Source organism: Ochlerotatus camptorhynchus, unplaced genomic scaffold, assembly GCF_037179485.1.
Source record: "Ochlerotatus camptorhynchus isolate MF236.1 unplaced genomic scaffold, CSIRO-AGI_Acam_v1.1 ptg000530l, whole genome shotgun sequence".
NCBI classification, from domain to species: Eukaryota; Metazoa; Arthropoda; class Insecta; order Diptera; family Culicidae; genus Ochlerotatus; species Ochlerotatus camptorhynchus.
In genome coordinates, this window is record NW_027041014.1 from 1,112,454 (window position 1) to 1,256,632 (window position 144,179).

General features: G+C 39.7%; 1 protein-coding gene across 1 annotated transcript; it reads left to right on the forward strand.

The window, feature by feature from the left end:
- Window positions 1-19,154: 19,154 nt before the first annotated feature.
- LOC135713073 (very long chain fatty acid elongase 7-like) lies at window positions 19,155-121,445 on the forward strand. The gene is made up of 6 exons (XM_065236181.1): window positions 19,155-19,304; window positions 97,310-97,500; window positions 97,607-97,687; window positions 97,764-97,926; window positions 98,179-98,315; window positions 120,851-121,445. Exons 1-6 carry the CDS (start codon window positions 19,163-19,165, stop codon window positions 121,346-121,348), a joined length of 1,212 nt encoding a protein of 403 aa, XP_065092253.1. The 5' UTR covers window positions 19,155-19,162; the 3' UTR covers window positions 121,349-121,445.
- Window positions 121,446-144,179: the final 22,734 nt, after the last annotated feature.

Genomic DNA, 144,179 nt, shown 5'->3' on the forward strand with positions numbered 1-144,179 from the left:
AAGTTTTTGAAGCAGACCGATATGGTGAATTATTAGATCGACATGAACAAAAATATTAGTTTTCCCATAGTAATTCCCATACAAATTTCAAATGGTTTGTGACATCTCAGTTTCTCACCAAATGGGTTCAAATTTTAGGAGGTTAGTCAGGATCCGATTTGGAATCGTTTAAGTATTGTGGAGCGAAAATTTCAAATTTTGCATCACTCTAATGGTCAGTGATGGAATTCTCACCAAAATATCATTTTCGCTTGCGATACGTTTTCTCTTGGGAACTTTCCCTCACTAGTTTCACACTCCAATATTTCCTGAGCGAACTTTCTGGGATGAGAGAATGAGATATCGCGAACTTTTTTAACTCGAATCACCAACGTGAGGATACGAAAAATATCAGATCATTTTTTCTCTCTATCTCTTTACACCACATTCGTTCTTGAAAATTGCACTGCACATTTCACAAGGGAAAGATTATAGACAGAAAGCTATCCCGAGTAAATCAATACAATCTCTAAAGACTGATAAGTCTGGTACCTGGCTGTCTACTGGCGCCTGTTGTTTAAAGTAGCCGTTATCAGGATGATGTGAACAGTTTTGTGCAACTGATTGATTGGTGCATTGGTTTCTGGCAAAAAAAATGAATGAATCAGCACAAGTGTCAACGCGACATTAACGAGGAACGGGGAGGGTAGTGTAAGATTTTGTGACTAGCAATTTTTATATTAAAACCGTTCCTCAGGATAGGGGGTTGCGGAAGGAGGAGCGCCTAATGTATCCTCATTTTCACGAAATAAAGTTAATGCATGGCTCCTCTCATCACTAGTGTTCGTAATATCGTTCCTGTAAGCTCTTATGCAATAATTATATGCAGGGGGATGGTTGGGAATATAGGTGGTGGTGAACTTTTTCACTGTGCTATTACCAGTGCTGTAAATTCTCAAAATCATTTGAACATTTTTGATGAAAATTAGAAAAGTAGCTATTCGCTATCAAAGGGGACCTCCTCCGAATGGGTGATATCAGTTGCTTAGTCATTTGACGAAGGCATGGATCATTCTCATTTGAGAAACGCTATATATCATTCGATTGAGTGTAACCTACACACAAACGGAGCTCTGGTCGACATTCCGGCGAAAAAGCTAAGCCAACCCGACACCAACCTGACTTCTATCAAACCCCAACCCGATGTTGACCCGACATTGACCCGACATAAACCCAAAATTGACCCGACATTAACACGACATTGGGTCGACATCGACCTTAAATTAGCCTTACATTGATCCGACATCGGGTCGACTTGTCTGTTCGGGACAATTTTCCTGGATTTCTTCCATACTCCACTGTCGTATATCAAATGATACTGAGTGACTCAATTGACAGTGACAATGAGCTTCGAATGAGAAAGGGGCTCTTCAAATTATGGTCATGTGAGAATTCGTTTACACAATTCTGTGAATGGTTGTAGTGGTTCATCTTCAATCGAATGATATGAAAATTTACAGCACTGGTTACAAGTATCTATTATTAGCTGGTTGCATTGAGAACTAAAACTATAAATAAATCCGGAAAACTTTGAGATTAGGGCGTAATTTCTTTTGTAAACACACACTTAATTCGCCGATTTCTCGTGAATTAAAGTTCAATCTAAAAAACTAACAACACAGACAGGTAGAGGAATGATTCATTTGGTATAGTATAGTTCGCTAGATTGTGCTTTGATTCGTGAGAAATCGCTGAATGACGTGTTTGTTTACAAAAGCAATTACGCCCAAATCTCAAAGTTCTCTGGAAATGGTATTTAATGTGAAGGATGCGAAAAATGTCGGAGAACGAGAAGAAAACAAACAGACACTCTCGCGTGATCATCGCCTACCTTTACTCGCTGGAAGAAAAGAACAAAGCTGAGGGGATATTTGGTTGGTTCGAATCACGAGTACGTGTGAATTGATGTGATATGGAGAGACGAAAGATCTTTCGCGATACGAAATGAAAATTTCTCTCGCTCTACGCTTTCATGAACTTTTTATCATCTCTCGTTCGCGAACTTTTTGTGAGAAGTTCCTTTGGGATTTATCTCTGCAATGAGCTGTGATAGAACTTTTTTTGAAAATGATTTTTCCAACACTGCTAATGGTTATGCCCTTGAGCTGGCCTTTTGAAATATTTTGTATCGTAATATTGTGGATTATTAATAAAAAAGTATATCAACTCCCGTGTTAATCGGATTGAAACAAATCGAGCAGTAAAGGAAATGAGAAAAACAGGTCAAGCAGAATGTTGCTTATCCCGTCTGTAGGCTAATCAAATGCACAAACTAATTCAAACTATAAAGTCAATCTATAGGGTTCTTAAGTTATCGTTACAAACTTTCTGCATGGCCTGGATCACGACATATTCTTTGTTGGACCTAAGTTCCATATATTTTAGCGGCCGTCATAAGTAACATAAAAGTGAAGCGCCTCTAGCGGCGTAGCTCTTAATTATCAGAATCCAATGGCACAGGCTTGTTGGTCAACCCAGCACAACAACTTTGTCGAAGACTGTATAGCTTTAAGTATTGAAACAAATGCGATAATCGACCACAGTCACTGTTAGTGAAAATCCTATAAGCTGTGGGTATCCTTAATCGCGGTTCCTTAGTTACATCTCTGTTACCCTAGCAATAAGGATTCCTGACTATTTATATGTTTAGAAAATACGTCAATTGTCCAAACGTAAATCTTTAAATTGTTTTGTTGTGTTGTAATGCCACAACAGGGTAACATCAAACAATTTACTAAGCAAAAGCATACATGAGTACCTAACTCAGAGATGAACCAGCCGATGGCTGAAAGTCTCTTTAATAAAGAGAGATAAGATATGATAAGATGAGTACCTAATTGAAAATCGTTGAGGGTCTATAATAGACCAACTTACCGTGCTCTTCATGTCACGAACATTCCGCTGGCAAAAATGGTTCAGCGCACATGTCTAACCATGGTATCACATCAGACGAGCAACAAATTGCAATACATAAAGATACCCGACAGGATCGCAAAACCATCTCTTTTGGAGATCATCCGTTGCTTGATAAAAGGCATAATCCCAAGTAACAATTCTGCAATCATTTGGCGTCCACTCTGATTTATGATGGTTTTATAATGGCAATGAATAATCCATTTAGTTTAAATACAGCATTTCGCAGTGTAACACGTTCCTGCTTAGTAGTTCACCTTTTCGCTGTTTTAAAAACCTTTTACAGTCTGTCGAGAAGTCAAAATGTCTTGCTTTAAAAAAAATTTAAAATTGTTCTCAATCCCACCATAAAACTGTTCTATAAATCAATAATAAACTTCATTAGCAATTTTTTATTAATGTCTTGATAAAATACTCTATAAACCTGTGCTATCATTATAAAAGCAATTATAAAACCATTAAGTTTTAAATGAGAGCAAATGGCATATATTGTTGCCTTTTAGGCTTTTATAAGTGTATCATAAAATCTCCTCTGTTTACAAATTGAATTTTAAGGATGGATCCTCACAGTGAATAAAAACCAAATTTATGACAATGATATATCGAAGTGATTAATATATAATTATAATTATAATAACGAAGTTGAAAGAAAAATTCAAGCGATGCTAACGACCGAAGGGAGGTCGATTTCAGAACCAGCACGTCCGGCGGAACGGATACAATCAACGACTGAGCATCTGGTGGAGAAGAGAGAAGTTAGCGTGGTCCTCAAATTCATAAAACATTGTCCAAACAGCCTGAAAACAGACCAGCCTTCTCCAGACCTTGCGAATAGATGAAGATCGGAATAACTTGTGTCAGTACCGACAACAAACCACTGAAACTGTCAGTTAGCGGACACTAGTTGGTTTCCGATCCATAGCTGCGATTTTATTCGGTGAAAGGGTCATCACTTGGAAAAAATTAATTCAACTGTACATTTCTGCATCGTTTGATGGTGCTTTTCCAGAACCATCCGGAAGAAGGGGATCTTTTCGGGAATTATCGAGGTTACAGCTGTGCGAAATGCGAAATGTTGTGAACACTTTCTTAGTAACTGCTTCCAAGCCATCGGGATATAATCTCCTGGAAGAACGCTGAATCTAACAGCGCAACTATCGAAAGATAAACAAACTTTGACGTTTAACTTTTGCAGGCAACTTTGCCTCCATAAATGCTGCCATAAATCTGAACGGGTTAAGATCAAGCAAAATGTCTTTAGATAAATACAATTCAGCCTGCAAGTTTTCTTCATAAAAGCCATTTTACAACCTAAGGATTTTGTTATGGATTTCTTAAAAGCGAAACAACTTTTTCACAAATGACCCATGAAAATCAACTTTTATGCCACCGCCATGTTGCAATTAGTTTGCTTGTTTTTTTTTACAATTTTCGATTTTCTATCTATATTTCCTTGGATATAACTATATTTTGGTAAATTTAGCAATGAGCAAACATTTAAATGCAAAAATCATAAAAAAATAATCTCGGCCTAGCTCGATCTGAAAAATAATTTATTTTATTCAATGTAAAATAATTAGTCAAATCGACGTTTTACGAGAGCGGACCTATTTCGATGTTTTCATGTACACTTCACATGACATTTAATAAGGCACTTAAAACTAGGCCACATAATGAGAACTATTGTAATAAATTTAGATATTCAACACGATTTTTATACCATCAGTTTCTATTATAATTATTTTGATAAGATCGGATTCATAAATCCTTTTCTATCTTGATTGATGCTTTCCTAGTGGATTTAGTAAGCGGCTAGGGGAAATGGCTCGGAAAGGGTTTTGATTGTTGTTAAATAGCTTTTGTTGTAGTTTTCAAATGGTTCTCAATGCGTTCGTCATACAACCTTTTGCAGTAAATCAATCTTGAAGAGCTTCAAGAATACACCCTTCAGAACCTTCTTCAGGGTGGGCCAACTAGACATATTCTAGTCTTAATGAGGTTATGGTGGATGCATTAATGACAAGATAGCCTTGACCAGGGTTTTATGAATGTTGTTTTATAGTTGCTTTGTAGTATTTCATAAAACTTAAAATGTTACTTGGGCGAGTTGTTGAATAGCAACTATCGTGGTAACTCACCGATTACCTGTCGATCTGCCAAATTTGGAAAGACGTCTGCATTGAATTGTCTCATATAATAATAATCCGCCCACTATATCACAAGAAATTGCGAGTAGCTGAGTGGAATGGAGATAAGTTAAGGACCAAGTCTCCTCTGGGTGGTGCCAGAAGATGAGCGCAATAGAATCATCAAGTTGCCATAAGGCACGGAATGAGACTATTGCATGGCTGGGTAGTCAAAGTCTTCCATTCGTTAGTAATTTCAGGTGGATTAGAACAGGTTTAGGTTTAGGGTGGGCGTTGGCCAGATTTGGATTTTTCAGATATAATCCTAAATAAGACCTAGATTATTTAATACACTAGTAACCTCAACTTCTGTCACAATGTTTCATTGTGACTAATCAACACTCAATGGGTAAAATATCAAATTTGCGGTAAATTTGAAAAAAGGGAACTTGGAGTGTAGAGCGCACTGCCCACTGGACGATTCTGAAGCCTGACCAAGTGAGTGGGTTACGGGTTTATTTGATTGTACTTCATTTCCAAGTTATATATAGATACATTCATACCATTGGCATTTTGTATTTGAGATAAGACAGAGACAGGATGCGGAGGGCCCGCTTAGGGGAAGCGTAACCCATGTTATTAAAACTAACATAACTCTAACACTGAAATGATCCCGAAACTAACGCTCATTCATTGCACTTTGAGTCATAAAGTAGTTTTATTTATTTTCCTACTAATCTATCTACACACTTAGTTTTTTCTACCGAGCTCGGCTGTGCGGGTCTCGGCGGGGAGGGTTTCGCTGAGATCTCGGCGGGAGTGACATATGATTGAGGTCTCGGATAATGCCTTTTCTAATAATCTGCCTACGTTTCTTTTCTTTGTTATCTACTTTATCCCCTTTTTATTTTTCTGCTCTTCTTTCCTCTTCTCTTCTTTTGTTTTGTTTGTTTACATATAACTAATATTAATACATCCTTGTTTTCTCTCTAATTTGTCTACTATGTCCCACCATCACGATGAGAGATGAGCTACCGTACATGGTACACGCTCATATACACTCCCCAAATAGTATGCCGCAAGTAAGTATATCACAGAGGCAACTAAAGATCCAGAAACAAAAACCGATAACGGTGAAGATAATGAGCTGTGGTGATTTATATGTCTATATCGTATTATTTATTTATACTAACCTAAACACAACAAATCCAAACGATCACTAACCAAAATAATAGACTTATCTTTTTTTCAGCAGGTGTAATTTCGTATAGTTCTGTTTCTCTCTTTTCAGCAAAACAACAACAAAAAACCTCTATAACTCTTCTCCATTCTTTTAATCTCCTACTATCCCCTATAAATGTATCGGAAACTAGTGGGACTGTCTGTGCAAACAGAAACAGGCCTGCTAGTGGAAGAAGGTCGTTATGCTATACGGTCTAGCATAGGCCTACGGCCAGGTTTCAGTAGGTACACACTCGCTTAACGGCAGATTGGTTTACAGTGGTCGACCAGGGTGTGTGCTGATAAATTACAAAATTACAATTACATCATTATTTCATGCATCAGCTTGAATTACGTTGATCGATATTACATTTTTTTTGCTGTGCACTACACCACCGGAGCCAGCAAAGTTCAACAATCCATCGTTGCTTATGCCTTTGTTGTCGTTTGGAACCAGTTTTGCGAGGTAGGCGACGATTGTGCGTATTTCTCGCGTAACTTTTAAAAAGGGCCAATTTATAGCCTGAACAATACGTAAAGAGCAAATTGAAACATTGAACGTCGCGTGAAAGTGGAACTTAATGAAGGCCTAAGTACTTTTTCGTAGTTTTGAGTTTTCGGATTTGAAAGATCGTCGGTTACAGTGGCCTGCTTACTGAGCAGAAAAACGCGGTCCCAGGTCCTTACATATCAAAGAGATTTATGGTAAAATCGCTTGTGTATCGTGTATTTTGCGAAACTCGTTGTTGTCGTTGGTTCCGGGTTTGAATGGATACAAAAATTTGAGCAACGGTATTATGTGATATGAGGGGCTCGGTGGCCTTAGAGCAACCGTTTTTGCTTACTGAGCAGAACATCATGAGTCTAATCTCAGGCCCATCCACATTCAAGATTCGTCAATCGTTTTATTTGTTAATATGTCTACATGGTAATAACAGCAACTCGGTGATTAAAAAGGTGCTCGTCTGCCTAGTGGCAAACGTTTCTGCTTACTGAGCAGAAGACCGTGGGTTTAGTCCCAAGCTCCTTCGCGTTATATGATCGTTAGGACATCAATTCAGCTTATCGTTTACCAAAACGAACCCTGCTGCAAACCCAGCCCTCTTATCCAACATCGCAGTGATTCCTCGTGGAAGTGCAGAGGTGTTCTCGGCTTCCATCAAAGCGAGTGTCATGTCAACACAATCCTTCCCATTCCTTTCTTGACCTGTGTTCGGGCGCGGCCGGCGCTGGTATTGCCTAATTTAAGGTTGAGGATGATTGCTAGTCCCAAGCATCGTCTATTGGTTCTCTGTGTAATTACAGCTGATCTGGCAATAACAGAGTAGCAACCGTGGGCGGTCAATCAAGCTCAAGCTCAAGCTCAAGATGGATTAATCTACTTTCATATAGGGGAATTTACGTATTCTCGGCAACCTAAGCAGCGACCTTCTTTCTATAGCCTTTTTCTCAAAGGAACGCACACATATGCAGTATTGGTTTGTTTACAATCTTTTGCTGCCAGCTGCTCTAACAATTTCAGTCGAAAGAATTGTCAAAAACTGTTTTGAAACGCTTTTAATTCAACCTGGGTTGTGCACTTCAGAACCGAATGAGTGAGCTTGAAGATTTTTTTCAAATTCCACCAAAGGGAAATCTTGTCTTGCCGAAAAACTTCCCGTTGTTATGAGTAACAGCGTTGAAGGTCTAATCCAATACATACAATAACGGCGCCGGTGGTGTAGTGGTAAGCGTGATTACCTCTCACCCCAGCAGGCCTGGGTTCAATCCCAGTCGGCGCCGCCGGGATGTTCTGAGGCATAACATCTCTGATCACGCCTTCCTTCGGATGGGAAGTAAAGCCGTTGGTCCCCGGTTCATGAGTTGATGGGTCGATAGGTAGGGTCCAGGTGTGGGAGCTGCCTTCCTGGCACGTCGGTAGCATTGGTGCTCAGCACGGAAAACAAGATCGACGGAAAAAAACAAACCAAAGGAAAAAAAAAAAAAATAATCCAATACATTAAGGCTAGAAGAAATGTGGATGATTGTTATCTGAAGATAGGAATTGATGCTCTTCAACACACAATACTATTTTAATTGACCCTTGAATTAAAATAGTATTGTGTGTTGAAGATAAGCAGAGGCAGCAATGCAAACAAGGATTCAAGGACTCAGGGGTTCGTCAAGCCCTGATATTTGCTCTTGCTGGTATGCAAGAAAATTATGGAAACCTATCTAAATTTCGGGGACATCGCAATTTGACTTCGCTTGAATATTTTGTCGCAGGTGAGCGTTCATAAGATTAAATGTAACATCATTGCCAAATTTGTTATGATACTGATAAATAATTATATTTTCAGGTGCTCTAAAAGTAATCAACACACTGGTGTAATGGGCAATAGTGCGACTGATCCATGTGCATATTGCACGGTGCATAAGAAAGATCTAGCTAAAGGGCGAACACGAAATTATTGCGACACCGAAAATGTCATGCCAATTTTCTTATAATGTTAAGAATCAAACCAAAATTTTAGGGTAGTTTTATACATATATTTACTTCAAAAATCAAAAGAAAAGTTAATCGATGGAGCCTTGAGTGTAAAATTGAACGCATTTTCGCTTGATGCCCTCCATCAAAGTCTTTACAGTGTCATCCGGTACCAGTTTCTCAGTTTTTTTTTTCCATTTTCTTAACATGTCCTTTGTAGCGACGACGACGAAGGCAACTGGAAAACGTCTTGAACGGTAAAGCAGCCCTTTTCTGCTTTCAACACACAATCTTCCCGTGAAAAAAACCGACGGTAAAACGGACTAGCAAAACCTTTCGGACGATGAAAAAAAGCGTTTGTTGTTTACTCTTCGAGAACTTTCTTGGAATGAATTTTATTTTTTGACGTTTATCGCATGTTCGTTTAGCGCGCAGGGTTGAATATATAGGAAAACTAATGCGCACGGTATTTATATTATTGGTTCGAATTCAAGGTAGATGTAATGCAAGGTAAGTACAATTATATAAATTTTGTTTTCAGGTTTCACATGTTGCAGGTAAGTATTTTAGGTATTACAGGTAAGTCTTTCAGCTGTTACAGGGAACTATAATAAGTTTCCTAACATGCCGCCCCCGTTGAAACCGTCCGTTTCAACCTATGTCGTTGGTTGACGATGATGTTGCTGGAGCGATTTCCACCAGATCCGAGTCATCCTTCTCGTTTGCACTGTCAGGCTCGATCGGAAGAACTGCTACTTCGGTAACTGCCCGTTTGTATTGACCAGTGGCAGTTTTAACCACCACCACGCGAACTCTTCCATCTTTTCCAGCGAAAGTGTCGACGATCCGTCCAAGTGGCCATTGCAACGGAGGGCAATTGTCACGCTTCAACAGTACTAGTTGACCCTTCTGGATATCCATGGAAGGGCGTTTCCACTTGCTACGCTGATGTAACTGACTCACATAGTCACGTGACCAGCAACGCCACAGATGCTGGAGCGAGCGTTTCATATCCTGCAAACGGGTGAGTCGATTAGGGGACAAATCGCTCAGGTCTGGTTCGGGGATTGATAGCAGGGGCTCCCCAATCAAGAAGTGTCCTGGTGTTAGTGCAGTTAAGTCTTCAGGAGAGTCAGAAACGGGAGCAAGAGGTCGAGAGTTTAGTATAGACTCAATTTGCGTTACGACAGTGAGAAACTGGTCCACCGAGAAAGAGTTTTGTCCCATAATACGGCGAAAATGATACTTAAAGGACTTTATTCCAGCTTCCCATATCCCTCCAAAATGAGGAGAACGTGCAGGAATGAACCGAAAGTTGATGCCAGCTCCTGCGCAGTAATCGCCCCATTGCTTGTCATGGAATTGTTGCAGGAACTGTTGGCGCAACGATCGTAACTCGCGGTCCGCCCCGACGAATGCGGTCGCGTTATCGCAGTGCAACTCGAGGACTCGACCACGACGCGCGACAAATCGTTTAACGGCGTTTATGCACGCGGCGGACGACAAATCAGCGACGACCTCGAGGTGCACGGCCTTCATCACCATACATACGAATAAACCGACGTACATTTTGACCGACGCTCCTCTCCCACTCAATGGACGGACGAAAAACGGCCCACAGTAATCCATCCCAGAATAAGTAAAGGCTCGGGCTGGCTTCAAGCGAACGGATGGTAAAGGTGCCATGATTTGGTTTGTTAATGTAGGTCTACAACGAAAGCAGGTTACGCACATCCGTACAACCTTGCGAGCCAAGTCTCGACCCCGGAGTGGCCAAAACCTTTGCCGAATCGTAGCGAGTAATAGTGAAGGACCTCCATGGAGTGTTTGCAAGTGAATGGACCTCATGATCATCCAGCTTAATCGGTGATCAGCTGGAAGCAGTATGGGGTGGCGAGTGTCAAACGGTGCATCCAAGTTTCTCAGACGCCCGTCAATACGAAGAAGCCCAAAGTCGTCCATGGTTATGTTCAGGTTCTTGAGCGGTGACTTTGACGACATTTGGATGTTTCCGGTTTGTATTTTTCCGTACAGGCGAACTTCCGTGGGAAATTCTTGGAGCTGGGTGAGGCGAATCAATGTTTTCAGAGCAACGTTAGTTTCTTCTGGCACCAGATCAGAAACGTTTCGTTCGTGCTTCGTACGTTTACAATTGTTGTAGAATCGAAGACAGTATCCGGCAGTTCGTATTAGTTTCGCCAACTCGGAGAATCTGTCGAATATGGTTGAATCGACGTTGACTGAATGCAGTGAAACTGCTGGACACATCTCTCCCTCCAGCTCTTCTTTAGATGGCAAGGAAATTACATGCTGAGGCCAATGCTCGACGGGGGAGGTAACAAATGTTGGCCCATGCCACCACAACTTGTCGTTAAGAATCTGGGTTGCAAGCGTCCCTCTAGAGATTCGATCAGCAGGGTTGACCTCAGTCGATACATGTCTCCACTGCGAACCCTTCGTAAGACGTTGAATTTCAGCGACTCGATTGGAGACGAAGATCTTCCAGGAGTTTGACTTGGATTTTATCCAGTGTAGGACAATTGTAGAGTCACTCCAAAATACTACTGGTCCGGTAAAGTCAGTATTTGTTTGAAGATTGTGGACCAGTTGACTACCGAGGAGAGCTGCACACAACTCCAGACGTGGGATCGAATGTCCACGCAAAGGAGCGACACGTGATTTCGCCGTGAGCAATTCGGACTGCAAATTTCCGTGTGTATCTGGGGAAACAACGTAAACACAACATCCATACCCTTTCTTCGACGCATCGCAGAAGCAGTGTAGCGTATACTTGCGTTGAGTGTTCCAAAGGACGCGTCTTGGAACTTCGAGTGACTGGAGCTTGGAGATATCACTACGATAATTCTTCCACCATGTTTCCAATTCTGCGGAAAGCTCAGAATCCCACGACAAATGTGCGGCCCAAAGATTTTGTACGAACATTTTAGCGTTTAGAACCACGGGTCCGAGAAGTCCAAGCGGGTCGAAAAGTTGAGACATTTCCGACACCACTATTCGCTTGGTTACGATGTTAAGATCTGGTAGCACAGGGACTTTGAACTTGAACACGTCTTGCTGCGGGAACCACAATAAGCCCAGAGTTTTGACTGCTGGCGATCGATCGAGCTCTAATTCAGTGGATGTCTCCCATAGCTCCTCCGGAACATTGTTGAGAATCGTTGTGCTATTCGAGGCCCATTTGCGAAGCACGAACCCGGCCGTGTTTAGCATAGCCATCAACTGCTTGCAAGTGTCGCCCATGGTCTCCAGGTCATCGTGTCCGGTTATGACATCATCTACGTAGACACCCTTTCGTATAACTGGTACAGCCAGAGGAAAGCGTTCTCCTTCATCGATGGCTAGCTGGTTTAGAACACGCGTGGCGTGAAATGGCGAACTTGCAAGACCGTAGGTGACAGTTTTCAACTGATATATGCTGATCGGATCCGAAGCACTTTTTCTAAAAATGACTAGCTGGAACTTTCTATCGTCTGGGTGCAACCATATCTGTCGGAACATTTTTTCCGCATCGGCCGTTACTGCAAATCGAGGCATACGGAAGTTGACAACGGTAGAGTGTAAAGTTGGTTGCACTGTTGGTCCGACATAGAGAACATCATTTAGCGACAGCTGCAAAGATCCATGGCAGGAACCATCGAATACCACTCGTGTTTTGGTGGTCGTACTCTCTGGGCGCTGGATGGCATGATGGGGCAAGAAAAACTGTGGGCTACGCGGCGCGCGCGAAATCAACTCCATGTGTCCCAACCTCTCGTACTCTTCCATGAACTGCTGGTAGCTGCTACGAAGATCAGGATCAGCGGCGAACTTCTTCTCCATTTGCAGGAACCTTCGGAGCGCGGGAGTGTACGAATCCCCAAGCAACGGTAGCCTGTCGTCCCTCAGTGGAAGTCGTACGACGTAGCGGCCTGTGTCATCTCGAGCGACGGTAGTCTGGAAATGTTCTTCGCAGTACTGTTCATCTGGCGTGAGAGCTTTACCATCATCAAAATTGTCGATCTCCCAGAAGCGTTCGAGCTGCGAGTCGAGTGTATCCTCCACGCAGATATGGCTGGCCTGCGCTTCTGGCACTTCTGGAGATGATTGATGTAATTTTCCACAAACGATGTATCCCAATACTGTTTTTTGCAAGGATGGATATCCAGTGGCGAGGGAGATGTTCTGATGTTCTAGCAGGTCGAAGAACAATTCAGCGCCGATAATAATGTCCACACCTTGGCTGATATTGAATTGTGGATCAGCAAGAGGAAGATGGCGTGGAATTCTCCAACGTGATACATCCATATGGTGACTAGGTAACGAGATGGTGAGCTTCGGCAGAACTAGGCAGTCGAGAGTAGCAGTGTAGTTTTCGAAACGAGAGGCCAGACATAATGTTACTCCATAGTGTACGTTCACAGTTGACTGTCCGATCCCGCTTACTGGTGAATTCAGCTTCGTACGCTTCAAACGAAGCTTTTGGCAAAGTGCTTCGGATACGAAACTTGGCTGGGAACCACTATCCAGTAGAGCTCTGGCGAACGAAAAGTTGTTGTCTGCATCTTTCACTTTTATCACTGCTGTCGAGAGTAGTACTGTAGTCTTCTGTATTTTAGGTTTCACTTCTGCACTTGAGTACGAGGTTGGTGGAGGAATGTCTGTAGCGAGACCGGTGGAGGTACCCGACGTTGAGGGGAGGCAAAAATCGCGCGACGGGTTCGAACGAGACGACGATTTAACCGGTGGTGAGGCAACCGAATGCTCTTCCGACGGTGAGCTTCGCGAAGGTACGAAATGCGATAGTTGACAGGATTGCGACCAATTTGTTGCAGCGGGTTTACTGGTCGATGCAGATGGTTGGTTTGCTGCTGATGACTGAAGGTCAGATGATGTCGAGAGTGGTGGCAAATGCAGCAACGAGTGATGTTTCTTGGCGCAACTTTTGCATGACCCGCTGGAACAATTCTTCGCTTGGTGCGTTCCCTTCAAGCAATTGATACACAGCCCTTGCTTCTTCACGAGTTCAAATCGTTGGTGTGGCGACAATGCTTTGAACTGCTCGCACTGGAATAACAAATGTGCGTTTTTACAGCATGAACATTTTGGCACATTTTCTGAAGCAACGTGGGCGACGATAGATCGCGATCTAGCATGCTTGATCTCGGATTGGGTGCTTGCCGGGTGGGAGAGCTTAAGGGTTTGTATAATTCGTGATCTCCTGTGGATAAATTCGAGCAGCTCATGATATGTAGCACGGTCTCCTTCGGAAACATGAGTTTCCCACTCACGGAGTGTAACAACGTCTAGGCATTGGCTCAACCGCTCAATCAGGAACGAATTCCAGTGGTTCTCAGCGTTTTCGAGTTTATCCAGCAGTTGCACATGACGGTCAAACTCGTCGGCGAGTTCTGCAAGCCCCGATGCAGACTCTTTCTTCAGGGACGGAATCGAAAGCAAGGCAGACATATGACGTTTGATAAGCAATGCTGGGTTTTCAAAACGTTCCTTTAATAGATTCCATGCCACGGCATAATTGTTAGCAGAAATCTCAAGCGAAGAAATTATACGAGCCGCTTCTCCAGAAAGCGTTGCACGCAAGTAATGCAATTTTTGGACCGCCGTGAGATGCTGATTGGAGTGAATCAGCGAAACGTAGAGATCACGAAATGACACCCAATCATCGAGATTCCCAGAGAACTCCTTCAATTTAATTTCAGGAAGCCGTATGTTGGACGAGACTGGAGTCGATACGGGACCGATTTCTCTCACTGGAAGTGGAGGTGGTGTGGGTGGTTGTGGGGGAAGTTTAGTTTGCAACGAGGCCTTCAGCTCATAGTAAAGAGTTTGAAATTCTTGTCGCTCTTCACTAAATATTTCTTCCGCATCTTCCAGAACTTCAATTTCATCCTGAAGCTCTTCAAATTCACGCCACAAATTATCAAGGCTTTTAATACGAACGGAAATTTGATCCTGCTTAGTGGGATCGTAAGCATCATTGAAAGCCTTGATCAAATTGGCAGAACCCAGAACGTTGGTTCGCCGACGGTGTAAAATTTTCAATTTTGTTAATTTATTTGTCTTCTTTGGGGGCGTCATATTTATTTGCCAAACCCTTCACCAAAAAAAAGCAGTCAAGTACCTGGTGTTACGGCTTCTTATTACCACCTTGCGTCCTCCTAACCCCAACTGCACTCTGGGCGACCACCGCTCTGCTGGGAATAACGAATCGGCTACTGCTGTACGTGCGAGGGACTGCAATTTGTGCTGCTGGGTTGTGTCGACAGCGGTTTCAAACGACGACGATGATACGCTTATTTTCCTGCTGGAGGAACTGCTGCTCGATGAATTCCAGTGCTGTTGAGCAACCAACGTGGTGGTTGAGGTTACCTTTCCGTGTGAAAGTCCTCCGAATGACACTGCAACGGGAAATGATCCCGGGTTTCGGCACCAAAATCTGTAGCGACGACGACGAAGGCAACTGGAAAACGTCTTGAACGGTAAAGCAGCCCTTTTCTGCTTTCAACACACAATCTTCCCGTGAAAAAAACCGACGGTAAAACGGACTAGCAAAACCTTTCGGACGATGAAAAAAAGCGTTTGTTGTTTACTCTTCGAGAACTTTCTTGGAATGAATTTTATTTTTTGACGTTTATCGCATGTTCGTTTAGCGCGCAGGGTTGAATATATAGGAAAACTAATGCGCACGGTATTTATATTATTGGTTCGAATTCAAGGTAGATGTAATGCAAGGTAAGTACAATTATATAAATTTTGTTTTCAGGTTTCACATGTTGCAGGTAAGTATTTTAGGTATTACAGGTAAGTCTTTCAGCTGTTACAGGGAACTATAATAAGTTTCCTAACATCCTTCTCGTCTTTGACTGTCTTCTTGCTCTTCCGAAGTTCCCGCTTTATTATTGCCCAGTACTGCTCCACCGGGCGCAGCTCCGGACAGTTTGGCGGATTCATGTCCTTTGGAACAAAATGGACAGAATTGGCCTCATACCACTCCAGGACACTTTTAGAATAGTGGCATGATGCCAAATCTGGCCAAAATAGCGGAGCTTCGTCGTGCTGCTGCAAGAACGGCAAAAGGCGCTTCTCGAGGCACTCAGATTTGTAGATCTCGCCATTTACTGTGCCCTTTGTCACGAAAGGCTCACTCCTCAGTCCGCAAGAGCAGATGGCCTGCCAAATGAGATATTTGGAGGCGAACTTCGACATTTTCTTCTTATTAAATTTGTCGTCCACATCGAACTTGCTCTTGCCGGTGAAAAACTCCAACCCCGGAATTTGCTTAAAATCGGCTTTTATATACGTTTCGTCGTCCATCACACAGCAGCCATATTTTGTCAGCATCTTCTCGTAGAGCTTCCGTGCCCGAGTTTTAGCCGTCGATTGTTACCGCTCATCGCGGTTTGGGAAGTTCTGTACCTTGTATGTATGTAGTCCAGCTCTCTTCTTTGCATTCTGGACGTAGCTCTGCGACATGCCGATCTTTTTAGCCAAATCACGGCTTGAGACGTTGGGATTTGCTTTAATCATCCGCTTCACCTTTTCCTCCGTCTTTTTGTTCTCCGGTCTCGGTTTTCTTCCAGCTCCTTTGCCGTGGTCCAACGTCAACCGCTCCTGGAACCGCTTCAACACTCTGGAGACGGTTGAATGGTGAATGTTCAACATTTTTCCCAACTGCCGGTGCGACAGGTCAGGAAATTCCAGGTGTTTGGAAAGAATTTGTTCTCTCAACTCGCGTTGGTTCACCTCCATTTTCGTTGAATCGAAAAACACGACTTCGAGTTTGACAGCATGTACACAATACACATCAATGAGAAAGTGTGCAAAATTTGGTTGATTTTTACCCAATGGTAAAAAAAGTTATGCCCTGTTGAATGTGTCGCAATAATTTCGTGTTCGCCCTTTACTACCACAGGTGAACCACGAACGCTTGGTTCGATAAAGCAATTTGCAGAACGTTGTATGGCATCAGGTGGAAAGGAGAAGGAAGCTAGAGACTTCTTCAATTGTGTAAACAAATCTTTATTTTGCGGTAATGACTGCACGAAAGGCTAAGGCTGCAAATGCAACTCGACATGCGCAATTTGGTTTTGCTGGAAGACATTGTCGTGCTTTACTAACCAAAAAAAAAAGTTTTACTTGAAGTTGGTCTAAAATAATATGCCCTTACGATGCAAAATCTTGGCTCGGTTATAGAAAAATGTTTTGGCATGGAACTTATTGATGAGTATCGTCAAGCTATCGACGAATTTTGTGAAAGTTCGGAAGCTTTAAGACTTCCAACAACTCCGCAGTTTCATATTATTAAATTCCACATAACTGGATTTTGCACTAATGCAAAAAAAGGACTTGTACGATATTCAGAACAGACAATCGAAGCAATTCACCACGATTTCGCCAAAACATGGATGAACTATAAAGTTCCTGAAAGCCACAACAACTATCAACGAAATCTGCTTAAGGCAGTCATGGCATACAATAGTAGCCACATTTGAGACCAATCTAGGAATGAAGCTTTCCTAACAATTATGAATTGAATTAAACTTTGTTCGCAGCAGCTGTTTGAACAATTTACATCATTTAAATGAAATCAAATATTCGATATAATAAGCAATCAAAAATTAAATACATGTATTTTTTATGATTGTCTACAGTAAAAGCGCGGCTATTTAGTTAGAAGACTTCCCTTGTCATAGAGTATCACTATATTTGTCTAACTCTACGAATGCAAAAATGGTACAACTATGCAAGTGCTAAAACCACAAAGTTGAGAATAGACGTCAAGTTTCGTGTGTGACGTAAATGAAAACAAAAATAAAAAAGCAAATGAAAAATAACTGTTCTAAAATACATAGGTATGAATGTTTAAAATTTAACTTATAAACATATGCCTAAATTATAAAGTGTATTGCGTCTCCATGAAATGTAGAGAAACGGTAGAACAAAAATTCAAAAATTTCAAATCAAGATTATTCAATTTTCCCCCGATAGAATATTTTAAAACTAACCGAGGTACATGAAAATTGATTAATCTGCCACTTCGGACACGACGTGAGCCATCCGTTAATTGCTCGGAATGTTCGTTTTTTATTGCGTCACCTCCCCCTTTTAAAATGTGACCTACTGCTTCACAATTATTCGGACAGGTAAACGCTGACTATTGCTCTCTGCTGCACTACTTTTACCATATGAACTGCCAACGGCCGAATAAAGTGACCGAACGGCGGTCAACAATTGTACCGAGTTAATGTTTACTGCAGATTTGCTAGCATCAGCAGAAAATTGTTAGTAAACAGCAAATCCCGCTTGCCAGTGTCGATCGTGGTCAACATTGACTGCTCATGTGCTCAGGTGCTATTCCGCATGTTTTACTGGTGACTATAAGCCGGCGAAAGAAATCCTCACTCAAGTCCCGCAACCGCCGACCCGGAACGACGCGACGACTCGACGATCGCGATGCTCTTGTGACACAGTGTGGAAGAGTTGACTGATACCGTCTCAACGGGCGAGAGGTGCACGCGATCACATCACGGTCCGCGATGAGATTTTTTCTCCAGCACGATTGGCTCTGCGTGTGTGTGTGAGTGACGACGACGAGAATCTTGAAAACACCGCCAAGGACGAATGACTCGATCGTGGTGAGTTCTCTCGCTGCTGCTCTCCGCGGTTGCGTGGAGGTGAGTTGTGACTTTTCCGCGAACTCTCCGCTAGATTTCCGCTGCAGATGTGTGTGTGTTTTTATGTTGAACAGCTTCCCGCTGTGTGCTCGATGCTAGGATCAACTCGCTCTAGGGAGGTCGCGAAAAGGCTCTTGTGTCGCGGTTGGTCGCCTGTACCTGTCAGTTGTCGTTTCACGTTCGTTCGGTTCGGCGGTGGGTTTCATCCCCTAGCATCCAAGTTGATCGTTGACACGTAATTCCTTAAAGTTCGGTGAGGTTGCGAAAATCTTGAATGCGCGCGCGCGGCTGAGAACCACTCCGTTTGAGTAAAGAACTTTGCGATCGTCAGCTCAACTCGATGAAAATCGATTTCAGAGTTTGGTGCTACCATACCGATCTTAAACATAAGAAGTGATTCAATCAAGTAGCGCGAGTGTGAAAAGGCGTGAAATTGACCCGAAAAAAAAAGTCTACGCAAATCAATAAATCGGCCTAAACGGCCGGATCGAAGCTTTGCAGCAGTTTTCCACATCTCAAATAGTGCGCGCAGCTTGATCCGAATAGAGTGGTTGCACAACGCGACTTAAAAAGATCCAACCTCCAAAACTAGGCCATATTTGTGCCTACCCCCGCGGTGGAGTGGTGCTGGTGGTGAAAATAACGAATCAGCTGTTCAGGTTTTGTCGGTGCGCGGATTTTGGAGGAGCCACAACAGCGACAGAATGAGCGTTGCCGGAAACTTTACGGACTTTGCTTCCGGGTCCCGGTTCGTCTTTCAGATGGCCGCTGAAGAGTACCACACCGGACGGAACTGGTCCGGTCTGATCGATCGATACTGGCTGATTGTGGAGGAGCTTATTGCAGGTGAGTTTTTTTTTCTTTGTTGATAATGTTCCAGTATGGTTTTGTTTGGACTTAGCGAACCGTGATCGTCGTCGTACATAGCAAAGATGAGCCAAGGCTAGTGGAAAAGCGCTGCGGCTGTTATATCTGTATGTTAGGGTGGGACAGCTTTACAATCCCCTGTTCTCCACAGCTCGTTCAATGCGTATTCAGGTTCCCAACATTCCCTTGATCGAATTGGGTTATAATCTCGATTTGCGGAAGAATTTAAAATCTTGGGCCTTATTACAGGTTTCACTACACGGTGATAGGGAAGTCATACTCAGAATAAGAGCCGTGATTGCCGTACAACGACAACGACAAGTGACAAGTTTTCACCTTGAAGTGACATCCGTAATAAGCAAGGGGGCTTGGATTTTTGGTAAGCAAATTAATAGGAACGCTTCGTTTCCCATACAAGGGGGTATGGGAAACGAAACGATCCTATTCATTTGTTTGCCAAAAATCCAAATAATGCTCTATTTTCACCAAATCTTGGACTTTGATTGAGAATAGCATACAAAACAAGTTTGTCGAACCCTGCAGATCGATTTGATCTTTGTACAAAAAGTTACTATTTTTTCACTTTAGGCCAAGTGTACCACACGTACCTACAAGGTCATATATGCGCCTGTAGGTATGCGTGGAGAAATAGGTCTAACTTAAAACAATAATAACTTCATTTCTCAGAAGTCTAAACGATTTGCAGTCTTCGACAACGATGTTCTGCATAGCATTCCCAAAAATTTTCGGAGACTTAGTGAATTTTGATCAATACTTATTTGTTTGGCAAGCAAATGAATTGGTTCGTTTCATTTCCCCGTAAATCCAGATCATAACCAAATTCGTTCAAATTTGACACTCATCCATCATACAAACTTCACGCGCCCTAATAGTATATACGGCGAAAGCCACTAAAGGAATGTTAGCAAATATGTTGCAACTGGCGCGGGGCTTCCAAAAAAGATTGCTCCTCTGCCGGTTGCAGCTGTTGTTGGGTTGGTTTTGCGGAATTCATTGGAGTCCGACTGGATTGGGAAATTCTGCGTGAGACGAAAAACTTCAGGGCCAAACAATGCGGTGATTGCTTTGGCGACTTTGGGGCTTGGCGAAATTCATGTGCGTCACATTGGAAAGGAAAGCCAATACCGAGTTTTTGGACCACATCAGTTATCTAAAATAAATGAATTATTAAGCGGTTTCAATTTGATGTAATGGTCCTTGTATCGAAAGATTGACTTGTCCTACTACATTTTTATTTCGATGAACAACGTGTCGTTATCTAGTACGGTAGTTTTCCGTTTATGGCACGTTTACATTTTCGCACGTTCTGGTTTAGACAACAAACGCTTCCGCTTTCGACAACACAATTAAAAGTCTGAAAAATGTGTAAGCTAGACTAGTGATTCCTTGAATCACCTAGGAAACCATCAGCATGGATTCGAGTGCCAGTTTCATGGTGACCAGGGGCCTCCTTTAGCTCAGATAGTAAAGCCGCAGCTACAAAGCAAGACCATGCTGGAGGCGGCTGGGTTCGATTGGGTTTGTATAACATCTTCTCGAGATATTCTAAACGCAATGCATTTGGGGGAACAAAGTTTGTTTGAAAAATAAGCTCTCATAAAAATTACATTATTATTTAAAATAAATAAGGGTTGTGTCCCAAGTACGATCGCATTATTGATGTAGGACTACGAGATTGCATTTTTTGGCAAATTTAATAATAATTACAATATAATTGAATTATAAACTTTATGCAAAATTAAATAAACATTACGTTCAAAATTTTTATATTGTCTGACATTTAATAGCCTTAATTGAATTTAATTTTCAGATGTCAAAATTCAGTACCAATCCAATTCAAAATTAGGCTCCGAGCATGTTCAACCAATATTCATGTACTTACTGAATAATAATTATTGACAGCAACCGGAGTGACCATTTGCGAATTAAAATGCATTTCAAATAACAAACCAGTTTAAAATACTTCAAAGTACGTCACACCATATTTATCTGTTGATGTTGCAGAATTAGCACAAATAAACAGAATCTCATTTGGGTTTGTTCTTCAGCTGTGTTCAGTGCTGTGTACTTAAAATTTGAGCTAATTAGTCGCACTCAACCCACCCTGCGCCCTTGAAATATAAATCTGCCTTAAATAACGTTGCGTCTGCCCCTGACGTTGATGACGTTGTTTCAAATAGTGTATTATCTAGTTGATATGGAACTTTGCAAAACATTTGCACTTTTGCGCAGCTGCACGATGACCAGCACCATTCTCTATAGGTGGTAAGGTCCTGCAAATATTCTTAATTTCTAAAAGTTCCGTCAAATTTTCCAAGCACCCTCATTTTTGTTTTTTTTTATTTATCTTAAATAATACTATATAATATAATTTTCTCCAAATTTCAGGAAAAAACGTGATTCATTTCTTGAAATTTTCATGGTCAAAGCAAGGTTCTGAAAAAAAAAAAACTACGCAAATATTTGAAATAACATCCAGAGATACGTTTACTGATTCAGTGCCAGGTTTTTCCGTTTATATCAAGTTCTTGTTTCGGACGTTCCCAAGAGCCACGGTTTGGCATCACTGCCGATTGTTTTAAATCAGTCTCGAAAATGTAACACTTTTGGAAGTGAGCCTATCCTTGGGAGATTCAATATTATACATACTGAATTCAAGCTTTTCTGAACGATACAGTGTTTCCAATTTTTTCCGAAGTGATTCAAAACTTTTGCAAAGTTCAGTACTGTTCAAAGTGATTCTGTACGTGCAAAGCTTTTCTGAAATGGTTCAGTACTGTTCAAAGTGATCCTAAGCTTTTCTCAAGCTGCTCAGTTCTTTCTGAAGTTATTCCAAACTTTCCTAATGTAATGTAAATAAATAGATCTCGTTTTTGGAAACATAACTACAGTGCACCAATCGATAGGGAATGTAACTTGATATTGAAGGAGCCATCGAATTATAGAATTATTGCGTTATAGAAGATCAATCCCAATACAAATTCGCTATCGCAGTAGCCTTGACCTTAATGTTTACTACGGTTCTATAGCTCGATATCGAGTTAGTGGACATCAAGTTGTGGAGAGTTGACTATACTTCATCTATGTTGCCAAAATCGAGACCTATTTCGATGTGTCACAGTTGAGTACTTATATGGCTTAACGATAAGAATCAATAGTCCCTTAAGTGAATCCTGTTGAAAACTTTAAAAAAAAAATTCGCGGATGTGAGGAGGATTTCTCGGTTTCCAACAAAGCCAGAATCACGTTAACACATGCCTTTCCCTTCCCTAATTGACCTACATTTGGACGCGACCGGTGGTGTTATTGTTTATTGTAAAGTATGAGATCACCAGTTTTTACACATTGCAGATGCATGCTAGTCCCGCGAATCGTTTGCTGCTTCTCTGTGTAATTCAGATGACCTGACAATAATGGAGTATCAACCGCATGCTTACTCATGTCTGCAGGTACCGAAGTGATTCAGCACTTTCTGAAGTGAGTTCAAGCATTATGCAGTAATTCAGTACTACAGTACAGATTCCGTGATTTTCTAAAATGTTTCCGTACTTTCAACCTTTTATGAATGATTCTGTGCTCCATGAAATAATTTATCGGATTTTCTTGAAACTTTCAGTGGATGAATTAATACATATGGATTATGTTTCGGCATAATTACTTTATTCAATTTCCTTTCCATCGCTGAAAGCCCGCACCTTTCCCTTAAGACCCCTCATTACATTTTGTGCAATGGTGGAGCCGACCTTTTTGTCACTTTCATCCATTCTTTCTTCAACTCCAGCTCATTCTTAAACACCTTGGACGATTTTCAAACTTTGGCCTTCATTATGGCCCAAAATCTTTCCACCGGACGAATCTCTGGTGAATTTGGGGGGTTGGTGGTTTTTGGTACAAAAACAACGTTATTGCCTCTGTTCCAATCCAACGTCGATCGCGCGTTATGGCATGCTGCCAGGTCCGGCCAAAATAATGTCTCGCCTCCGTGGGACCGCAGGAAGGGCAACAGATGCTTCTGGAGGCACTCGGTGCGGTAAATTTCGCTGTTGATGGTACCCATTGTGATGTACGGTTTACTCAGTTTACCGCATTGGCATATAGCCTGCCAGAGCAAGTATTTTTTGGCGAATTTGTCCACTTTCTTCTTTCTTATGTCTTCCGGAACATCAAACCGTGATTTTGCAACGTAGAACTCCAGCCCCGGTATCTGCTTTGCGTCTGCCGTGATGTAGGTTTCATCATCCATAACCACACACATCGGTTTCGTTAACCACTCTCGATACAGCTTCCTTGCGCGGGATTTGGCCGCCGTGTTTTGTTGATCACGCCGGTTCGGTGCCTTCCGGACCTTGAATACACGAAGCCCAGCTCGTTTCATGGTTTGCTGAACGAACCAGGCGGAACACTTTGCCTTCAGAGCCGCGTCACGAATCGAAAGGTTCGGATTACGCTTGAAATAATCCAAAACCTTCCGGGCCTTCACCAGGATCAGCTGTCTTCGGTTTTCTTCCACTTCCAGCCCACCGCTCGGTCGTCTGGGACTCTTTAAACGATTTTACCACCCGAGAAACAGTTGTATGGGTGATTTCCAGTTGTCTTCCGATCCATCTCATGGTCGCAGTCGGATTTTCCATGACGGCGCGCAAAATTCTCCGGCGATTTTCTTCTTGTTTCGATGACATCTTAATAACCACTGAACCGATTGTTATGAAATTTTGCACATGTAAACAATTCACTCCAAACTAGTTATACCCAGATTTTCATCAATTTTTACCAACGGATAAAAAAGTTACATACGGATAAAAATTGTGCATTTTTTTTCGAGTACAAGCCTTAAGTTAGCGCATTTTCACATTTCAACAGAATCAATTTGTTTTAGTGAAAAGTACAGAAATTACCTTCAATGAAATTAGTCAAGCCAATTCAGTGGGATTGTTATGCCGAGAAATTAGCTATGAAGTAGGAAATTCAACGCATATCAGTCCTACTAAGAACTTTTACTTTCCGTATTGCTTTGATGGCCATCGTTGCGTTTGACGTCTTTGCTTTTGTGGTTATGGTTGTGTTTACATGATTGTGGATAGTTTGCATAGGTTTGTATCATTAACTGAAACCAACAATAAGTGAGTTGACATTGCTGCAATCGTCGTTTGCTACATCTATAAAGCTTATAAGTATGGGCATATTGAGAAACAAATGATGAATGCTCTGTGTAGAACACAATAAGATTGTCGATCGTGGACTTCGATGATTTAAAGAAAGATTTTGGAAAAGTTAACATACACAGTAAAGATTTCATTATATTCATATGCATCCATGGTAGTATATTGAGAACATTCTAACGACTAAATTTACGAAAGGACTATACGACAATGGATTTTCTGAATCAGTCAACAGGAACCTTATTTTCACTAAAACATATGGTAGCAGCTATTAACTTGATGAATGAACACATCAAGTGACAGAAAGTGCCATAATTGTTAACTGCGTTGCTTAGAGTTGTTTTTAGACAATTAAACGTACTTTTTTTAATCATGCCAATATTGTTTATACATCGTTGCTACATACAATTGAGTTTTAAATCATGTTATTTTGTCTTTGGTTTATTTTAAGATCATTACACTGATTCTTATCCATTGATTATTATTACTCTAATAATGCACAGTTTGAAATCAGAACTACAATCTGGTCTGAAGAGCTTTGAGTAGGTTGGTTTATTTCCTTCAAATTCCGTTATAATTGCTTATCTTTTGACAGATACGCGTATTTCGTCTACTACTTGCAGACTTCATCAGTGCCAAGTACTCAACACCACTTGGTACTTGGCACTGATGAAGTCTGCAAGTAGTAGACGAAATACGCGTATCTGTCAAAAGATAAGCAATTATAACGGAATTGAAAGGAAATAAACCCAACCACTCAAAGCTCTTCAGAAAGGGATTCCGTTAAGAGGTTGGACAAATTTAAAGGATTTATAATCTGGTGTTTAAATATGAATTCCCGTTTCTCTTAATATTTTTCATCATAAAATAAAGCTTCTACTTCCCGAAATGACTCATTGAGTTTCTTTTGATCATATAAATCCTGTTTCAATCATTCGTGCACTCAAATCGATTTGTTATTAAAAAAAATCTTTGTGGGACAGTTATGCGCTGAATTTGTACATGGGACAATAAGACTTGATGTTGTTTTCAAATAAGCCAAAAAAAAAAAAAAAATAACATGTTTTTCTATTTTCATTCGAAAGTTTACCTAAACAAGTACTGTTTTATGAACAAAATTAAAAAATGTCCAAAAGTAGCATGGGACTGATATGCGTAGAACGGCAGCACAGCACTGGCTGTTTTTAAACAAAAATCTATCAAATAGCAAACGTTGTAATTCAATAAATTGGAAGTTAATTAATTTGTTTCATACTAACCTATTTTTGTGAGTTTGAACTGATCTAATCTCGTTCACACAAGGCATAGGACTATTTAAATTTGTAAACATTATGGGACCATTTTGACAAGTCTTTGTCCGGGTTTCTTTCGCTGAGGGATGCCATGATAGTTGCAAATCGTGTACTGACAATAAATACATCGCGAGCCAATACGTTACATTCGTGTAATCTCCACTTCACAAGTAACGATGGCAGTCCTAAAACAGCAGATGAAATGAATGTTGAAGATAAGAGCATAATATTTATGAGAATTTATTAGCTAGAGAAAGTTCTGAGGTGGGAAGGTTGATAGTTCCGTAAGAGTACGGCAGTGTGAAAATTGAATAGAAGTTGAAAATGAGCGTAGGGTCATTAATGTGACAGTACTAATCAAACGTACACTCCGCTATCTAAATCATACATTAATGTTTACACAGTACACAGTTTTTCTTCAAATCCACAGGCAAAAGAGTTTGCGTTTGACTTGCTCATATACTGTGTGCGGCTGTGCAATAGTTCTTGTGACGTTTCATCACTACCTAAGGAAGAATTATAGAAGAACACAGACTCGGTTAACCTCGTTCACGTCAATCTATCCAACGGGACAAACTTAACGAATTTCAAAGTTGACACGTGTGTTGGAATGTACCAATAACGTACCATAGCGTACCTTCAAGGATTTTGAACGTACCTCAAAGCTTCACGGAAAACCCGTGTCCCACTGGATAGACATACGATTTCAGCAATGACCAAGTCGATCGAATAGAGTTCTACGGAAATGTGACGTACCAAATGCGTACTTTACGAATCTGTTATTCATTTTTAACATACCTCTTATTTTCACTTAAATTACTATTTTTTTTTTAAATCGGTTTATATATAAATTCTGGGCACGTAGTTGAATTGCTCGGAAAATTTCAGCCCGATTTCATATAAAAACATTATACTTAAGTGAATTCTAGCCAATTTTAGGACCAAAAACAGTGTACAAGTAAATATGTATCCAGATTTTATTCATACAATTTTGGCCCATTCTTTTAAGGTATGTTATTAGAAATTTACTATTTTGTAGGAAGATGTCTTTCGTACGCATACCAAAACACGTCTATTAAATGATTGTGGGACCGCCATTGTTGCATGACGTGCCGTATCACCTTAAGAGTTCCAGCTTAGCGGTGTGATAGCTGTGAATTGGCGACTGCTTCAGCGAACTTCCTTGCTGCCTCTTCTAGGTCGAAGGATTGCATCGGTAGATCCAAATTCTGTACCGTTCGAGCGTTTGAGCGAACGCTTGTATGTAATGTCGCTTCTGATCCGGTCCCGAAATTGTTATCGTCACGGTCTGTGAGTCCTTCTCTACCCGCGACGCGTTTCCCGTCCACCTAAGACAAAGTGGATTCAAATTTCATGCCAAACCAAGCTGGGCTACCAGATCACCTTCGACTAGGGTCAACGACGAGCCCTCGTCCGGAAAAGCGAAGGGATCAACTTTCCCCGACTTTCCGTGCAATTTCACGGGTACAATTCAGAACAAGACAAAAATTTAACTATTTTGAAAATCTTGGAGCCTTTGTAAGATGATGATGACGTGTAGGCAGTTGGATCAGCAAATTCAGACCGGACAATCCCATATTCTTCGGATCTATGTTTGGGCACTCGCAAGAGTCTCGGCCCGTCTTTTAGGCATCCCTAGAAAATAGTGTAATTTCATGTTTTTTGGTGGTCCTTCAAAAATGTCGAACAGCTGAATTGCAACCAGCAAGTGTAGCCCAAGAACCAAAAGCGGTGCGATGCTAGTTTTCATTGCTATGATGACGACTGAATTAAGGGGCTTAGAAGCAGAGGGGTGAAAGTCAATTCTCTTCATCGATTTCCTCTTTTGATGACCATGACTTCACTAACCTATTTTTGCTATTCTCTTCTATAATCCAGAACAACAAACGTATCAGTGAATGTGTTTGCCGTCGAGTCATTAACGAAACAAAAAGTTGATGAAGAGAATCGATCAAAATCACTTGCACCCCTGCTTCCAAGTTTGATAACAAGATTATAACTCTTGAGAGAATTTTGTGTGGTCGTTGGGGGCGTGTGGTTCTGAATTCGCACACGCCCAAAGATCGGAGGCGAATGCCACTTCGACTTGTTTCGTCTACTAACTACTCTCTGATGACAGTGTTGGGGAAGCAGCAGGGTGGATTTGTTAGTTATTTCGACGCTTTTGGACAATGTTTGACATTTCCCCCTTTTTCAGTAGTTTCTTGTTAAAGATCAACTTTGTTATTGATGCTTGGAAATATTTCTGATCAATTGGTGATAAAAGTGTTGAATATTTATCGATGCGTTTCTGAGCTATTAACGTTCAAAATCTTTCATAATTTCGTTACATGTTCCATTTTCGGTTTTCACAAAGTGTACCCCCATATAGAAATCACAGACGTAGTCTTACGTCAAAAAATAGTTCAGAAATTATTGAGTTACGCTTGTTAGAATTTTATCATTGAGAAAGCGGACTCGCTTGAAAAGGTGGGTGCTATGGAAGGCGATATTGCTCGCCAGCTGGCAAAATAAATAAAGTGAAGGGAGTTTGGGACGATGGCTATATTCGATCATCCCTAAGGTATCGAAGATTCCTTGGTTCAAAGGGTTGGAGGTGGGTCGAGACTTCATTCGTGTGATGTCGTGGCTCATGTCCAATCACTATTCGTTAAACGCTCACTTGTTCCGTGTTGGGCTGGGGGATAGCAATCTCTGTGAATATGGTCAAGGTTACTGAGCACTGTGGATTCAGATCTGAGCTATATGATTCCCTTCGAGCTCCAGGTAGACAACCTAAGGTTCCAGTTCGGGATATTTTGGCTAGACGCGATCTGGAGTTTATGAATCTCAAATATGTTTTCTTTTAGAGTATTAACCTTAGATTGTAAGTTTGATTACCATTTTGCTTAGTTTGCATTTTGCGTGTCTGGTTTTTTGTTTGTTTCTGTCATAATTGTATAATTACAGAGCTGATAAAATGTTGAATAGGATTAAGTACATGTTTTAGAAAAAGTGATTTTTTTGTTATCATAATATATACTTTAAATCTCCTTCTCCCTCTCCACATCCATAAAATTGTCATCCACCAACCTCGAGCAGAACGCGAGTATTTGGTTGAATTCCTTTAACTTTAGATTTAAGCCATTAATAATGTATAACGGAAATGATAATTTGGCTCTGTAAAGTTTATTCGATTGAGCCTGTACAAATAAAGTGATTAACAAAAAAAAATGCAATCACTTTCTCAAAATTGGTTTTATAACAATAAATTTAAATTTTGAGAGTGTTCGAACAATTCCATTTGTGATTTATGGTTTATTCGACTAGATTAACGACCTACAATAGGTAATTTGGTAGCACTGTGTTATTCATATAACCCAAATATCACACATGTTCCACAATAGTGTATATAACCTTTGTATGACTGGTTTTGGTTGCTAAGAAATCTACTCAACATAATGCTATGAATTTGTGTTCCTTGGGAACGGCATATTTCTATTCGGGTAGGCATGCGGCTAGCTTAGTCGGAGCCTGCCTTAGCTCAGTCGGTAAAGGCACAGTTACAAAGCAAGACCATGCTGGAGGTGGCTGGGTTCGATTCCTGGTCCGGCCTAGGGATTTTACGGGTTGCAAAATTTCTCAACTTCCCTGGGCAATATAGTATGATTGTACTTGCCACACAATTGTACTAATGCAAAAATGGTACAGGCATCGAAAGCTCTCAATTAATAACTAACTGTGGAAGTGCATCTACAGTACTAAGTTGAGAGCATGCAATAAGCTAATGTGCGATCAGCAATAAGCTTGAATGCGAAGAAGAAGAAGAAGAAAAGAAAGTAATATAATATACTTACCATACAATATGAATTCAAAAATTGCAAAGTCTTGACCGTCATCATCTGGGACAGTATTCAAAGAACACACAGAACGGAAAATCCTCGTAGAAAATGAAGAAGATCGGATGCCATATTTTACAGTGCATAGGTACAAGGTGATCCGGATGAACTTTTCTCGACTTCATTCATGTAAACCAGTTGACCTGGACATTTTCTTGACTATGAATTAATCAATTATGCTCACACGATAGCCGACATCCGAAGCCCTTCGACGCTACTTTTGTCCGCCTCAGCATCAATGAACTGGTTGAAACGTCTCGCATTCCTCCCTTTTCTCCTGTGCTTTGGATTTATTGACCGTAAAATAGCCAATCTATGCTCTGCGACGATGACGACGACGAGTTCACCTCACACAAAACAAAGCCACGCGGATTGCGGTCTCGGTCATGCTTACAACAAGCAACGGTTCGTTGTTTACCTATATATTTGTCGCATTTCCATCCATAATGGGATGCTGTGCTGGAGGGTGTCCGTCCAACAGATATTGACACATGTACTAGCTCTCGTGCACGGGATGATGATGCAACGGCAAAGCACTATGTGTGCGGGGTAGGTGTGTATCTTGTGTCGTTGATCGCAACCGGGAGAAACCTTTCCGACGTTGCTGACGACGACGACGACGACGATCGAGTGACCAACAGCGGTGATGTGTTGGTTCGTGGAGCGAAGTGGGTCAGGGTTAACTACAGGTTTGTCCCCACCTGCAGGGAGTGATAACGGGCAAAAAGCGGCATCCTGTGGATCTTATCAAGATCGATTCCAGCCTGCATGTGCAAGATGATGGAGATGATTTTAGGCTCGAGGTAAATTAGTGGCCAGTGGCAGAAAAAGGCTATTTGATGAGATTAAGTTACCGTTGGTGTGTGAAGCTCGGAGGGAGTTCCTGGTGTAACAACAACAAACCGATTTGCGTTTTTGCCGTTACAAGTAGCATCGAGCGATCGAGCAATTAAAGAATGTGCAAACGGTTTTGCCTCGCATCGCATTAGGCAAATCCGTGTTGACGACAATAAATCAGCTGTTCTGCCGGTAATGTGCGGAATGCGTGAAGCTCTAATTTGGACAACGTAGGGTAAATTTTCATTGCATGGACCTTTTCCCTTTGGATTGCACTTGGACGGATCAATTCAATTCTACAAAAAAAAAAATGAAGTGATTTACCGGTAAATTCCATCGGTAGACGTCTTTTACCACTCGTCTGCATTGGATTCGTGGAAAAATACTGTTTGCAACATGGAGACAATACATTTTCATGTATAGCGGCATTTATATCCGGTTTCCTGATTAAATTAAATACAATTCTACCCCATCTATTGTCTCTACCTTGCAGTGTTGGCAAAACCATAAATCTAATGATATTTTTCCGCTTTCATACGCTCTCAATATCACGCGTGATATTGAAACAGAATATCAAGCTGAACATTGATTTTCAAGCTCCTTATTGCGAGATTTTTTGATTTTTTTTATAATTTCATAGCATGCCACCATGTTAAATGATTTATTAGTGTGGACGGATCATCATAGGATGTAAATGGTGACTTGCATTTATAACGCAGATTTTTGTGGGCTAAATAAAGACTGGAACATTCATTTCAATTCATTTTTTTCAGTCAAAATTCATATCACAAAAATCTTCTTATTTTTCTTTTGGTAGTTCAATTCATATAGGATAAATGTCGGCTTCGGCACCCATTGACTGTTTTCGGCAACCAAAATTTAAACGTTAATTTCACTATGCTTTACCATCAACACACTTCCCTGAATGTATCCAAACGATTATTTAGTCTTTCAGCTTCAATCTGATTATATTTGTAGGACCGAGCAATCCTGTTATACCAGATTTTTCTTCAAATGAAGCATACGTACTACAAAATGGGGCTGATTTCGAGTTGCCGATAATAGAACAGCTGGTTAGCACGCAGTTCTAATGCGAAGGTTGCCGAAGAAAAAGAGACTGACGACAATAGTCACACTCACCTGAGAAGTTTAGAGCGTTGTAAAAACGCTTTCAAACAGTTTTGAAGAATTCTGTCGATTGGAATGGATAGAGAAGCAAGCAGCAGATGAATTGAAACAAACAAACACGTCAAATATGTACGTGACGCTGTGAAAATGCTATTAGAAGTGCGGACGCTGCTTAGATTGACGAGAATACGTAAATTCCCCTATGTATTTAAAGGAAAAAATATTCGTTTATTCTTTTGGTTTGCCAAATCCGAACTGCCGTGCTTCCACTTAACCCTTTAATAATTAGATTAAGTTAAATTTTGCACAGTGGTCTCATCCAGAGTTGCGACTTATCACAATCACGATCGTCAAACAGCTGATGGTAGTAACGCTTTGTACATTCCTATCAATGTGCTCGTCGAAGCTCTCTCCATAACCATCCATCAAGTTGACGAAACAAGTAAAAAGCAACTGGTGAATGTCGTCTTTTGTTGTGATCCATCACCGATCTGGTCATTCCTGACAATCACGACACTCATCTGTGCTCGTTTTGAATCAGTTGCTGCTTTGCTTGCTTATGTGAGTGTGTTGGTGAGTGAGCCCAACAGCTTCCGTTTAATGTTGCCTGCTTTGTTTATAACTCACACACTCGCGCCTGCCGAGACGAACTTGGAATGTGAAGGCATTGTTTTCATTTTCTTCTGTCGTTTCGTTTTTTCTCATGATCGTACTACAGAAGTCTGCACTGTTTTCGTTGCGCTTTTCATTATCAGCAGCGAGTGTAACGTTTTGCTTGTGAGCAGCGACCATTACTGGTGATTGTTGTTTGCCATGGCTCTAACAGGCTTCAGGAAATCTCACGCGTACACAAATGCGACAGCGAGCTGTTAGACGGAGCATCGCATGACTCTCAAATCCATGGTGTGCTACAATAATTGTACAAAAGAGAGACCAGAACGATGCGCGCGACAAGCTACACGCTCTCAACAAATTCGAGCGTTTCAATTTTTTTTGTTTCATCGCATTGCTCTCTCAATGCGACGCATGTATTCAATCACATGCGACTGTTTCATTGAAATATCTCAAAGCGCTCTCTCAGGGCGCCATCGCCGTGCGCTGTTTCGCATGCCTTGGCTCTCGCTGTCCCATCATAAGTTGTTAGATGGTTCCAGAAATATCTTCTAGTATAGATTCAAGGAGGCTCAACACATGGTTCCAGAGATATCCTGGAATAACCGTAAGATCACCACTCATGCTCCTAGGAAGACGCAATTGCTTGTCAAAAGGATGCTAAAGGAAGGCAAAGGAAGACTACGTGAGCGGTGGATGGCAACCTTACGGTAGTTGGGATACCGTTAGCACGTTAACACCCCAAATAATACCGGAATATCTCTGAAACTATGTGTCCTTCAACAAGTCATTATGCGGAAATCTTCTAAAATACATTTTTGGAAGCCTCTGAAGCTTTCAGCCCATTTGGTGGAAAAATATTTAAGTTATTGCGCATTTGCACCAAATTAGACTGCCTCGCTAAAAAATCCCTCAGAATACTTTTACTCAGACCAGTAAAAATATGAATGGACGATTTTGAATGTAAAAGAGCACTACATTTTACTATACAAGATCATATGGTCAGCGTTAAGTCAGAAGGGACTAAGTAGCAAAACAAAAACAAAAAATGAGATCAAGAATTCCCGCAACTACATTTCACTTTCTCAGCCAGATTTGAAAAATTAGAGTTGCAAGAGAAAACGGTCAAATGATTTGTCCCATTACATAAGACACAATATTGAACAGTCAACTTTAGATTCGTTTTTCTCGAAATCAGAAAAAAAATGTCACAGTTCGGTCTGACTTGACCGATCATATCAACACGCTAGTAATGATAGAACTCTGAAGATTAATATTTGTGTTTTGTCTGGCTTGAGTGAACAATATTTTCAGGAATTATTTTCAACGCAGAAGTGTACTTTGCTGCAAAAACGTTGGTGGTGACTTCCCGAGCAAAGTCGATTAACAAAATGAAAGCAAATCGATATTAAAGTTTGCAGTTACTATCATAATGAAAGCTCATTTTGATTTCAATTGTCGCGACAGAAGTCTGATATCTTATTGTGCTTTCATTATGCAGTCAAGACTTTTTAAATCAAAGCAACTTAACTTGAAGTTCTGCTGTTAATTTCTTGTTTAAAATTTGATTTGATCTGTCGTTGAACTAACCATTATTGTTTATTTGATTTGTTTAACGTATTTTAGGTCATTCGTGACTAGCCCGAGGTGATATTTGAGCTCAAATCTTTCAGCGTGAGAAGCATGGATGCTAACCATTAACGACAGGCCCGTATTCAGTCAAACATTATGAATGAAAAATCAGTAATCAAATTGATTTCATTGAAAGCAGAACTAGTTTTCCGTTTGATTCAACAGTGTAAAATTTTGCTCTCATTTTTGCTGTGTTAACTGTTAAGTCAACCAAAATGAGATCAAATGGAGTATTCAAAATAAGTTACATCATAACAGCAAATTCTGATTTCAATTTGATCTCTAACTTTGCTCGGGTTCTCATTACATGCATACAAGTCTACACTTAAAAATTAACCAAGTTTAACATGTTGTAAATTTGTTCTGTTTAACTCAAAACTTGCTTTTCCATTGACCTTTGTCCGATCAGCTATGCAAATTTTAATTTTATTGTTACCTTCCAGCATGTGCTTCAAAAAATTTGGTATTTCTTACTCGTAAAATTCAATATATTTGTAGTTTTGCGTCAAAATTTCAGCTCAATTGATCATAGCAGAACACATTTACAACATGTTAAACTTGGCTAGTTTGTATGAAAACGACCTTTGTCCGATCAATTTTGCACCACAGTGTTCGTAGGTACGAAATGCTGGATTAAGGTTAATATAATAAATTTAGGAAAAAGTTGTGTCATATCTGTATTACCGATTGTTACTAAACTTCTTACTTCAGGAATTGTATTGAATACCTGTCAATCAACAAAACTTACTACGGCAGCATCTGGATTCTTCAGATGTGTTAGTGCTCACAGGATAGTTCATACCAGCCACCATGATGCTGAATTGAAACAATCAACTTGCGGCAAAAGATTTCCAAAAAGTCCTAGTGTTAGTACCGTGGACCCTCGGTGAAATTGAAAAAAAGCATATTAACGAACAAATAAACCACAACTTGTTTGTACATTTCGCTTACCAAAGCCACATCTCTTCCTTCGTTCGTTATGAATGGGCTATTTTTCAAGTTAATCCTTTAATCAACGAAAATTGTCGCTAGAAAAACTTTGTTGGTCATAGCCATCTGACACCTCTTCTCCATGTTCGATAAGAGTGTAGTAGCTAGGTCGCTTTCCATCGTTTTCAAAACAAAATAACACTTTTCCCACATCAAGGACACGAGTTGGTCATCCAGTTGAGTTTGTAATTTCGATGTCGCATTGAGAAAAGCGCATGAGTTTCGCCTCACGCGACGTAGCATGATACTCGTTCTCATGAAACGCATACATCCGGAAATGTGCTGTGCTTACAAAACAGTGTGACACACAGACATTATGAGAATGGTGGATGCGACAAAACTGAAGAGAGATAAACAGAGTGCTACAAATCTCTTGCGCATGAGACTACTATGACTATGAGACTATTCGTATTGCGTCTCGCATACGGTAGCACGCGCACTGGAAGCCTGGGCTCTAACTCTCACTGCGTGACAAAACGATCTGTCAGCGATAGTCGGTTGATGCGAAGACGAGTGTCACGTGAGTGTCATGATATTTTGCATCACTGGTCTCATCGACCTTATTCGCCGCCGAACGCCAGTTAGATTTAAACTGCTGCTCGTTTTCCATGGATTTATTAGTTTTTTTTTTAGATTTCATTTGACCAAGGCCCAATACCGTTCGATAGTGCGGAGTTCTTGGCTGTTGGGAGGGTTGTGGTCTTTGAGTACCACAACCACGTTGTTCGCATCGTACCACTCGATTTCCTTTTTTCCATAGTGGCAGCTCGCCAAGTCTGACCTGAACAGCACAGGTCTATTATGTTGCTTTAGGAATGGTAGCAGCCGCTTTTCCAGGCACTCCTCGACGTAGATCTCTTGATTGATGGTTCCCGTAGTAATGAAAATGCCGCTTTTTAGACCACACGTGCATATGGCCTGCCAGACGAGATATTTTTTCGGGAACTTCGATAGTTTGATGGTTTGAAAATTTCAGCCACCTTCCCTTTTCCTGATGCGGTATAAATCTCCTGTCCCGGAAGCTGCTTGAAATCCACGTTCCCATAAGTTTCGTCGTCCATGACGACACAGTTGAACTTTGTAAGCAGCTTCGTATACAGCTTTCGGGACCGCTGCGTTGCCGACGTGTTTTGTTTGTAATCTCGGTTCACCACCTTCACCTTCTTAAACGTCGACAACCCGACACGTTTCTTGGCCCGCTGCACAGTAGTATGGTAGACATTGAGCTTGCCAGGGACGTCCCGGATGGAGAGGTTAGGATTCCGCTTATATTTCACCGCCACCTTCTTCGTCGTCGCTATCACGTCCGTATTACGATTGCCACCGGTTCCAGGCTTCCTGGCGGTCGACAGACGCTCCCCGAACACTTTTAAAACGTTTGTCACGGTCGATTTGGCCACATCCAGCAATTTTGCCAACTTGGCGTGTGAGAACGTCGGATTCTCTTGCTGCGCGAGCAAAATTTTAACACGCTACGCCTCTTGCTTGGACGTCATTTTGAAAATAGGAGAGCAAACGATGAAAACTTATCATAGCAACCATTGTATATACACTCAACTTCCAAATGCAGCATTTCAGGTAATAGTAATTTGTTTACTTTACATCAGTCAGGATAAGTTGCACCTTATTGAAACACATTGCAGAAACATTAATCAAAACGTCACGAATATACCGTTAATGGTTTAAACAGCTACTAGAGGGGGTCCATAACAGGCTAATTTACCCTGATTGAGCTCGTGTTGAGCCGCCAGCCGGTCAGTTCAAGTGTAAACACAAGCAAACACGTTTGTTCGGCTTGCGTTGCATTGCCCGGCGGTGGTGGAGCGGACATTCAAACCCCCCTCCCCCCAGGAAAGGTTAAGTACTCTCATTGAACCCTAACTGGTCGTGGCGGCGGTCGGGCTTTTATGGTGTCGCTTCCTAGTGGCGCTTTTGGGCTTGTGCGGGTGACGTATGCCGGAAAGTTGCTGTTGGAAGCATACCATTGAGATGAATCGACTCGCCTTATCCCCCCTGCACTGCTAATAAAACCGCAAATAAAGAAATAGTGCAATGTTTGCGGAGAACATTTACGGTGTCCAATAAAATATACCCTTGCCCATGTGTGCACGTTTCAACAACAGCAAAAAAAAAACAGAGTATGTACTAGGCCATTGGTCAAGATCACTGGATCGGGAATCCAGTTTGGAATACATTTTTCAAAAATGCAAAATATGTAGCACAAATCACATTCCATAAGCTTTGCCCACTTACGCTGGTGAAAGCCCGAAAAATATGTCCACATTACAATCAGTGTACAAACAAGGTCTGCTGATTTCGGCTCTTTAATCACCACTACAGGACAGGTTCAAACTGTAGATGGTGGGAAAAAATGTTCAACGTTACCCAATAGACAGTAGGCCTTGCTGCTGCTGCTGCTGCTGCTGCAGTAGACGGAGAGCTGAGGGTATCAATTTTGGTCGAAATCAATGACCGTGGAAAAAATAACACGTAGGAAAAAAAAAACAAGTCGTAGTTCGTAAGCGCAGATACATACTGAACCAGGTGTTGCAATCGCGCGGTCGTCCGCCGTTGGTTAGAAACTAGCCACATACATGTTTCGGTGGGCTTCACCAGAGAGGAGGCACAAATCGTTTTTTGATTTTTCCTTCTCGAGACAAATCATTCAAGTTGTAATAATGGCAATCGGTTAATGGGGGTGGTTCGGATCTTTTGATAGTTTTACCATTTTTTCATCTGTCCCTATCAGTAGAGAAATATACTTTTGGTTCAATGTCAATAACAATGTATTAGAGAATATAAATAACAACGATGAATTAGTAAAATTGAAGTGCTGGAGGAAATATTCGAAACACGCTGTTTCGAATCTTGTTGAGAGGAGCGTGGATTTTCCATTTGCGGCCGGAAATTTAGATGAATCAACAGCTGTTCTTAATAACGCTTTGAAAACGTGTACCAATCAACTAGTTGAGCAAAAGTTTGTTTCTTTGAAAAACTCGAACAGCTGATACAATTTGGATCTCTTGCGTCTTAAACAGAATAGGGACAAATGGTACAAAAAGTTTTGTAGATCAAATAATGACAATCATTGGAAGAGGTACACAATCGCGCGTAATAAGTATTCACAATCGATAAAGAAAACTCGTTGTGAATATGTTCAAAGGAAGATTGATCAGCATCAAAACAACAGCAAAGAGTTATGGAAAATTTTGAAATCTTTATTAAAACCTAGTAATTGCAAACCGCGGTCCATAACTTTTACTGGCACATTAGAACAGTCAGAACAAGAAATTTCAGCTAAGTTTAATGATTATTTTGTAGACAGTGTTTCATTGATTAATCAATCCATTGAATTGGGCGATGAACCTGACGAAATAAAACAGCCAGTTAATAGTAGTTGTAGATTTGAAGTTTTTCACCCAATTACATTAGATGAACTTAGAGTTAGTTGTTTTTCATTAGGAAAATCGGCTGGAGTAGATAATAAGATTATTCAAGATTGCTTTCATGTCATTGGCCACATCTTGCTGGACCTTATTAATGAATCATTGCAAACTGAACATGTGCCACAAATTTGGAAGGAATCCTTAGTGGTTCCTATTCAAAAAGTTGCTGGAACGATTAAAGCCGAAGAGTTTCGTCCCATCAACATGTTGCACACATTAGAGCAAATCTTAGAACTTGTTGTTAAAGGCCAACTGTTGGAGTATTTAAATAGTAATAGTTTGTTGATACCAGAACAATCGGGACATCGGTAAGGTAATTCTTGTGAAACCGCGTTGAATTTGGTATTAGCGAAGTGGAAAAATAACTTCGAGTGTAAAGATACGATTGTTGCTGTTTTTTTTTTTGATCTTAAACGCGGTTTTGATACAATTTCTAGTCCCGTATTGTTAAGATCAATCAAGCGCTTTGCAATTACGAGTACTGCATATAAATGGTTTGAAAGCTACGGACTGTTTTTAATGATTTTTTCAAGTCCCGTGGGGAATAACCTTGGAGTGCCCCAGGAAAGTGTATTAGGGCCCCTGTCATTTATTATGTATATTAATGACTTGCGACGTGTTTTACGATTTTGCGACATTAATCTTTTTGCAGATGATACTGTGTTATTTGTTGTAGCTAAGGATTTAGATGATGCCTTTTCACACTTGAATGAAGGTTTGCGTTCTTTAAGTAGATGGTTGATAATGGTATGGTAATTTCACGGAATCGAGTAAATGAAAATGTCTCTGTTGTAATTGCCGATGGGACTATTGATCGCGTTCGCGAGATTAAATATCTTGGCGTGATTATTGATGACAAACTTAAGTTCAACTCTCACATTGACAATGTCATCAAGAAAATTGCCATGAAGTATGGAATTCTATGTCGACTGAAAAACGATTTAACTATTGCCAGTAAAATACAGCTATACAAATCAATCATCTCTCCTCATCTAGACTTTTGCCCTTCCATTTTATTTTTGGCCAATGAAACACAAATATCGAGATTACAGCGCTTGCAGAATAAAAAAATGCGTTTGATTTTGGTTGGTGGTACAATGGTTGTCGGTGAAGCAAAGAATTGTATATTTGACTATGGTGTTCATTTTTAAAGTAGTTAACGGTTTCCTGCCTCAATATTTGTGTGATCGAATTGAAAGAGGAAGTGACTTTCATAGATATAATACTAGGAAACATTTATTCAATTCGATGCCTAGACATATCAAACGTTCAACAACACTTAGAGAATTTAAAAGACACTACATTTCACATGTTAAAGCTGTCTTTTGAACATTTTTTTTATGAATTAACAAATTATGTATCTTGACAAAGTTATCTCTAACGGATTATTTTATATGGATAGCTTTCATAATGACTTTTTAATAATTATTGTAGCACTACAAAAACTATTTTTGTTCGCCACGATGGTGATGATAGATTTCTAATATTTTATATAATAGTAGTAGATTAATTAAAAAAAAAGTAGTCTCCAAAGGTTTGAGCCTCGCGCGCGTATTACGGATATAGAGGACTGAATTTAACATTTGATAAAAAAAATGCAATTTTGAAGCTTATTTGGAAGATACCTTGAATTAGTAGTAAATTTTTTGGCAAATTTTGGGGTTCGTGAGCATTCCTTACATTGCTGAAAATTATGATAGCATCAGATTACGGGATTGCTAGTGTAATAGGATGCTTTGTTGATTGTTCATTAACTCTTGACTGCTTGTAATACTTATTAATATTTTAGGTGGACAAAAATGCGAACTAAGAGGTGGACGCTTAAGCTTTTCCACATTTATATTGCTGTGAAGCAACTGTAAACTCTAGAGGGAATTTATGTCAGTAACTGAAACCAGTTCGATTTTGTTTGCCAACCTGGTTAAAATGTCATATTTAATTATCTTAAAGATAACTCGTCCAGCTCAAATCTTTGTGGAGGTTATAGGTCGGACCATCGTCATCATCATCATCATACCAGTCACCAGAGAGCCAAAAAATTAAATTAGAGATAGAAAATTATCGCTCACGAGCTCAATTTCTCAACATGCCATGTATTTTGATAATACTCACTTTGAGATTTCCCTCTCACATATTACAAAATAGAGTATCTGACACTGCAAAATATGTCTGGTATCTCTATATACGCATTTATTTATTTTAAAGCTTATTTAAGAAGCTTATTTTAGATGCTTATTTTAGAAGCTTATTTAAGAAACTTATTTTAGAAGCTTATTTTCGAAGCTTAATGTTGAAGCTTATTTTAGAAGCTTATTTTAGAAGTTTATTTTAGAAGCTTATATTAGATGCTGAATGTATAAGCTTATTTCAGAAGCTTATTTTAGATGCTTATTCCAGAAACTCATTTAAGAAGCTTATTTTAGATTCATTATGATTCATTATTGAAAGTTCTATGGATCATTTGCAATTTGTTTATGGGTAATTCGTACAAAATCAATGTTCATTAATTGGAAACTAACCGCTGCATTTTAACAATTGTTTTGCTAAATTTAACATAAAATAAGGATCATAGTGACATTTTTTATGGACCATTTATCGATTACTTTTTCAAAGGGACGTATCAGTTTTTGTAAACAATGCATTTGATGGTCGATTTGGCGTAATGGGTAGCTCGCACACGCTTACTAACACCATTAGCAGGTAGGGAAAACAATTCCCCTATCTGATGGTAGCGTTAGCATGTGTGAGCGAGCTACCAGCTACGCCAAATCGACTATCAAATGCATTGTTTACAAAAGCTGATACGTCCCTTTGAAAAAGTTATCGAGATTTATACTTTTTTAAGGATCTTCATCGGGATTTAAAAGGTTCATTTGGGTGTTTTTGAAGGAATATTTTTCATGTGGTTATGGGTCGTTTCATCAATTCTAAAGGTGTATACATGGGGCTGCCTTTGATATGTAACTTGATATAGTTATGCGAGATATCAAATTGGGTCATGCACAACCATAATCTGGAATATCTACGGTAGCAATATGGGTCTATGGTTGTTGTTATGAGTGCCATTGGTCATATTTCGTCGAGTAAATGTGATTTGATATGTCGCTTGATATACACACTTAGAAATACCTAATCTTACAGGAGACGAAATCCATCTTCGACATAAACGATGAGACGTAAACAGACATGTAATGTAAAATTAAGTGTTCTGAGACTGAAAAACTTGAAAATACGTTTGATTGAGCTGAATTTTGCGTCTATTTGGACTCAATTTTATGTCAAAATTGACGCTCGTATATGTCAGTCTCTGAGCACCTAAATTTACATGAATTTTTCTAAGTGTGTAGCTATGAGAGTTACAAATTTGACCATGTGGACCATTCTTCGGAATATCCAGAACAAATTCAACGATGGCCATACACAAGTAACATTTTAAGTTTTTTTGAAATACTACATTGCAACTATAAAACAGCATTCATAAAACCCTGGTCAATACTAGTTTGTCATTAATGCATCCACCAAAACCTCATTAAGACTAGAATATGTCTAGTTGGTCCACCCTGGAGAAGGTTCTGAAGGGTGTATTCTCGAAGCTCTTCAAGATTGATTTACTGCAAAAGGTTGTATGACGAACGCATTGAGAACCATTTGATAGCTACAATAAAAGCTATTTAGCAACAATATAAACCCTTTCCGAGCCATTTCCCCTAGCCGCATGGTAAATCCACTAGGAAAGCATCAATGATGATACAAAAGGATTTATGAATTCGATCTTATCAAAATAATTTAAATGGAAACTGATGGTATAAAAATCTTGTTGAATATCCAAATTTATTACAATAGTTCTCATTAAGTGGCCTAGTTTTAAGTGCCTTATTAAATTACATGTGAAATGTACGTGAAAACATCGAAAAAAATATGTCCACCCTCGTAAAACCTCGATTTGACTAATTATCTTACATTGACAAAAATAAATTATTGTTCAGATCGAGCTAGGCCGAGATTTTTTTTTATGATTCTCGCATTTAAATGTTTGTTCATTGCTAAATTTACCAAAATATAGTTATATTCAAGGAACTATCGATTGAAAATCGAAGATTGTAAAAAACAAACAAACTTATTGTAACATAGCGGTGGCATAAAAGTTGATTTTCATGGATCATTTGTGAAAAAGTTGTTTTGCTTTCAAGAAATCCTTGACAAATTCTTAACGTTTTAAAATGGCTTTTATGAAGAAAACTTGCAGGCTGAATTGAATTTATCGAAAGTCATTTTGCTTGATCCTAACTCGTTCAGATTTATGGCAGCATTTATGGAGGGAAGTAGCCTGATAAAGTTAAACGTCAAAGTTTGTTTATCTTTCGATAGTTGCGCTGTGGATTCAGGATTCTTCCAGGCGGTTTTCTCCCGATGGATTGGAAGCTGTTACTCAGATAGTTTGCGATACTGTTTTACCACATTTCGCATTTCGAACAGTTGGAAGCGCAATAGTTCCCGAAAAAGATCCCCTTCTTCCGGATGGTTACAGAAGTGCACCATCCAACGATGCAGGGATGTACGCTTGAATGAAATTTTCGAAGATTTGATTCTTTCGCCGAATAAAATCGCTGCTATGGATCGGAAACCAGCTAATCTCCGCTAACTAACAGTTTCAGTGGTTTGCTGTCGGTTGTCATCTATTCGCAAGATCTGGAGAAGGCTGGTATGTTTTTGAACTTCCCACGCTCACTTTACTCGTCTCCGGCAGATGGTCAGTCGTTGTGGTGTGCTGGTTTTTCTAAAGATGTAAATTTTGCTGAAATTGTCGTCTATCTTTCGAGATTTCTTTGTCATAAATTTGGCTTTTATTAACTATGAACAACCATCTTTAAGCTCAATTTTTAAACACAATAATTGGGGAGTTTATGATGCACTTTAAAAAACCTAAAAAGCAACAATAAATGCTTTTTGCTCTAATGCAAAACCTAATTGTTTTATGGTTTCTTTTTATCAATACATTCATAAACAATTGCTAAAGACGTTTATGCTTGAATTACAGAGAAGTTTTAAGAAGGGATTGAGAACTGTTTTAAATTTATTTTTAAAACAAGGCAGTTTTTGACTTTCTTACCAGACTATAAAAGGTTTTTTAAAACAGCAAAAATCTGAATTACTAAGCAGGAAAGCTTTACACTTTGAAGTGCTGTATTTATACTTAATGGATTGTTCATTGCCCTTATAAAACCATCATAAATCAGAGTGGATGCCAAATGGTTACTGAATTGTTACTTGGGTATGGCTCTATGATTTTCGTTATGAGTGATATAGGTCATATGCCGTGGCGTCAAATATCAAATTTGACCCTGAAGAACCATGGTCCGAAATATCTAGAACCGGTTCTACGATTGTCGTTTTCAGTACCATTGCACAGTGATCCAGAATGCAGATTTAGGTGGAATGATATGTTTTGAGCCTGAAATTGAAACTTTAGACTAAAAGTCTCTTCTACAAAGTTGTTCCTTTTAGTTAGACCCTTATTTTTATGGAAAAGAATTCTAGGGTGGTTCCTATTATCATTAAAATAAAAAATCTAACGTTTTTGTTTGAATAAATTAAGGTACAGGGCGGACTCGATTATCCGGAGTCTTGAAAAAAAATTCACTCCGGATAATCGAGCCCTCCGGATAATCGAGCCATTAAAAAAAAAATTTTTTTTTGGTCCCATGTGGTCTCATTTAATGTTTTTAGTGGTCCAATTGAACGCTATTGAAGGATTATGGAATCGGACCACTGGTTTCGTAGATATGGCCGGAACAAGTTCCGGCGTTTATGGGCCATGAGGCTAAACTTGACTTGAAAGGAACAAAACCCATTAAGCGACACATCAAATTAAATCAAAATTTTATATCAAGATCAATGGTGGCAAACATTAAGTACCTTGGACCATATTGGCCACTTCCGGGCAAGTTCCGGGTGCCTCCGGAAAGTGGCCAGAACCAGACTTGAATAATAACCTATCATGCGACACATCAGATTATATCAAAATTTGATAACCAGATCAATGGTGGAATAAATTAAGTACCTTGGACCATATTGGCCACTTCCGGACAAGTTCCAGGTGCCCCTGGAAGTGACCGGAATCGGACTTGGATAATAACCTATCATGAGGCACATTAAAATACATCAAAATTCGATAAGAAGATCAATGGAATTGAACCCATAGACCATCCGCTTGAGAAGCGAACGTGTAGCCAACCACGCCATAGGACCCCTCAACTTGAGAAAAATCGTAATCTCGAGTGTGTAGAGACAAAGTTGAGCTTGGCTAAAAATCACGGCGTGAAGGCACCATATTTGACGCGGTTCCTAACTTGACGCACTCGATCAATTTCGACCATTTTCCATTAATATTTTTGAAATGTTAACATTCCGGTGCTCTAGGGATGATAGTGTAACAATTCAACTGATGGTTGCTGATAAAACGGCTGCAGGCGAAAATGAAGACGAGAATGCGGAATTCGATGTCATGTCTGATGCTGACATAGTCAATGCTGTTCTTAACCCTCCGTTACTCGCGCCAACGCCGCCAACTTTTATAACACGAGAAAATTACTGTCTTCGACAAAGTTGTTCAGGAGGTCAAAGCATTTTTGGCTGGTAAACAGTAGTTAAGAATTTTCTCACCACGTGGCATAGATGTACACTTCTTGCATATGCTATATCTCGAGATCCTAATCAGATAGAAAGTTACTGTCTGCAACAAAGTTATTCACGAGGTCAAAGTCTTTTGGCTGGTAAACAATAGTTTACCATTTTCAAGGCTCTAGGCTTTGAACTTCTGAACAACTTTGTTCAAGACAGTAACTTTCTATCTGGTCAAGAACGTGAGATATTTTATATGCGAGAATTTCACATGTATACTAGCATCATGAAGTGAGAAAATTCTGTACTACTGTCAACCAGCCAAAAGACCTTGACCTCCTGAACAACTTTATAGCTGATCAAGATCTCAAGCTATTGAATATGGGAGAAAGGCACGTATATACTAGCACCGCATAGTGAGAAATTTCTAAACTATTGTCACCCAACAAAAAGATCTTGACTTTCTGAAAAACTTTGCCGAACACATTTACTTTCTATCTGGAGATAGAGATAGATATAGAGATATTTTATATGCAAGAGTTTCACATCTATAGTAGGGCCGCAAAGTGAGAAAACTCTGAACTACTGTCCACCTGCGAAAAAGCCTTGACATTCTGAATAACTATGCCCAAGACAGTACCTTTCTATATGGTTTGGAACCCGAGATATTGTATATGAGAATTTCACGTGTATACTAGCGTCGCGTAGTGAGCAAATTCTGAATAGACTTTGATCTCCTGAAAAACTTTGTGAAAGACAGTAACTTTTTATCTGGTCAGGATCTCGAGATATATCACATGCTAGAATTTCACATGTATACTAGCGCTACGTAGTGAGACAATTCTAAACTACTGTCCACCAGCGACAAGGCTATGATCTCCTGAACAACTTTGTCAGAGACAGTAACTTTCTATCTTGTCAGAATCTTGATATATTCCATGTTGTAATCAATTAAGTCAAATCCCACGTAGTATGGTCACAGTTTTCGCGGTTTCCATTTACATTTTCCCTATTATCCGCATTTTTTAGGTGTTTACTGTATTCAAAGTTTAGCTTGTTTAGATCAAAACAAGTTTTTTGAGGAATACTCGTTGGTTTCAGATCGATTGGTAACTCAGCAACAAAATGGCAATGGAAAACTCATGTGTGTTGTACAAAGTACAACAGCATGAGTAACGGAGGGTTAAAGACCCTTTGGTACATTTTTTTTTACGGATCTTCAAAAATTTTGGTTGCCATTCCCCGCCCCCCTGAAACGTGACGTAATTAGTGAACGGACCATCATGGGATTCAGTTTTTGTATGTTGTTGTGGCACATGATATGTTTGATTCCTTTCAGGTCAAAGTTAATCGAAAACCTTTTAACGCCGGATTTTGTAACAAAGGCACACAAACACTTAAATATAGTCATTTCCCGATCTTGTCAGACTGAGTCGAATGATGTATGTTACTCGTCCTCGGATCGAAAGTCGGTTTTCCAAGCGGTTTATGAAAAATAATTTGCAAGATAGGGAAAAAAAATATGACTCCGGATAATCGAGCCATTTTCTCCGGATAATCGAGCCCCGGATAATCGAGTCCGGCCTGTATATATTCTTTATTAAAGCTGAGCTAATTTCAAGCAACTTTGTCGAAAACAATTGATTCTATCCGAGTTTAAAAATTAAAGTACCTCCAATTTTCTAATATTATTGAAAATAACATACGCCCTTTCAAATGCCATAAAAAAAACTTTTTTTATTTGCCTCAACCAGAGATATTAACATTTGAAAAGTGCATATTTTTAGTATAAAAACGACAATAACTCTTGATCGGCGAAAAATATTGACAAGCTTTGTGCAGCAAAAGTTTGCGCCTTCTAAAGATCAAAAAGTTATTTGAAGACACATTTGCTGAGAAATTCGAAATAAGAAAACTAGAGCAAAACAACTGTTTTTTTAGAGCCACCCTAACTCAATTCAAGAAAATAGCTCTTAATCGGCCAATTTAAGAGATACAAAAAAGTTGTTTTGAACAAAGTTACTAGAAATTAGCTCAGCTATAACTTTGCCGAAGAATGTATACCTTAACTTTTTCAAACAAAAAAGTTAGATTTTTGATTTTAATGATAATAGGAACCACTCTAGAATTCATTGCCATAAAAATGAGGGCTTAACTATAAGGAACAACTTTGTAGAAAAGAATTTTTGTCTAAAGTTTCAATTTCAGGCTCAAAACATATCATTCCACCTAAATCTGCATTCTGGACCTGGACTGTGCATTGATCATATTTCATCGAGTAGATGTGATTTGATATGTCACTTGATATGCTTATGATAGATGATAAATTTGACCACATGGAACCATAATCCGGAACATCCGGAAACGATTCCAAGGTGGGCATGTGGGCTTTTGCTTGTTCTCTATCATTTCCGAAAGTTCCACGATTAATAAAAACAATAGGTGAAAGGGATGTAATGTCGGCCTAAATGCCCCTAATTTGGGCCCATACATAAATTCAGATATCGACTAAATTTTCAATACTGACCAAAAATATCCATTATTACCGTCCCAATGACACGTTAATCTAGATAAAATTGATACATAGCAAATTTTTAGCGATGAGCCCAATCTTAGATCCATAGGCCAACATTAGAGCCATTTCCCCTATGTTGTCGTTATGATAATCTTGATAAAGATGAAAAAATCACCCCGCCCCCAGCAACACATTTTTGAATATATAAAAAAGAGGGAGGTGTCTGGGGAGGGGGGAGGAGGAGTCTCACCCAACAGATGTAACCGGATGACGTTAAAAAAATCAATGTTATCGGCCATGGCATACCTGAGATACAAATTTTTGAAAATAAGAAGTTTGTACGGCTTAAATTAAAAATACCAGCTTCGGTCAAATTTGCGCTTGTTTACGTACTGGATAGAAACAAGGTTGCAAAGACTCAGTTCAGCTAAAACAATGTTTTTCTAAATTATGAAATAATTAGATGCCATGATCAAATTTTGAATTAGTAGGATACAAGCAGAGGTTGCAAAGAATGTGTTTGACATATTAAAGCTGTTTATTTCACTTCATGAGAGTCACAATCAGCGATTTTTCACAAACTCACTCACTCACTCACTCACTCACTCACTCACTCACTCAGCGATCAGCAAATCGCTGATTGTGACTCATAGAAAGCAAAATTTACAGGTTTTATGTTTCCAACGCATACTTTGTAACCTCTTCTTGTAAGTTACAAGTAAAACATCCCATCATACCATCTTTTGGTTTTATTATTCCGAAAAACATTATTTTAGCTGAAATGAGTCTTTGCAACCTTGGATAGAAATGACGTCATTGCGCACGTGTTATTTTTTTCGGAACATCTCCCGATAGAGCACACCGTGGGCATCATTATGCTTGATTTGATTCTTTCCCATGGGTCCCGAAAACCTGTTCCAAATACTACAGCTTATCACAGAATCACGTGCTTCACACATCTATGGCAACAAATGTTGCACCAGCTAAGAGTTAGACGACCTAACGACCAGAGAGCATTGCTTCTTGCCACACCCCTTTCCCGAAGGCACACTACTCCAGCATGCGCCAACGCGGCTAGGTATGACCGAATCAAATCAAACAATAAAACAATCATTTATTTACAACCACTTTAACCGACTGCTGGCTGCTGTGGTGCCACTCCGGAGGCATTTCGACTGTATTGAACCGTTGCCCATTGTTCGTTCGGTGGCTGTCGGTTTCGGCTTTGCCAGGCTTTACTGGTTGACCGTGAATTTTGGAGGTGGATTCCATCTGTGGATTTTTTTTGCATCTCTCATGCTTCTCGTGCGAAGAAAGGTAAGCACTGCGTACGGATGGATGATGTAGGTACGTTCGTACATACATGCGGCATCAGAGGTGAGTAAACTGTAAGCTTATGAGCGAAACCCATGCAAGGAGGAGTAAAAGAGATTCAATATTAATATCCGGATTCTAGAAATACGACTGTGATGGCTCGAATGACTAGATGTGAATGGCACAGAAAGTGAAATTGTTGATTTTGGTCAAGGCCACACATCTAACAGTAAATGGATTGACTTAGAACCTGTTTCAAGCAAGCTTTACCCGTTGAACCTGTCTAATAAGACAGTTCAATATAACATTAGCTTTTGATTTATTTGTTGAGCATGGCCAACGAGTGTGAACTAGTTTTTTTTTCGTAAGTAACTGGCATAGTACTTCTGATCAAATCGGTCAAATATCTGTCTATTGGTCAAATTTATCTATTAAGGTACACCGGGGCGAGTTGAAACGGATTTTTCAAAGTAGAACTTTGAGGTTCACTGGAAAAAAAAAAATCATAAACACGATGTTTTGGCACCCAAAGTTTCGTTAAAGCGCCTTCTATCATGAAAAAATATTTAACTATAGTTTGTATAGAAAAAAAAAAATTAAAGGGTTGTGTCCTAGACACGACCGCAGTATGACGTAGAACTATGCAAAATTGATGTATGCCATGCATTTTTGATTATTATACTTTATCTTAAATTTTTAAAGTATTTCAATGTTTCGGTTATGGTTCAAAACTCGCGTCCATTCATGTTAGCATAATCAGACCACGGTTTATCTTACGCATGAGACAATGTTTTAAATTTAATGTAATGGTTAAGAATTGACAGAATTTCCCCTACATAGCTACCTTGGGTTGATCAATGTTGAGTTATTTTGCTGTGATCAATGTACACTAAATTTGACATCGACATCGACTACAATAATCTCCACTAACCTCGAGACGACCGCGAGTAATCGGTTCAATTCCTTTAACTCTAGATTTAAGACATTAATCATGTATAATGAAAATGATAACTCGGCTCTGTAAAGTTTATTCGATTAAGCCTGTACAAATAAATTAATATAAAAAAAAAAAAAAAAAAAAAAAATCGACTACAATAGGAACTGACACTATTTCGTCACACATTTTTTGTTGATTTGCACCTCAGTATAGTACACAAAAACGCCATGCATGTTGAGTGAAGATTGCATTTTATGACAACGCAACAGGCAGTTGTTTTACCTGTCAGAAGACGGTACTTTAAATATTGAACAAAATGTTGGTTCATATGTCAACGAAGTAGGGGAGGAAGGGGTATAACGATCATACGGGGTTTAAGCACCTCTTTGTTCATACCCGAACATAAAATTACCATTCATCATCATTATGTACTTTACAGCGTGTTCGTAGAATGATTGCAAAATATAATACTGTGACTTTCCTCAAATTAAACATTTGGTTTCCAATAAGTAGGTGCTTAGTACAACATTTTTTGAAAATTAGGGAATTCAGCTATTGAATTTCAAAGCCTGAGTACACCGGTGCAAGTAGAAACAGTACGTGTATCTCTTAGTGGAAGTGAATATTCACTGTAATTATTTTTGAGAGGCATTGTGTACTACCGCAAACTATATTAGAAATAATCTTAGTGATTATTCACTTCCACTAAGACCTACATCTACCGTTTTTAGTTCCCCAAGCGTTTCTACTTGCCCGGTAGGGTAATGGATTTTGGTTGGACCTAATCATGTCAGTTTTGCACTGCGTCTAAATGTATGCCTTGTTTTTTTCTATGAATATTACATATGGACATGAAAAATGTGTTTGGTGAAAAAGTCTAACTTTCTAGTTTCTAATAATACTAAGAAATGCACAATGTTTACATAAATAGATTTTCCGCGTTTCGTATTAGGGCCTGTTCATTAACTACGTAGACAATTTTTTTGGGATTCTTGACACCTACCTCCCCCCCCCCCTAGTTAATGAGCAGCCCCTTAGTTGAAAACAGTTAACCACTGACTTGCTTCTGCTTACTGCAGGACCAAGCATCACGCCATCCGAAGCGGTAATGAGCAGAAGCGCGACAGCAGTGCTGTCTTCAGTTTATATCTTTTTAGAACGATGTGCAACCAAGTGGTACTCGATTATGATGACTGGGTTTGGGAAACACGCTTATTTCATGAAAACATTGATAAAATTATCATTTGTACATTTTTCAAAAGTTTTATTACAGAAAAATTGGAAAATATATTTATTTCGGCAGGTTTGTAATGTAATATCCTATCGATTGACGTATTTGGATTTTAATTTCATCTATAAATGACAAAGCTACAAGCGTTCAAAACCTAACACTACTTCACCGCACATATTTTTTGATTTGCACCCCAGTATAGTCGACAAAGACGTAGTTCTACGTCAAAACATACTTTTTTATGGTGAGTGTTATTTCATCTTGGAAGCGTGATAACGCGTGTTTTGATATCCTTGGCATTAGTGAGCGCTGGGAGATAGGGATAGACGTTCCCGAGTAACAATTCAAGCTGAAAATTAAGAACAGAAGCGGATTATTGGTTGATTTAAGGCGTACGAAGCTGATTACCAACTATATATTCAAGTTGATTAGTAGTGCATGAAGCAAATTGTATCCCCATTATTCAACCTCAGTAAGTTAGCTGATCTTAAGACTGAACAAGACTTATTTAAGCCACTACTCTACAAATCAGCAATGCGCTACACATATGTTGATAGCCTGATAGAATAATATGAATCTATTGCACAATAGTGTTAAATGTCGTCAGTGTCATTTGTTGCATATCGGACATTAAAGTTCTTCTAAATTCACTGCCTACCTTTCTAATCCCAAGCAGCGCCAGCAGCAGAGACAATAAAGAAGAGCTTTTTAGGAATAGCTCCATGTAGAAGTGGACTGCGACGACGTTGGAAGTAATAACATTTGTATTCCTGTGTTTTGACTGTTCACCACTTTATATTCCACTTTATTTTCAGACCGCATTTTAAAACTATAACTCAATTATGTCAGTAAAATAGCATCGAAATAAATCACGCACTTGTGTCCACATTGTGTTTACTTCAAGTGAAAATGAGAGGAATGTTTTACTGTCACTATTTCCGGTTGCTATTATTCAACTTAAATTTGACGTACTTCAAGTTAATGATCATACCTTTAACCACACATATGTTGTAGCTGCAAAATGCACTTCGCAAAGCGTTTCTTCGATGGATAGGGTACTGCTAGATTGGCACGACTCTAGTTCCCAAAAGCGTACCAATTGATCTTCGAGCGAACTGATACTACAGACGTGGACAAAGCTGATTGTGGGTGACGGAGATGAGCCAACCTTGCCGGAAACGACCCATCCGAGTACGGTTTTCTGCAGCACTGGTAGATCTGGACCAAGACGTACCAAACCTTCTTCGACGAGTTCATAGTAGACCTCCATCCCAAGTATCATGTCGATGAGACCAGGTTGATGGAAGGTAGGATCAGCGAGAACGAGATTAACTGGTATGCTCCACTCTTGGGTGCTCAATACACTTGCAGGAAGATCGCGAGTGATCCCCGGTAGTACGTGGAATGAGAAATCAGCGATGAAGTTCGAACAATGTGATTCGATTCGAGCGTCGACGGCGTAGGATGAAACGACAGTGGCATTCCCTACACCTCCAATCTCCTGATGAGTTTTGATACGTCGCAGCTTCAGTTTCTGTGACAGCTGCTCCGTCATCAAGTTCAGCTGCGAGGCAGGAGCCAACAAAGGTCGAGCCCACACGGCATACCCGTTGATATCAGAGATCTTCACCATCGCAGTTTGCAGCAAAACAGTCAGAGGAACGGTTCGAACACTGCCGAGAAGGGTGGTCGACACATAGCTGGTAGATGGGGTACAAGTAGGCGGAATTACAACATTTGGTAGTTGCAAAGACTGGGATGAGGCGGACTGAGGTGGAGCAGCTGTAGTACTTCGAGTGGACTGAGATTGGCTATGTGTTTTTGGTGGTGTGAACGAAGTGTGGTATTTTGGTGCAACATGGTATGATGTTTTTGTCCACATACTCGACAGCAACTGGACGGGCATTACTTTACGAGGTGGGATGGCGAGAAGCAATTTATGCACAGCGAATTTTCATTCACTATTTCGAACCGCTGCGAAAAGTCTCGCAGTGGAAAGGCGAGTGCGAGGACTGTGTACAGAATGGACAGCATTTCGATGATGAGTTAGTAGTTACTACATGGCTAAACCTCGGTTTCTGCGACCGAACTGGTTCGAGTTTGGGCAGGTCTGCAGTGCGGGGCTTCGACGACGATAAAGACTGCAGGATAGATCAATGTCCGCACAAAAACTCACTTATTATTCTATTTATTTGATCAGGTACTGCTATCATGCATGCGTACTTACAGTGCGTCTCGTGTTGCGAATCGATTGTTCCTACATCCTTTGTCCAGCCCAACAAAAGCCACCCAAGCCAAGCCAGAAGAACGTTGACCCAACGTGACCTATAAAGCGTGACCCAGCCCAATGGTAGCAGCATGCTTGGCATGCACAGTTGTACACACCAACTGCTCATTTGTTAATAACTTTTCACTCAGTTGTTGAAATTTGTTTTTATGTTACGTAATTTATAGATTAGGATCATAGTTTACTATCGATATGCAAAGAGTAGGTAAATCTTAACATTTGAAGCAACACCAATGAATTTTTACACTTAAAGTCTGAGATGTGCAGCGAGCATTTCTCACTTCATATTTACAACGCAAAAACAAATACAGTTTATTACTAGAATTAAAATCTACCTTTTTTTACGTACCTATTACAAGCCTAAACTTTATTCTATCTACTGCTTCAAACAGAACTACGTTTTGTCAACTGTGTGCAAAGTTATTAGCAAATGAGCAGTTCGTGACCAAAACTGTTTATGCCAAGCATGGGTAGCAGCGCTGATCGATGACCTTTTTCTGGTACCACTGCAACGTAGAAAGCTGCGTCTTCTTTCCCGCACTAAATTTCTATTTTTTTCGAGCTGTGCGGATTCACTATTGGATTTTCATCCACTAGGGGACTTTTTTCCCGTGACACTGTGCGTTTACAGTCGACACTGACCGAGTTCGATTAATAAGACCAACTTTCACGTTCTATCTGCGTGAATTTCACAAACACCTTTCACGACTATACTGTTCTTTGCAACCGAGTTCACCAGATTTTCACACGCGTAAGTGATCCGGCTCACAGGACCAAATTTTATGTTCGGATTTGCGACTAACACTACGCGGTGAAATTGGGGGGTTTGAAAACGGTCACTTGACTTTTTACTGCTCGCCTGTTATTTTGTAAGAATAACACAGTAGATGCGTTCGATTTGAAGCTATATTTTTGACTGACTGCATTGATTTCTGGCTATCTTATATATCTATACAATCAGTATCAGAGAGAGTGTGTAGAAAACCGAAGGAACACGATTTCAATAGGCCTATTGGCTCATCTGCGATCCCTACTCTAACTGATAAGATTGATAAGCAACGAAAGTGTTGCATGGGAGAAAAAGAGAGAAATCTATTTTAGTTGTATAATTTCAATAGGGTTTGCTATCCAACTAATTCTTCAACATCAATGTTCCGGCATATCGTATCTTCAAGTGATCTTCGCAAGCGCCACATTTCGGTCAGGCTCTTTAGAACTACATGTGATGAAATATATAACGCACCTTTTAAAGTGAATTGCAAATAACAATGTTCATCACTTACTCACACATGAAATCTGCCTCGACCAACCTGGCAGAACGCGCCCTAACCCTCACTGAACCAATGGGCAGGGATCAAAACGGCTCTTTTCAGAGACACAAACCATCGAAACGGCCGTTTTCAGGGCCACCACAATTTTGAAAGAAAGAGTTAGTTTGGAATATTTTCTCATATAAGAATAATTACACATGAACTGAAAAAGAATCTTATTAGTAATAAACGGAAAATGGGCACTGATCAATTATTAAATTTCGGAAAAAAACAAATATTATCGGGATTTTCAAAAAAATTCGATCAAAATAGTTAACATATGTGGGCCTAGTCCTACGTCAACTGTTCGTACAACCCCATTGGGCTGTCCCTTAGGGGGGATGGGAGCAGGAAGACCATACGGGGCAAGATGGGCCACCGTTCGTTTGGGCATAATACCTATTAACTCAATCTAGTTTTTTTTTTACAAACTTGTTGAAAATGCTTCGAATATGCATCTTCGTGAAAACCGTATCAAAATTCAATTACATGTCTAAGATAATAATGGAAATGTAACATTAGCACAAAATCTCTAGAATATTATAAGATATGCAGCCAAGAAAACAAGCATTGCATTCACTATATTACATTTGACTGATTCACTGGTTCTACAGCGATAAAAACACGTAACTGTTGCTAAAAGAACTTATGTTTCTATTTCACATGATTCCTGAATGTTATTTTCTAGTGAAAACCTGTCAAAACGTTAACTTTTACTAGGGTGCTCATATTGCCCCGTATAGTTGTTGATCGGAGCAAAAACTGAATTTTTTCAAACAAAATAATTTATTGAGTCGATCATATTTTATCCATATTTTGAACATTGTATATTATCAAACATATTCCAAAGCAAAAGCATGATCACAGCTATCATACATATATGAATGTGTCTTTCTTAGGGGGACCATATTGCCCCTATCTACCCTATAGTTTTTTTTAAAGAGGATACAAATATGGTGAGTAGACTGATGCAAAATTTGAAATTACCGCTCCAAAGTGCTCAAACGGTTCCAAATTGGGCTCTGATTAGTCTCCCAAAAGTTGAGCTCATTTAGTGAGAAATTGACTTGGCACAAACCATTTGAAGTTTATATGGGAATTACTATGAAGAAACCATAATTTTGGTTCATATCTATCTCAAAATTCACCAGTTCACTCAACTTTAGAAAATGATAGCTGAGCTTGTTGAAAATTTTCCCAGCTACAACTTTGCTCAAGACCTTTTTTCGATCAAATGTAAGGAACAAACATTATTAATGATTCAAGTCACTGATGTCTTATGATTATGCTCAATCAACTCTTCAGCAGGCAACATTGGTATTTATGGCGCGTAGAATAAAGGACAAAAATCATGGCTTCTATGTCACACTGCAGAATACAGTGTTGCCCACAATACATTTGCTTAATCTTGCCATACGATTATCAATCGCTTAAACAATTAATAACTATTTAATTTGACGTTTGGCTGAAAAACAATTTTCTGCAAAGTTGTAGCTGATAAAAATTCCCATAAGAATAGCAATAGAATTTTTTAACAGCACAATATGTAAATAGGCTAAAAGACAATGAACAAAAAGTTTTGTTTTCTCATAGTAATTTCCATATAAACTTCATATGGTTTGTGCCAAGTCAGTTTCTTATCAAACAAGTTTAAACTTTCGGAGGCTAATTAGGGCCTGATTTGAAACCGTTTGAACACTGTGGAGTGAAAATTTTAAATTTTGCATCAGTCTAATGGTGAGCATACCGTTTCAGAGTTATTCAAAAAACGCGTATTTTGATATCCTTGGCATTAGTGAGCGCTGGGAGGTAGGGATAGGAGTTATTTGATAAGATGCTTATCACCACTAATTATGGTCTATTTTTTTCCGGAACGCATTGTCCAACCATTAACCAACCATCACATTTGACATTTGGCATCTAGTCAATACGAATCACGAATTCTAGCATGCAGTAAAGGTAATCAAATGCAAACGTGTTAGACTGTACGGTTCGATTTACACGTAGCACAATGCACGAACGCATTTCAATAGGAAACCCGGAAGATGCCGGTGAATTCGTGGTGGTTTGATTACATGCCGGTTTTTTTTATGGTTGGATGGGATATGGTGTTGCTTATGGTCCAGGGTAACTTCAGAAGGGCAATCGTCGTCTAGTGGTTTTGAAAACAGCAAGTCATGCATTTGTGGATTTGCATTTATTCTATAATCAACCGCGGGTTGTTGGACGGTCTCTAATTTGCTAGTGTTCCATATAATGACAACCAAGTTATCTACATCTTCTTCTTCTTCTTCTTCTTCTTCTTCTTCTTCTTCGCATTTCAAGCTTATTGCATATCGCATATAACTTAGTGTTCTAGATGCACTTCCACAGTTATTAATTGAGAGCTTTCGATGCCTGTACCATTTCTGCATTAGTATAATTGTGTGGCAAGTACAATCATACTCTATGCCCAGGGAAGTCGAGAAATTTTCCAACCCGAAAAATTCCTAGACCGGACCAGGAATCGAACTCAGCCACCTCCAGCATGGTCTTGCTTTGCTGCGCCTTTACCGACTGATCTAAGGGAGGCACCCCACTTACAACCATCGGTTAATTTGCTAGGGCCTCTCATCAGTAGTGTTTGAGCGAATCGATTACAAAGCGATTCATTTGGAAGCGATTCCCAGTACCGTAAGACGGGCTGACATTGAGCCAAAATTTAAAAAATTTGATTGATGCAACTATCTTGAATATACAGAAAATTATGACTAGAATATATTTCTTGAACTCTTGGAGTAAAATTTAGATAAATTCAACAATTTGTTTTATTTAAATAGTCCTGTATAGTTATGCGTCAAAAATACAGCTTTCCCCGAAGAACGCGTTACCCACTGAGTTCTATCCACTGCTTTGTCTCAATGGATTTTCTGCGAGTGACTAGTTCTCCATTGGCACTCCTCACATGCAAAAAATCAGACCGACTGGTTGAAACTCAACCGAGAAAAAGCGTGGTTACGTGGGTTACGCGGTCTTCGGAGGATAAGCTCTGTAGTAGCAAAAACACGTTTTTATAAATGTCCACTGCAAAACAAAAATTTGAACACACTTTTATGTGGATAGATGAAGGTTACACTTTATGTTTTGCCATACCTGCAAAGTACAATGAGTTATAACCAAGTGTACCCCTAATAGATACGTTACATTTTCATATTTCAAGATATTTTAACAAAATTTATGTTTTTGCACTTTGACTATATGTTTTTAGTACTACTTCTACGTGAAGTCAACGATTTACATAGTTGAAGATGCTAATTTCAAATAACAGACTGTAGTGGTAATTTTTATACGATAGATGGATGTACCTTCCTTAAAAGTTGTCCTAGCTTGCTATTCTAATATCTATATACAATCTTCACACTGCCGTACTCTAACGGAACTATCAACTCTATGCTTTCATCTACTCCATCTATCGTATAAAAATTACCACTACAGTCTGTTATTTGAAATTAGCATCTTCAATTATGTTTTTGGCTAAAGTCAATCTTCAAAAATCTGTTTTCATTTCTCGCATCGCGCATCATATTTTGGCACGAAATCTTCAGAATCGTGATCAATCTTCATTCTTTCTACTCAGCGTGCGCGCAGCTAGCCACAGCAAAACACAACCTTTCCTGCAGCGTAGATAGAGCCGTCCCCCTCGGTCGGTCACCCCTTATAAGGTTTTACATTGGTCAATTTTTATTTAATTTTAGTAAAACGAGATATCAATTTCAATCAACCATTTCTACGACAGTCTAAAATATATCATTGATAACTATATTCATTCGCTCACAATTTCTTTTTCTTGCTAAAATGAGAATGCTGTAAGGTAGGGAATGATTTTTTTGGCTAAACTGTCACCCCCACTTACTCGGAACTCTAGAAATATTCCCGACATGATAAAGCAAACACTACCAGTCATACAAAGGCGAACATGAAACAGTAGTAGCTGTAATTTTCCGGTTCCAGTCATGAAGAAGGAACACACAAATCCTTTCCTCCGTCTAATTCAGTCAAGGACCCCTCGCACGAAGAACACTTCCCATACACGCACTTCCGAATGCATCACTGCTCGCTACCGGAACATGAAACGAAACATACAAACTGGGTCAGGCAAGCCAGCTTCAAGCCACCCTCCAAGAAAGTCATTCATCAACGCACTGCTGAAGTAATTACATGCTTCTTTTGCCCACCACCTTTGCCGGTTCGTTTGGTGGCTGCTTCACGGCCGATTAAACCAACCCAAATTTGAGTTTCGTCCATTCAAATTCATAGACTGCATAAAATTGTCCCAGGAAAATCTATAAGACTATGAGGAAAATCGAGAAAGGTTTCACTCAGTTTATTAGAATACTCCTAGATTAGATTAGATTTCTTAATCGGTATACTCCTAGACTCAAAATTTTCGTCGATTTTCCTCATATTCGAACAGATTTTTGAGCAAAAGCGAGGACAATTTTACTCAGCTCACTCAGCGAGTGAGTTACTTTTACACATTCGTATGGATAAATGTCTAAAAGCGTCGGTTACTCATGCGCTGAGTGACCTTCCCTTTTAGAAATTTCTCCATACGAATGAGCAAAAGTGATTCATTCTCCGAGTTAGTTTCATTTTCAGTGTATAAGTAACTTAAGTGTTTGCGATTTTGAGTGAAAAAACCACTCAATTTTGATTCGATTTCATCGACCGTGTGTGGCATTGATCGATGCCGGGAAAGTTGCGCAACTTCCTCGGTCGAAACGCCACACTGCCACACTAGGCCATTGCCACTGAAGAAAACTCCGAGCTAGCAGCAAATCAATAAAAAAAAAGGAAAAGTGAGCTTCGGGCACCGTGCGAGCGTCTTCGTCGTCGTCGTCGTCGATAAGTACTGAAAGAGTATGTGAAGCTCTCGAGACTATAGTCGAACGGCCCTGCCCAAGTTCAGTTGGCGTATACGCACATTTATACCGTAATGACAATGAGTGGACGGACGGACGGGCGAGCGATGTTGAACTTGAAATTTATGCGTTGCTCGTTGAGTAAGATCGGACTTACCTGCCTGGTACGTACGTTTGTGTGGGTAAATTGGCACATGGTCGAGGAAAATCAGTAAAGCTTAAGAACACAGGTAGACTCAGCCGGACAAGGTTGCGGTCAAAGGCGTAGTTTCTTCTGCCCGGTGTCATTCAGAGTGGTTTAATGTTTGTCGAAATGTCATAAAACTACAACGTTCTTCTTTGCCAATGGGAATGGTATCTACAACGAACGTGTCATTAGCGAATCAAGATAATAGGTCTGTTCCCGTACTTAATTTTCTGTAAGATTTTGATTAATTTAGAATTGGTTAAACTGGTACCCATACAAAGGTGCAACACGTCGCAAACATATCATAAGAGAGCCAAATTTGCCAATCTTCTGATTTGAATTGATGTCCCCAAAAACATTGTCCAGGATTGCACAGTTGTTTTGCTTAGTGTGACCAATCAAAGTCTTAGGTATGGGTAATATTTAGCAATGTGTTTATTTACGGAAAGCAGCTGATGATTTTCTTTGCGTTTCCGATCAATTTTCCCTTACTAACTTTAAAAATGCTCCCGGAAATCCAGATCCCAACCAGATTTGTTCAAATTTGTCATATTTACTGGAGACCACAACACAAATCAAAATAGTACTACGGAACAGGGGGCTGTGGTCCACCGTACATACTTGATCCATCCTATCGATTATTTCAGCTTGAATCACATCTCCCTATGCGGTACCGTAGGAAACATCGAGTAAGATTGCTCAGCTACCTCAGCACAGGAACGTAATATTGTCTGGTACAGTCGTTCGTATCGGATCATTTTCGCTGATAGCTTCAGCAGTCATCCGGTCTCTGCGTCTTCCAGCCAGAAAATCACACAGCCACGCCGCCGATGTCATTGACTCGTTACTAATATCATCCATCTGCAGACTTCAGTCCATCGCTTGATTCGATTAGGTAGGGGAAATGGATGTAATGTTGGCCTAAATGTCCCTAATTTGGACCCATACATAAATTAATCAATCGACAAAATTTTCAATAGCGACCAAAAATATCCATTAGTACCGTCCCAATGACGCGTTCATCTAGATTAAATTGATAAATAGCAGATTTTTAGCGATGGGCCCAATCTTAGATCTATGGGCCAACATTAGAGCCATTTCCCCTATATATATAAAAAAAATATGTTCTGCCAATCTAGGACTTTTGGATTCTACGCGCTGATTGTTTTTTTCTCCTTTCAAACGGTACACCTTCTGATGTCAGTGCAATCGCACTCGACGGTTTTCGACATCCACTGTTCACCACCTAGCGTAGAACAGTATTCGAGCCATCGGTATAAAGTCCGTTGGTGCCTCACGAGCTACCCAGCTAGCCAACCGTTCAGCAAACGAAGTCGTTGGTGCGTATAAGGAAAGGTCGAAATTCCGCTGTTGACCACTCAGGATCATACAGCATCCGAACCAATGGTTAAAGGTCCCATTGGTGCCTCGTGAGCTACAAGCTAGCCATCAGTCCAGTGATCGGAGTCGGCTTCACAGCCGTGACATCTCGGTTCAGCTAGTACCTCAACGTTGGAGGTCCAGCTAGTCTGAAATTTCACTTGAGCGAAATTGATACACCGTACCTATCAGTAAAGGCCGTCGCTTGTTGGGCTACTTTTAACTCTCCGTTACTCGCGCTGTTGTACTTTGTACAACACACATGAGTTTACCATTGTAATTTTGTTGCTGAGCTACCAATCGATCCGAAACCAACGAGTATTCCTCAAAAAACTTGTTATGATCATGGAATTTATCGAGATCCTGACCCGATAGAAAGTTAATGTCTCCGACAAACTTGTTCAGGAGATCATAGCCTTGTCGCTGGCGGACAGTAGTTCAGAATTTTCTCACTACGTAGCGCTAGTGTACATGTGAAATTCTCTTATGTGATATATATCGACTTCCTGACCAGATAGAAAGTTACTGTCTTTGACAAAATTTTTCAGGAGGTCAAAGTCTATTGCTTGACGCTCAATAGTTCAAAATTTTCATATAAAATATCTCGACTTCCCAACCAGATAGAAAGGTATTGTCTTGACAAAGTGGGTCAGGAGGTCAAGATCTTTTGGCTGATGAACAGTAGTTCAGATTTATCTCACTGCGCTGCACTAAAGGGTGATACGGTCAAAATTTGGTCAAGGGAAAACGCGTGTAAATCGGTGAAATCGTTTATTTAAAAAATCAAATTAAATTTCTTTTTCAAGTTCAATTAGTATAAAATTCAGGAACAATATTCAGTTAGGCTTCCGCTTTTCCAAATCCGAATTGCCGGGCCTTACGCTTGACCCCTGCCATCAGATTTTGTACAGCCACCTTGTCCACCTTCTTCGCCGCAGAAAGCCAGTTTGCCTTGAACTGCTGCTCGCCCTTAGCAGTTTTTTGGTCTTCTTTAGGTTCCGCTTGACAATAGCCCAGTATTTTTCAATTGTGCGGAGCTCTGGCGTGTTGGGAGGGTTCTTGTCCTTGGGAACCACCTGCACGTTGTTGGCGGCGTACCACTCCATGGCCTTTTTACCGTAATGGCAAGATGCCAAATCCGGCCAAAACAGTACGGAACAACCGTGTTTCTTCAGGAAAGGCAGCAGACGTTTATTCAAACACTCTTTCACGTAAATTTCTTGGTTGACAGTCCCGGAAGCTATGAAAATGCTGCTTTTCAAGCCACAGGTACAGATGGCTTGCCAAACCAGATATTTCTTTGCGAACTTTGACAGTTTCATGTGCTTGAAAACATCTGCTACCTTTCCCCTTCCTTTTGCCGTATAAAACTCCTGTCCCGGAAGCTGCTTGTAGTCGGCTTTGACGTAGTTTTCGTCGTCCATTACCACGCAGTCAAACTTCGTCAGCATCGTCGTGTACAGCCTCCGGGATCGCGCTTTGGCCGTCGTATTTTGTTTATCATCGCGATTTGGAGTCACTACCTTCTTGTAAGTCGATAGTCCGGCTCGTTTTTTGGCTCGATGCACGGTTGTAGACGATACACCCAGCTTATTTGCGGCATCTCGGAGAGAGAGGTTAGGGTTTCGCTTGAAACTACCGGCAACTCTCTTTGTCGTCTCAGCGGCTTCCGGTTTTCGATTTCCCCCCGATCCAGACTTCCTGGCTGTCGACAAACGTTCCCCAAACACTTTAATTACATTTGTAACGGTTGATTTGGCAACTTTTAGCGATTTTGCCAACTTTGCGTGCGAGTAGCTCGGATTTTCGCGATGCGCGAGCAAAATTTTGATACGCTGCTCTTCTTGCTTGGACGGTATTTTGACAACTGAAGAGTGAATTCCAAAATCAAAATAGGAGCAACATTCTACACACACACACCTTCAAAATGAGGGGTGTTCAGGTTTTTTAAATGCAAAATTGAAAGAAATACGTCAAGTTGATATTGACCAAATTTTGACCGTATCACCCTTTATTATACACCTGCAATCCTCATATATGCTACAGTTCGAGATCCCGAACAGCTAGAAAATTACTGTCTTCGGCAAAGTTGTTTAGGAGATCAAAGCTTTTTTGCTGGTGAACAGTAAATAGTTCATAATATTTTCGGTATGCGGCGCTAGTGTGCATATAAAATATTTGTATATGCTTAAAGTCAGGAAGTAACTGTCATTGTCAAAGTTGTACATGCGGCAAAGTTCTTCCGGATGGTGAACATGCAAATGTGTTTTGTTCAAAGCTCTCTCATTTTACGTCCAATTTTTGATCTCCTTAGGTTATTTAAATGGTATGAATAGAATAGCATAAGGGTTCTACTACTACTTTTAATTTCAATTTTTTTAAGTCATTTATGAGAAAATGAATCATGATTCTTCAGAGTAAATTTTGAAAAAATAGTGTAACTTTGGGTGAACCTTTGGTATACAAAATTTGAAAATGATATTGAGCAATTTGCCTCTTCGTATTTCCATTCAAAATCTTTCAAATGTTCTAAAAAGGACGAACATTGGACGTTTTTAGGGGGTATCCTTAAATTTATGATCGGGAGTGTACGGTTTTATAAATTTCTCCATTCAACTCAGCAAAAGTGCCTCACTCTCTGAGTTAGTCTCGTTGTCCGTGCACACTTAAATATAGGGTTTTTTTTTGTTCTAGACCCCTCGATAAGCCATTTTGAAATTAGCCTCGAATGAAAGGGAGACTCTAAACATTCATTTGGTGGAAGCTTCAGCGATATTGATCTTTTAAGATAATGTTTTCCATATGAGATACGTTTTACCACTAATTTATCAGTAGTATACAATTGGAAAATCCCCCCTAATTTTTTGTATCCACAAATCTACATGAAAATCTTCACCAGTAAAAGAAGTCCAGAATGTATTTGTCTTATCCCACTTAGGCCGATGTGAATTGTATTTTTATTTTATGATATTTGATATTCGAGAATTGCCCGCCAAGTTTTGAGAAATCTCTGAACTACTGTTCATCAGCCAAAAGATCTTTATCTCCTCAACAGCTTTGCCAAATACAATAAATTTCTAGCTGTTAAGGATCTCGAGATACTATATATGCGAAGATTTCACGTATATCCTAGCGCCGCGAGTGAGAAAATTCTGTACTATAACAACGAAAAAGTTTTGATCTCCAGATCAACTTTGCCGATGACAGTTTAGCAGGTCTCGAAATATATCTAATGCGAGAATTGCACGTGTATACAAGCGAAATGATGTGAAAAAATAAAAATTGAATTTCTCTCCACCAGCCAAAAGGCCTTGGATACCTGCACTATTGTGTACCAAGCAATAGGCATTGACCTCATGAACAACTTTTTCTAAGACAGTAATTTTCTACCTGTTCAGAATATCGAGCTATAGCATACGCGAGAATTGTGGTGAGAAAATTCTGAGCTACTGTCCACCAGCCAAAAAGTCTTGACCCCCTGAACAAGTTTGCCGGAAACAGTAACTTTCTATCTGCTCAGGATCTCGAGCTATTGTATATGCGAGAATTGCATGTGTATACTAGCACCGAGTAGTGAGAAAATTCTGAACAACTGTCCACCACCGAAAAGATCTTGACTTCTTGAACAACTTTGCCAAAGACATTTACTCTCTATCTGGTCAGGATCCTAGTGATGTATCACATGCGAGAACTTAACATGTATACGAGCACTACGTAGTGAGAAGATTCTGAACTACTGTTCACTAGCAAAAAGGCTTTGCCTAAGACAGTAACTTTCTATCTGGTCAGGATCTCGAGATATTTTATATGAGAATTTCACGTGTATGCTAGCGCCACGTAGTGAGAAAATTCTGAACTACTGTCCTTCAGCCAAAAATACTTGACCCTCTGAACAAGTTGTCTTTTGCCGAAGACAGTTACTTTCTATCTGCTCAGGATCTCGAGCTATTGTATATGCGAAAATTGCACGTATATACTAGCACCACGTAGTAAGAATTTTCTGAACTACTCCACCAACGAAAAGATCTTGACGTCCTGAGAAACTTTGCCGAAGATAGTTACTTTCTATATAGTCAGAATCTCGAGATATTTTATATGAGAATTTTACGTGTATACTAGCGCCGCGTATTGAGAAAATTCTGAACTATTGTGCACCAAGAAAAAGGCTTTGATCTCATCAACAACTTTGTCAACGACAGTATCATGATCTCTAGATATATCACATGCGATGATTTCACATGTATTCTAGCGCTACGTAGTGATAAAATTCTGAACTACTCTCCGCCAGCGAAAAGGTTATGATCTTTAGAAAAACTTTGCCCAAGACAGTAACTTTCTATCTGGTCAGGGTATCGAGATATTAAATGTGAGAATTTCACGTGAACGCTAGCGCCGCGTAATGAGAAAATTCTGAACTACTGTCGACCAATCAAAAAGTCTTGACCCCCTGAACAAATTTGCCGAAGACAGTAACTTTCTATCTTGTCAGGATCTCGAGATTTTCCATGTTGTAACCAATTAAGTCAAATCCCACGTAGTACGGACACCGTTTACGCGGTTTCCATTCACATTTTCTGTATTATCCTCATTTTTTGGGGGTTAACTGTGATAAAAGTTTAGCTTGTTTAGTTGAAATCATGTTTTTTAAGGAAAATCCGTTGGTTTCATATCGATGTGTAGCTCGGCTGAAAAATGGCAATGGAAAACTCACACTGTTGTACAAAGTACAACGCGCGAGTACTCGTGTTACAAAAGTTGGCGCGAGTAACGGATGGTTAAGTGGGCTAAGTTTCAGTTAGGCTCCCAAACCAAACGTCACTTCTAACAGTGCTGTTTCCTTTTCGAAATTTTGACCGGCTTCAAGCAAAAACCGGCAAACGAGTGTAGTAATGAGACAGATTATTTCAATGCGATACAACGAGTGGCTTCCTTGATGGTTGTCAACGATATGGCTTTAGAGATGAACTAGCCTAAGGATAAAAATCTCTTTAATAAAGAATTAAAAAAAAAACGATATGGCTGATTGAGGGGTGCAGCTAATTTCTGACTTATCAAGAAATCCACCCGAGACCTAGTTCAACAGCAATATTTGTTTCAAGGGATAGAACAGCATCGAAAAGAGTACCCTGAGAAATCGTAGAATATATTAAAATGAAATATAATCATTACAATCCAATGACATTTGTATGAATATATCTGACATTCTATATTGCACCAAAAGAGTAGGAAAGAGAATGGTAGTACTCGCTTTACAACTGCTCTTCTTATGAGATTAAGCAAATGTTTTCGAATAATCCATCCGAACAACTCGAGAGATGGGAAACTCCGAAGCTATTTTAGTCGTTATATTTACTTTCATTGATATAAGTGAGGGCCGGAAAGCATACAGTAAGCCCTCTCCCCCCATATCTAACTACGCCTATTAAATGGAGCACATGTTTTTGAATACATCTGAAAATACCAGCTTTACAAGATCAGAAACACCGAAGTTATTGCAGTTTGAAGCCTTATCTCCATTTATGTCAGTGAAGGGGGAAGGGGTAAAGTTAGCCCCCTCTCATCTTTTAATATGCCAATGAAATTGAAAAATTGTTTTTGAATAATTCATCTGAACGATGATAAGATAAGATAAGAAACTCCGAAGTTATTTCAGTTTGAAATTTTACTTCTATTCATATGAGTGACTCCCCCCCCCCCCCATCCTCCCTCCCACTACGCATATGAGATAGATCTAGTGTTTTTGAATATTTCATCTCAACATACCAAAACGATAAAATAATCAACTTCGAATATGGAGTCTGACTTTCATTGGTACACCGGCAGTGTTGGCAGAAAAAGGGATTTTCGGCATTTAATTCGAAACATTGATCGTTGAACAGCTGTAACTTTTTTTAGGGGCATTCTAGCACAATATATTTTTGAGTAAAGTTGTTAGGCACTTCCTGGGCTATATTTTAACGTATTTAGATGCGTGGTTTGTGCAAAACTGTGGTCCCTAGTAATATAGATGCAAAAAAGTAGGTTTTCTTATTTTTATTTCCATACAAATTTCAAATGCAATGCGGAAAGCCGGGTTACAACCAATCGTCCCCAAATTGTGCACAGTTGTTTGGGACCCCAAATGGAACCAAAAAATCATTGTTCTGAAAAAATGATCATGATGACCCATCCTAATCTACATCTATCTACATCGTACAATAAAACGGTATCAAACGGCTCGGCTCGGAAGTCAAGATGGCTTCCGAGTCTAATTGCTAATGATCCACGATCGTCCATCAGGGACGATTCCCTCAGGCCGGTGACCTTAATTGCCAAGGCGGATCCCATCTCGGCTCGACCTAGGTGGCCATGCCACGGTTAGCCGATGTCGTCAACGACGGAAGACGCCTGCCAGCCAAATGAGCCAGCAACGCCTGCTGAGCCGTATGTGGCTGATGAACACCATCAGATCCGCCATTCTCTCAATTCAGCAACGAAACGCTGTTTGCAGCCCACGTCACAAGTTTCCGGCCACACGGTAGTGCAGGAGCATATATATATATGTGAAAACCCACACGCCACAGAAAAGGGCAATAAATGTTTTAGAAAATATGTATGTTCCTGTGTTTTCATACTTTGTCCGCGTAGCTCCTCCGAACACCCAGTAACATGACGGCCCTGCGACACAGTTCAGGGGTCTCATGCTACTGAGCTAGTTACCCGGGAGTGTATGATCATGCCATAGTCACAAACGTTGAATCCAGTCTACAGTTGAACAACAACAGTCCAGTGAAGGCCACGAAGATTGGGTACCACTCAGAGATGTCAGATCTACAGACATGTCTGTGAATTTACAGACTTTAATTTTTTTTTCACAGACATTTTTTTCGTTACAGACATTTACAGAGTTTTTAGTTTTTTCGCAGATATTTACAGACTTTTGTAATCAAGGGAACATCTTAAAATTGATTTGGTTACATTGTTTAACATCTTTAGTCAAATTACACGTGCGATGCATTTTGCAACACGCATTAGACATTCGTGCGTTTTCAAATCCACGACACGAACGAGCTGTCACTGTTATAGATGGTCATAGTTATAGACCTTTCAATGTAGTGCCATGTTGTAATCCAAAACGAACATTTTCCATACGATTTGACGATTTGTTTGGATACGTCAACTCACGATGGCCGGTCTATAACTTGAATGTTTATAGTCACTGTCACTGAAATAGTGAATGAAACGGACAGTGTTTCCATCCTATTCCATCTTTTTATTCGAGAACACCCACCCCCGGATGCAGTTTCGAAACCATATTCCGATCGGGAAAAAAAATCCATGCGATCTATGGGAATCTGAAACACATTTTCTGAAACTTGTTCCACTCAAATTGGTCCAGCCAACTCTGCAAAAATTGAGTAAATTACACTCATAAAAACTTACATACTTACATACATACATACTGTTGCGATAGATTGGGAGTTCTTTCAGCAGTAATTACTAAGCCATGGTTGGGTGGTAATCATCTTAAAGCTTAAACAATTTTTTTTTTGTTCAGGATAGGTTTTGCAACTAACTTTAGGTTTTTTTTACTCACAATGCATTCTCCGTATTTACCTTATCTATTTCACAACACAGTTCCTTGTTAGTTTTAATTCCTAGCATGTAAGTTCAACTAGTAAGTAATTTATGTTAGTAATACTAATTATTAAGAATTCACCTTTGTATAAAATTTAATAAATAGCAAAATACTGTTAGAGTGCTGATTGTTGATAAGTGATAAGCTATTGTTATTTTTCATCCCAGTTTCTCCCGTCATCCCGTTTGACGGTTCGTGCATCCTGGATCAACCGCTGCACAGTGGGCAAAAATTGACAAAACCACGACTAAATTGAATATCTCGGCTGCCAAACGGTTCTCAAAGGAAAAAATATGCTGAATCGATTGGTGGTGGACTCATTTGCCGGAAACTTTTACGTACCGAGATAGAGGGCCGGGATCAACCCAAGTTCCCGGTAAAGTAGGAAATGCCACTATCTATCGACATAATTTTACACTTTACTTAACGTATATTACTGGAAATTGATAGTACTCAGAATATAAAGTGTAAAGACACCATATACGTCCTCAGGAAAACTCTACTGGCCATATTCTGGTTCTCCGGATAATCTGGATTTACCGATAAAGTGTACCACCAATCGATTCAGCAGAATTTTTCTTTTGAGAATATGTATAACATGTTGACTTAACCCATTTGGCAACCGAGATATTCAATTTAGTCGCGGTATTGTAAATTTTTGCCCAGTGTGCGCTGGGTGTAGTGAGTCGAGCGTTAGGTACCGTTTGCAACATTCTCTCCCCCGTGTCACCATAACTTCCGGTTCTTTCCCAACAGCCCCCCTCTGTGAGGAGCAGCTGGAGGGTTGAACCTCCTCTGTGGGTGGGTGTTCGTAAAAGTGCTGCCCAGTTCGGTATTAATCTTGTTGATTTCATCCATGAGCTCCCTGCTTGCTCCCACAAAATTCGAACCATTATCGGAGTTAATTATCAGAGGGGAACCCCGTCGTGCTATGAATCTCCTTATTGCCTTCTTGCACTCATCGGAAGACAGGCTGGCAACTACCTCCAGGTGAATGGCCCCAATAGTTAGGCAGGTGAACAGGCAGACCCATCGTTTCAACGCGCTTCTTCCAACTTTCACCAAATATGGGCCGAAGAGATCTACGCCCACATAGGTGAAGGGACGTACAAAGGGTTCCAACCGTACCGCTGGTAGTGGCCCCATCTTCGGTGTAACGGGTATCGCTTTGTGTATGCGGCACCACATGCAGCGTTTCCTGGCCAATCGTATCTCCACTAGCAGCCGAGGCACATAAAACTTCTGACGAAGCTCGTTGACTATGGTTTCGTCATTTACGTGACCATATTTCCGGTGATAGTAATCCAATAACAACGCCGTAATGCGATGGTTTCTAGATAGGATGATGGGAAACTTCGTATCGTAAGATAAAACCTGAGCTTCTGCAGCCCGACTGCCTACTCGTAACACTCCGTACTCACTAGCGAATGAACACAGCTTCACAAGATGGCTTGATGTTCCTAATTGCATTCCAAGTGTATTACTTCCTTCTCGATTCTTCTTCGAGCTCGTCACTTCGTCCGGAAATGCCTCAGATCGCGCACTCGACCGCAACGTTCTTTCTGCCTTCTGCAAATCCACACTACTAATCCCAACAGTATCCGTTGATCTACTTTTGGATGGATGCAGACTATCAACGAAATGGTGAACATATGCTGTAGAGCGCAAGAGTCGTTCGAACTTCGAAAATCTATCAGCATCTATCACCGGTTGTCTGGCTAGATGGCTGCACACGAACGCCTCCCGTAATTCCTTGTCACTTTCATCTGTGCCTTCTTCTGGAACCTTCGTCCATTCTGTTTCAACGTTGTATAGGATGTCAGGTCCCTGAAACCAGCGACTGTCAACATTGCAAGCGGGACCTTTTCCCCACTTGGTGGCCTCGTCAGCCACATTCACCTTAGTTAAAATCTACTGTCATTCGTTAACGCTCTACAGGTCCAGTATTTCGTTGACCTGGAAGGCAACGAACTGGCAATATCGTTGAACATCTGATTTGATCAACGAACCTGCCATCAATTCCAGACGGGGTATCGAAAATCCTCGAAGTAGGTCCACTTTTGTCTTCGACGACACTAAACCGTCTCTAATCTGACCGTTGTCTTTTATACGGAAGTATCCAACCGCTGCAAAGGCCTGTTCGCCAGCGTCCACAAATTGGATTATATTATTATATTTCGGAAAATAGCAGCGAGGAATACGCAGTCCTTCAATCTTCTTGAGTACCGCTATCCAATCTACCCAGCGCGTAGCGATCTCCATTGGAATCCTGTCGTCCCAATTTGTGTCCGTCCGCCATACCTCTTGAATTAGGATTTTTCCGTACAACTCATGAACCGGGGACCAACAGCTTTACTTTCTTCAGGGATGTTATACCTCTACACCACCGCACACTGGGTCAGAAATGCAATCTAGCGGAGCAAAATTAATAACTCCGAAACGAAGCATTTCCTTTCGGTGTCTTGGGTAAAGTTTCTCATCATACTTTGCCGAAGACATCAAGTCTCCAAAATGTCAGAGAAAGAAGTTAGATTGTGGTGCCATCTTTGCGGAAGAGCTTTGAACTATTTGTTTATGTCAATAGATGTTACTTATTATGATGAGAAACTTTACCCAAGACACCAAGTCACGGAAATGCTTCGTTTCGGAGTTATTAATTTTGCTCCGCTAGATTGCATTTCTGTCCCAGTGTACACCGGCGCCACTGGAACTGATTTTCTAATTTCAAAAATTTAATCCTTATATTAGAATTTATTTAAAAACCACCCAATTTCCAACACAGTGTCTCTGGAAAAACACTTATTTAAAAAAAAAAAATCAGTATCCCTGAAACACCCACCAATCTAAAGCTTAAGGTCACCCCTTTCATATGATACTAGTATGGCAACGTTAAGGAAAGTATTTTTCAGTGTAAGTCATGGCCAAAAATTAACTCTCTTGACTATTGAGGCCTGCCCCCGACTTAAGATTTCGTTTGGTGGGCTACTGTTTTTTTTATACTAACGCTATCTTACACCGTGCAAACAGTTAGGCCCTTATGATTCTGAACGCTCGATATTATTGAATAGAGCAGTAAAAAATAATCTCATAATCCTACGTCAACAATACGGTCGTGCTTTGAACACAACCCTTATTTTTTCATATGTATATATGTTGACTGCTTCTCTAGACTTCGGGACACATGGGAAATTTTAAGTCCAGTGCGTTTCTTGTAAATACAGACAAGTGGATGTTAAAACCCCGCTTCACCACCGTAAACGAGTTCAATCCAATCCGATTGAAGCACACCCTCATAAACCAATTGAGTCATCGATTTACAAGCCGCTAATCAATCACAACTTATCACCTGAGGATATCTCCCGACAAAGTATCGGTCGTAAATTTCAACAACTGCTAGGCAAAATCTAAACATCGAAACGACGAACACCAAACCAGTGCAATGGCGACCGACGGGACGATGGGCTTTCGTTTTCCGACCCGAGTGCCTCCCACTTAACACCTAAGCGAATTGGCAGTAGTGGTGCCAACCAAAGCATCAACTCGAGGCTAACAAGAATAATTCTTTAAGGCATTAAGCACTTCCTTCCTCTCAGTTGCAACACCTCCTCCATCTCCATCCATCCGCCCACGGCCGCGACTACGACTACGGGCGAACGGTGTGTTCTAATGTGCATGCCCTTTGCTGCTCACACATCAGAGCACTAGCACTTCCACGGCAACTTTCCATGATTTTCCACCTGAGCGCTGTTGAAACGGGTTGTATGCGGTAGAAGAGACGTGTGAAAATCGTAAAACATTTTCAAGTGGTTTCTCACTAACGCATGGGTTCGTCGAATGGGGGCAAGTGTGTTGATGTTTTTTCCTGTTTCAATTAGAGTCGTTTACATAGTTCTGAACAGTGAGAGCTAGCGGTGCCGTTGGTGTAGTGTTAAGCGTGATTACCTCTCCAGTCGGTGCCGTTGGTCTCCGGTTCATGAATTGATGGGTCGATGGGTAGGGTCCAGGTGTAGGAGCTGCCTCCCTGGCGTTGGTAGCATTGGTGCTCAAGGAAAAAAAAAACAGTGAGAGCTTTATTGTCATCCAAGGCGCTGTCGAACTCATCGTACAAGCACACGAAGCGAACGTCGGAGGCATCAATTAACATCGACTCCTCGGATCAATCAATCGAAAATCAATCATCATCCGGAATTAATTACACTATTTTCTTCGGACCCATCAATCTTGGCCCAACCTCCTGATCTGAGCTCTAAGCTGAGATCGATTCTAACGCGTAATCTAAACGGGCAATCATTCTAATTGTAAAATCAATACCCATACGAGGAGATGCTGCCTGCTGGTGGACCTTATACAATTATACATATATTTTAATGACCTTCCGGAACACTTTGCACTCACTCACTCACTCCCTCACTGTAGCGTGGCAAACGACTGTAAACTGGAATTGTTTCGCCACTGTCACTGTTTGGCAAATATCAAATCAACAACTGGCCTAGAAGTTTGCATGATTGATCATCGGCAAACAGAAAATCTCCGGTCCAGAGTTCGAGGAGGGAAAATGAGATGCTAATAGCTTCCAGTCAAACATGGCTTCGAGCTCAGGAAATTCGATTTCGTGATTGTGTTTCCGGGTTTGGGAATCTGTTTTTGGCAATCCGTTCTGAACCCTGATGTCGAAAATATGGAATCAACAAGCCTGTGCTCAAATTTCATTGAACCTCGAAGGTGTTTCAGGCGTGATATGTTTTAGATTCGTGTAGTTTTGACAAGAAGTGTTGTTGTTTTTTTTTCGTTTAAAGAGGAAATTGGACGCAGCAGCAGCGAGCGTCGCGACACAGCACGTGCTTGAGGGAAGAATTTGCAGTGTCATACTGCGTTGATTCGTTTGCCTAAGGGGATTGTTTGTTTGAAATTGGAATTTTACATGGGATCTTGTGGTTTCGGAAAGAAAAGATGGAGATTGAAGTGATTCTGGCGTGGTGGCAAGAACAACGCAGTAGGGAGGGGGCTGACAACAACGATTCCGCCAAGGGCGGAAAGCCTCATTGGCAACTTTTCAACGAACTCCACTAATTCAACAATAACATTAAGTATGCACCTTTAGAATTTCCATAAAAATTGAAAAACACTTCCCATGAACACCCTGTTGAAAATCCCTAGAAATGTGTGAATTATCCATAAAAAATATTGATCTGATCCATATTTTGTTTAAAATTTAGCAACACAATTGTAAAAATGAACCCCTAAATTTATAAATAATTAGCTTTGAAATTGTGTGAATTATCCATACATGTATTGCAAATGATGCATCAAACGTTCATCAATGCACCTTGAACTAACAATATTGATCCATAGAAATCACGTTTTTGCACTAAAAAATCCATGAATTGGTGATTAGTTTTCATGTTTTGGATACTATTTATTTTATTAAACTTTGATCCATAAACCTTGAAAAATTGCTTCTAATTAAAAAATAAATAAATAATATTAAACTCAAATTGATCGAATAGTTCATCTCCAATTTTTATAGATTTTTTTTAAAGAAAGCTCATGAAAAATGCAAACTTTTAAAATATTTAAACCATGGAGACTTGACAATTTTCAAAAATCGTAGAACAACAACTTTTGGTCATATTTTTAAACTTCTTGTGAGCATGCGATTACTGCGTAGCTACTCAAATTTAATGTCCTGCCGGTGTTTTTTAGTCATATTCGAGAAGTTTTCCTCGGAAAAGCGTCCGAAAATTTACTCATTCTATGAGTGACCTATGTTTTCGCGAATTTGAGTAACTTGAACACAAATATGAGTAACTCTTACTCAATTTTGAGTCGTTCTCATTGGCCGTGCATGCGGGATTTGCTTAGAAAAGTATGTCAAGTGCTTATTGGTGGAGTCGTATGGAAAAGTGTTACAACCCTTTTATTAAGTATAAGAAAAGTGCGTTTTCCACCCCTACATAGTATTAAAAAGCAATCTGTTGCATTACGTAGCATTTTAATGGGCCCTAGGAATTCTTTCCTTTATTGAGCATTACACGTTATTAATATGTTGATAGCGATAAATGATATGCTTGAATTACTCTGATACATATTTGCATGTACACGCCTTGTAGTCATATAACTTATTAGTATTTGAAGATGATGTATTTCGGATATAGGTAAGTAGAATCCCGCACAGCTTGGACCTGTAAGAGATTAAAAAAAAGCTCAAATATCAACGTGTTGTTGATAACACCTTATTTACCTTTATGTAAATTCGATCCGAATGATTCATTCATGTGTGCTGCTGTGTTACCTTACTTATAATGAATATACGTTGTATACGAGTACCCTGAATACAACGTACCTATAGTTCGTCTAATTTTACATTGCAAATGCTATGCAAAATAAGAAGAGCCATACATTGTATTCTGGGTACTCGTATACAACGTACAGGGTGCGTGACGAATTTTTGCAGTAAATGGCATATTTGAGAAAAAATACACCAGTTAGTTATTCTAGCAATGAATTTTGTGCGATTTATTTTCTTTCGCAACATATGGAAGTTGTAAGTAAATTTGTTCAAAAAAATTGCCTTCCCTTTCGACGACTGTAGTTAGACGCTTCCGGAAACTGCAGTATGCACGTTTTAAAATGTTTCGATCCATAGATGTCATCACTGCCCTGATTTTAGCTTTTAGCGACTTAAGTGTGGTGTGAGGGGTTCTATTGGTATCCCGTTGGACGACGCCCTATACAAAATAATCCAACGGATTGATATCGGGACTGCTTGGGGGCCAAATTTCTTCCTCCCAAATTTACGAAATATTTTCCGTAAGCCATTTCTGTGCTTTATTAGCAGTATGAGCAGGTGCTCCGTCTTATCACTTTTCCAAGCCTTTTTTAATACTATACACTGTTCTTTCAGACACATTTACCGACCGAATTATTTCTTTCATGCATACTCCGGCGCGCAACAAAGCGACAACGGCTGACAGATTGCTCTCTTGTTTCGACTTCTTTACGTTTACTCAACATTGTTTGTTTAAATATTACACCTAACAGTATAAGCTATCCAGTGCTGCCAAATATAACTAAATCATGATGCACAAGCATGAGAAATTACTATTTGAAATTTACTGCAAAAATTCGCCACGCACCCTGTATACTGCTGTTATGCGCATAAGAGTCCCACGGTGTATACATATTGCATAGAACATGGGGCAGTTATGCGTATAACGGCAGTACATTCGTTATAAGTCAGGTAACACAGTAGATCGAGAAAGTGCGAACGTCAGAAAACTAAATGACAATCGTTGCTCCACACACAAGTTCTAATTTCAGCGCGTTCAAGCTCGTTGCATTTTACCTAAAAGGTGCTACGGATTTTTCATCGGCATGACATAAATTTAGCCGGCGGCATGAAGAATTTTACTTGTTGACCTGGCTGCATGATGCGGTGGCGTGACGTGGCGGTGTGACGCGGTGGTGTGACGTGGCGGTGTGACGTGGTGGTGTGACGCGGCGGTGTGACGCGGCGGTGGGACGTGGCGGTGTGACGTTGCGGTGTTACGCGGCGGTGTGACGCGGTGGTGTGACGCGGTGGTGTGATGCGGCGGTGTGACGCGGCGGTGTGACGCGGCGGTGTGACACGGTGGTGTGACGCGGTGGTGTGACGCGGCGGTGTGACGCGGCGGTGTGACGCTGCGGTGCGACGCGGCGGTGTGACGCAGCGGTGTGACGCAGCGGTGTGACGCGGCGGTGTGACGCGGCGGTGTGACGCGGCGGTGTGACGCGGCGGTGTGACGCGGCGGTGTGACGCGGCGGTGTGACGCGGCGGTGTGACGCGGCGGTATGACGCGACGGTGTGACGCAGTGTTGTGACTCGGCGGTGTGACGCGGTGGTGTGACGTGGCGATGTGACACGGCGGTGTGACGCGGCGGTGTGACGCGGCGGTATGACGCGGTGGTGTGACTCGGCGGTGTGACGCGACGGTGTGACGCGGCGGTGTGACGCGGCGGTGTGACGCGGCGGTGTGACGCGGCGGTGTGACGCGGCGGTGTGACGCGGCGGTGTGACGCGGCGGTGTGACGCGGCAGTGTGACGCGGTGGTGTGACGCGGTGGTGTGACGCGGCGGTGCGACGCGGCGGTGTGACACGGCGGTGTGACGCGGCGGTGTGACGCGGCGGTATGACGCGGTGGTGTGACTCGGCGGTGTGACTCGGTGGTGTGACGCGGCGGTGTGACGTGGCGGTGTGACGCGGCGGTGTGACGCGGCGGTGTGACGCGGCGGTGTGACGCGGCGGTGTGACGCGGCGGTGTGACGCGGCGGTGTGACGCGGCGGTGTGACGCGGCGGTGTGACGCGGCGTTGTGACGCGGCGGTGTGACGCGGCGGTGTGACGCGGCGGTGTGACGCGGCGGTGTGACGCGGTGGTGTGACGCGGCGGTGTGACGCGGCGGTGTGACGCGGCGGTGTGACGCGGCGGTGTGAAACGGCGGTGTGACGCGGCGGTGTGACGCGGCGGTGTGACGCGGTGGTGTGACGCGGCAGTGTGACGCGGTGGTGTGACGCGGTGGTGTGACGCGGCGGTGCGACGCGGCGGTGTGACACGGCGGTGTGACGCGGCGGTGTGACGCGGCGGTATGACGCGGTGGTGTGACTCGGCGGTGTGACTCGGTGGTGTGACGCGGCGGTGTGACGTGGCGGTGTGACGCGGCGGTGTGACGCGGCGGTGTGACGCGGCGGTGTGACGCGGTGGTGTGACGCGGCGGTGTGACGCGGTGGTGTGACGCGGCGGGGTGCCGTGATGGCGTGCCGTGACGGCGTGGCGTGGTGGCACACAGGTCTAGTCCCAAAGAAGTTTCTAAAAGAAGTTTCTGAAACAAGTTCCTTAAACAAGTTTCTAAAAGAAATAAAAAAAAAGTTTCTAAAAAAAAGTTCTAAAAATTTCTAAAAGAAGCATTTAAAAGAAGTTTCTTAGAAAAAATTCTAAAAAAGTATCTAAAAGAAGATAATTATTTCTACTTCTACTTCTAAAATAAGTTTCTAAAATAAGTTAGTTTCTAGAAGAAGTTTTCCATACATACCATACCAATCAGGCTAAGGCCTTGTTGTCCTCTGATGTCCGAAGAAGTCGTCTCCACTCTACCCGATCCATGGCCACACTTCGCCAGCCTCGTAGTCTGCGAAGGGTCAGCAGGTCACCTTCTACTTGGTCGATCCACCTTGCCCGCTGCGCGCCTCTTCTTCTTGTTCCTGTTGGGTCGCTTTCTAGAACCATTTTCACTGGGTCGTCGTGCGGCATTCTTACGACGTGCCCAGCCCACCGTAGTCACCCAATTTTTGCAATGTGGACGATGGATGGTTCTCCCAGCAGCTGGTGCAATTCGTGGTTCATTCGCCTCCTCCACGTTCCGTCATCCATCTGCACTCCACCGTAGATGGTACGCAACACCTTCCGTTCGAAAACACCAAGGGCGCGTTGGTCCTCCACGAGCATAGTCCAGGTCTCGTGGCCGTAAAGGACCACCGGTGTAATCAGCGTCTTGTAGACAGTCAACTTCGTGCGGCGGCGAATTTTATTCGACCGGAGCGTCCTCCGGAGTCCAAAGTAGGCACGATTCCCTGCCATAATGCGTCTTTGAATTTCTCTGCTGGTATCATTTTCGGCGGTCACCAGTGAGCCCAAATACACGAACTCATCGACCACCTCGATTTCGTCACCGTCAATCTGAACTCGGGGTGGGAGGCTAACATTGTCTTCCCTAGAACCTCTTGCTTTCATATATTTTGTCTTTGATGCGTTGATGGCAAGTCCAATCCGTCTAGCTTCAGCCTTCAGTCTGATGTACGTTTCCGCCATCATCTCAAAGTTCCGTGCCGTAATGTCAATGTCATCGGCGAAACCAAGGAGCTGGATGGACTTCCTGAATATCGTGCCACTCGTGTCTATCCCAGCTCTTCTGATCACACCTTCTAACGCGATGTTGAACAGCAGACACGAAAGTCCATCACCCTGCCGTAACCCCCTTCGAGATTCAAAGGGACTCGAGAGTGTCCCCGATACTCGAACAACGCACGTCACTCGATCCATCGTCGCCTTGACCAATCGCGTCAGTTTATCCGGAAATCCGTACTCGTGCATAATCTGCCATAGCTGATCTCGATCGATTGTGTCGTATGCGGATTTGAAATCGATGAACAAATGATGTGTGGGCACGTTGTATTCGCGACATTTCTGCAGAACCTGCCGAATCGCGAAAATTTGGTCCGTGGTAGCGCGGGCACCCATGAATCCCGCCCGGTATTGCCCCACGAACTCTCTTGCAAATGGTGACAGACGACGGCCTAGAATTTGGGAGAGTACCTTGTAGGCGGCGCTCAGCAGTGTGATCGCGCGGTAGTTGCAGCAATCCAACTTGTCGCCGTTTTTATAGATTGTACATACGACACCTTCCATCCACTCCTCCGGTAATATCTCCTCCTCCCAAATCTTGGCAATTACCCAGTGCAGCGCTCTAGCCAGTGCTTCACCACCGTATTTCAATAGCTCACTTGGTAGTTGATCTACACCAGTTGCTTTGTTGTTCTTCAGCCGACCGATCTCCTCCTCAACTTCTTGAAGATCAGGGGCCGGTAGCCTGTCGTCTTCTGCGCGTGCTCCAAGGTCTGTTGCCGTGCCACCTTCGTTTTCTGCTGCTTCACCGTTGAGGTGCTCGTCATAGTACTGCTTCCACCTCTCAATCACCTCACACTCGTTCGTGAGAAGGTTACCGTCCAAGTCCTTGCACATATCGGCTTGCGGCACGTAGCCTTTGCGCGAACTATTTAGCTTCTCGTAGAACTTCCGTGTGTCGTTTACGCGGTACAGATTTTCCATCGCCTCGAAGTTTTCCAAAGAAGTTTATAAAAAAGGATCTAAAAACATACCTTAAAGAAGCTTTTAAAAGAAGATACTTAAAGAAGTTTCCAAAAGAAGAATCTAAAAGCAGTTTCTAAAAGAAGTTTCGAACAGAAGATTCTAATAAAAGCTTCCACACAAAGTGCCTTAGACAAGTTTCTGAGAGAAGTCTCTAAAATGGTTGGGTTGGTTGTCTTTATCAAGGAGACATGTTGTAAATTAATGAAAAAAAAAAAATAAGTGTACAAAAGAAGTGTCTTAAAGTATTTTCTGGAAGAAGTTTTAAAAACAAGATTCGAATAGAATATTCTTACAGAAATTTTGGAAAGAAGTTTCGAACAGAAGATTCTCAAATAAGTTTCTAAAATAAGTTTCAAAAAGAAGTTTTGAAAAGATGATTTTAAAAGGTTCTAATATTAATTTCTATAAGAAGTTTGAATAAGACGTTTCTAAAAGAATTTTGTAAAATAAATAAATTAAATAAGTTTCAAAAAGGAGTTTCTCAATTAAGTTTCAAAAGATTGTTCAAAAATAATTTTCAAAAAGTTGATTTTTAAAGAAGTTTTCCGAAGAAGTTCCTTAGAGCAGGTTCGGAAAAAAGATTATTAAAGAAGTTTCTAAAATAAGAAATAAGTATCTACAAGAAATTTCTAAAAAAAAAAATCTAAACGACGTTTCTAAAAGATGTTTATGAAACAATTTTCTAAACGAAGTTTCTAAAAGAAGATTCCAAAAAATCCTTCTTAAAGAAGTTTCTAAAAAAAAACCTTCCAAAAAAACTTATATTAGAAGCTTTAAAATGGTTCCTACAGAAGTTAGTAAAATAATGTTCTAAAAGAAGTTTCTTAAAGTAGTTTCTAATATAAGTTTCTGAAATAAGTGTCTAAAAGAAGTTTCTAAGATATTTTTTGAAAAGAAGTTTCTAAAAGGAGCTCGTAAAAGAAGTTTCGAAAATAATTTCCAAAATTGGATTCTAATATAAGTTTCTAAAAAAAAGTATCTTAAAGAAGTTTCTTAAGGGGGTAGTACATTTTGAACATCCAGAAAGTATGGCATTTTCGTTATTTTTTTTTTAAGCAATAAAACACTCAGGGAGGGCAAATATGTTATAACCCATTTTTTAGTCATCCTTCGAACTACAATTTGTATTGTTTTGAACTCGATTGGCGTCTCCCCGTAGCTGGTGCACCAGGTCGCGCGGGCGACCTCGTGCGGAAGTCAAAAAACGGCGTGGGAAAATACTCCTTTCCATGTGATCCTGGAACATAAATCGAACAAAAATCCTGCTTAGTAATGAAATTAGGGTTAGAAATACGTATTCCAATTTTTTTTAAATTAATTTTTTCAAAAATTGTGGCCTTAGGAAAAACAAAGTCAATTTTTTCACCCTAAAAATGCTTACAAAATTGTGGATTAAAAATCCATTTTTGACTAAATCGAAAATGTGGATACGTATTTCTAAGCAGAATTTAATTCTGAACAAGACAACTTAGGCGATATCCAAATTTGATGATAACTGGTTAGAGTTATTTCCCACGCCAGTTTGAAAAACCCCGTTTCGAGATAAACGCGTTTAAAGATAAAAATGCTCCCTCAGCACGCCGGTACATGTTTTAGGAAATCGCTTCGTAAAGCGAGTCTTCTCTAAATTAAAGTATACGTCCCAAGGAACATTTTGAGCCAAAAAAAAAGCATTTTTTTTTTTAAATCAAAGTGTACTCCCCCCTTAATCAAATTTTCTAACAGATATTTCAAACAAATGGTACTTAAAAAAATATCTAAAGAAGTTTGAAAAGAAGATCCAAAAAGAAGTTTCTAAAATAATTTTCTAAAAGATGCTTCTAAGAGAAGTTTCAACATGAATTTTCGCAAAGAAGATTCTTAATGAAGTTTTTAAAATAAGTTTTTAAAAGAGGTTTCTGAAAGAAGTTTCTAAGATAATTTTTGAAAAGATGTTTCTAAAAAGAGTTTTAAAAAGAAATAAGTTTCTAATAGAAGTCTCTAAAAGAAGTTTTTTTTATAGAATTTCTAGCAGTAGTTTTTAAAAAATGGTTATTAAAATATCACAAGAAGTTTGTAAAAGATAGTTGAAGATGCTAATTTCAAATAACAGACTAAAGTGGTATTTGGCACTTTAGTCTGTTATTTGAAATTAGCATCTGCAACTATGTAAATCGTTGACTTCACGCAAAAGTAATACTAAACATATAGTCAAAGTTGTAAAAGATGTTTCAAAAATTATTTTCTTAAAGAAATATCTTAAAGAAACTCTTGAACAAATTTCTTAAATAAGTTTCATAAATAGGTTTCTTAATCAAGTTTCGAAACAAAGTTTCGAGATGAAGATTCTTTAAGAAGTTTTTAAAATAATGTTTTAAAAGGAAATTCGAACAGAAGTTTCGAAAAGATGTTTCAAAAAGAAGATTCAAAAAGAAGTTTCTAAAAGTAGATTCCAAAAAAGCTGCTATAGTTAGTTAATCAAATATGTTTTTGAAAGAATTTTCTAAAATTAGTTGTTAAAAAGTATCTCTTTGAGATAACTGTTGAAGAAATTTCTTAAATAAGTTTCTAAAACAAGTTCGGAAACAAAGTTTTAAGATGAAGATTCTTAAAAGAGTTTCTAAAAGAAGTTTTTTAAAGAAAAATCTTTAAGCAGATTTAAAAATTAGTGTCAAAAATAAGTTTATTAAAGAATTTTCTAGTGGAAGCTTCCAAAAAATATGTTTATAAAATGAGTTTCTAAAAGAAGTTTGTAAAGAAAATTGTCAAAGAAGTTCCGAAAAAAAGACTCGAAAAGAAGGTTTCAAAAGAAGTTTCTAAAAGAAGTTCCTAAAAGAGGATTCTAAAAGTAGTTTTTAAAAGAAGTCTTTTAAATAAGTTTCAATTGATTCTAAAAAAAGCTGCTAAAAAAAACTTCTAAAAGAGGTTTCTAAAATATGATTTTAATGATAAAGCATATAAAAGACGCTTCTAATGAAAACTCTGAAAGAAATTGCTAAAAAAAAATTCAAAATGAAGTTTCTAAACAAAGTTTCTAAAAGAAGTTCTTTTACTCTAAAAGAAGCTACTAAAAAATCTACTTAAATAAGTTTTTAAAAGAAGTGATTCCCTATATATTTTCTGAGGAGTAGGCTGTGCGTGTGATCGAACCTGACGTTTGTTTTTTGCGTGGAGTTTTTTTTTTTATCTATAATCGGTTGCTGATCTGGCCAAGGCCCAGGAGACAATTTCTAGTTCCTCAGTCCCTATTATTTGCCGCCGAGAAGCTGTTCCGAAGACAAGTAGAACCTCTACGAAGCGTCCCATCATTCGTCCCATCATTAGCTCCATTATTCGTTGAGTCGCAGCGTTGAACCTGACTATTGGCAACGAAAAGGCTTGCCAATGCACATCAAAAATCGACTACATACATCCGAATATTTGTTTATCTCAAATCGATGGAAGACATTCCGCGCAACTACCATAAACCACACTAGTTCATGTTAAACTTCGTTAAGCTTCGTCTACAATTTGGACTTATACATCAACATATGTCAAGCAGCCTTCAGGTTCAATTGGCTAAACTTGGTGAGTTCGTTCCAATCTGTAAATTTTTATCTTTTCAAACCAGTAACGTTGGGCGATCACCTTTTGGTGATGCGTTACTGGTACAGTACTTGTTTGCTAACTGGGCTGTAGTCCAGTTAAAAAGCAGTCATACGTCAAAAATAGACGTCACATTTAGGTTGACATTTCATGGTGAAAATAAGTGAGGGGCATTCGAATGGAATATTAAGTGTTAATATAAATAAACTTGATTTTTTTTTTCATTTCACGCTGAAATCAGGACTTTAATGCGTTTCTTAGCTTGCGAAATAAGATGTTGTGAATATAACAATAACAAACTTTACACTGCTTCAATTCAATGCACATTAAATTTGGTAACGTCGATCAAACAATTCATCGAAGTTCCCCTCAGTGTTTTTTGACGTTTGACAAGTCAGCCAAGTTAGCGAGTGGAATTCGCTAACTGGACTGCGCTTTTAGCCCAGTTAGCGAACAAGAACTGTATAAGATCTACAACCGAACCCTAGTCGTGATAACTTCAAACTAGATTACATTTTAGTGCTTGTTACCTTTTATGACTTGATAATAGTGACAAGACTCGGGTAGTGACCACCGCTGTTATGCATTTCTATATTGTATATTTCAAATAAAAAATATTGATTATGTTCGTAGAGTTTACATAATCCTTTTCTCTTTGTCCTTCTCCTTTTCCTTTCCGTCTTCTCTTTTCAGAAAGCGAGTAATGGCGCTATAGCCATAATCCATAGAAGGCTAGGACAAGAGTTAGTGCTCATGTCCCAATCGTCAGAAGAAAATGGAGCATCACTTAACCTTTCTAGCTTTGATGCTTCCAACAACCAACCAATCATATAATTACCAAAATCGGAACGTACGGTACTAGATGTCCACGTTTCATCCATTTATTGGATTCTGAAGCATCGTGTTTAAATCTTCGATTTAAACAAGCCCGATGTTTTCTGAATCATCTTGCCCCTTAAATGCTGCACAGTAGGCCTGGCCGTTTTGATATATGTGACGCATCTTCAATGTGAAACATATATCAAATAGACAAGAAAAGTTATGGAGGTATAACCATTATTTTCCAGGATGCTTTCAAGAACTGGCTGTGTTAGTGTTAGATTAGATTAGATTAGATTAGATTAGATTAGAAGTGATTCCCTATATATTTTCTGAAATTTCTTGGAACTGTCTTCAGAATTCACTTGGAGTTGAATGAAGACGAAGACGAATATTAATATTGACAACAACAGAGACGATAACGAAGATCCAGCCACCAATTATGATTTGAAAAAAAAAAAATTCATTTAGTTTTCCCACAACAGAGAAATACGAAAGTATGGCTTCAGATCTTAACGGGCAATATAATAATGCAAAAATAATTCAAGGAACTCAAAACTTTCACTCTTTGCTTTCTGTTTCAGAAAATAAAATTAAAGCCAATCGTCACACAAACTGTAATGATACTGATGCCAAAATATTCGATGATTTAAGAAAAGTAGAGCTTATAAAAATTTAAAGGAAGTGTATGCTCAATAAAAATAAATAATGTACTATCTTTTAATAAGGTTTCCAAATGAAACAAAAGCAAATAGAGTTCAAACATTGTATTTTGTGGACTTTAGTTGAAATTTGGAAACGAGACATCATTTCCTTTATGTAACTTGTAAAAATAGCGCTGATGGAAAAATAATAAAAATAAACACATTTCAAAAACGGCTTGTTTGATTTTTATCATTGCTTCAGCAATGTTGTGCAAAATTAAGTTTTGGTTCTTTTACAAATATACACTGTTAAAAAATGTGTTAATATATAATCATTAACTTTTTGTTTACGATTTCACAGCACTCACATGAAAGGTAAAAAGGTGAAGAATTCAGTAATTTCTGCTATAATATTGTTCTACCAGAAACACTATGTATTCACCATTTGATACTGATCACGTGTTCTGGATCCGTGTATAAATATCTAATCGAAACTGTCAGTTATCCAGTCAGCTATGCATGATTTAAGTATTTTTTTTTCAAACTAAAGAAAACTTCTAATTACGACATGCCTTGCCTCGATCCTGGCTGACCACCAGCACATGCTTCATTAGGCTCCAATTTTGCAGAACCATCTAGCAGCTGCCGGACGACCTTGACCACATCACAGCTCTCGACTATCTGTCGCATTCGAAAAAAAAAGAAAAACGTCAAACCGAAATGCAAGAGCGGCAGTCACCGTCCGCGATTATCAACAATTATGCTTCAATGAATGAACTTACTCGCTCGCTTGGCGCACGCTCAGTCTACTTACCCATGCCAGGCCCGGGTACGATGAATGCATTTTGCACTTGGCCTTGGCTCTGAATGTGAAGTTTATGGGCACTGCTTTTTCTTCTTGGAACGGTTTGCGGCCGGCTTGTGACTGCGAAGGGGGGGGGGGGGGGGGGGCTCGATCGTTCTTTATGGGTCTTTAATTATGATAATCAATTTTTATTCGATAATTGCGGTAATTTTACGACGATGTTTGGAAAAGTGACTTCAACGCTTCCAAGCGATGAACCCCGTGATTCGTATTGACCGAGGCGTAGAAAAGCCACCATTTTAATTGGATTAAATCCGAGCATCTCTATGGCAAAGTTCTACACTGCAGTCGCGTGCAATTTCGAAATCCATTTGCGATGACCAGCGCTGTACAGGTGTATGCATTTAGTGCGTTCTTGCACCGGTGCACCTTGCTCGAAGAATGATTTACGTTCTGGTCCGAATCTAGTTCAAACTTTACATATAGGTTCTAGGTGGTCATTCTAGACAAGTTAGTCAGTGGCTGACAACGAACGGTGTTTGATCGACGGTGGGCGCTTTTTTTTTTCATTTTACGCGAGCAGTGCAATCCGGGGCTGTGATAAGTGCATTCAAGGGATAAGGAAAAATTTGAAATCCCTTGAAGGATTTAAGGGAAGGTGCAAGTGAAAAAAAAAACAGGAACCATGGAGAGCGAATTCTTCGGAAATTTCAGCAATTTGGATTCGGCAGTGATATTGGCGATCCGCGATGGGTATCGGGAAAAATCCTTTGGATCGGTGATTACGCACGCCTGGCGCTCGGTGGAGGAATTAGCTGCTGGTAATTTAATTTATTTTATATGCAAAAAAAAAAAACGGGAAGTAAAGGAGAGCTCCAAACAAGTTTCCTGCGATTTTTTGCGAAGAAAAAAATGTGCCAAAAAAAACAGCTGAAAAACTGGTGTGAATTTCGTGTCTGTTTTATGGACGAACGACGACGCATGACACAAGGTCGCATTGAAACGTTGAACTCGGTTTTGTTTTGGACTGCGGTTGGGATGAATGTATCTCCGCTTGCGGAAGGAAGTTGTCATTTGACCTCACTAATTTGAATTTGACTCTATTCGATTTCGGTTCAATTGATTACGTGTGATAAATTGGCAGGAGTTTGGTGGTCGTGAATGCGTTGGAACTGGTTTCCGATTTTATTGCCAATCGATTCGGAATACCTATGTTTGATACTTACCTTGAGCATCAGCTTTGATTTGGCTGTTAGCTGTAGAAGGCTATTTCAATTAAATGGATAGCAAATTAACGAATTGTGCATAATATTATAATTGATTCGCAAATCATTTTCATCACCTATTTGAATTCAAATCAGCATATAATAAAGGATGACGAGTACCCGATGTGTTCCCGTGTATTGAATAATTTTAGTACTGCTGATCGAAAGATTTCTGAAATCTTGGTTGCTGGTGGATCTAATGTTTATTGATTTATCGGTAAATTTTAAAAGAATCATTGAACAAACATTGTCAGATGTATTGTTTCTAGTAATGAATATAAGTTTATTAAAACAAGGAAAACCGAAGTTTGTCCCATGGTGAATAAATATAAATACTAAATAAATTAAACTAAAAGTTCCTTTTTTGGAAATTGAACATTTCAGGTAAACGTAATATTGAATTAAATGCAAACATAGGACATGACAGAAGTGTACGTACCCTTTAAAAAAATTATTGGAGTGTGATCTGAATTGTGAATTTATAGTTTACGACATTTTTATGTACTAAATAGTGTGACTGAAAATTTGCTGTTTCATTAAAAAGTGGAACCATGATTTTTTACTCACCATACCAGTTGATATTTGTGATGCTTTAGCGGTTTTGGCACGGTGACCAATACTTTTACAAGGTGATCATTTAGAAATGCAAAAAAAAAAGCATAAACAAATCAAGTGATGGTTAGTTGCCTCTATTTTATAACATAGTAATGTCAGAAGGTGTATTCATTCTATGTGTTGATTGAAAGATTCCATTGGATTTTCAGCAGCGTTGCCAGCATTCCAGATTTAGCTGGATTTTTCAGATTTTCAGTCGTCTTGCCAGATACTCAGAGAGACCACGTATATTTCCAGATTTTTAAAATATGCTGCAGATCTTGTCAGATTTTTGAAACAAATTGCTTTAAAAATATCACTGCAATTGGTTTACCCTCTAATCAAAAAATAAAAAGCTAGGCTTGCTACTTTCATTATTAGAGGCCATAAACGTTGGACATTATTGCAACATCGTACATGGAATTGTTACATTAAGCTGTAGAATCATGAAAAATCAAAAATTTCTTAAAGATTATTGGCTGAAAAAAATATCGGACCGGGATTCTTTTTATTAGGAATTTTTGTTTTGATATTGACTATAATTTATTTTTGGAAATCCTGGACTAGAAAATCAAAATTTCAATATGGAGGAATTTTCATAATTTTGAAATTTAGAGAAATCGAAAGCTGTCCAGGTTTGAAGACAATAAATTGAGCTTTGGAAGATTAGCAAGGCTTTTTAATCTAAACAACTACCAGGACTTTGCAGTATTTTCTTGAAATTTTTGAGGATTGAATTTAAGAATTTAAAAGGCATTTGATAATTCTTAGCACTTTTTGAAATATCTGTGAATATTGAGTTATCTTTGCAGTCTGAATTACTTTAGAATTCTGAATTACCCTAGATTTTCATAATTTTAAGGTATTTCTGAAAATAGTTGACAGTATAGTGTGAAGTGAATTCCTTGTGAAATCATAAGAGGATTTCAAGTATATTCTGAGTAGTGATCCATAACTCTGATGACAATTGCTCGGAAGAGAAATCATAGAACATTCTTAAGATGATACGTAAGGAACGCTGATGGCAAATTCAAGGAATTGCTGGGAGCATTTGTAAGGAAATCTGGGAGGAACACAATGAGTATGCTGATGCAAATCGTGAGAATAATTTCAATGGAATTCTGTCCAAGGTTTCTAGGGAGATTCATTTTAATTAAATTTTAAAAAAGAGTGTGGCGGTCATTATGAAAAGTGAAATTTTTAACAATATTCTAAGGGAATTTCATAGAGATGCAAATGCAAATTGTTGGGAATTATTACCAGTTTGAGGAAATTATGGAATTGCAGAGTGATATCTAAGAGATTACAAGAGATAATGCGTACCAAGAGAGATTTTTTGAGAACTCCTAGAATGCTGCTGAAAAAGTTTGGAGATTATAAAGATTATTTTAGGGGAATCCAGAAAAGAAGTATGATGGAATTCTAGGATGATTCAAAGGAAACTCCGAAAAAATGACGAAGATATCCTGTGAAAAGTTTCAAGTAAATTCAGACTTACAAAAAGATTCATGATCTGAGACCCAGAAAAATATTAATTCCAGAATCAATTAGACGCTTTCAGACTTTCATTTGAGTTATATATTAAAATTATTCTTTGGCATAAAACTAATCGTAATGGTTATGCGTGGAATTACCCGTAGTTTAAGTAAAATGTGTGTGAGTGCCACGATGTGAGGCTTTGGTTCTCACTTCAGCCAGGTGATTTTTTCATAAAATTAAAATTGCCTACTGGTCTACTAGGTGTTGTGTGTTGTATGTTGTCAAGAATTAAATTGTAAGTTTGATCAACGTCAGGGTAATATTAGAATTATTTAGAACTAATAAAATCATACTGACATATTCTGGTACTGCATCAAATCGTAAGGGCTACATCGACTATTATTAAAAAAAATCCATTTCATCAAAGTTGCTTGATTCATTGCTTCTCATACTTTTTAAAAATGTTACAGTTTAAACATATTTTCTACAGTATTTTACCCAAAATTTAACTCAATTTTTGTAATGCTATGTGATGGATATTTAAACTTTTTGAGAACATTGTGCCATGAAAAGTTTCCTTGTTGATGCTAACAGGTTATTTGCTTTTTATAATTTATTTAGACATGCAATTCATAAACATTCTGGTGCTTTCAATAAATTCCAGATGATTATTCTGACCGATTTTTACGGGGGATTGGCACATCAATTTGAGCAGGACTTTTTAGAGCATTCCAGATTTTTCCAGATTTTATATTTTAACTGGTCCTGATTTTTTTCTGAAAATGACCTGGCAACGCTGATTATCAGTTAAAAACTGCAGTTGCGATATGGAATGATATATGGGTCATTCCAGCTCAAGTGGGTAGAGAATTAAAAAAAAAAAAAAGTTGTGGTCGTTGTCATCGATTTTAGCCAAACTTGGCCAAAACGCTTATTTTAGCATTCTGAACAAACGCCTTTTTTCATTTTGCTCTGAAGTTTCTAGATTCCTCTCGACTTCAACTCTGGATTTTCAAGATTTAAAAAAATTTCAACTTTCAGAAGAGATTACTCCACAACCAAATAAGCTATTTGTGATATTAGATCGTCAATTTGAAGGTTCTGACGTAGGACTACGTCTGTGATTTCTATATGGCGGTACACTCTGTGAAAACCGAAAATGGAACACGTAACAATATTATGAATGATTTTGAACGTTAATAACTCAGCTGTCCCTGGACCAATTTTAATTAAATTCTAAATCTTACGCATCTGATAAAATTAAATAAGTTTCCATTTTTCAAAGTTTCACTATTGAAAATTGCACGAATGTGTAACTGATGCTATGATAAATAAAACTATCACCGATTGCCTGCGAAAATCAATTTCCCTAACACAGATTTCAAAGTTAAATTCCATCCGGTCTCACCAAACGGTGTATATTCAATCACCGCGTGGTGAGTGGTGGTGTCGTATGCAGGTATTAGATCAATTGAAGGTCTTTGTAATAATTCCTGATCAACCGTCTTTCTTGCAAGAATATCTTAGGAGCATTATTTGATCTACAGAACAATTAAAGATCTCCAGCATAATAGCTAATCAACCAGAAGAAGTGCCGAAATACCCAGAAAACATTATGCTGGTATTTGATCGATATCAGGTCTTTGGAATAATGTCTGATCAACAGACTATCTTGATTGAATATCTTTGATTCATGATGTTATCTATTGAACAATTAGAAATCTAACGAATCAACTAGAAGAATAGCCAAACTATCATGAGAACATTATGCATCATTTGATGAGTTGAAGGTCTTTGGAATAATTACATCTGTAAACTTCAAAGTATTATTGTAAGCTTCAGAAGAGTTCAAAACTATTCACTTTTATTCTGTGTATTTCACATGCGTTTTGAAACTTTTTTTTTTATTCAGTGAACATCATATATACTCAATGATTGTCAGAGATGCAAACCTTTGAGAAGCTTGCCGAATTGTAAGAAAAATCGCATATAAGCAGAACTTCCGATTTGTTTTTAAAGAAATTTAGTGTTGTATTGTGAATGTTATTAAATTTTTTCTGAAGTTCACGAAGTTCTTTGAAATTTGCAGGACTTTGCTAAAGTTTGTATTTATTTCTTAAATTTCTAAGATCGTCTTTTGAATTGTACAGAAATGATAAAATAATGTATTATTGAATTATAAGAGAGGTGGGTGGCCCGTGCTCCCCCTTGCCCATTCGTAACACTGGTTCTTACGGCATAAGAGACGCGGATGAAGAGGCTAGTTCATAGTAGCATGCAGAAGTAGCTAAGCTGCGCACTCTTCCATCTAAATAGCACCGCAGCTGAGCTGCGTCAAATAAAAGGGATATCGACTTATAACCACTACCTACTTCTTTCCCTTCCGCTCTCAGGATTCACCGATTCGGTGTCTTTCGTTGGGTGTTCGACTAAAACGGAAAAATTACGCCTAAATCAAGAATCACTCCGGCAGCCTTGCAGTAGCTACCTATTTTTTATGTTGTCAATTCTCGTTCTCTTCGGCCGATGCTATGCAGAGATAGTGAGAGAGCAAGAATTTCCACCAAGCGGAGCTAGAAAAATATCGTCGAGAATGTATTTTTCGAAGCCCGCTGTGGCTTGGTAGCAATCAAGCCATCTTCAGAGAGCCGAGCGAGCCGAGCGCACCCGAATACCCGAAGTCCGCTCCGCTACTCTCGCTCTCGCTCAAGTCTGAATACACCTTTATCCTTCTACCACTCGGATTGAGCTATGTTACAGAGCGATTTTGTCATGGTAGTCGTAGCAACCATTTTGTCGGTATCGTTGGTTGGTTTATGTATTTGGATTCGCTGGCAGCTTCGCTCCTTGCATCCAGTTACCAATCATGTCGATCGCCTCGGTTGCCAAAACTTAAACCTTCTTCAGCGTCTCGCCAGTTACCGTCAAGACCAGATCGTCCGCAAAGCCAACGATCTCAACTCCTTTGGGCAGCTTCAGCGTTAGCACGCCGTTGTACATACCGTTCTAAAGCGTTGGACCAAGGATGGAGCCTTGTGGAGCTCCCTCTGTGATCCTAATCGATCTCTGTCCCATGCACAGGTCAGGGACCCTTATTCTATGCAGTGCTTCGACGATGGCCTCCCAGCTGCACACTTAGTTTTTTCTACCGAGCTCGGCTGTGCAAATCTCGGCAAAATAAGTTTCACTGAGAGCTCAGCAAAACTGACATTTGATTGCTGAGTCTCGGATAATGTTTAGCTGAATCTCAGCAAACAAATGAAATGTTTGCTGAGATCTCAGTAAAAAATCTTTTGCCGAGATTTGCACAGCCGAGCTCGGTAGAAAAAACTAAGTGTGTGGCGCTGTTGAAAGCATTCTTGACGTCGATCGTTATCACGGCGCAATATCGATCTCCTCTCCGCTTCTGCTTGGACGCCTTTTCAGCTCTCTCGACCACTGTCCGAATTGCATCCACCTTTGATTTCTCTTTCCAGAATCCGAACTGCCTCTCCGACAATCCGACAAGAGTTTTTCAAGTGTATCCAGCAGGCATATAGGCCTATACAATGCTGGATCCCCCAGCGGTTTTCCTGGTTTTTGCAAAAACTTCTGGTATTTTTTCACTACCATCGTAAAGAACAAAAATCTGTACCCCAGAGTTGCACTATAGTTGCTCATAAAATAACAGCAATTTATAAAAAAAAAATGAGCATTTTGGATGACTCGAGTGACACTTGCCTTTGATAACAACACGTCTACTAAGGATTCATGTTTCTAAAAAAAAATCATCGGTCGTCATTGAAACGCAATGCAACTATTTTCTGTCAATCTCATCGAAACTTTTATTGGCTCTGCTGTCTTGTGAAGCCGGTGCCGGCGGTGTAGTGGTAAGCGTGACTGCTTTCTAACACCCCGATGGGTCTGGGTTCAATCCCAGCCGAGGTCGGTGGGATTTTTCTGAGGCATAAAAATCTCTGGTCACGTCTTCCTTTGGAAGGGAAATAAAGCCGTTGGTCCCGGTCCATGTGTGTTGTGAATGGGTGCGATATCCTACGCAGCTGTGGAAGCTGCCTTTCTGCACATTCGATTGCCGTCAATGGATGGCAATCGATGTCCGTCGGTGATTGGCACTAGATTGCGGAACAGAGACCGACGTTAAATAAAGGAAAAAAGTTGTCTTGTGAATTTTAGCTATAACGGCCTCTTTTCTGATTTGTATCTCTCAATCTATGGAATCTACACGAAAACTATGGTTGAAAGAAATTTCTAGAACAGTTTAAGGAACATTATGCCGTAGATTACACATTTTTATATCATATTCGTAAAGTAAGTAAAGTTCGTAGAACAAATATTTTAAAATTCTTCACTTTTTAAGGTACCGTTCCGATTCAAATTTCGGACGATTCAAATTTCGGACACTTTCATTTTTAATTAAATATTACATCCAGTTAGAAACAAAGTAATAATGTTAGATGATCGTGGAGGGCACTAGTCAAAAAAATTTAAAATTTACAAGACATGTGGATCATATTCGATCGAGATAATCAACTTTTAAAAGTGTCCGAAATTCGAGTTTAAGTGTCCGAAATTTGAATCGGCACGGTATCTTCGAGATTGAAACTAAGTCAAACTTCAATAAAATCACTTTGAATAGTCAACCTGTAGTTGCAAAGTTGGTAGATTACACATTAAGCTTCACTATGAAAGTTGTTTCAGCAGTTTTCGTTGTTTCAGTCTCGAGATAAAAATATTATAAGCTGTAAATTACTAAAAACATAAAATTAACTTGAAGCACCTCTAAATAATCACCGATTTTGCTGAAAACATGCAGAGAAGTTCAAATTAACATGACAAACGTAATCACGGTTGACCCGGTGCATCCCGAACATTTTTGTTAAAATGAACAGGTCTATTCTGTATCTTCCACCTGTTAGGGAAGTGATCCTCGTCCAGGCATTTCTTTAGCACCATCATGAACATATCCGGGGACACCTGAACCGTCGCTTTTAACGCCACGTTGGGGATTTCATCCGGACTGGGAGCTTTCTTCACCTTCAATCCTTTCACCACTGCTACGAGTTCCTCGTTGGTGACTTCGACGATATATCCCACTCCCTCTCCGTACGGTGTAGGTGGCCAGGTCTTTTTGGAAAAAAGTCCTTCCACAATGACTTTCAGCTTCTCTGGGCACTCTGATCTTCGCCATCATGACCCGGTATGCATCGCCCCAGGGTTTTTTTTTTTCCTTTGGTTTGTTTTTTTCCGTCGATCTTGTTTTCCGTGCTGAGCACCAATGCTACCAATGCCAGGAAGGCAGCTCCCACACCTGAACCCTACCTATCGACCCATCAACTCATGAACCGGGGACCAACGGCTTTACTTCCCATCCGAAGGAAGGCGTGATCAGAGGTGTTATGCCTCAGAACATCCCGGCGGCGCCGACTGGGATTGAACCCAGGCCTGCTGGGGTGAGAAGTAATCACGCTTACCACTACACCATCGGTGCCGTTCACCCCAGGGGTTGGCATCAGCTCCTTAAAACAGTTTGACTTGCTCTGCTTTATCTCTCGGTTCAATTTACTTTGATGCTTTTTAGAAAATTTCAAAAGCAGTTTTTTTCGACGCATTATTTTAGATTGCAAAAAGCTCGCGTCATGTTGTGTAAAATATCAAAAGGAATCGAATAGTGCGAGCTTTTTGCAATCTGAAATAATGCGTCGGAAAAAACTGCTTTTGAAATTTTCTAAAAAGCATCAAAGTAAATTGAACCTTAAGAGCAGCCGCTCGAAACACTCCTATTCGTTCCTCTCCGTCTGCTTTTGTTCTTGCTCTCTGAAAACGTCTTCTGGCTCTGAGACAATTAGCGCGGAGGTTGCTAAGTGCCTCGATCCACCAGTAAGCTGGACGTCGTCTGTTGTTTGGCTCCAGTTCCCTCGGCATGGTCGTGTCACATGCTCTCACTAACGTTTCTGTCAGTTCATCCACGTTTAGATCCGCGGGGCCCGCGGTCGCATGTTCTCGTCCTCTGTACTGCCACGGTATTCCGTTGACCGGTGTCATATATGGTCGTTATGGTTCAATTTACTTTGATGCTTTTTGGAAAATTTCAAAAGCCGGTTTTTCCGACGCATTATTTCAGATTGCAAAAAGCTCGCACTATTCGATTGCTTTTGATATTTTACACAAAATGACGCGAGCTTTTTGCAATCTAAAATAATGCGTCGAAACAAACTGCTTTTGAATTTTTAAAAAATGCATCAAAGTAAATTGAACCTTAACCAGAGACAATGTAAAATAAGATCCGAGCGAAGGCTGAAACCAAAAGTTCCAATCGAACCGTCAAACGCGATTCCAATAGAGCAATAGGTATGTACTAAAGAGCCTGAATTTATAAAGACGACATCTTGTCCATTTGACTGGTCTCCTGCTCGATTGGAATAACCCCAAGTAACAATTCAGCAGCTACTTGGCATCCCCTCTGATTTATGATGGTTATATAACGGAAATGAACAATTAATTTAGTTTAAATACAGCATTTCAAAGTGTAAAACGTTCAGCTTATTGCTGTTTTCAAAACCTTTTATTTTAATCTTCCTTGTTAAACAAAAAAATAAAGCAGCTCTCAATCCCTCCATAAAACTGTTCTGTAAATCAATCATAAACTTCATTAGCAATTGTTTATTAATGCCTTGATAAAATACTCTATTAAGTTGTTCTATCATTATAAAAGCAAACCATAAAACCATTCGGTTTTAAATGAGAGCATCCCCAATTACTCTGTTTCCAAATTCAATTGGATCCTCATAGTGAATAAAAGCAAAATTTATGACAAGGAAGTCTCTAAGAATAGACGAAGTAGGATGTTAACGACCGAAGGGAAGTCATTTCAGCAACGACTGAGCATCTGGCGTTTGCATCACGTTCCGACCGGTGTTGACCGTCTCCTTTATGAAACAGTCTAAAAACAGACCAGTCTTCTCTAGATCGGACGAACGAAATAATTTGCATTTGTTCCTGCAGCAAACCACAGAAACTGTCAGTAAGTGGAGATTGGCTGGTTTCCGATTCACAGCAGTAATTTTATTCAGCGAAAGGTTCGAAAATTCATTCAAGCGTACTTAATTTCAACTGCATCGTTTGGTGGTGCACTTTGGGAATCATCCGGAAGAAGAGGATCTTTTACGGGAACGACTGAGCTTCCAGCCATTATATGTGCGAAATGTCGCAAAACAGTTCCGCACACTTCCTTAGTAACTGCTGCCAATCCAGCAGCGGGAAAAAAGCCTCGTTGCAATGATCGAACAACGCAACTATCGAAAGATAAACAAACTTTGACATTTAACTTTTTGCAGGCAAATTTGCCTCCATAAATGCTGCCATAAATCTAAACGGGTTAGGATCAAGCAAAATGGCTATAAATACAACTCAGTCAGGAAATTTCTTCATAACGGTCATTTAAAAAACCTTATGAATTTGTTAGGGATTTCATTAAAGCAAAACATGAAAACCAACTTTTAAGCCACCGCCATGCTACAATTATTTTTTTTGATATAACTTGGATATAACTTATTTTGGTCAATTTAGCAATGAGCAGATATTTGAAATACGATAATCATAAAAAAATATCTCGGCTGAGCTTAATAATTGATCTGAAGAATAACTAATTTTTTCTCAATTAAAAATAATAAGCAAAATCGACGTAATATGGCAACTACAACTAGGCCACTTTATGAGACCAATTTTAATAATTTTGGAAATTGAATAGGATGTTTATATGATCAGATTACATTTCAATTATTTTGTTAAGATCGGATGGTATTTATGAATCCATTTCTATCTTGATTGATGATTTTTATAGTGGATTGAGCAAGCGGCTAGCGCAAATGGCTTTAAAAGGGTTTTGTTGTTGCCAAATAGCTTTTATTATAGCTTATATACGGGTTTCAAATGGTTCTAAATACGTTCGTCATCTACCTTTTTCAATCTAGAAGAACTTCAAAAACATACCCTGCAGAACCTTCTCCAGGATGGGCCAACTAGACATATTCTAGTCTTAATGAGGTTTTGGTGGATGCATCAATGTCAAAGTAGCCTTGACCAGGGTTTTATGAATGTTGTTTTTTATTACTTCATAAAACTTAAAATGTTATTTGGAACTTTTCCCATGACTTTGACAGATAATCGATTGTTCCAATTATAAATTCAGGCTCTTTAATCTTTTGCTAGGTTGCTGCAGCTGTTTGAAAATGTTTTACACAAGACCTCTTAGTAAAGTTATGGACGTATGTCAAAAGTTGTTCCATTTGAACCGTCAAAATGCACTGTTTTCCTCGATTGGAACAACTTTTTTTTTTAGTTTTGTTCTGACAGTCGTCCATACTTTTACCAGAGTGCCTTAGTCTTGTGTGGAATGTTGCTTATGGCAAAAACTTGCGTGCAATTAGATACTCTCAAGCGTGCGTTGAAATATTTCTCGGGGCATAACGAACAGCTCGATTCATTGAACTGATGATCAAGCTGTGCGAATGAAATGAAGTTTTGTTGTTGATGAAGTTATCCGATTCCAGAAATTGTTACTCAAGCCTAACCCCACCAATCATGCTTCCTTTGCAGATCCCCGCGCCAGAAACCTCCCCTTCATGTTCGACCCGCTTCCCACGCTGGGAATGATGATCTCCTACCTGCTATTCGTGCTCTGGCTTGGCCCCCTGTACATGCGAGACCGGAAACCGATGGACCTGCGACGAATTATCATCTTCTACAACATGTTCCAGGTGCTACTCAGCGGGTACATGTTCTACGAGGTATGAACCAGCCGATCGTTTGCCGTTGTAAATCGATTTAATTTTATCACACGCGTCGTCAGGAATTCTCCCTTCGCTAATATCGATGTATGCTTTAACTTTACAGCACCTGATGGCGGGCTGGCTGCAGGGATATAGCCTTACGTGCCAAACGGTTGACTACGACGATGGACCGCAATCCCGACGGGTAAGATATAGATGCTCTGCGGGTGAGGGAAATTCGTTGAGTTCATCCTTCCGTTTCTCTTTCCTTCTGGGACCAGATGTTCAACCTGTGCTACGTGTACTACCTCTCGAAGCTATCCGAGTTCGCTGACACGATATTTTTCGTGCTCCGGAAGAAACAGTCCCAGATCACCGATTTGCACGTGTACCACCACTCGCTGACACCGATGGAGGCGTGGATTTTGACCAAGTTCATTGCCGGTAAGTCACCACGTTTGCACCAGCTGAGCTCTGCGGGGGAATTTGTGATTTTGAATGTGGTGTTGTTTTGCACATCCTGTTGTGTGACTTTGTTCCTAGAACTGTTCAGTACTATTTAGTTGGTTTTGCCCGATGTGTGAAGTTGGCACTTCTGATGAACTGCATATGGCCGCGAGCTGTAGATCCAATTGTGACAAGTTCAGTGGCAGATTAACAAACAAATTGGCATTTTGTTTTGTTTTACTCTTCTAGGTGGCAACGCGACCTTCCCGAACATCATCAACAACTTTGTGCACGTGCTGATGTACTTCTACTATATGCTGTCGGCGATGGGACCCCGATATCAGAAGTACCTTTGGTGGAAAAAGTACATGACAGAGGTTCAGATCGTAAGTATAGGCAGCACCAATTATCGTTAGCACTTGCACCTAGTAAGGGAGAACAGCTCATAATGCACCCCTGGGGTAAAATGATGCATTTTCCGGGTAACGGATTGTGTGTGTTTTCAACTAGAGGATTCAGAAATAATGGCTCTGGGAAATGGCTCTAATGTTGGCCTATGGATCTAAGATTGGTCACTATTGAAAATTTAGTCGATTGATGAATTTATGTATGGGCCCAAATTAGGAACATTTAGGCCGACATTACATCCTTTTCCCCTATTGACCTACTAATTCCTTTAAAAAATTGCATATTGTGCAAAACATGACACAGTTGATAAAATCATCGACAGCAAATTATGCTTTTAACAGCATATATCGCAAAGGAATGGAAAGAATTCACTTTAATTAATAATAATAATTAATAATTATATTTTTTAGATGTTTTACTTCATTAATCACAGTTGAACACTCTATTGAGACTTTATTTCTGATGTGACATAAAGGAATAATCATGAAATAAGTAGAAGGGTATGTGCCTAGAGGCACGAACGAAGGCTTAACGTAGGACCGCTAGAGGATGGAACAAATGTGAAGAGCATTTAGTTCTTTTAATTGATCGATTATCTATTATCTTAACTCTTTCCGTTTTTGAACGCGTACCAAATTTTTAGTATTTTTTTCAAAGAGAAAGTTGATGAAGAGAATCGATCAAAATCACCCTGCTTTCAAGTTTGGTTACAAGATTACAACTCTGGAGAGCATTTTGAGTGCTGGTTGGGGGCGTGTGGTTCTGAATGTGGACAAACAGACACACTCTTTGCTGTAATAAGCTTGTCGGCCCTGAAAAGGGCCGTTTGGTTGCCAAAGTTGGTGATGATTTAACCTCCGAAGCCTTACAGAGTGCGTCTCTGTGGCTTCAAAGCGTAGACGACTTCCATGGCCGCTTACGCTTGGCGTGTTCAGAGTAGGTGACAGCATCATGGATCACATTTTTCAGGAACACCTTCACCACACTTCGGGTTTCCTCGTAGATTAGACCGGATATACGTTTGACACCGCCACGGTGGGCGAGACGACGGATGGCGGTTATCACGAAGAACCTTGCGTTGACGCTTGGCGCCTCCTCTACCAAAACCTTTTCCTCCTTTGCCACGACCAGTCATTGTTGCTTGTTGGGTAGAAGAGTGGCCTACCTAACCTGCCACCACCTTCCTACTGCTGCTACTACTACTTCTACTGCCTGATCACCACCTTATCAAAGCATGTTCTGATGTATTTCATTTCTGCATAAACCTAGTCTTAATGTCATCAATTTTGAAAACTAACTTTGGAATGTTCGCCTCTTGGTGGAGGTCTGAAATTCTTGTGTCAAAGGGACGATCAAGGATCATCCTAAGCACTCTGTTCTGAGCGACCTGGATTTTGTTCCTGTGAGTCTGTGCACATGATTCCCACACCGGAGCTGCGTAGAGGATTGCAGGTGCTATAATTTGTTTGTAGACAGCCAGTTTGTTCACCCTTGAGAGGCGGGATCTGCGGCAAATCAGCGACACTTAACCAAGGCGGGGCACTTGACTATGGAGCTATGGAGCTATGGAGCTTTTCATCAAACAACATCCCGAGATATGTAACTTCGGCGGACCACTCAACCCTTGTGCCATCGATGATTACAGTACAAGATGGAGCTGGTTTTAGTTTGGGGGATTGCCTGTGGAGGAACATGATCGTTTGTGTCTTGGCGGCATTGATTTTGATTTTCCACGTGGTGGCATAATCAGCAAAGGCGTCAAGACATCGTTGGAGCTTGTTTGTTATTTCGCGAGGCATCCTACCCTTGACGGTTATTGCGGTATCATCTGCGAACAGGAAGAACACGCAACCGTCTCCGAGGTGGAGGAACGTCTGAAGTGTAGATGCTGTAAAGCAAAGGGCCCAACAGACTTCATTGCGGAACACCTGCTGGGATGGAGAACGTGTTTGAAAGGCAGCTATTCAACGATACCTTGAACGACCTTTGCTGGAGGTAGTCACGGGTGATTTTAACAAAATGTAATGGGAAGTTGAAGTTACAAAGCTTGTACACAAGTCCGTCATGCCAAACATTGTCAAACGCCTTTTCAACGTCTAGCAAGGCCATGGCTGTGGACTTGGATTCAGCTTTGTTACTTCGGATGTTATTCATCACCCATACTAGCTGGTGATTGGTGATTTCTGAACCCGAACTGTTACGCAAGGAGAATGTTGTTTTCCTCGAAAAATTTGAGCAAATGATTAAGAATGAATTTCTCGAACAATTTTCTCCGCGTTGAAAGGAGGCTGATTGGTCTGTAGCTTGAAGGCAATGTTGAATCTTAGCCGGGCTTGCGGATTGGTATGATTTTTGCTACTATCCAGACGCTTGGAAAGTAGTGCAGTTCCAAGCATATGTTGAAGGTAGCGGTTAGAAGAGACTGCACTTTCATGCTGAGTCTCTTCAAGATCAAGTTGAATATACCGTCAAACCCGGGAGCCTTCATGTTCTTGGTGCATTTCAGCGCTGAGCAAATCTGTTGTGCTGTAATCATATCCACCGGAGGCACGACACAAGAGGAGGCATCTAGATTTTGAACGCATTGCTCAACTTGAGCTTCGAGCGGACTTTGGATGTTGGAGCCAAGCAAATGCGATTTGGAAATATGCTCACCAATCGCATTTGCTTTCTCCTGAGGGGTGATTATGAGCCGTTCGTCATCATATTCATCTTTAAGTGGTGGAATGGGTTTGGGGTACGTCTTTAGGACCCTGGCAACTTTCCAGAATGGTCTGGAGCGGTCGTGCAGATTCGAGCCGAGTGCAGACGAGCCGCCCGAAACTTTCGTTCCGGAGTGAGACCATTCATTCTGCAATCTCCTTGTTCAGATCGGCCATTTCACGTTTCCTCGCTAGATCTCCGGTTCTTTGGAACTGGCGTCTACGAACATTTCTCAGGCGAATCAAGAGTTGGGTGTGGGTATCAATGGCAATAAACTTACCCCTCACAGGAACTCGTCGGACGCACGCCTCTTCAGTCACGGTTATGGCTTGGTGGAGTCCCTCCAACGCTCGGTCGATGTCCTCGACAGAGTCAAGCAGCGGGTTGTTGATGATGTGCCTGTCTACCACGCGTCCAAACTCAGCCCAGTTTACGTGATGGTAGTCCTTGCGCAGGCTTGGAGCAGGGGCTACGTTGTAGCCCAGTTCAGCCACCACCGATTGATGGTCGGAGCTGAGTTCGTTCAAGGCTACCGGCTTGGACAAGCCGGTATTTGTTAGAAACAGGTCTAGCGTCGATGGGTTGCCCGCCGGTGAGATGAATGTTGGCTCGCCCGAGAACCAAACGGAGTACAGCCCATGCTGCGAATGGTCGAACAGCAGATGACCGTTCTGGTTCTGCTGGTAGTTCCACCAGGCCTCATGGTGAGCATTCAGAACTCCTCCAACAACGAAGTGGGAACCGGTATGAGTTGAGGCTAGACAGCAGTGCTCTTTTATATCTTTTCAGGTTAAAGCAGCATGATGTGCAACCAAGTGGTACTCGATTATGACGAGTGGGTTTGGGAAGAACGTTTATTTCATGAAAACAGTGATAAAATTATAACTTTTTATATGTGTATTCGACAATGCTTGACACTACCACTTTTTCAATAGTTTCTTGTTGAAAATCATCAGTTGAAAGCATTGTTTTTTATGCGTCACAGACGTAGTCCTTGACGTAGGAAAAAACAAAGGTACGGTACAACTGGACCAGTACCTTCAATTCTTGGCAATCTAAACGGTTTTATAAAGCCGAACGCATTATACACACAAAAATAACTTAATCTTTCTAAAAAAGATTTGAGTACATACGCTAGTTTGATAACAGGACACTGTCCTTGTAAATATCACCAGAAAATCACTGGTATAATTTATGAAGATAAATGTCGCTTTTGTAACTTAAAGAGGGAAAGCTCTGAACATTTGCTGTGTGACTGTGTTGCACTGATTCATAAACGATGCAGATATCTTGATAAGGGTCTGATGAGACCTTGGGAAATCTGGGCTGCTGCTCCCAAACAGGTAATAAATTTCATAAGGGTTGTTTTACCTGGTTGGGATAATTCCTTACAACAGTAGTGGTAATTACTCAAACAATATTGGCTTACCACTACGTTATGGCATAAATAAAAAGATCAAATTAATGGTCGCGGTGGTATTATGTCCCCGAAATAGGGAAAACAAACATGCCAATTTTGTTTTCAAAGAGTCTTAATCCGTGATTTAATGATTCGTAAGAAAATAAATTATGCATACCAAATTCAGGAATGAAAATAGCATAACTGAAACCCTAAATATGGTATTGACGAGCCTTACATAAAAGGTAAAGTACCAAAAATAATACCCAACGGCGCCGGTGGTGTAGTGGTAAGCGTGATTACCTCTCACCCCAGCAGGCCTTGGTTCAATCCCAGTCGGCGCCGCCGGGATGTTCTGAGGCATAACATCTCTGATCACGCCTTCCTTCGGATGGGAAGTAAAGCCGTTGGTCCCGGTTCATGAGTTGATGGGTCGATAGGTAGGGTCCAGGTGTGGGAGCTGCCTTCCTGGCACGTCGGTAGCATTGGTGCTCAGCACGGAAAATAAGATCGACGGAAAAAACAAACCAAAGGAAAAAAAAAAAAAAATACCTAAATGTTCGACGAATAACGAACCAATAAAAAAGTTAGTCATTTTAGTAACTGACGCATGGAAATTGCTTTATTTGATGCCAAAAAGTCATAATTTGGTCTGATAATACCAATCCAATAATTCTTTTATTTGATATTTTACAAAATATTTGATTCGCTATAACTGACTAATAGCGAAGATATCATATCAAGAAGACTGGTAACTTTGCCAGAATCCAAGCGACAGATACAATAGCGCTGCTCTTGAGTGAAGGTGGAAGCAACACAAAGAAAAATGAGCAAATACACAAACCTTTCTTCTGAGGATGCAATCTTTGCTATTAAATTCGTTCGAAGCATTTACCGGCAGATGACGCGATTGTACCTGTCTCATAGCGTTTGTGTATACGAAAATGGAAGAGTTGCCAGTCTTCTTGATTTGATGTCTTTGCTAATAACAAAACAATGTTTTACACCTCCAGCATACCAAAATAAGATAGCATACCTAATTAAGATATTCGGTTCTTGCTCGCAACACTAAATCGTAAAATCGCTAGTTGTGATTCTCTGAAAGCGAAATTGCCAGTTTTTAACATACAAGTACAAAATATCATTATAATATCTGATGATATCATAATTCCGCAGAACACTTTTTGCAGCGAAGTGAGTGGAAATACCCCTGCCGATGCCGGCGATTGATTTTGAGTTACACCGCGAATGGAATTTGCATAATTATATGAAGGAACAGAGATGCCGGCGGTGATTGAGAACTGCGATGGTTATGCAAATATCCTCCCAAATTCGAAGCTCCAGTTCGAGTGCGCTCGTTAATTGATAAATTCGATAGGCGTAGTTGGATGGTATTCCATATGCCTGTGCTCCCGTCGATTTTATGAGTAATTGAATGGCTGATTCAATCGTTACGTTGCTAAAAAAAAATGAATTTCATCTGCTTTAGTTGATTTGGATTTCTGTTACAGGTAATGATTAACTTGATTAAAATGACACAGGTTGGAATTGAGGAAAAGTTAACGAGTTGTGGGGGGAAATAATTTGAGTTTTGCGGAAAATATTGGAAAATTGGATTGCGAAGTGATTCTATAGTCCAATTTAATTAACGATGCAAATTACTCGCTTCGGGGTGCTTTCAAATGTTCCAAAAGGACCGCAATCTGTGGTTGGCAGTTGTTACGATTGACACTGGGTCAATTGTTAGAACCTTCAACACCGCACTCAACTGGTGGCGGGGTTGGCGGGCACTCGCCAAACCAAAAGTAGCTGTTTGTTTTGCAAATGAAATTGGTGTTTTATTATTTTATTGGTGTTGCTATTTCAGGTGATACGGCACGTCATGCAACAATGGCTGTACATACAATCATTAAGGGGCTACATATATGTAAAATCGACCAAAAAATCGATTTTTCAAAAAGGGTTGAATTCGATTCGTATTAGTAAACACGTGTTAAGGTGAAATGTTGCTGTTTGTAAATAATTGAGGTCTAAAGATAAATCGGCATCGAAACACAGAGTTGTTTTACGGGTCCCACGATATCTCAGGACAAGATGACTGGACGGACCAAATTGGCTGAAATTTGGGGTGAAGACTCACAAAGTGTATCCCGTGTACATGATGAAGATGGATTTTGAAATATTTTTTTGTTTAAATACAAACATAAAAAACTGACCATTTTTAATATGAAAAAAAACATCAACACATGTTTAATCTTTGTTTAAATCCACTTTTCAAAAATTGGCCTTCGTCATGCACATCCCAAGTAACATTTTAAGTTTTATGAAATACTACAAAGCAACAATAAAACAGCATTCTTAAAACCCTGGTCAAGACTAGTTTGTCATTAATGCATCCACCAAAACCTCATTAGACTAGAATATGTCTAGTTGGCCCACCCTGGAGAAGGTTTTGAAGGGTGTATTCTCGAAGCTCTTAAAGATTGATTTACTGCAAAAGGTTGCATGACGAACGCATTGAGAACCATTTGAAAGCTACAACAAAAGCTATTTAGCAACAATAAAAACCCTTTCTGAGCCATTTTCCCTAGCTACTTGCTAAATCCACTAGAAAAGCATCAATCAAGATAGAAAAGGATTTATGAATCCGATCTTATCAAAATAATTTAAATAGAAACTGATGGTATAAAAATCTTATTGAATTTCAAAATTCATTACAATAGTTCTCATTAAGTGGCCGTGAAAACATCGAAAAAAATAAGTCCGCCCTCGTAAAACGTCGATTTGACTAATTATTTTACATTGACAAAAATAAATTATTCTTCAGATCGAGCTAGACCGAGCCTTTTTTTTGTGATTTTTGCATTTAAATGTTTGCTCATTGCTAAATTTACCAAAATATAGTAATATCCAAGGAATTATAGATTGAAAATCGAAGATTGTAAAAAACAAGCAAACTTATTGTAAAATGGCGGTGACTTAAAAGTTGATTTTCATGGGTCATTTGTGAAAAAGTTGTTTTGCTTTCAAGAAATCCTCAATAAGGTTTTAAAATGGCTTTTATGCAGAAAAATTGCAGGCTGAATTGAATTTATCTATAGCCATTTTGCTTGATCCTAACCCAATCAGATTTATGGCAGCATTTATGGAGGCGAAGTAGGCTGCAAAAAGTTAAACGTCAAAGTTTGTTTATCTTTCGATATTTGCGCTGTGGGATCCAGGATTCTTCCAAGCGGTTTTCTCCAGATGGATTGTGAGCAGTTTCTCAGATAGTTTGCGATACTGTTTTACAACATTTCGCATTTCGAACAGTTGGAAGCGCAATCGTTCCCGAAAAAGATCCCCTTATTTCGGATGGCTACAGAAGTGCACCATCCAACGATGCAGGGATGTACGTTTGAATGAAATTTTCCGAGAGTTGATTCTTTCGCCGAATAAAATCGCTGCTATGGATCGGAAACCAGCTAAACTCCGCTAACTAACAGTTTCAGTGGTTTGCTGTCGGTTGTCATCTATTCGCAAGATCTGGAGAAGGCTGGTATGTTTTTAAACTTCCCACGCTCACTTTGCTCTTCTCCGCCAGATAGTCAGTCGTTAATGCTGTACTGGTTTTTTCTAAAGAAGTAACTTTGGCTGAAATTTACTTGAATTTTTCATCCTACTTCGTCTATCCTTCGAGATTTCTTTGTCATAAATTTGGCTTTTATTAACTATGGAAAACCATTTTTAAGCTCAATTGTAAACATAATAATTGGGGAATTTATGATGCACTTTAAAAAACCAAAAAAGCAACAATAAATGCTTTTTGCTCTAATGCAAAACCTAATTGTTTTATGGTTGCTTTTATAACGATAGAACACGTTTATAAAGAATTTTATCAAGACATTCTTAAACAATTTCTAATGACGTTTATGCTTGAATTACAGAGCAGTTTTAAGGAGCGATTGAGAACTGTTATAAATTTATTTTTAAAACAAGGCAGTTTTTGACTTTCTTGCCAGACTGTAAAAGGTTTTCAAAACAGAAAAAAAACTGAATTACTGAGCAGGAATGTTTTACACTTTGAAATGCTGTATTTATCTTTAATGGATTGTTCATTGCCGTTATAAAACCATCATAAATCAGAGTGGAAGCCATATGGTTACTGAATTGTTACTTGGGATGGGACGTGTTTAAAGAGTCTTTGCCCCAAAAATGAGCCGATTTCTTAAAAGCAGTGATGATATATCGTGGGTCCCGTTTTTTCAAACTACTAACTTCAAATAAGTATATCTCAGTTTTTTTTTTTTTTTTTTTTTTTTAACTCTTTATTTGTTCCAAATTCAAAATAAATTACATTTCATTTTAACCTAGGTGCTCCAGTTACTGCAGTAACGTACCAGCCTTAATTGTTATGATATATATCTAAGTGTTTTTACATTGTTCATGTCTTGGCAATTCAGTATTTTAAACAGGTTTTTTAACCTGCATGTCAGTATAACAATTGATATCTTAAAACTAAAAACTAAAACTAAATCTTATCTAAGTATAAAGGGAATTAATCGTTGCAATTGAGGATTGCAACGATTTTTGCCTGAAATTATTAATTATTTTGTTGGACATTTGTGCTAAAGTCTCAACATTCGAAATTCTATGTACTTCGGTTGTACTGTACCAGAAAGGCAACTTCAAAATCATTTTCAGAATTTTGTTCTGAATCCTTTGAAGTGCTTTTTTCCTGGTAGTGCAGCAACTAGACCATATTGGTACAGCGTAAAGCATGGCCGGTCTAAAAACTTGTTTAAATATTAGAAGTTTATTCGTCAGGCAAAGTTTGGATTTCCTGTTTATAAGAGGATACAAACATTTAATATATTTGTTACATTTGGCTTGAATGCCCTCAATGTGATCTTTAAAAGTTAATTTTTGGTCAAGTATTAATCCAAGATATTTCACTTGGTTTGACCAGGAAATTGGAACTCCGTTCATAGTGACTATGTGACTACTACTAGGTTTCAAAAACGAAGCTCTAGGCTTATGTGGAAATATTATAAGTTGAGTTTTGGAAGCGTTGGGAGAAATCTTCCATTTTTGTAAATAAGAAGAGAAAATATCTAAACTTTTCTGCAGTCTGCTGCAAATAACACGAAGACTTCTTCCTTTAGCGGAAATGCCTGTGTCATCAGCGAACAAAGATTTGTGGCAACCCTGAGGCAAATCAGGGAGGTCCGAAGTGAAAATGTTATACAATATAGGCCCAAGAATGCTACCCTGAGGAACTCCTGCCCTAACAGGTAGTCGATTAGATTTGGAATTTTGATAATTTACTTGAAGAGTTCTGTCAGTTAAATAATTTTGAACGAATTTCATAATATAAAGTGGAAAATTAAACTTTTTCAATTTAGCAATCAAACCTTCATGCCAAACACTGTCGAATGCTTTTTCTATGTCTAGAAGAGCAACTCCAGTTGAGTGGCCTTCAGATTTGTTTGAACGAATTAAATTGTTAACTCTTAAGAGTTGATGAGTAGTTGAATGCCCATGGCGAAATCCAAACTGCTCATCTGCAAAAATTGAGTTCGTATTGATGTGAAGCATCATTCTATTCAAAATTATCTTTTCAAAAAGTTTACTTATTGAAGAAAGCAAACTTATTGGACGGTAGCTAGAAGCTTCAGCTGGATTTTTATCCGGCTTCAAAATTGGAACAACTTTTGCATTTTTCCATTTATCAGGAAAGTATGCCAAATGGAAACATCTGTTAAATAATTTTACCAAGAAAGACAAGGTACTCTCTGGGAGTTTTTTGATGAGGATATAGAAAATTCCATCATCACCTGGAGCTTTCATATTTTGAAATTTTTTAGTTATAGACCTTACTTCGTCCAAATCAGTCCCCCAGGAATCATCAAAAATATTTTCCCGAGAGAAAATATTCAGAAAATCCCGAGCAACCTGATTCTCAATAGGACTAGTAAGACCCAAACTGAAATTATGGGAACTCTCGAATTGCTTAGCAAGTTTCTGAGCTTTTTCCAAATTTGTGATCAAAATTTTACCACCTTCTTTAAGCGCTGGAATAGGCTTTTGAGGTTTTTTCAAAATTTTTGTGAGTTTCCAAAAGGGTTTGGAACTCGGGTCTAATTTAGAAATATTATTTTCAAAAGTTTTGTTCCTCAGGGCAGAGAATCGCTTTTTAATTTGTTTTTGCAAATCCCGCCAGATAACTTTCATGGCAGGATCGCGGGTTCTTTGATATTGTCTCCTACGGACATTTTTAAGACGGATCAAGAACTGAAGATCATCGTCTATTATAATTGAATCGAATTTAACCTCGCATTTTGGTACTGAGGCAGCTCTTGCTTCAACTATAGAAGTAGTCAGAGATTCAAGAGCATAATTAATTTCATCTTTGGTTTGCAAAGGAATGTTTGGATCGAAGTTATATTCCATAAATGTTCGATACTGCTCCCAATCAGCTCTATGGTAATTGAAAGTAGAGCTGTTGGGATTACAAATTATTTCTTGGGATATTTCAAAAGTTACTGGAAGGTGATCAGAACCGAAGTCAGCATGGGTAACCAATTGGCTACAAAGTTGACATGAATCAGTTAAGACCAAATCAATAGTGGAGGGATTTCTTGCAGAAGAAAAGCATGTTGGGCTGTTTGGATATTGAATAGTGTAATAACCTGCAGAACAATCATCAAACAGAATATTACCATTGGAATTGCTTTGAGCATTATTCCATGAGCGGTGTTTTGCATTAAAATCACCAATAATGAAGAATTTAGACCTATGACGGGTAAGTTTCTGGAGGTCACCCTTGAGAAAATTCTTTTGCTGGCCTACGCATTGGAATGGCAAATAGGCAGCTATAAACGTAAGTTGTCCAAATTTTGTTTCAACAGAAACCCCCAAAGTTTCAAAAACTTTGGTTTCAAATGAAGAAAGAATTTTATGTTTGATTCGTCTATGAATAATGATGGCAACGCCACCACAGGGTCCATCAAGACGATCATTTCTATAAATCAAGTAGTTTGCGTCCTTTTTAACCTTATGGGCAGGTTTAAGGAACGTTTCAGTTATAACGGCAATATGCACGTTATGAACTCTTAAAAAGTTAAATAGCTCGTCTTCATTATCTTTAAGAGATCGAGCATTCCAATTTACAATATTTAATACTTTAAAATCCATTACTGAATTTTAAAGTCATGACAATATTATTTGCAAATTTTACTCCAGTTTGAATAGCATCAAACATGGAGTTAGATTTAAGCATATCAGAAATCATGTCAATTAATGAATTCTGTAAAAATTCCATTTTGGGGGCAGTAATGCTTCCTAAGTCAAAATTGTCAAAATTTCCATTAGAACGTTGGTTAGTATTTTGATTTCTACCCGCTGCAATAGCAGCATAGGTAGCTCCATTAACTCGCTGAACATTGTTAGCAGCGAGGGGAGTAGGTACAGATGAAACATTTGAAGCAGGGGAGATATTTGTACCTACGGGTACGAATGTAGAATTTGTTCCTCGCTGACCGTTGTTAACAGCAGAGGAATTTGTACCTGGTCGGAAACGTGGAGCGTTTCCTACCTGACGGTTAGAACGAGATTGTAGGATCGCTTTGCGAGTCTTACATTCCCAAAAACTGGATTTGTGGTTTTCACCACAATTTGAACATTTAAATTTCTTAGGATCTTCCTTCACAGGACAGTCGTCCTTTGCGTGAGAGGAATCACCACAATTCATGCATTTAGCTGGCATGTAGCAATTTTTAGTTCCGTGACCCCATCCCTGGCACTTACGGCACTGGGTGAGGTTTTGGAAATTTCCTCCAGTCTTCCTGAAGTGTTCCCACTTCACTCGGACATGGAGCATAAGGCTAGCTTTTTCTAAGGCCTTAAGGTTGTTTAGTTCACTAGACTTGAAGTGAACTAAATAAAAATCATTAGAAATCCCGTTGCGCGAATCGCCAGGACGGGATTTCATTTTCATTTTGATTACTTGGAGTGGCACAACTCCAAGTAATTTTGCCAGTTCATCTTTGATCTGATCCAGGGATTCACCACTGGGCAGTCCTTTCATGACAACCTTGAACACACGTTCAGTTTTGGTGTCGTAAGTAAAAAATTTGTGCTTCTTCTCAGTAAGATACTTGAGAAGACATTTAAATCCGTCCAAGGTTTCAGCCAATACACGGCATTCACCCCGACGTCCAATTTGTAGTGAAAACTTAACTTTCACGAAATTCAAAAGTTCCATGCGAAGAGCATGGAAATCGGTAGTGGTTATCACAATAGGGGGAATCTTTTCCTTCTTGGCATTAAGCCGGGAAAGTTTACTAGAATTTTTCTTGGATGATGGATCATTCTCATCATCCGTGAGCAAATCAAATTGATTACTCAAATTAATTTCATCAGAAGGGGGGTCAAGAGTTTGCCCCTTTCTTTTGCGCTTAGGCGCCATGGCGGCAGTAAATTTTTATCCAAATCGACTTCCAAGCAGATTACTATAAGAATCTGAAGGATCGAAGATGAATTTTCCAAATCGATATCCAAGAAGGATTACCTCGGGTAGGGTCCAAACAAGGATCGAAGAGGAATAAGAGTTGAACAAGGTAGAAATTTTTTACAGGTTGAGCACTGAAAAGTGCTGTTAAAATTTGTTGTAGCTTTAGGTAGTAGTAACACTTCCTTCAGCAAAAAGCAAATAGATCCGCACGGCAAGAGAGCACGATGCGGACTGAGTATATCTCAGTAATTTTGTTACAGTTGAACATGTTTATTTTGATGTCTTGAACACAAATAAAATAAAGTAGAAGGGTCTTTGCCTAGGGATACGAATGCAGGGCTGGTAGCGATCACTGCTAGTTACTTTAGAGACCAAATATTGACTTATAGTTGTAGTGACATAAGAGAAGAAAAGTAGTTATTATGATAAAATACCTAGAAGTCTCAGAGGATTTAATAATTTTCTTACTAACGAAAAAAATACAAACATTTAAATTTTCTCGTTATTTTCATTCACACTTTAATAAATAATAAAAACAGAGGCTTCAAATGTTTTTGTTTTGTTTTGGAAGATGCATATTTCCTATAAATTTAAAATTTGATCTAGTTCTGGACTTAAAAGCTATAATACTTCAAAAATCTTTCCGAAAAAACATCAAATGCAATCTGCTTTCAAGGTAGTTCTGATAAACATAAGATTTCTTGCGAAGCCTAATAGTTTTGAGTAGAATTTCAAGAAATTCTGAATTGAATTGAAAGTAAATTTTAATGAATACTTTTAGAAATTTCTGAGGAACACAACACCTGTGAAATTCAAAGGAAAATTCCAAGGGCATTCTGAAGATAATTTCAAAAAGTTTGTGGGAGACAACGAATCCGGAGCATACGTCCTTGGATTGTTTTTGGGAAATACTAAAATGAGGATTACAATTAAATCTGAGAATAACTCCAGGACATCTTCAAAAGAATTCGGAAAATAAATTCAGGAGAGTTTTCCGAACAAATTATGAGAAGAAATCTAAGAAATTTGTAAGGTTAACGCAAATTAATTCTTATGATACTTTCAATGTGAGTAGAATTCCAAGGGAAGGAGTGAGATTCAAAAGGCAATATGAAATGAATTTAATGATTATTCGGAGAATGTTTCCAAAGGGTTTCTTATTGTGGAGAATTTAAAAATTAATTCCGAGGAAAACCAAAAGAAAATTGAATTTGGAGGATAGTTTCATCGAAATTTTTAAGGAATATTTCAATGGAAATCTCCATTGAATATTAAATGGACAATTCTGAGACCTTCAGAACTTCTTGAAAGTTTCCAATTTTTTTTCTTCGAAAGGTTGATTGATTGATTGATTTATCTTTATAAGGAGGCTTTCAGCATGAGGCTGGTTCGCCTCCAATTTTCGAAAGGTAATGAAACTGCTCTGAAGTTCTTTTGTAGTTTGAGAAACTGGCCTTATGCTCACAATACTTCTCATTGAATTCTTAAACTTGCCTGAACATTATAGGACTTCGTAAAGTTCCCTCAATTTTTCTAACAATCATGGATCACCTCTAAAGGTTTAAAAATTCGCTGAACTTATCTAAACTTCATTCTTCAAACAAACTTCATGATTTTTTTTCTAAAACTCTGGAAACTTCTTTTTTTTTTTTTGTTTATTAATTTATTTGATAAGGCTCAACCGAATTAACTTTACAGAGCCGAGGATTCTTGGTCACTATACAATACATCTTAAAACTATAGTCAAAAGGTACAACACAATAAACACTTTATCTTCCGCTATCCAAAAAGCCCCCTCCATCAGAACTGGAGCCGCTTCCAGTAGTTTCATTGTATGGCAAATTGTTGTATGCCAACGAGGGTCAGAGCGCATCCATTGCAGCAATGGACACAAAACGTGGTCAGCACTCATACACTCATCACGAAACGGTTGCTTTCCAAAGTCGACGACGCATCGACCGAAAGAACTGCTGATGAAGAACAATGAGGAGGACCACACAATGGTTGCTGTCGAGAAAACAGACGATCGCGTAGCACACATCGAGAGTGGCCTGCTTTTTTTTTTTTTTTTTTTTTTATACAGGGGGGAATCTGCTCCCAGACACCTGAGAAGATAACTCAGGGTGTGGGGATGGGAGAAGTAGCTCTCCCGACCCACTAAACCTTACCCTGTGCTCTAGGCCCTTGCCCTCCCCGGAACCACCCGAAAGCATTACGTCATGGGAGGGGGCCGGTTGCGCTATGGCGCATCACTAGGTGTTGTGTCCGACGTGACACTCGCTACTGCACAGTGAGCAGCTGTGCAGGGCCTTCCTCTTGTTGCTCGCTGTTCGTTGTTCGCCTGAGTTCTAGAGCAGACGTGATAGCCAGCCAACTGTCCAGGGCCCGTACAGGACAGATGTGACCGCTTACCAGCTGCGTGTGCTAAGCACTCTAAGAACCCGGCGTCACTCCTGCCTTTGCACAACGAGGGTTTGTGCAGGGCTTCTCAACCTCCTCTTGTTGTTCGCTGATCGTTGTTCGCCTCGGTTCTAAGCAGACGTGATAGCCAGCCAACTGTCCAACAGGGTAGCTTAGGACAGATGTGACCGCTTACCAGCTGCTTGTGCTAAGCACTAAGAACCCGGCGTCACTCCTGCCTTTGCACAACGAGGGTTTGTGCAGGGCTTCTCTGCGGTAGTTCGTTTAGCCGCAATATCTCTCCCTTGGGTTCGATAATTAACGTTTCCAGGGCACACCACGAGGAGGCGAACTACTTCATGCCCCGGAGTGGCCTGCTTTTGTCGACAGCCGAGTGAACACTAAGTAAACTTCTTTTAATTAGCTTGAAATTCCACAAGGTTCTCTCGCATTCTATGAACATCCTATGTAGTTTCGAGCACTTTTATGAAGCTTCTTGAACTCCTTGGAAGTTTCGTGAACATTTAAGAAGATCCGTGAACATTTAAAAGTTTCGGAACCTTCATGCACTTCTGGTAAGCTCCTTAAGTTTCTTGAACTTCTTAGAAACTCCGGGAACTTATATTAGAAGGCCAACAATTCTGTAAGGTTCTTGAAAATTCTGCGAAAAGTCCTCTGGATATTTTTTAGGGCTTCAGACTGTTCACGTATTATTCAAAAGATCTTCAATCTTTTATAAATTAGAATGATCCCTCTCGAATATTCTCAATTGATCAGAAATTATTCAAAAGATCTCCGGTGGATCGAAGATATTAGTCAAGTTTTGATATTGTTTCCAAACTTCATAATGATCAATTTTTATTCTGGATATCTTCAACTGTTCTACAATTCAAATGACAGCAACATGATCTGGAAATATTCAAAATATCTCTTGAATATTTTCCCAAGACAGCAAAATGATCTGACGTTATTCAAAAGACTTTCAGCTGATCGGAGATTTAATAAAAGTTCTCTGAATGTTTCAAGGGCTTCAGATTGGTCAAGTACTATTCCGAATTTCTACTGTTCAAAAATTCAGATACTTTAACGAAATATGGAGCTGATCGGAGATTTCAAAAAAGCCCTCTGGATATTTTTTGAGGGCTTAAGATTGGTCTAGTATTATTCTGGTTTTAAACTCTTCAAAAGTACAAATGACTCCGAAAAAGTTATTCCAATACAGCAGAATGATCAAGAAATATTCAAAGACAACAACCTGATCGCAGATTCCAACAAATTTCTCTTGATATTTTTCAAGTATTATTTTAAGGATCTCCAACTATTCAAAATTTAAAATGATTTCTTTCAGATATCCTCCCAATATAGAAGAATGACCTGAAATTCAAAAGATCTACTGCTAATCGGAGATTCCAGCGAAGTCCTCTGGATTTGTATAAGGACTTTAGATTGATGAAGTATTTGTTCTACCGATCTTCAGTCTTACAACATTCCAATGACGTTTCTTGAATATTCTCTCAAGACGGCAGAATATTCTGCAAGTATTTACATCTCCAGCAGATCGAAGATTTCAGCTAAAACCTCCTCTTATTTTTTGAAGATTTCATGTTGATCAAGCTTTCTTCTGAATATCTTCAATGCTTGAAAAATTCAAATTACGTACCTTGAATAGTCTTGGCAGACGGCAGAAAGTAGAGTGATCTGACATTATTGAAAAGACATCCAGCTGATTGAAGTTTTACAAAAACTTTTGTGGATTTTTTTTACGGATTTTAAGTTGTAGGGGAAATGTCTCTAATGTTGGCCTATGGATCTAAGATTGGGCCCATCGCTAAAAATCTGCTATTTATCAATTTTATCTAGATGAACGCGTTATTGGGACGTTACTAATGGATATTTTTGGTTGCTATTGAAAATTTAGTCGATTGCTGAATTTATGTATGGGTCCAAATTAGGGACACTAAGGCCGACATTACCTGCATTTCCCCTATTTTGAGGATCTCCATCTGTTCAAAAATTCAAATGACGTCTCTTGAATATCAATAAATATATATAGGGGAAATGGCTCTAATGTTGGCCTATGGATCTAAGATTTGGCCCATCGCTAAAAATCAGCTAGGGTAAACGCTCCTATAGTTGCGGTACGTTAGAAGCGTTAGGTTCCTATAGTTGTGTATTGAGTCTCCATACACAACTATAGGAACCTAACGCTTCTAACGTACCGCTACTATAGGAGCGTTTACCCTATTTATCAATTTTATCTAAATGAACGCGTTATTGGGACGGTACTAATGGATATTTTTGGTCGCAATTGAAAATTTAGTCGATTGCTGAATTTATGTATGGGCCCAAATTGGGGGCATATAGGCCGACATTACATCCATTTCCCCTATCTAAAAATGAATTTCTGTCTGTCTGTCTGTCTGACCCTTATAGACTTGGAAAATAATGAACCGATCGGCGTGAAAAATTGAGGCCGGGAAAGGTTCTTATGATGGTTCGAGACTTGGATTCGCGAATAATCGGTGATCGAAGTGTTTGTTTACAAATGCAATTACGCCCAAATCTCAAAGTTCTCCGGATTTAAGTTACATAGTCAATTTGAACACCCAAAGCCGTATTGGTTACTATTGGACGTGTTCCTAGAGATCCCTAGAAAGTGGCCATAATCCGCTATGAGCTTAAACGCATGGAATGATAACTCAAAAGCAAAATCAATTACTGTTAGGGGAAACGCTCCTATAGTTGTGGTACGTTAGAAGCGTTAGGTTCCTATAGTTGTGCATGTGCAAAACCATCCCAACTTTTATCATGTAAACAAATCCGGATTCATGCGATCGCGAAACCGACATGAAAATCTAAGCAACCTGTTAATTTTACCATTGATTCAGCATACACGGGAAAAAATCCGATCTCCGAAATAAGATAAATAACTCATGATTTCATGACCACAGCGTATTTTCATGTTATGAAAATACACCATGAATAATATTCATGATATCATGAGCAACTTTTGCGTAACGCAGCAAACATTCCCAAAATCATGAATCATCCGAGTTGAAATCATGAGCTAAATTCATGGGTTTAACTTTTAACCAAAAAATTCAAAAAGAATAAAATAAAGCATCAGACTGGATTGGAACCAAGAACCTTGAGATGACTAAACCCATACTTTGACCATCAGTAATTGTATAAGATGGAAGACAACAGGCGTATAAGAGATATCTATGTAGTGCGGCTCATGAACACGGTTTGCCAAGTACGTGTAACGATTGTAGTGGTCTTGATTCCACTGCATTATGAAATCATAAATTTCCATGACGAAATCATGAATCATTGTTACGATTCCATGGGATGGCAAGTTTTTTCAATTCATGATTTTTTATTCATGAAAATGGAATCGGATTTGTTTCCGTGTAGGACTCTAAACCAACACCTAAAATCCCATAGAACCAGAACGTCAAAATTGAAAACATGTTGGATTGCTGTTCCATTTGGTGAATTTTCACCAGTCTTCACGAAACATAGACGGCGTTGAACTTGAGTTTCAATTTCTTCAGTGCACGTTCATCGAACTCAGGTATACTCTGCACATCGAACGTGATGCTTCGTACCTGCATGCAAGTGTGAACATTGAGGCTCGCTATGTTGCAATAGAAAGGGCAGATGAAAGCGATGAACGCTTCTTATACGCCATTAGCCTACACATCTTTCAGAGTAATAACAGACGAGAGGTGAACATCCCAGTCTGATTCACTCAAAGTTGATGGTTAGAGCTTGAATTCTTCCGTTTTATAATTCTTTTTAATATCATTCATTCTTTCCAACGCCAACGCCTGTTTGCTGCACTTGAATACGAACCAAGGGGTATGTCACTCAGCACAGTGTGCCGAAAGTAGATTCGCCACAACTTGGGCACATCCATCGGCACCTCTTCGGTACACCTTCTGCACAATCTCGTAGGCCTTGAAGTTGTTCCCAACATTACGTGCTGTTTGACTGTATATTTCAGAAACATACTCTATTTGAAAATACTAGAGGAACTCAGACCAGCAATACACTTCTCGGTTCACATTTAAATTCGAAATGTAGGCTTCCGAGGGCTGTCGATTGCTATCGATGCCGGTCACAAGTCTTTCAGCTACTACGAAAATGGAGTGTACTACGAACCGGAATACAAGAAAAGTTTGGATTGATTGAATCATGCAGTGGTGGTGGTTGGATACGGAAAACTCAAAGGAGAAGATTACTGGAACTCCTTGTCGAACTACTGTGGCATCAATGGATATGCTTTGATGGCGGTGAAGGGTAACAACTGTGGCCTTACCACCGCTGTGACGTATTTCAATTTGAAGAGAGACTACAGTTTAAATTCGAATTAAGTAGAAGAGTAATTTTATTTTCGGATATGTGTCATCTTATGCAAGATGAAATAAATGGCTTTCGATGTTTGTAACAAAAATAAAAGTTAATTAAGTTGAGTGGAAGCAATAAAAATTCCGTTTGATTGTGCCGTGAAAAATAGTCGGTCAATTGTTCGTCTACCAATCGAAACTCATTTGAACAATACCGAACTAATTTTCGCGGCACAATCACTCGGAAATTATATTGTTTCTATACTCAACCTAATTTCCTTACAATTTTTAAATCGAATTGCACTTTTTGAAGTACTAGGATGGATTTCTCCCGGAACTCCAACACGAACGTTATCGTTTGGGATCCTTTTTCTTGACATAAACCAATCCGACGACATCCGACATCCGAAAGCTTCTTGCCCGGAATCATCACTTTCTGCAGTTCCTCTTCCAAATTGAGGAGAAAGGTGTAGTGCTTCTGAATCGTTTCCGTCGGATTGACCAGCAACGTTCGGAGCAGTAAGACTTGTAACGCGCACCCAGAGCATAGATGATCGATCCGAAGTGCAGATAGTTCTTGTCGCTGAATGCACTGAACTTCAAGCTGTAATTCTCACCCGACTGGATAATTGTTGGGTAGCACATGTCCAACTAGTTGGTATCTTCACCGGAGACGTACCTTTTGTCCGTCATCTCCATTATGTTATCCTTGAGGTACTTGTTGAATACGTCTACCGTCTGATGGTGATAACCTCGGAGTCTTCCTTGGAGCACATGATGTACGCGATTGGGACGCTGATGTACACCGTGTCGAAGCTCTTGTCCTTGATGAAGGCTCGCTACGATTCACAGAATTCACCCGGGAAGTTTTCCTTGGAGAAGACGCCCAACATTTTTCCATCCTTAGATCCCTTGATCGCCTCCAGCAGCTTTTCAAAATTGGCCTAGTCTTTGTCGTTCTTTTCCCGAACCAACAGTTTCACCGACGGAATTCCCTCCCCACCATCCTTCTCGGCCTGCTTCAGGAAATCGACCTTCTTCTTGCTGGTCAGGAAAAAGATTGACTTTTCGCACAGAGGCATTTTATTCGTCGGTAGAAGTAATCCTTATCGAGCACGATATTAGACATTTCCCGGGCCGTTGCGATTGCAAACCTAAACATTCAAGCTGTCAGAAATACCGGGTTGCCAAATATACCATACTATTCGTATTTTAAAAAATCGCTGCTTACTCTATGCCTGGCACAATCGAAACAATCGGCACACCAGCGATACACTTGTGGTACACTGAGAAAAATGTTGAGCGAAGATTGGTGTGCGGAGTGACCTACCCCTTGATACGAACGATGTTTTTTAAACGCTGTAGTAAACTATGAGCGGACATAAACGTTGTTGAGGGGTGTGTATGAGAGAATACTTATGTAATGCAAATCAGTGAAGTTGGTGAACTGGTTGAGACTAGGGTATTGATGCATGGTCAATATCGTTGTCATTTTTTGATTTTGTTACTAAGGAATCCGATTTTGACTGACAAATAAGTGTGCCTTTAGAGGGTGCTCTAATTCTTCGAAGGGACATTTCTATTAAAATCGGTTCCTTGCTATGAAAACAAGAATAATCGTATCAAAAGCGAATGCTTCATCATTTCTCAATAGTAATGAAGTAAAACGATATGCAAAAGGAACAAAAAGTGGGGAGGGCCTTACATGATAAGTATCGAAAGATGCGTGAAATAAGAGGGCGGGTAACAACTTGAAAATACTGTGCACGACATATTTGAAAGGTCCTCTATACTAAACGTAAAAATTCGTCCACTTCTTTTAGTAGAAAATTATTTATTAAATTGTTTATAGAACCAAATAATCAAATTCATATCATTGTGAAACACTACATCATATAACCAGTAGGAGAGTTATTTATAGAATTTGCTGAAATTTACTTATGGCAGCTGATAGCTGAAGCTGCTAGCACATGGTTAGCTTCACAATAACAGCCGCTTCCGGGGCAATTCCTTCCAATAATAGATATTTGGATAAAAATTAGTTTTCACCACGCTGAAAATGTATCGCGTTTGTCAGTCACACAATAACAACGGAAAGCAAGGATGAGTCCAAAAACTAACGGTGGGTTGCTGCGCTTGTGTACGAACGATGTTTTTCAAACGCTGAAACAAGCGATGTTCGAACGCAAACATTGCACTCATGCTGGGGTGCAAGATCATTTTCCTGAGTGCATGCGTGAACATAGAGTGTATGTTCAGGTAAGCGCAAAAGCCTGCTTGCACATCAGCGCTATGCTGCACCTTGAAGACTGATTTTCACTTATATTGTAAGGAATGGATATTTTCAAATAACCCTGGTATTTTATCAGACTTATTTCTGACAAACGAAAAAACCATTTTGACAAACACCTTCTCGAAAAAAGGGGGGGGGGGGGGATTTTCGAAGATTATAATATATTTCCGTAATTTCAACATAAGATGAAAATTTCCCAATTGGAACACAGTTTAAGGCTCTAACACCACTATCAGGTAGAGGATATTTTCCTTTATTTGATGGTACTGTTAGTATGCGTGGACGAGCTACCAGTTACGTCAAATCGATGATCAAATGCATTGTTTACAAAAGTCAGCTACGTCCCTTCGGAAACGTAATCGAGATTTGGTGAATTTTTGAAAATCTCTCTGTTGTTGATCATCCGAATTTCGAGGAACTGTTTGTCAAAATTGATCCCTGGTCTGTCAGAAATAAGTCTAGTTTATTTAAAAAAAATCATCTGTTAAATTTAAGTGAAAATTCACCAAATGTAGGGAGGGTGACAGCTGTAGTATATTCCTGATCCCACTATTGAATGGCATTTGCTATATAAGATGAGGTTGTAGGACATGTCCTTCTTTAGGATACCATATGGCAACCCCACATCTTAACAAGTTCGGGGAGCCCCAAGATACCAGTCTGAATACGTCGTATGACATATGAAACCAATATCTCTTCATAGACCAACATTTCATTCACACATTATCTTACTTCACAGTACTGAATGGAATTTTGGTCGGAAATCAGTAAGCATGGATAGATCTCATCCAAGGCGGATAAATTCGAGTTTTACATTTCAAAAATAAATTTTCTAATATCGCTTCCCATCATCTCTCTCCACTTCCCTGCAGATCCAGTTCATTCTCTGCATCGCTCACTGCATCAACGCTCTGGTGACGGGCTGCCCGTTTCCACGATTCATCTCCACGCTGCTGCTCATCAACGCCAGCATCTTCCTGGTGCTGTTCATGAACTTTTACATCCAGAGCTACAAACGGAAGGCTGCCATTGCCACTGCCAAGCCAATCGAATCGTCCAAGGTCGAAGAATTGGCCACGGTAAAACAGTCCGATGAATCCACGGCGGAAGTCAACAACAACTCGGTTGAATCGATTGAGTTGTTGGAAAAAGTGGACAAGCCACCGGCTGCCGAAGAGCTGTATTCCTCGGAGACCGCACCGGCCAGCGTCGAAGAAACGACAACAGTACCGGAAAGTGTCTCCATAGCAGCCGACGTGCTGCCCAAGGATGTGATAGAACCGATGGAAGGCCTCCGCCAGCGAATAGTTACGCTGGAGCAGCTCCAGCTTCAGGATCCTCCGATTCGAGTCGAAGAGCTGGCGGACTAGTTTCCGGCATAATTCTAGGATAGGTTTAAACAATTTCGGTTTAGCTTTCGTTTTCGAAAACGCTAGTGCTATGATCATATCAACAGTCTATTGTAGTTCAATCCGGTCGAACCCCGACATGAGACACTTTTCAGAAAACTGAACATTTCTCAACCTGTACCATTCATTCATATAGATCATAGAGTTTCTAGTCTGTAGAAATTTCGTTCGTTAGGAAATAGCATAACAAGTCACTGATTTGCATTACTGAAGCTTCCTTAGACTACCGACTGGCGTCAATCCAGTTTTTGCTCAATTTTCTACTTAAATCCATATCCATATTGCCAAGAAAAAAAAAAGCAACAGCAACAACAAATGCGATGTTCATTTAGGAGTTATAGAGCTGTGACCTCAACTGACTGACCCCACGGTGACGAGAAAAAGAGAGAGAGGTGGAGAGAGAGTAATCTGAGGACAATTTCCGACGTTGGAAAATGCTCCCACCAGACAAAGCTGTACATTTTTGTACAATACCAATGTACAGGAAAGAGCCTAGCTATTAAGATATTTGAGGAATGTGCAATTGAAAGCAACTGAAGGCAGATTAAGGTTGGTGCTAAACACTTTCTGTGAGAATTTGCCGAAAATAATCTTTGTTCAGAGTCTCCAGACGCCTTTGTAGAAGGAGGAATTTCGTAATTCTAGGTTTAAGGATGATAAATGAAATGAATTAATAAATTGAAAACGGAAAATCTAATACAAATTGTGTTTGAATTACTCGTTAGTACAGCATAAGTTTCCCATATGGATGCGGAAAATTGAAAAAGTTCTGATCAATCGAAACTCTGCTTCATCAGTTGGAGAAATGTACCGACGCCAAGAACCGGGCCAAACAAGCAGCGTGAACATTTTCGGGACTTTCTGGAGAACTCTGCACGGCCAATGAGATCAACCCAAATCTGAGTTTAGTTTACTCATAATCGCAGTATCATTAGGCAAATTTACTCATCGCTGAGTTCCTGCATTTTTTGCGTTTTATGAGTAAACTGAACTCAAACTTGGGTGGATATCATTGGCCTTGTGTGGCAAGGTGAAAATTTTCTCCGGGTGATTGTTTTTCACCTTCGCTGTCGTAATGTGTTCAGAAAATTGCTATTCAGAAGGGAATTGAAGTTAAAAGGAAATCTACACGGCGAATGAGGACGACCCAAATTTGAGTTCAGCTTACTCATAAATCACATGAAGTGCAGGAACTGTGCGATGAGTAAAATTGCTTCATGTTTTTCTGTGGAAAACCTGAAAAATATGCCGAAAAATGAGGAAAATTGACGGAAATTTTACTTACTCTAGGGGTCTCATTACTCGGGATTTTTTTCCTGGACAAATCTGGAAAAAACATGAGGCATATTTACTCATCGCTGAGCTCCTGCACTTTATGTGATTTATGACTAAACTAAACTCAAATTTCGATCGTTTTCATTGGCAGTGTGGAACAATTTTTGGTGGTTGTGACTCCGAAGGAAAACTTTTAAGCTTGGCCGGACAAGTTTTGACAGGATCGGAAAACTTGTTTGTACTCCGTGGTGTGACGCTTTTGGGGACTCGGTGGGGCTGCGAGTGCGGAAATCAGTTTCCTTCGGATGGTTGTGCAAGTCTCGATTTGTTCCGTGTGCACCGTTTTCCACATTTCGTAGCAATGGCAGATGAATGGCTAGTAGTGTGAGGTTTTTGCTGTTTCATCGTTTGCTGAATCTTGGCTCCATTTAGTGCTCTTTGAGCACAGATCGCGTTGGAACAATAATTTTATTTTTGCCGGAGCACAGCCACGGGTGTTATTATTGCTATTGATATAATAATAATTCTATCATTACGCTGAGAACCAACAGATTATTGCTGGGCCCAAGCTTGAAAATACTCATTACAGCTAAAATGAAGCTCTTCAAAATTATGAAACTATGAGATATAATAATAGTATTTTCTAAAAGTTAGATAAGAAAAGAAGGTAAAGTTTGTGTATGACACATAGGCTAGTAGGGGAAATGACTCTAATGTTGGCCTATGGATCTAAGATTGGGCCCATCGCTAAAAAACAGCTATTTATCAATTTTATCTAGATGAATGCGTCATTGGGACGGTATTAATGGATATTTTTTGTCGCTATTGAAAATTTAGTCGATTTCTGAATTTATGTATGGGCCCAAATTGGGGGCATTGAGGCCGACATTACATCCATTTCCACTATATCAATTATTATTATAATATCCCAAAGTTTCATAATTTATAACTAGCTATCATCCTCAATGAATAAAACCCGATGATCTCAAACTTTATAATAGGCAATACCAGTGCTGCAGGGTTCGTTTCAGAGAACGTTAGGCTTATTTAGAGTGACGTGTTTACGTTGAGAAAAAAAGCCCCTGCCATAGGATAGATTCGGTGTACAAGAGTCACGTCACGGTTTTCGAAAGATTCCCTTTCCTTTTACTTGGCAACAGACATGGGCTTCTGCATCAACTTCAAATGACTTCTAGCGAGAAAACAAATTAGTTGCTGTAGTATTGTTGGTCAAGTTGGACATCGGCAACCCCCATACGCAACATTAGATTTGACTCTCTTTCTGTACGTTAAACATAACGTCGGTCATAGTGCGCTGTATAGCGCATCATTGTGTGGATACATCGCACTAGGTCCGACGTTATGTTTAACGTACAGAACGAGAGTGAACTCTAATGTCGCGTGTGGTGTTTTCCGATTTTCAACTTGAACGGCAATACCGTATGCATGACAAAGGGTGGAACGGTCAAAAATTGATCTATCATGATTAAGTACACACTGATTATGTTATTGAATAAATGATCAATTTTCCAAATGCGATCTGTCGGGCTTTACGTTTCACCGCTGTTGTATCGACCTTATTTGATGCTGAACGTTAATTTGCTTTGAACTGTTTCTCATTTCAAACTTGAGGTTCCGCTTAACGATTGCCCAATATTTTCAATTGGGTGCAGCTCCGGCGAGTTTGGTGAGTTTTTGTCCTTAGGTAGACTTGCACGTTTTTGGCAGTATACCGTTCCTGAGCCATTTTTCCGTAGTGATAGGAAGCGAGGTCTGGCCAAAACAGCACGGAACAATTGCGTTTCTCAAAAAAAAAGGCAACAATCGTTTTTGCAAACATTTATTTTCATAAATATTTTGGTTGACAATGCCAGTTCTGGCTTTTCAGTCCACGGGTGCAAATCGCCTGCCAAACCAAGTATTTTTTTTTTGGGAATTTTGACAACTTTTTCTGCTTAAACTTATTTTGAACCTGTTACCGTTGGGACATATATCCCTTGTTTATCAGTCAAAAAGTAGTTCAATTGTAAAACTTTTATTGTGACTACACGCAAACCATGAATGTTAGTTCCGTTTCCTTTCATCCTCTGTTCATGAACATCGCAACGAATGTTAGAAATTGACCATGCAGGCGATGCAATGGTTTTTTTTCGTGTTCTATCTACGCTTTCGACTATACCTCGAATCTTGCCTCGAATCTCTCCAGCAGAAAAAGCATACGAAGTCTAGTATGCGAGAAAATGAGCGCTTAGTGTTTGCTTTTAGGCTATCCATATTCAGAAGCATGGAGAGAGGTCTGATAATCGCAACGTTCGTGGTTCGAGTCCAGTCGGCAATCTGTTTCCTATTTTTTTCGACATAACTAATGTCACTCACTTATACACTCTACAGTTTTCGGCCTCCAATTTTTAACGTAGGACTACGTCTTTCGGGAAGATGGGGGTACAATTTATGAAAAGCGAAAAATGAAATTATGAAAGATTTTGAACGTTAATAACTTAGCTGCCCCTGGACCAATTTCAATTATTTTATCACCAATCGAGAAAATGAGTCATTTGTCTTCATCTATGTGATTCCTAATCTTCTATTCGTTGTTCCCTAGTTTGAAGTGATTAAAACTAGGGTTTTGATGCATGGTCATTATCGGTGTCATTCCTTAATTTGTTGCTAAGGAATCCAATTTTGACTGACAAAGGGGCGCGTCTTTGGAGAGTGTTTCAACACTCCACATGGTATAAATAGTGGGACCTTTCAATTAGAGTCGGATCCTTGCGATAAATTCAAGAGTGGCAACTGTAAAAAAATCGAATACTTCATCATTTCTCAATAGTGATGGAGTAATACGACATGCACTAAACTAAGGACACGGGATATACTACAATAGATCAATTAACTGGTCGCAGTAGTGTTAAGTCCCGAACCGAGGGGGAAAAAAAATCACCAATTGATCAGAAACATTTTTACGCATCGATAACAATGCTCTTGACTGTTGATTTTTAAATTGAAACTATTGAAAAAGTGGTAAATGTCAAGCATTGTCCAAAAGCTTCTAAATAACTAACAAATCCACCAATTACGTACATGCATGTGCTGCTTCCCCAACACAGTCATCAGAGAATGGTTCCACCGATCTTCGGGCGTGTACGAATAGGGAAGATACAATTGCGGAACATTTTGTTGTCAATTCAGAACCACACGCTCCCAACGACCACACAAAATGCTATTTTTTTCCTTGTATTTGTTTTCCATGCACCAATGCTACCCACACCCATGCTTTGCATACACAGTTTTGGTCACGAACTGCTCATTTGTTAATAACTTTGCACACAGTTAACGGAACATAGTTCTTTTTGAAGCAGTAGATAGAATAGAGTGTAAGCTTGTTATAGATATGTAAAATAAAGTAGATTTTAATGCTAGTAGTAAACTGTTTTTGTTTTTGCGTTGTTAAAATGAGGTGAGAAATGCTCACTGCACATCTCGGAATTTAAGTGTTAAATTGATTCAAATTGTTAAGCTTTACCTAATCTTCGCATATCTATAGCCTAATCTATCAATTACTTAAAAGAAAAATAAATTTCAACATCTGAGTGAAAAGTTATTACCAAATGAGCACCACACCTGGACCCTACCTATCGACCCATCAACTCATGAACCGGGAACTCCGAAGGAAGGCGTGATCAGAGATGTTATGCCTCAGAACTTCCCGGCAGCGTTGACTGGGATTGAACCCAGGCCTGCTTACCACTACACCACGGGCGCCGCTGCTATCTAGAGTTGTAATCTTGTAACCAAACTTGGAAGCAGGGGATACTCTATATAAATTCTATTCTAACTCTTTTCTGAAATGAACTTGATGGCCCTGAAAAGGGCCGTTTTGTTACATTGGTGATAAGTTTTAACCTCCAAAACCGTACAGAATGCGTCCCTGTCGCTTCAGAGTGTAGACTACATCCATGGCCGTGACGGTTTTGCGCTTGGCGTGTAGACAATCAGCTCTGCCGGTACCATATTTTCTCGCTTCCCATTGGCTATATAATATAGCCAATGGGAAACGAGAAAATATGGTACTGGCAGAGCTGGTTGTCTATATAAGAGGTTGCTATCTACGCTTTAGGCTTAGTTTCGATTCACCCGTTCAACGACAAACAAGCATCAAGTAAGCAAAGGGAAGCAAAGGCTTGGAAAAGGAGGCGCCAAGCGTCATCGGAAGGTTCTGCGTGAAAACATCCACTTGGGTGTTCCCAAGCCTGCCATCCGTCGTCTGGCTCGACGTGGTTGTGTCAAGCGTCTCCGGTCTGATCTTATAGGAAACCCGAGATGTGCTGAAGGTGTTCCTAGAAAATATGCGTGATGCCGTCGCCTACACTGAACACGCTAAGCGCAAAACCATCACGGCCATGGATGTCGTCTACGCTCTGAAGCGACAGGGACGCACTCTGTACGGTTTCGGAGGTTATAACTTATCATCAACGTAACAAAACGGCCCTTTTCAGGGCCACCAAGTTCATTTCATTAAAGAGTTAGAATAGAATTTATATAGAGTAACCCATGATTCACGCATTCAATTTGTTTCTAAATACATCAAAATGAATCAAAAATCAAATAATTTGTTAGGGAAATAAATTATGTTCTATCTTATCGGTGGGTTAAATTTTTTTCCGTTTCACTTTCATTAACTAAGAAACCCTCATCGTATGCATTCTCCTGCTGCGCGACATCTTCGAAAACGTCCGAACCGTAAAAAATTTCGTAGTCCTACGTCAACAATGCGGTTGTGTCTTATACACCACCTTCCATCTTTTTCTTGCATTGGACCGCAGCTAGGTATATCGCATCCTCGGTTCATGCGGTATCCACTTACATCCTCTAATGATGATTCCCACATAATTGTAATCGAGTCTTACATCCCCATGGTTAGGTGTACGTACATGTTTATTTTTTATTTATTTACATATTGAATATTTTATTCAACTATATTAAAGAATTCATAAATAAAAGCCTAGCTAGGATTGAATTATTTGCATGCACACTCAAGAAACAAATTCAAATTGATAACCTACACGCAAACCAAAAATCTATTACAATGAATGTTAGTTCCGTTTCCTATCATCCTCTGTTCATGAACATCGCAACGAATGTTAGAAATTGACCATGCAGGCGATGTAATGGTTTTTTGTCTTTTTTTTTTATTTCGTGTTCCATCTACGTTTTCGACTATACCAGTAAGCTTGTAGAATGACGCACATTGTAGAACATTGTAAAACGACGCACACACTTGCCTCGAATCTCTACATCAGAAAAAGCATACGAAGTCGAGTATGCGAGGAAATGAGCGCTTTATTATTATTATATTCCTCTAATGGTATTCCGGTTGAAGCCGTTCCGTTACCGGTTAGCTAAGGCAGCTGACCTGGAATAAAAGTCCCGTGCGAGGTGCTTAACCAAACCCCAACCTCGACCAGCCAAAGGTCCATTGTGACCGCAGGTTCACGAATAGACCCACAGCCCACGTGGCCTCCGTCCGCAGATGTTAGGCCAGGGGTACCGACGCCATCGTATCCAGCCAGCAGATCAACGAACGCAGCCGATCAGGTGCTTTTCGGTCCGCATGACCAACCCCCGATCGTGAATCTACGACGTCCCACCACGCTCTTCAGCAGCAGCAGCAGCAGCAGCAGCAGCAACAGTAGCCGGCCGGCCCATCGTCATTGGCGTAGCTAGACAATTATGGAGGGGGCCTACATAATTCTGGAGAGGGACTAGATAATTCTGGAGGGGGCCTGACCCCCTGGCGCCCCCATTAGCTACACCAATGCCCATCGTACCCACAAACACACATACCATTGCAGTAAGTCAAAATAAAAATGTGTTTGACTTTAGTTTGCGTTGGGTAGTTTTTTTTTAATCTGGTGACTGGACTCTTGTTAAGCAGATTCCCTTGATAAAAGCTGACCCTGAGCGCAAAAGTGCCTCAAGCTCGAGCTTGCCGGGAGCAATCAAAAGAGGCCTTAAGAGCCTACCTTCAATGGTACCCGTGGCTAGACCAGGGATCGAGGGCATTGTAGAAGGGTGCGTCTGGCCCCCTAGTAACAAACCTAATTATAAAATAATTTGAAAATTAGAGTGGAAAAAATCATGGGATATGTTTGTAAGAACTAAAACCTATGTGAATCGTCAATACAACGCAATTACGGCCTCAACACACTTCCGGAATGCTCGACAATTTCTGATAATATAGTCCGGATCCATATCCTCCAGGCGCGGGTCAATGTTTGTCTGAGACTTGCTGTACTGGAGTGGCGTTTGACTTTCATAACGCACCACACTGAATAGTCCAAGGGGGTAAGATCGGAGCTGGAAGGCGGCCAGAACGGCTGATGTTCCTTAAGCGTAGTGGTAAGCGTGAAGCGTGACTGCTTTCTCACCCCAATGGGTCTGGGTTCAATCCCAGCCGAGGTCGGTGGGATTTTTCTGAGGTATCATGGTGCCAGGACAACATTTGAATAATGGCACGAAGCTAGATCCAGCGAGAAGATCGTAAGGCCCTCGTGTTGCTTCAACAGAGGAAGCAGACGCTTCTGTAGACACCCCTTGGGGTGTATTTCCTCGTTTACAGTCCCGGTAGTCAGGAACGGTGCACTCCGTTTGCCACATGAGCAGATCGCTTGCCAAATCATGTATTTCTTGGCAAACTTTGAAAGTTTCTGCTTCCTTACTTCTTCCAGAACATCAAACTTGTGCTGGGTGGTGAAGAACAGTAGCCTCGGAAGCTACCGGAAGTCCACCATCGATTACGAGACAATGAGGCTTCGTCAGCATCTGGGCGTACAGTTTCCGGGCCCGTGACTTTCCCACCGTATTTTGTCGTTCGTCACTATTTGAAGCCTTCTGCACTTTGTACGTATGCAGTTCCTCCCGGTCCTTGGCTCTCTGAACGAAAAACTTGGACAGATACAACTTTTGAGCCACATGCCTGACCGACGCATTGGGATTCCGCTTAAACGCTTTCACGACACGCTTGTGATCCTGATCACTAATTGAACATCCATTCTGACCGCATTCCTCCTTCCGTTCGATGCTCAGGGTTTCGTAGTAACGTTTAATTACACGACTCACCGTTGACTGTACGATTCCGAGTTGCTTTTCAGGTGACGCCATTGTTCCAACTTTTGAAAAACTGACAGCGAGAAAAATACAGTGTAAACAATACACTCTAAACTACTTCTACCCAAATTTTCAAGGGAAAATACCCAATGGGTAATTTTCTACATTGTTTTCGAAATTTCAACAAAGATTTTACAAATTCCGAAAACTTCGATGGAGTTCCCAGAACCACAGCGGGGTCGTCACAACTTCTTCGGCATTTACAGAACTTTTCAACACATGAATTCGTCAAAATTTTCAGAACAAAAGCACAAAATCTTCGAACTTCAGGAAAACTCTACAAGCTTCAGGAAAGTTGAGCAAATTTTTGAAAAGTCCTGCAAACTTTCTGTGACTTCAAGTTCCGTTTACAAAAGTTTATCGGCCTTCTTCAAATGTTACGCAAGAGGTATTTAAATTCCAAAATAAGCGACGAACAAGTGTCACTCATACTATGCCGTGCTCGTTATATGAACATCTTGGGATGTGAAGCTATGATAAACTATAAAAAATGATGGTGATGTGTGCCTGCTTTGAACCAGTTTATAGCAAACCAATGTCACATATAAGTGAACCCTACACGATTGCTTTTATTGACAATAATCGTATTGTCAATACATGCTATATTGACGTCAATATATCGAAATGGACAATATTTCTGAATTCACATCATCAATATTCAATAATTCCCCCTCGCGTCAATATGCGTGTGGGGTTTGCTATAAACATACATATCACAATTAATATTGTCGCTAAAACACTACCGCCATCTGTTGAGTATACTGTGATGGATAGTACGTTGAACAGATGGCGGTAGTGTGTAAACGTTAAACGCAAGGGTTTTTGACAGGTGGCGGTACTACCAAGTAAAAACATTTCAATTTACCGTTAAATGCGTGTTTGATGATCAAATTTCCAGCACAGACAAACAGACAAAACACTCGCAAGTTGTTCATCGAACAAGCATTTAACGGTAAATTTAAAAGTATCGTAGTTGGTAGTACCGCCAACTGTGGCGCACATAGTCAATTCCCTTACGTTTGACGTTTACACACTACCGCCATCTGTTCTGCGTACTACCTACCATAGTGTACTCAACAGATGGCGGTAATGTTTTAGCGACGATGTTTTACAGTGAGAAATATTCATAGAGTTATGTCTGTTTGTCTGTGTTTCCAGTATTATTTTTTTTGTGTGTGCTAATGTTGTTGTTGTCAGAATTTCACGCAAGAAAGGTGCTTTTGACAATGATCAACTCTTGCACTGGTCCAGTATTTTGAATGTAGATGTACCCGTTTGGAGTCAAGACAAGACTTGAAAGTAGACTGATTGATTGATGTATAATAGGAGCTTTTCTTACGAATGTTACGCTACATATTTAATTTCTATGGGACCTTATGGATCATAATTGGGTTCTTTAATATTGAAAAATATATCGGTTTTTATATATCACCTGAAAGAGTTTTGTTTTCTGAGCACAGCGATATATTTTTCAAACCCACACACTTTCATCTCGATTTTTTAATCAAGATTTAAAGCAAAATAAAAACTTCACTGTTTGACACTAAACTGACAAACTGACAACTCGATTCCATGCAAAGTGTCATCGAGGGGCGCTAATAAGGTATTTTTTGCAAATGCAATGGTACTTATTTAAAATAGTTCCAGTGTACCGAAATTGATGAAATTTTGTTTTTGGGTTCCATTTTTAATGCAAACTACGAATATGCATTTACCTTAATACCCTTAAAGAACCCAATTCATCGAATTACTTAGGCTGACGTTAGCACGCGACATTTCAATACAATATTTCGGAAAGAAAATTTTTGCATCTACGCGAAAGACGGTTTTGTAATGTGAGATATTCATAGCATCTAATTGAAAATTATATACTAAAATTAATGAATTAATAAAGTTAAAAATGGTTATAAGAATATTGACATAATAAATTATAAAATAGTTCTATTAAATATAGGCCAACATTTATAATTTAATAAAAAAAAAACGCCGCTTTCAATGTCCTGTATTATTCAATTTCTATTTTTGATTTCTAGCGCAAAGTTTAGGTTTTACAATCAACTTGATCAAAGCATTAAAACTAGCCCCAAGATTTTCTCAACCGTTTTACAAACAATGAAATTCCAGCAACATCTGGTAGACCACCGCAATTCTTAAGCCAAGTTAAAAAAATCATCGTAAACCATATAGGATTTCGGCATTCTACAACGGCACAATTCAAATGCAAATACCATTTCCTGTATTCTTACAATCTTGCATATTGATGATGAAGCTGGAGCAGCTCGAATGCTATCATACACAAAGGCGAGTTGCACCGCTCGTTCGCTGTAGCTAGTCCCTGGCCAGATATTGAATCCAGCACGAGCCTATTCATCCAAATCGCCACTCTATGCGACCACCACCAGAGACAGCTCCTCTCAGCGGAAGCGCATCGAAAATCTAATACCGCTAAGTGCAGGACGGAAAAAATTCTTCCACTCCTCACTCACTCATTCGCTCACTGCCACACTAAACCGATATTGTGTGCTAGCGAGTCAGTGAGTGAGTGGATGTATTTTGCAATTCAATTGATTCTATCTTCCCATACATACCGGAGATGCAAACAGATGGCTACCAACAGAGAGAAGAGCAACTGGATCGTAATCAAATATGCATTCGCAACACAGCAAATTGAATGAGACCATGCCCCCTCCCCCACCCCTACCCTTCGTCCATCAGCAAACCTCAGCGATGGTCATCAGATTCACATTTCTTGCGTAAGTTTTCAAAAGGACCCATGTAACACATCCGCATATTTTGAGAAAATCAAAGTTGAAGTTCTACAGATTATTTTTTAAACTGATTTAAAACAGTACATTTTACAGTACTAATTTTACCGTAGTCAATCAATAATAAAGTTGAAAAATCTGTAGAAACGATAAGTTCACAATTTTACTCTCATGCTACAATTTAGAAAAAATCGCATAGGACGTTTTCATTAGTCAAGTTGTACTTCAGACATGTTACATTGGATGATTTTTTTCAATGATAATATCAATGAGTGTTACGGTGAAAGTTTTGTTCTACATGATACAACACTTTTAGAAATAACTAATTTTACACGTGACGGAATCCATCTTTGACATAACAGATCAGACGTAAACAAATATTTAAGTGCTCCGAAACTGAAAAGTTCGTCACTCGACGAAAAGTACACTGTAACTGGAAAGTACCCATTAATGGGTACAATTTCACCCATTTTGATGTAAAGTAGGTTAACTCACTTAATGGGCAAAAAATTATCCTTTACCCATAAATGAGTAATTGTTACCCATTTGTGGGTAATCGTTACTCATTAATGGGTATTTTTACCCATTTAATGGGTTAACCTATTTTACTTCAAAATGGGTGAAATTGTACTCATTAATGGGTACTGTCTATAATGTTAGAGTGTACGTTTGATTGAGCTATATTTCACGTCTGTTTTTTTTTTTTTTCTAAGTGTGTATGATTATCTTAAATAAATGGAACTAAATTTGGATGCGTGTTTCTGTATCACATAGAAGTGCAATAGTTTGTATCGATTAACTGGCTTTGTTTCCATTTCTTACTTAGGAGATTTTGAAAAGTTACGCGAGATTTCACATTTCTTCGAACCATTCTCGCCCCAAATATCTCACCGGGAAATGAGTAGGAACTTTCGTAGAAATAATACCTACATCTCCCACCACGAAGTGCTACTTTTTCCGCATTTGCTGCCATCTCATTACAATTTTAATTAATTTTGATTGAACGTGTCGTCTTTCGTGATTTTATGCTTATACCGTTTCTAGTTGGAGGGTTCCTTTCGTATTTGCACTTGTGGAGGAATCTCTCGGAGGAAGCAATTTTCATCAGCGGATGATATTCGAGCGAATGTCCGTGTTTCAATACGTAGAAATCGGGCGATTTAATTACATGTGAGGAATGGGTAATTGGATTGGCAGCTGGAATGAGGAAAATGTTAATTTGCATTCAAAGGACTGGTGATGATAGATTTGTTCTCCTCGTTACGGTGACCCACCGAAAAAAAAGAGCCACAGAAAACAAATAACCACGATGGGAACTGCAAACCAAAATCGAAACTCTGAACAGAAAATAGGCAGAAAATAGGGGAATTTACGTATTCTCGTCAGTTGAAGCAGTTTCCGAGCTTTTATTAGCATTTTTTTACATTTTTTTATAATTACTTTATTTGTAAAGGCTCAATCGAATAAACTTTACAGATCCCAGTTATCCTTACTGTTATACATTATGACTGTCTTATATTAAAAGTTAAAGGAACTGGACCGAGTACTCGCGAATGTCTCGAGGTAAGTTGAGATTTACAATTTTTTTGGATGGGAAAAGGGAAGAAGGAGGTTTGAAATGTGGTTTACGATACAAATATTTAATTAATCCTTAAACATGAAATTATGTCTATTCATCTTGAAAACAAACATTGACCAAAAAAATAAACCCACACGTACAAAATACAAAGGTAATCAAACTTACAATCTAAGGTTAATATCCTTAAAGTAAACATATATGAGTTTCATAAACTCCAGATCGCGTCCAGCCAAATTATCCCGAACTGAAACATTAGGTTGTCTACCTCGAGCCCGAAGGGAATCATAAAAATGTGATCTGACTCCACGATACTCCGCACAAGACCAAAGGATGTGATCAGCGTCCTGGTAACCTTGTCCACATTCACAGAGATTGCTGTCTCCCAACCCCACACGGAACAAGTGAGCGTTTAGACAATAGTGATTGAAGTGTATGAAGTCTCGACCCAAGTCCAACCCTTTGAACCATGCAAACTTCGACACCTTAGGGATGATTTAATGCAGCAATCGTCCCAAGCTCTTTTCATTCCATTGATGTTGCCAGCTAACGAGCGACTGCTGACGATAAATAGAGAAAAATTCACTATAGGCGATTTGTCGATCATAAATATCGTCTTCCATAGCGCCCACCCTCGCAAGTGAATCCGCCTTCTCATTGCCCAAAATTGAGCAATGCGAAGGGTCCCACGCGAAGGTGATGATGAAAGAGGATGGAACGGATAGCCTCGACAGAACTGAGGCTATCTGTAAAAATAAAGTAGTGGTCTGGAAGAAGTGAAGCAATAGTTTCCAATGTGTAGTGAATTGCAGCCAGTTCAGCCACATACACAGAACAAGGAGCTTCAAGTTTTTGAGAGGCGCTATGAAATTCATTAAATACACCAAAACCAGCGGACTCCTCTATTAGAGATCCATCTGTGAAAAACGTTCTTGCAGAATCAACATGGCCAAACTTTGCAGCGTATAATGACGGAGCAATCATAGGACGATGATGCTCTGGAATTCCGCGGATTTCCTGCGTCATAGATAAATCAAAATTCACTGAATTGCCGAAATCGGAGAAGATTACACGATTGGGAATATTTCTTGAAGGGCTGACATCCTGTGTTAAATATAGGTAGTACAAAGTCATAAAACAAGTTTGAGGATTTAGCTCCAGAAGCTTCTCAAAGTTTTCGATCACCAGTGGGTTCATTACTTCGCAACGGGTGAGGAGCCTCAGCGATAACTCTGAAAAACGGACGGATAGTGGCAACATGCCCGCCAGCACTTCGAGACTCATAGTATGAGTCGAGTGCATGCATCCTAACGCGATACGAAGACAACGATACTGGATCCGTTCCAGCTTGATGATGTGCGTTTTAGCTGCCGACTGGAAACAAAAACTACCATATTCTAGAACCGATAAAATCGTTGTCCGGTGCAACGTAAGAAGATCTTGTGGATGGGCTCCCCACCACGTTCCGGTAATTGATCGAAGGAAATGGATCCTTAGTTGGCATTTTCGTCTCAGATACTCAATGTAGGATCTCCAGGTGCATTTTGAATCGAACTAGACCCCGAGATATTTAAAAGACATGGAATGAGTGATCGGTTTACCCAAAAGTTGAAGCTTCGGTTGTGCTGGGATATGCTTCCTAGAAAAAACGACCAACTACTCGCCTTTCTGCCAGCCACATTACCCCCAAAGCTTTTTGATTATGTAGGTACCCAGTAACCAAACGTTTGTCGTCAAATGCGTAACAGTATTGAAGTGGTGCATACAAATTCTCGCAATGACCGAATACCACATGACCATGTCAATTAACCAGAGAAACTTCGTAAAGTTTTCTCCAGGACGCTAGAAAAAGTAAAAAAATCTCGAATTTATATGATTGATCGCGATGGGAAAAATTTGAGCAAGAAATTCTCCAATCAATATTTGCTGTTTTTATTATCAATTGAATAAAATAAAAATTCCGTGCGTAAATGCGTAATTTTTTCATCAGAAAACGAGGCATTTCCGTGATGGGAAAAGTGGTTTCCCTAACACAGTCGACGAATATTGATATCAAGCACTGAGCATGCCAGACGGTACCGATCTTTATGCCTTACCTATCTTTATGCAAATTTTAAGCCCCTCCTATTAAGAACATTATGCCAAAAATTAACCTTGCCGAATTCTCTTAATAGAAAGGGCCTAAAATTTACATCAAAAAGTATAAACGTAGGTTCATATTCTGTGATTCATGTGTTTTTCATAATAGGCGAAATGGCTCTAATTGGGCCCATCTGCCATTTTCAATTTTATTTAGATTAACGCGTCATTGGGACGGTACTAATGGATATTTTTGGTCGCCATTGAAAATTTAGTCGATTGCTGAATTTATGCATGGGCCCAAATTAGGGGCATTTAGACCGACATTACATCCATTTCCCCTACATATTTCATTTCCGCACCACTATCATTTCCAAAAACTTCGAGGAAAAATTTCCACACTATTGTTCTTAACTAGCTTCCAAGCTTCCAACCCATCGGTCCTTTTCAGGACCACAAATGACGAATAAAAGAGCAAACTAAAAAGTAAGAGCTTGAATCCAATTCCAATTGGCTGGTACTACATGAGCATCGACAGAGCACCTCACAGACAGAACTCTCAAATTGTTTCCGAATTTCAACCTATCGAAATTTTTCACTGATAACGAGTTAAGAAATCAATTTAATATTTACTATACTTTTGCTATGCCATCATAACTACCTTTCGTAATCCTACGTCAAACCTACGGTCGTTTCTTGGATGCAACCTCTTACTTTTTAATCTGTTCATGTCGCGAAACGTTGAAAATTCTGCAAACTTTTCATGCAAATCTTTAATAGAACATTTGTTCGCTACGAAGCGAACGCTTGTCAAAACGAATGATAATACTATCAAACAGAATCTCACTATAGATACTACACCTTTTCGCGAATCTCCGGGATCAGTGCTCAGTCCATAAAACTATAGTGTACCAATGGTACAACGGCAGAGCGAACGATGCGGCTTCTGATATCGATCGGATTGATGTTCACGTATCATCGCAGATGGATGAAATATGACGAGCATTGGAAGGAAAGAGGACGACGGGGGAGGTGTCCCAAGTCGAAATGGAAAACCGAATATGCTGGATCCTGGTGGAGGACGTAGTGGTTTTGATATCAGCAAACCGAAATCGCGTCAATCCAAGGTTGATTGGCAAATCGGGGCAGATGGAGAAGGGTGTATGTATCACCACGCAACCATGCAAGGGAATATTCCTACTTTTGCGTCTAATTGACAGATCAAAAAGATAGGATTATGCTGTCATTTCTCCTGAGATGGGTTGAGAGCGGAGACGTAATGAGGGTTTGCTACGCCCTTGGTGAATCATGAAAATGACGCCCCTTTCCTAATTGTTTGAGTCAGTTAAAAAAAAGAAAGCTGTTTTTATGGATTCAATATTTTCTATATTTAAAATTTCACTTGTTTGACAATGCACTTTGGATTAGGAGAAAGTGGGGACAATATGGCCAATGGGACAATGTGGCCACCCGCTTAAAAACCAACTTATTGTACATGTTTTACAAAACAATATGTTGCAGGCTCAATGCTTGAAGCATAGTAGTAGTAGTATAACAAAATGCTTTTCTCTAGAGCAAATATTCGAATAATTTAGACTAGCTCAAAATGTCAAAACTATTTTAAGATTTATGAATCAGAAAATTAGGTCTATCAGTAGTTTTTTATAAGTAATGGTTGATATTCTTTCAGCAGCTTTATTAGTGGTCATTAATTTCTTACATGACACGATGTTTTTCAATATTTTAATAGTTTAACAATAACAATTTTCTTAACAAATTATAACTTAAGTCCATTCGGGGTAATATGAATACCACTGATATTTCAACTTAATTTGTTCAATTTTACATTATTTGTTTCATAAATATGACTGTATCATAAGAAATCACGTTTTAAAGAAACTGCTTTGGTAAGAAATCAGGCATTCACAAGACTGAAAAAATAGCCTTAGATAGGCAATACTTCTGAAATTTAATAGGGTAAATTATGGCTTCGGCACCCATTGACTGTTTTCGGCAACCGAAATTGAAACGTTAATTTCACTGTATTTTCCCATCAAAACTCTTCGCTGAATGTATTAAGCCGATACCTTACCTTTTCAGTTTCAATCTAATTACATTTTTACGACTGTGCAATCCTGTTATGCCATATTTTTCTTTAAATTAAATATACACACTACAAAATACGGCTGATTTCGAGTTGCCGATAATAGAACAGCTGGTTAACACGCAGCTCAAATGGAAAGGGTGCCGAAGAAAAAGAGACTGCCGACAATAGTCACACTCACCTGAGAAGTTTGGAGCGTTGTAAAAACATGTTCAACCCGTTTTGATCAATTCTGTCGATTGGAATTGGTAGAACAGCAAGCAGCAGATAAATGTCAACAAACAAACCTGTCATGTATGTGTGTGACGCTGAGAAATCGTTAATAGAAGTTCGGACGCTGCTTAGACTGACGAGAATACGTAAATTCCCCTATATACTACAGAAAATATATGTTTCTATCAAAATTTTTTATGCTAAAACTGTTCATTGTTGACCCTTCATTAAGCCTCAAGAGAACATAATATTCTTTCCCGTTGTTTACAAGGTCGCTCATACTATCCCGATAGGGTGTTCATTTTACCCCAACGGTTTAATTTCGGTTACAAAACGAACATTTTTAAATCTTCCTGCATAATATTTAAAAGTTTTCTTTTTATATTCAATTTGTATGCATGATGTAAACAGGGTTGAAACTATCCATTTAGTTAAACATCATTATCTTGAAAAGTATCAAATGTTAAGGAAAAATGTTAAACCCAGCACTGCCCACAATCACAGCACTGTTTGATTAGGATATTCTGAGGAGCTGTGAGGATTATTCTAGAGACATTTGAGAATGGTTTCTGATTTGACCCATTGCTTAAAATCTGCTATGTATCAATTTTATCAAGATGAACGCGTCATTTTTGGTCGCTATTGAAAATTTAGTCGATTGCTGAATTTATGTATGGACCCAAATTAGGGACATTTAGGCCGACATCACATCCATTTCCTCTATCTCGCTTTTTACAGGTACTTAAAAAACTATGGTATAAAATTTTCACATTTCTAGTTCCGTGGAGAAGGTTTCTCAGCTCAATTGATCATAATAGCACAAAGTTATATCTATATATGTTAAATTTGCTATTATATCTAACGGCACTATACAATTTCTTAGAAACCCGAACCATAGAACTTTTTAAAGAGTTAAAACACCATGTAGTCATTTACTTTTGTCCGGTACTGTACTTCTATGCATTTGCATTTCCCATCAGATTTAATCATCGAGGTACTAAATTTATGTATAAAGTCAAACAGAAACCTCTGCTAAACATTCACAAGTTAAAAACAATATAATGTATTCCTGGTCGATCGGAGCATGTTGTTCGAAACTTGATTAATCCTTTATTATGAAAACAAGGATCGGGCCAGTCTTGAATAAAATACCAATTCTTAGGTAAAACAAATGTTTATGCTCTCGTTGTTGGAGTTTTGGCGGGGATTCGGTGGCTGACGTTGGCGTGAACCAGCAAGCTTTCCGCATACAAAAGTGCTCGGCTGCTGATCTCTCGCCTGTGTCGCAGATTGCGAGAAAACGCTGGAAACGCCCAAGAGTGGACAGGTGTAGCTGGTGGCGGAGAACGGTTCCTGGGGAAAGCACTAGCCGCGAAGCTCCTCCCAGATGGCCATGACAATGCAAGAAAGTTTGTTTTCCCTGGAGGAAGTATTACGACAAGGGTAATTGCTATTAGATATTTTTGTTAACAGTGACAGATAAAGGACATGAAGATCCAGGTAAGTACCAAATTCGTTGTTGTCGTCGTCGTAGTCGTCGTAGGCAGTACCATTCGTATATTGAAAATTAACCATTAAGCGTAATTTTCGTGGATTGTTATGGTTTTCAGATGCTTGATGACCCTGGAGGGATCGTTTTTGCTTAGTGAGCAGAATATCATGGGTTTAATCCCAAGCTGTCCCAAAACAAAATAAACTGCCATCGGTGGGCTCCGAGAGCATAACGCGCAGTTAATAACCACAAGTTGAATTGTTTAAACCATGAATTTCGGAAAGGGTGTATGCGCGATCCAGTTTGGAAGACATTGTAGGCTGCTCTCGGAAACGTCGCTTCATTTGAATAGCTTCTAGTTAAGTCGGTCGTAGATTGTGGAAATGTAAGGGCACGGTGGCTATAGAGCAACCGATTTTGCTTATTGAGTAAAAGATCATGGGTTAAAACCCAAGTCTTGTTCCATTACTGAGCTGATCTATCCAGGCCTCTATTGAAGACAATCGTTAATAATAGACACATGTGACGTAAGCCTGATCCGGTTCAGAAGACATTGTTAACTATTTTTGGGGATTGTAATAGCTTCTTGTAACCGATAATGAACGGCTTTAGAGCGACCGTTTTTGTTTACTGATCAGAAGATTGTAGGGTAGAACCCAAGTACCTTAAACTATTGACCGTAATGAATTTCGGTTAGAAGGACGGGTACGTAAAAGAAGTAATATTTTAGTTATAGGAAAGACGTGTTGATTGGAAATCCATATCAAATTCTTCTCAAGAGCAATTGTTTGTCGTTGTCGGTGAGGTCTTTGCCAGGATCGAAATCTATCAAAAATAACGGAATTTTCATCGTAATTGTTTTGTGATATAAGGAGCTCAGTGATCCAGTGGTGACCGATTTTGCTTACTGAGCAGAAGACCATGGGCTCAAACCCAAGCTCCTTCACGCTATTGAATTGTTAGGACATCAATTCAGCATATCGTGTTCCAAAACGAATCCTGCTGCAATCCCAACCCTTTTTATCCAACATCCCAGTGATTTCTCGTAGAAGTGCAGAGATGTTCTCGGCTTTGATTAAAGCGAGAATTACGTCAACATATTCCTACCCATTCCTTTTTAGACCAGCATTCGGGCGTGGCCAGCGCTGGTATTGCCTAATTTTAGATCACCAGTATTTACACATTGAAGATGATTGATAATCCCCAGTAACGTCTATTGGTTCTTTGTGTAATTACAGCTGATCTGGCAATAACGGAGTTCCATCTACGGGTGATAGATCATGCTCATCCTCAAAAAAATGTTAATGCTCTCGTTGTTCTAAATATGACACACACCAAATCTAGGAGAGTTTGCAATGCTGTTGGATATACCTTGAACATAAAATGGTAAACTTCTAAATGAAGATGATGCACCGAAGCAAAATTGAAGAAGGCGTGAAGACGTACACGGCAAATGAGAACGACCCAAATTTGAGTTTAGTTAACTTATAAATCACATTAAGTGCAGGAACTCAGCGACGAGCAAATTTGCTTTATATTTTTCCAGGTGTGCCCAGGAAAACTTCATGAATATGAGAAAAATAAAGATTGGATTTACTCAGTCTATTGGTACTACTCTTAGACTGAGAAAAAAAAAGATGAAGAAATACAGAAAATAAATAGAAGTATGAAGAGAACAAAGAAGGAGATAGATTAAAGAGTGAATGAAGAAAAATACAAACAAGCAACAAAATATCATACAACAGAGACAGTCAAGAGGATACAAGGAACAAGGAGATGCGGAGATGAATGAGACCCAGCAACAGGATGTCAAGAAAAGTGAACTGAAAAAGAATTACCAATCAAAACGAATATGACAAGAATTCATGCATGCATTTAAAATGTCAATAAAAACATAAAACATTGCGTACGTCGCAAGCAAAAGAAGCCGATGAAAACAGAAAATGCGTCGACTATTGTGACCACTCACACACAGGACGAAGTGGAACCGCAATGAAGAATGGAGAAATCGACCGCAGCAGAGGAATTTTTTTTTTTTTTTTCCTTTGATTTGTTTTCCGTCGATCTTGTTTTCCGTGCTGAGCACCAATGCTACCGACGCCAGAGAAGCAGCTCCCACACCTGGACCCTACCTATCGACCCATCAACTCATGAACCGGGGACCAACGGCTTTACTTCCCTTCCGAAGGAAGGCGTGATCAGAGATGTTATGCCTCAGAACATCCCGGCGGCGCCGACTGGGATTGAACCCAGGCCTGCTGGGGTGCAGAGGAAAATGTTGGAGCAAACCGGAATATGGATGACGAAGACAAGTGAAGGAGAAAAAAATATTGAAGCTGATGAAGAAAGAAGATGGTGGCAAAAGAAGACGATATATAGATTAAAAACTAGAGATGAAATTAAAAATATGAAAATTATGAAAATTAGCAAGCAGAACGATGAACCAGACCTGAGCTTTCTCCACTGCTCTCTCCTGCTTCGAAATATGGATAGGCTAAAAGCAAATAAGAGGCCCTCATTTCCTCTCATACTCGGCTTTGTACGCTTTTTCTACTGAACGGGAATTGGAGCAAATCGAGGCAAGTGTGTGCGTCCTTCTATACTGTTATAAATAACATGCTTGCTTGTATAGGCAAAAGCGTAAATCGGACACGAAATAAAAAAGATAAAGAATCATTACATCGTCTGCAAGGTCAACTTACATCATTCGCTGTGGAACATTCAAGGTAATACATTTTTGGTTTGCGTGTAGTTAATTGAACTGCTCTTCAGACCCCTGATCCTCCTTCAAGTAATCGGAACATCCTTGAAAATAATGACAGTGCCTATAAAATTCAAAACTTCCCTAAAGTTCTCTGATCTTGATAGTTTGCTGACAATATTGGAAATACCCTGAGTTTCTTGGACTTTCTGTAATTTCCTTGAAGTTAATTTAACTGGTTTGAGGTTCTATGATCAGTTCTGATGTTCAGGAAGCTACCTTGAAGTTGCAGCAATTATTTTGGTAATTAGCATTAGCATTAGCATCGAACAAGTTGCACAATATCGTAGGTGGTACGAATTCAAAACTATTAAGAGCAAGACGGATTTCTGTAATTGGACCGATAGTAAGTAGGAAATAAATACTATCTCCCAGATAAAGAAACATCCCGCTCCAACAGTTAAGGATTGTCCTGGCCACGTCCTTACAACTGGTAGGGATAGGAAAGGTATGTTAGTCCAACATTTACTTAAGAGAGATGCAGAGAACTCTACGACCCCTCATAAATGTCTCGGGAATTTAGGAATTATGTTAGTAGGGAAGGTAAGCCATAGGATACACCCAGTCAGTGTTGCTGGCATATGTAGATTTTTTTTTTATAAATTTGAAATTGCTGTCTGCTGGAATAAAATGAAGATATAATATGGTGAACTCACCATCGTTGTTACATTCGTAGCTGAATAATAGGAAGGAATTATGATGTGTTGAATATATTTTTTTTTTATTGATAGAGGGGAAAACCCGCGGGAGTGAAAATAATTTAACTACCTCTTCTCCCGTAGGCACAAAACCTCTATGTCTTTTCAAGTTAAATCATAATCAGCTACAAATTTCAACAATAAAACATTTTTCAAGTGGAGCAATAAAGTTAGCAGATTCAAGATGATGGATGAAATGTACGATAGATGGCATGGCAGAACTCCCGCTGAGGTGTCTTTGAGGTTCCATCGCGATCGGCATTAATCTGAAAGATACAAATTATACTGCAACAAATTTGCTAATATTTGCATACTTCTACAATAGTGTAACTTTCAAACCAACAAGACCAAGTAGATAAATAAACTTGAAGGGTTGAGGCCTCGATCGCAGTCCTAAAATAAGGGTGTTAATTAAACTGTAATGTTCTGTAAAAATAAAATAAAATGGTCAACCGATTTCAAATTCAATTTGGTCGATGTAGTGTTATACGGTAGATGATATTTAGGAGAAATTATTTAGTTATACTGCATAAAAAAATAATAAAAATAATTACAAAAGATAACATTAGTATTAGCATTAATCAATATCACAATAAACATAATTAAAAGTATGCAAAAACTGAAATACAGTGTAACCATGATTGATCTTTTGTTTATGTGGA

Excerpts from the sequence above, each read along its gene's own strand:
- LOC135713073 (XM_065236181.1), top strand. The coding sequence starts at position 19,163 with ATGAGCGTTGCCGGAAACTTTACGGACTTTGCTTCCGGGTCCCGGTTC. Across the intron at positions 19,305-97,309 it reads TGTGGAGGAGCTTATTGCAG|ATCCCCGCGCCAGAAACCTC; the intron begins GTGAGTTTTTTT and ends CTTCCTTTGCAG. Across the intron at positions 97,688-97,763 it reads ATGGACCGCAATCCCGACGG|ATGTTCAACCTGTGCTACGT; the intron begins GTAAGATATAGA and ends TTCTGGGACCAG.